Source organism: Sebastes umbrosus, chromosome 10, assembly GCF_015220745.1.
Source record: "Sebastes umbrosus isolate fSebUmb1 chromosome 10, fSebUmb1.pri, whole genome shotgun sequence".
Lineage (NCBI taxonomy): Eukaryota > Metazoa > Chordata > Actinopteri > Perciformes > Sebastidae > Sebastes > Sebastes umbrosus.
Genome location: NC_051278.1, coordinates 25,512,057 through 25,632,857, shown reverse-complemented (window position 1 = coordinate 25,632,857; position 120,801 = coordinate 25,512,057). Strand labels below are relative to the sequence as shown.

At 40.8% G+C, this 120,801-nt stretch overlaps 8 protein-coding genes across 11 annotated transcripts; 3 read left to right on the top strand and 5 right to left on the bottom strand.

The window, feature by feature from the left end:
* Positions 1-3,944: 3,944 nt before the first annotated feature.
* On the bottom strand, positions 3,945-20,551 carry LOC119495078 (cone cGMP-specific 3',5'-cyclic phosphodiesterase subunit alpha'-like). Of its 2 annotated transcripts, XM_037781278.1 has the most exons (29): positions 20,283-20,551; positions 19,835-20,023; positions 19,033-19,272; positions 18,357-18,422; positions 17,939-18,089; positions 17,557-17,683; positions 17,277-17,466; positions 17,102-17,176; positions 8,322-8,474; positions 7,886-7,975; positions 7,660-7,800; positions 7,500-7,574; positions 7,346-7,410; positions 7,175-7,241; positions 7,008-7,055; positions 6,757-6,906; positions 6,431-6,574; positions 6,271-6,336; positions 6,031-6,177; positions 5,679-5,786; positions 5,474-5,583; positions 5,277-5,364; positions 5,057-5,157; positions 4,844-4,951; positions 4,690-4,753; positions 4,525-4,599; positions 4,338-4,421; positions 4,094-4,244; positions 3,945-4,000 (listed from the first exon to the last, which is right to left on the bottom strand). In XM_037781278.1, exons 2-29 carry the CDS (start codon positions 19,985-19,987, stop codon positions 3,960-3,962), a joined length of 3,078 nt encoding a protein of 1,025 aa, XP_037637206.1. In that variant the 5' UTR covers positions 19,988-20,023; positions 20,283-20,551; the 3' UTR covers positions 3,945-3,959. The 2 variants fall into 2 exon arrangements, with proteins under 2 accessions (XP_037637206.1, XP_037637207.1); XM_037781279.1 differs by lacking the exons at positions 17,102-17,176; positions 17,277-17,466; positions 17,557-17,683; ... (3 more) ...; positions 19,835-20,023; positions 20,283-20,551 and adding an exon at positions 8,769-9,236 and having other exon boundaries at positions 3,960-3,994.
* LOC119495079 (free fatty acid receptor 4-like) lies at positions 10,729-14,306 on the bottom strand. Its single transcript, XM_037781280.1, has 3 exons — positions 13,735-14,306; positions 13,507-13,638; positions 10,729-11,303 (listed from the first exon to the last, which is right to left on the bottom strand). The coding sequence occupies exons 1-3, from the start codon at positions 14,272-14,274 to the stop codon at positions 10,917-10,919; spliced, it is 1,059 nt and encodes a 352-aa protein (XP_037637208.1). The 5' UTR covers positions 14,275-14,306; the 3' UTR covers positions 10,729-10,916.
* Positions 20,552-22,066: 1,515 nt separating the features above from the next.
* On the top strand, positions 22,067-42,071 carry myofl (myoferlin like). The gene is given in 55 exon segments (XM_037783105.1): positions 22,067-22,154; positions 22,614-22,669; positions 22,813-22,904; positions 25,079-25,187; positions 25,367-25,463; positions 26,149-26,318; positions 26,692-26,820; positions 27,186-27,248; positions 27,372-27,422; positions 27,565-27,595; positions 27,685-27,800; positions 27,915-28,041; positions 28,128-28,231; positions 28,327-28,395; positions 28,494-28,537; positions 28,626-28,708; positions 28,808-28,840; positions 28,958-29,082; positions 29,201-29,314; positions 29,559-29,736; positions 30,044-30,168; positions 30,265-30,285; positions 30,287-30,375; positions 30,538-30,730; positions 30,822-30,977; positions 31,084-31,215; positions 31,307-31,470; positions 31,826-31,940; positions 32,731-32,833; positions 32,937-33,076; positions 33,171-33,335; positions 33,605-33,692; positions 33,834-33,911; positions 34,038-34,219; positions 34,351-34,509; positions 34,599-34,700; positions 34,904-35,065; positions 35,158-35,323; positions 36,201-36,271; positions 36,359-36,373; positions 36,459-36,557; positions 36,982-37,110; positions 37,764-37,919; positions 38,059-38,150; positions 38,259-38,429; positions 38,558-38,706; positions 39,372-39,511; positions 39,666-39,754; positions 39,836-39,931; positions 40,025-40,166; positions 40,293-40,392; positions 40,516-40,709; positions 40,792-40,901; positions 41,009-41,156; positions 41,289-42,071. Coding segments are annotated over 55 exon segments (6,159 nt in total). The 3' UTR covers positions 41,328-42,071.
* Positions 42,072-42,222: 151 nt separating this feature from the next.
* On the top strand, positions 42,223-75,463 carry parga (poly (ADP-ribose) glycohydrolase a). 2 transcript variants are annotated; one of them, XM_037781692.1, is made up of 18 exons: positions 42,223-42,416; positions 43,661-43,726; positions 43,955-44,584; positions 44,815-44,947; positions 46,060-46,182; positions 46,288-46,368; positions 47,000-47,074; positions 51,676-51,768; positions 52,963-53,117; positions 57,594-57,673; positions 57,784-57,844; positions 58,690-58,765; positions 61,220-61,367; positions 67,419-67,497; positions 67,615-67,723; positions 70,254-70,359; positions 72,286-72,414; positions 73,095-75,463. In XM_037781692.1, the coding sequence occupies exons 2-18, from the start codon at positions 43,698-43,700 to the stop codon at positions 73,277-73,279; spliced, it is 2,292 nt and encodes a 763-aa protein (XP_037637620.1). In that variant the 5' UTR covers positions 42,223-42,416; positions 43,661-43,697; the 3' UTR covers positions 73,280-75,463. The 2 variants fall into 2 exon arrangements, with proteins under 2 accessions (XP_037637620.1, XP_037637621.1); XM_037781693.1 differs by having other exon boundaries at positions 42,254-42,416; positions 43,664-43,726.
* An 863-nt stretch (positions 75,464-76,326) lies between these two features.
* ogdhl (oxoglutarate dehydrogenase L) lies at positions 76,327-98,900 on the top strand. 2 transcript variants are annotated; one of them, XM_037781691.1, is made up of 23 exons: positions 76,327-76,468; positions 78,409-78,659; positions 80,219-80,389; positions 81,181-81,283; positions 83,522-83,637; positions 83,732-83,886; positions 84,293-84,439; positions 84,527-84,617; positions 84,720-84,899; positions 85,011-85,139; positions 86,650-86,829; positions 86,908-87,060; positions 87,666-87,768; positions 88,712-88,840; positions 89,286-89,436; positions 93,718-93,845; positions 93,916-94,094; positions 94,213-94,284; positions 94,901-95,026; positions 96,537-96,609; positions 96,698-96,861; positions 96,961-97,115; positions 97,220-98,900. In XM_037781691.1, exons 2-23 carry the CDS (start codon positions 78,411-78,413, stop codon positions 97,338-97,340), a joined length of 3,075 nt encoding a protein of 1,024 aa, XP_037637619.1. In that variant the 5' UTR covers positions 76,327-76,468; positions 78,409-78,410; the 3' UTR covers positions 97,341-98,900. The 2 variants fall into 2 exon arrangements, with proteins under 2 accessions (XP_037637619.1, XP_037637618.1); XM_037781690.1 differs by lacking the exon at positions 76,327-76,468 and adding an exon at positions 76,480-76,714.
* Positions 98,901-100,292: 1,392 nt separating this feature from the next.
* c10h10orf53 (chromosome 10 C10orf53 homolog) lies at positions 100,293-100,867 on the bottom strand. The gene is made up of 3 exons (XM_037781695.1): positions 100,709-100,867; positions 100,490-100,609; positions 100,293-100,397 (listed from the first exon to the last, which is right to left on the bottom strand). The coding sequence occupies exons 1-3, from the start codon at positions 100,800-100,802 to the stop codon at positions 100,333-100,335; spliced, it is 279 nt and encodes a 92-aa protein (XP_037637623.1). The 5' UTR covers positions 100,803-100,867; the 3' UTR covers positions 100,293-100,332.
* Positions 100,868-102,118: 1,251 nt separating this feature from the next.
* chata (choline O-acetyltransferase a) lies at positions 102,119-113,560 on the bottom strand. The gene is made up of 15 exons (XM_037782513.1): positions 113,412-113,560; positions 110,756-110,822; positions 110,230-110,421; positions 109,927-110,045; positions 108,976-109,029; positions 108,692-108,872; positions 107,476-107,653; positions 106,823-106,992; positions 106,202-106,302; positions 105,959-106,087; positions 105,749-105,871; positions 105,517-105,658; positions 104,377-104,439; positions 104,145-104,282; positions 102,119-103,673 (listed from the first exon to the last, which is right to left on the bottom strand). Exons 1-15 carry the CDS (start codon positions 113,558-113,560, stop codon positions 103,242-103,244), a joined length of 2,238 nt encoding a protein of 745 aa, XP_037638441.1. The 3' UTR covers positions 102,119-103,241.
* Positions 113,276-116,390, bottom strand: slc18a3a (solute carrier family 18 member 3a). Its single transcript, XM_037781694.1, has one exon. It carries the CDS (start codon positions 115,597-115,599, stop codon positions 114,022-114,024), a length of 1,578 nt encoding a protein of 525 aa, XP_037637622.1. The 5' UTR covers positions 115,600-116,390; the 3' UTR covers positions 113,276-114,021.
* Between the last annotated feature and the right edge of the window lie 4,411 nt (positions 116,391-120,801).

Sequence of the window (120,801 nt, the reverse complement as noted above, 5' to 3'; positions counted from 1 at the left end):
ATCAGGGCTGCGTGCGTCAGACCCTTCTGGGAAGAGTTTGAAAAGGTCTCTGAATAAATACATGGTGCTCTGGACCTCCAGTCTCTCTGTATCGGATGTGATTTGATATCCAGCGTCTGTTTACTGTGATAATACAATTAATTTTGCCTGTAGAATTGAAAGCAGGGCGTTTACTGTAGAGGATGCAGGGTCATGCTCTGGAGGCTGTTTCATGGTATACGCTGCTTTATAGAGGGAAGGGTGGAAGAACGAAGCTGTCACCAGTGAGGAGAGATACTCTAAAGGAGACTTCTGAGAGGAAATGTTCAGAGGGGAATTGAGCTGGAGGGGACAGAAAGTGACAAATGTCTTTTTTTTTCATAAGCAGCTTTTGCACTACATGGAGAACAGTGGATATTATTGTTGTGCTGCGAGATGATGTCTGCTTCATAAATGGCGTCATTCATCAGCAGAATAGAACACACACTGTCCAGCAGTTATTTGACCACAGCGATGTCCGCAGCTATTGATACGCCTGAGCATAGTGTTTAACTGACTTTTGGGAGCTCTGTTGTTGGGTTTCTGCAACGAATAGGGGAGACCGGGGAGTGTTGTAACACTGTCTGTTTGACCAATCAGGTAAGAGCTGTGGTAAGGTCACCAATATCGTACACTCCCATTTGCTTTTTGAGCTCACAGGAGAAGCGGCAAGCAACATTATGGATTTTACAACCCAAAAAAACGAATTGTCAGCTAAGAAAGTAAAACATTTTATCAAGAATATTTTTTGCCTACCTTTCATTGTTTTGTAGATACAATGGTTTGGCTTACATAACTTAAAGTAGAAGTTTTTCTAGTTTAATTTAAGGCTTTGTATTCATGCTAACGTCAAACCAACATGCAAAAACAGTTAATGATGCAATGGCTGCTAGGGGTGGGGATGGTAACAGTTCATTAAAGGCGACGTATTATGCTTTTCCTTATTTTCTGTGATACATATAATGTTACAATGTCAGATGTTCATATTAAATGTGGCCAAAGTGTCAAATAATGAGGTAAACGTATGTAAAAGTGTTTCTTGTGAGCAAAACCATCAGGCTTCAGACTGGCTTCTAACCGTTTCCAACAGTCTTTTCTACTTTGGCTACAAGATTACGTCAGTTCATGCCGGATTTCTTTATGGTCATCTGCTCCAGGCAAAGCAACCCAAAAGCAGTTGTCTATATTTGCCAAAACTGTGACAGTGATTGAACCCTTAGGCCTATGTGACACATGCACATTCAGGAATACAGTCCTTACCAACACACACAGCTATTGTTTTTGTGCTAAATTTCAAGTTATAGCATGTATAAGAAAAAATAGTTTTTGTCACAAACAGTTTGATCTTTATTCTTCAATAGAGTTTTTGCATAAATTGGATAGCGTGGATCTTATTTCAACAAATGACCTCTCATTATCTATCCCCAGTAGTGGAGTAGGTTGTACCAACGGAACTCTTTGCATTTGACATAAACTCACATAATGTGTGATTGTGTAGTAGACGTCCAAGTGAGTTTTATTTGTAGTAGACAAAAATGGGTACCGTGTATCAGAGTTTGAACAAAAGGTGTTACTATCATCCCCGGTCTCCCCTAACCAATATATGAATAAATGCATGAGACTAGCATTCAAAATAAATGTATTTCCAAAGCAAACATTCACCCTTTTCTTGTTGTAGGTGCAAAAACAGCCTGTCTGTCTTCCCTGATGGCCTGAGCTCCCCACTAGAGGGAAATGTAGAGTACATACAGTCTATGGCTGTCAGAGGTGGATTGATTTATGAGCTCTTTAAAGGTCTGGATTTGGGATTTTCTAAAAAGGTTTGAACTTGCATCTCTTCTTATTTTCTCTTCATGATTATTAATCTTAAATGAGTTATTGTTATAATGATCAATAAGGGTTTGAATAGCTGTAAACTAGAATTAATGTACTTTACACAGTTATCATTATCTCCACTCATATTGTGGTGCAAAGTAGAAGGGGCCACCCTCCTGTGAAAGCAGCTACATTAAGAAATGAACATAGTTTTGTTTTGCTGTTTGACCTCTGGACCCACATGCTGTCTTAAGGTGTCTTGTCAGTCCACAAAGCTGGCTTACCTCCCATGGCGTGACTGTTAGGCTTTTGTAACTGAGATGCTCTCTGGTACCTGTATGAACTATGAAGTTTGCACGCCACCTGTCAGTATCATATCAAGGGGATGATTACTTATGGCAGTGACACAAGAATCCTCTTAAATGTACATGATGATATAATAACTATCTGACACACAGTGATCTGCCATCACTGCAGAGAAATATTTTAAGAAAAAGATTTCTTGAGAGCTGAAAGTAAGGGAAAGTGAAATTCTGAATTTCAGTTCTAAGAAGCAGAAGGGAGGCAGTGATGGCTTTCCCTGCATGGGATCTCCCAAGTATATTCTCACATGACACACCACAACATCTGCTAGCCATCCCAACTGAGGCCAAACAGTCAGAGGTCAAAGGTTAACACCCTTGACTATGCTTGCATACTTTAAACAGCCATTAAATCCTATGCACACCTTTGTAAACTGCAGCCTACAAGGGGGTATATGATATATTTTCTTGTTCATGTACTCTAGTTACAGTACATGCACATTCTTCTTGCTCATAAGGATGCACATTGATGAATGAATATCAGCAGTCTGAAAACAGAAACCAGTTCCAAATCAGTACCACAGGTCTCTTGTAAGCTTGTTAGCAGTTGATTAAAAGGTGATGTTTTGTCAGTCCTGCTCTCCTTAACCCCTCTTTAGCTGGCTCTCAGTAGTGGACGTAGGGTACACAGAGGCATGTTGTCGAATCAACAAGGCCGTAAGTCAACATCTATTCAATAATCCTTGTACCGCAGCTAAATTAATTAATGAAATTAAGCATAAAATGATTATTTTCTTTCCCGTAAAATTGCACAAAAGAGGCATGATTTGAAAATAAACTTTACTGACATTTTTCACATCTTACACATGATACTATTGCACATATAATTATGTATTTAATGCTATACATTCATGATAGAGTCAAATTTCTTTACAAGGGTTGCATTTGCTGAGAATCAATGTTCTTATGTTAACAAACACTTGCATCAGAAAATACAATCTCACATTGTCACAAGCTCAGTTTTGAGAAAATCTTAACATTTCAGCTTTATCATAATTGATGTGCTGTTTCACACTCAAACAATGCCATTTCTCCTATGCATACACGGCGAATTTAACTCAGTATGCTGCACAGCGTTTCCACATGACACCTTCCTGTCCTGTAACGCCACACGCACTCGGCACACCCTGACTTATGAGCAGGACGTCAGTATTTTTACTTTATGTAAGCAGGGGACTTAAAAAGGAAAGCCCAGGGGCTCGAGGTGGATTATAACTAAATCCAATTCAGTCAAATCTTCTTACATCTCTCACCCATTTGCCAGGGACATATGTTTGAAATTTTGAAAGCGCTACTTGTAATTTAAAAAAAGCAACTAGTAATTTTGTTTAATAAGCTCTTTCTCTACAAAATAAGAGCATTTTATTGTATAAATATTTAGATACAACAGTTCAAACTGCTTCATATTTGCAGCCTAATATGTCTATTCATATCATGTCCAAAGCAAAAGAAAGTGAGCTAAATATCCTTATGTTACATCCAGTATAATGATTTAAAGTTTGATTCTTTTAGCATATACAAGAATAATGAATGTTTTCATTGTATTACATACAAACTGTGTGTGTCAATTAAAGCAGCTTTCTGTATCAGAGGATATTTATATATATAATATAATAAATAAATACATAAAATGCATTATATATACATAAAAAAAACACATTAGAATTCCCTCATCTGTGAACACATGCCCATGCACATAAACACACTGTACAAATACACATCCAGAAAAAAAACATTCATAAATGCCTCCATGGTCCTGGAGGTCTAGCAGATAATGCATGTCTTTGACTTCCCAGCCTCTTGATCTGTAAAAGGAACAAATGAGAAAGGCGGTGAGGAGACAGGTGAAGAAACAGAATGAGCAAGAGGGATGTGGTAACAGTGGTGTCAGTGCTCACCTTGATTGCCTCCGCCTTCCAGCTTCTTCTTCTCGTCTTCGATGGCCTTCATCTTGGCCTCGTGGACGTCTGCGAGAGCTCGCCACTCGCCCCTGTTGATAGTCAACCCACTGAACATGGGAGTGATCTCTGTATGGAAGCGAGAAAACTCCTGCAAACACGCAGCAAAGAGGGAGAAAAAGGAGTTGCACGAGAAAATTCATCGGAAATATATCTATAACAATTTTTATTTGTATCTCTGTACCTTGTACACAAAGGAGCAGACAAAGTCGATGAAACCACACTGCATCTTAGGCAGCTCTGCAGCATGATTTCTGTCCATCATTGGCTAAAGAAGAAGAAGAAGAAGAAGAAGAAGAGGGAGATGATGATTATTGTTATGACTTTATGGCAACATAAACAAAGCAGGCAACATAGTTTAAAGCTCTTACAATAGGCTGCTGGTCAAGGACTGTCCTTTCCAGGTCTCCCTGCTCCCAAAATTCTGCTGACACCATTAGAGCGACCTGAGACCAGAAGAACCAGTAGGACAATGAGAACAAAATGGGTGAATGATGTTTTGTAATCACTTTACTACTCTGAAGAAGGGAACACACCTTGCTCTGAACCTCCCATGGCTTTGTAATGGCTGACAGGTCACAAGCCGTCATCATCATCGCCCTGCGGAAAACCCCATCGAAGATTTTTTTTTTTAATCAACACAAGACACGACAGAAGTGTCTATTTCACATAGATAAACTCTGCATTTACATGATAATTTCCTTCCTGGTTGGATTGGTGGAGATGTAGTTGATTCGCTCTTTCTCCTCTGGCATCGTCTCCACAGATTCCACAATTTTTTGGAACATCGTTCTCTTCCTGAAAGACGAGGAAGCTGTCAGATCTTGTCAGAAGTCCTTGAAAATTAGGCATTGAAAGTGTTACTGTATACTTCGATAGAACGAAACCCCTGACATTCCTTACTTGAAATACAAGGCGAGATCAGTAGCAATTATGCAAACTTCAAACAGATGCTGCACCGTCTCGAACTGACGCTTCTGAAGGTTTACGAAGATGTTCAGGTTCTGTGATCGACAGCAGAAGAAGAGGTTAGGCGGCAGCCGTGAGTCCCTGAATCTAGCTGGTTACAGTACAGCATGTAAGACAGATTTTTGTTGTGACATTTAAACATATAAGGACCCACCTCATCCTCCATCAGTGACTTGCTGTACTCAAGATGATGCCGCTCCATAATGGAGGAGGTGTGCAGCTTTGCCAGAGGGGATAAACTCCTGCAAGAGTCCGGCAGAACCAGAAGTCAAACGATTAGATAGATATCATCTTTCTCACCGATGAATTTGTCATTGACGTCAGCCTGAAAATGACCCACAAAAATCGTACTTTGTCTGGTAGAGATTGTTGGTTCCTCTGTGGTCGATATCGTGGCAGAATCCGGCAGCAACCATGGCAAAAGCCTCAAGATCGGAGTAATACTTCTTCAGTTTACCCGTCTGTTGAGGAGCAAAGAGAAGACAACCTTGTGTTATAACAAACAGTAGGGTAATTGATAAAAAAAAAACATATTTGTGTCAGAAATCAGACTCACTAGCAGCAGGCTGAACATGGTTTGTCCCACATTGAAGCCGTGCCTCCAGTTGTGGTAGGTGATGTCACGGTATCCCTTGCGAACGGTGAACATCCATCGTGTCAGGATCTGCAAAAACAAAACAAAGCTGCAATGAATCTTTACATTTGTGTCGTCGGTTCAAATAGCAGTTCCCTTTAAAAACTTGGACTCAGATCACATACATGTCTTTTAAGGTTATAGAGCAACTCAGATCAGCACTCATAATGCATAAATGTTGATGTGTTGAGTGTTTCAGAAGTAGTGTGCTGCCCCGACAGGCAGACAGGGGGGAGTGCGTGAATACAGACAGTTTTTTTTCTGACTACTGTACCTCAGCTGGGACCTTGAACTTCTCCACCACCCCCAGCTCAAAGAAGCAGCGGATGCCACACTTGATGAGCTCCAACTCTGACAAGGGGAAGTCACTGAAGCGGAACTCATGTAGCTCCACCGTCTTGGCGTCAGGGATGTTGGCTCTCTGCGTGTTGGAAAACAGTATACTCAGTACGCCTTAACAAACAAACTGAGCTTACGAGGAGCATTAAACTCTACTACACATCACAGTGCTCACCAAAAGCTTGTACATCTCCTTCTGGTCACAGTCCTCTGGTGCAGAGCCAAACTTCTCTTGAGTGTTCTGTGGGGGAAAAGATAGTTTAAAGAGAGCTTGTTCTACTAATCTGTTCTCAGTCTGGTTGAAGTAACATCAGTCAAGTGGAGTAGCAGCTTACCAGAATGCTCTGCACATCATTTAGCGTGGCTGTTGTCTGGTACATGAGCATTTCCTGGGTAATATCTTTCCTCCACTCTGTCCTGTTCAGTTTGTCATATGTGTCGCTATTCAGGGTGGACCAGCCGAGGAACTGGGTTAGAGCCTATAGTGACATGGACAAAACAAGCAATTTAACTTTGTAAGTCCAACTATTACCCGCTTTTTCCATAAAAGCTATCTCTTATGTTGGGAGTATATTATATCAGCATTAGAAAAATATAATGTTGGAGGGCTCAAACAGTAAAACAAGATGCGCTACTGAAGAGAGGTAGTTTTTTTCCGTACTTCTGTAATTTGTTCATCATTCTCGTCAAATGGTTTGCCGTCTTTTCTGTTGTAGAAAGTGGCCACGCCAACAATTTCTTCCTTTTTGTTGACGATGGGGAGGGAGACGACGTTCTTAATCTTCCATCCAGTCTCATCCACCGCTTCTTTCTGTCAAATGCAGAACATCCAGATGATTTTAGTGATCAGTTGTGTTGTAAAAAACTGAGCAAATCTGATTGAATGCCAGTTGTCAGTGAAGGTTGTCTCACCTGAAATGCAAAGTAATCGTCCGCTGCAGCATTCATCATGTTGCAGATCTAGGAGAAAGTAAAAAAGTCATCACACATGTGTGTTTGGAGATCAGCAGATCAATGACACTAATTATTTAACTATTGCAGGATTTGCATTAAAAAAATGGAGCAAAAGTGGAACTTACAAATCCATTCTCAGCCACATATGATGGGAGTCCACTGACCAAAGCCCAGTGGTCTGCAGGAGGGCCGCTGTGGGTTCAGAGAGGATGAGTAACTGAACGTCTACCAGTTAACCTCTAAAAATATGCAAATAAAGCGGTATAACACTGTTGCTTGTGCATCATGATACTTACGGGATAACTTTAATCTCCTCTTTGTCTTCCAGCAAGTAGTCAATAATCTTGTAGAAGTTGATTTCCTGAATGTTTTAAACATAAAGAGTGTTTTTTGTAAAAAAATCTTCACATATTGGGGGATAAGAATAATGTGACCTAGCATTGGACTTACTCTGCCATCTGGTGTCTTGGGGCCTTTGTATGGCTCCTGCTCTCCTAGTTTGATTGGCCACTCATCGAAGAATTCCTGGTGCAGAAAAGACCAAAATCATGTAGCTATATACTGCAATATTAATCAATTTCAAGTTTTTTTCAGACTTTCCTGTACATACCTTTTCTTTGGTCATGTCCAGGAGTCCTACAGAGTATCTCTCACACTTGATAAATGTCCTCACTGTGTACAAGGCTTTGTGAAACTGCCTCTCGATATCAGTCAACTCTTCAAAAACTTTGCTGGCTGACCACAGCAGCACCTATATGGCAAAGAAGATGTCAAATATTTTCCATCTTTTCCTTGCAAAAAACAGACCTGACAAGTGGATTTGTGTATTTTTCTACCTGGCTTCTCCTGGACTCTACATCCCACATGCAAGTTGTGTGGGCTTGGAGAGCGACCACGGTAGCAAAGTTCACATATTTAGTGAAGAGCTGTAATGAAAGAGCAAAGAATCACATTGACAGTATTCTTCAATGACAACAGATTACACAGATCACTTTCTCCAACAGATCTTCACTTGGATGACCTCTGGAGTCAGGCCATGAAACAAGACAAGAAAGAAAATGTCTGAGCTTCCCTTCCCTAAATGGATTATAAGTTGAGCTGTCATAATGGTGACCCTCTAAAGTTCCAGGTCAGAGACAGGAAGGCTGGTGGGCTAAAATTGGCCAATTGATGCGACCCTACTGGATTTGTCTGCCTACTACTTTCAGTTTCTCAGCCCAACTAAGTACAGTCAGTACAATTACCCTCTTATTAAACATCCTGTCCACTTACGTCCTGATCGCTCTTCGAAAATTCATCAGCGCCTTGTTTGTTGATTGCCATGATGACACCGATGGGTTCCTTTTCACACATAATAGGAGCGGTAATCATGCATTTGGTGGTGTATTTGGTCTGTTTGTCCACAAAGTCACTGAAATGAGAGTTCTGGAAATAAGAGGAGGACAGTTAAAGATTGTGTGTACACAAGATGAATGTAAAAGAACATGCCCATTATAAATCAACACTCATGCATGCTATTAAACTACTAAATCAGCATGGACATGTGAGACACACTGAAACAGAAGTGATCCTTAAAGCTGATTGCAATTAATGTTATTTGTTCTCCATACAGTACAGATCCAGTGTAGTACATCATCTATACATTTTGCACCCTCTGGGTTGAACTGCACTGTCTCCAGAGATAACATACATTTCATCATTTTGAAGACCTTAGCTCACCTTCTTAACATCAGCAACGTTCTGAGGCTTCTTGGAGTGTGCCGTAAATCCCACAATTCCCATGTCGGTGGGAAAAACAATCTCCAAATTGGGGTTCACTAAATTTCTGTCAAATGGAGAATTGTGTGACACATCGAAGAGGACCGTGGTCAGCTCGGGAGTTCCGTTACGAGCCCTGTAGCCAAAGTAGCTGCAGCGGTCGGCCTGGATCAGCAGAGCAATCCTCTGGAGAACTTTATGCAGGGCCTTTTCCATCGGGTTGTTTCCCTGCATTTCCTTTAGGAGCTCGAATATGAACTCGGCCTCCACGATGGTGGTGACATCCTTGTAAGAGGTTGGCTCTTTGACCTGGACCTGGTTGTTGAAGGCAGCAGCGATCACATCTGCCTTGACTTTCTTTTCAAAGTACTCCTTGGCAAACTGTGGGTTGTTGTCGAGGAACTTCTCTACAGTGTCTTTGTCTCCCATGTTGTCCAAGTTTGGATGAGGGATCCCTTCTGTAGCTGCACAAAGAAGCTCCTCTCAGATGGGTACAGCAGAGCAGTAAAGGTGGCCTCCAGGAGATGTGGCAGTGCAGACCCTACTGAGACATGTCCGAAACTCCTCTGTGGACACAGCTCCCACCTTCTCCTCAGTAACAGAAGGTATGTGGCTTACAGGTCAAGGGGGATCCGAGGGGGAACTAATGACTGTGACGCATAAGTCATAAAGCCCCTGAGCTTTCTTAACTTGTAAATCCAGCCACTGGTCATTTTAGTGTGGCCAATCCCATCACAGGTGATGTTAGCTGAGTTATGGCACCTGTAGTATGACCTGCACTGTAGAAGAGGGCAGGGAGTCAAGACTGCAATTGTTCCTGAGGGTTCGCTGAATCTGAATCTGATAACATACTGAGGTCACTGGCTCATCTCAATGTGTTGTGTTTTGGCAAAATAACATAAAAAATATGGTTGATTTTATTTCAAAAACTGGCAAATATTGTGGTGGAAAGACGCACTTTATGATTTCAGGAGGATATGGATAATACCATAATAATAATACCAGGCAAAGAGGGTCAGAGGAGCCATTGATCACTTGATAAAAGCTGTTTAAGTGGCTTATGGTGTCTGAGAAGCTTTGTATGAAAATGATTTCAGGACAGAGTCCACAATCGATTCAGACCCTATACATAGAGCAAGAGGAGCACTTGGAAAAAACGGTTTAGCATCAGTTCTGTTTGTTTTTACATGATGCTGCCACAAAAAGATAACTAGGAAGCAGCCACAGAGGTAATGTGATATAGCTGCACTGATCCATTCAGAACAAGTACTGACAGCTAATATCAGAATCCATCTACAGGCACAATGAGTGTTTATCTCATGAGCCGGGCTTTCCTAGGCCACCTCTGTGAGACAGCAGCTACGTTTAACCATTGACAGGATTAAGTGGGATTTTAATCTGCTGATTTGAGTTTAATTACTCTTGTTGGCAGACAAACCGCCATTTATAATCTGGTTACGAGACACATACTTCCACACCAGATGGCGAAAAGGCAATGACTAAAAAAATAGTCTTTTAAATAATGTGCTCCAAATTGTTTTTCACAATAACACTTTGAACTAATTGACTACAAGCAGCCGAAATGGGTTTCCCTCAGGAGGGTGGCTGGCGTCTCCCTTAGAGAGGGTGAGAAGCTCAGTCATCCGTGAGGGACTCGGAGTAGAGCCGCTACTCCTTTGCGTTGAAAGGAGTCAGCTGAGGTGGTTCGGGCATATAGTAAGGATGCCCCCCCAAAACACTGTTCAATATTGCAACTTTTATGGTACAGATAATTGAATATTATTTCAGTTTATAATAATCTGTGCTGTGTTAGAGTGCACACCACATTTATTATTTGGCATTTCGAGGTAAGATACATTTCGTAGACTGAAAAGAAATGACTGGAAATCATAAAATGGCAAATGATTTATTATAAAATGAATTATCTTTACAGTGTTTGCTCTTTCAGATGTGTTTCAGTCTTATATTCGTATGAAAAAATAACAAAAACGCACTTATGAGCAAGCACTGTATCCTACATGAGAGGTATATCAAATGTCACCAGAGGTGTGGACAAGGCACTTTATGTAAGTTTGAATCCTCTATTTGACGAAACAGTCATGATCATCATCATGGATGTATACCTTGCGTTCGACTACTGCCACAAGGTCCTTTTCTCAGTGGTGCTACAACAGAGCCACAGCAGAACCTGCGCCAGCCGCTCTTGAACTGGCAGACCGAGTAGAGGATGGGATTGAGGGCCGAGTTGGCCATTGTGAACGTCATCACCCAGAAGAACATGGTAGAGGAGACATCTAGGTGACCCAGGAAGTTCCTGGCCAGGATGAGGAAGGTGATGATGAAAATGGGGCTCCACATGATTAAGAAAGAGAGCACGATGACCAGTAGGGTTCGGAAGAGCTTCATATCCTGGCGGGAGACGTGATACTCAAGAGGGTCTCCAGCTGGGGACTGGCTATCTCTGAATTGGAGCCTTAGCCTAGATCTTTTAGCAATCTGTAACACAAACAAAATAATATTACATAATACTGTCATTCTGTACTTTTTGACATTATATAATGTGAACACAGGAAATACAATGAAACCATCTATGATTGATCTACGTATGGATTTAAACATAGAACATGATGTCCTTTATGTTTATCTCCAATCTCAAACCTCCATTTAGTCTTCCCAGAGCCAAAAATCAATTTGTGGCTTCTCAGAGTCATTTTCTATTGTCTCTATCACCTTAATGTCCACATTGGGAGAACTGGTTGCCCAATGTAATATTGACAGTTGATAGCAAAGCTCTGAACCCAAAAACCCACAGGCACCATTTTCAGCTTCAGTAATTAATAAAGCACACGCATCTCTGTCCCCACAATGACAGAGAAATGACTAATATTCACAGACAGCACAGAGTCAATATATCTGCAAATGAATGGGTTGGGTTGGCATAAATTGTTGAATGGATAATACAGGTTGGTTTATTTGAATTTTATAATTCAAGAGAAAATGCTCATTAAATGAACCGTCATTATAAATACACAAATATACATTTTGTACAAAATCAAAGCGGCCAAAAAAGATGAGAGATTAGCCTACTGCTGACGTTTGCTATTTCCCCACAATATTTTAGGAAATTATTTAGCCTTTTTAGAAATAAAGCAATGTTTTTGAGACCCATTTTTAAAGATTTGGGTCTTCAGTAGGAATGAACGGACTTCAGGCTGAGTGCCACAAGGTGGTTAAGTCAAGAAGTATAGATAGACTTGGATTTGTAAATGCAGCCAAGGTACTTTTATTTACTATAAATACTTTATTTATTTATTTATCTGAAATCTTTATTATTTAAAATTGAATCGTGTTTTAGTGTGCTCTTTCCCTCAACTTTTGATATTTATGATATATGCTGAGATACAATGTGCCAATGAACCTGTCAGCATAGCCTCTATTGTAAAAACGAATCATTCATTTTGATTTTAGATTACTTTTTAGCTAATTAGCTAATTAGCCTTGAACTAGCTGCAGCGGGCTCATTTTTATTTATCATTGTTGTAGGTCTATTGTACGACGGTACGATGGAGTATTAGGGCCACATTGAGGAAAAAAAATTAATCTGAGATTTCGAGAATAAAGTCATAATATTATGAGAAAAGAAAGTTGTAATATTACGAGAATAATGTCATAAGTTTACGAGAAAAAAGTCGTAGTATTATGAGAATAAAGTCATAATATTATAAAGTAGTAATTTTACGTGCTATTTTCTTTTTCTCTCGTAAAGTCATGACTTTATTCTCGTAATATTACGACTTTTTTCTTGTAAAGTTATGACTTTATTCTAGTAATATTACGACTTTTTTTCTCATCATATTACGACTTTATTCTGGAAAGCTCCGATTTTTTTCCCTCAATGTGGCCCTAATACTCCATCGTACATTTGCACTTTGGCCCTCACTGCATTAGACTTATATACTATATACTTAGACAATAAGCTGTGTTAACTTCATCACAATGCTCTTTTGATAGTAAAGCTTGCTGACCCCTAGTCTAAGAATAGTTACTATATGCTGATTCTGTACCTCTATATTGCTTTACTGTAATTACATGCTACTTCCTATGGGATATATGTTCACACTGTAGTTGAAGATAGATTTTGGAGAGGAGCCATCGTAAAGTGTGACACCCGGTGTGTTTTACAACTCCAACAGAATAAAACCCCACAGATCTTTAAAGTTGGTGTGTGCTTCACTCAATCACAACACAACACAGAGCTGAGCAGAACTGAGTCTGCTACATCAAAGCTGCAGTTGGCAACTTTGAGCAAATATTATAAAAAGTATTTTTTTATAAAACGGCCACTATATGACAGTAGTGCATGAGACAGATAATCTGTGAAAAAGAAAATCACATTTCCTCTGTGTCCTCCTGTGCTCCTAATGGCATTTGCAAGTTTTCACTGCATCCATCTGTCTCACACACTACTGTCAGGATATAGTGACAGTTTTATAAAGATAACTTTTTTTATTATATTTGCTCAAAATTACCAAATGCAGCTTTAAGAGTAAGAAAAATGCCATCCTTCAGGCCTTTAAACACTAGCATGACACCAGACACCAGATCCCCTGATCCTAAAAAACTCAACCGTCTTTTAAACGGTCCCTTCCTTCACTTCCTGACATCTTTCTTTGTCAGTCAAAGAACACAATAAACCCACCTGTAATATTTTGCTGTAACTGGCGATAATTATGAATCCTGGTAGAAGGAAGCACAGGGCAGTGAAGGATACGTCCCACACAATCTCTGCAGTTTTGTCAGGCCACTTGAGAGTACAAATGTGTAAACGTTCCTGTGGAAACGACACAAAAATAAACAGAAAAAAATACATTAATGGCTCGGACACTGAGCTTTCCTTTCATCCATCAATCAATCAATCCATCCATACCTGCTCAGGTAAATCCACTTCCATCACAGTGAAGAACACACTGAGAGGTATGGAGGCGAGTGCAGAAAAGGCCCAGATGAAGAAGAGGGCGGCAGTCACCATCCTGGGATTTAAAGTGGGCACAGCCTGCAGCCGAAGAATGGCCTGGACCCTCTCCACACTGATGGAGGCCAGCGTAGTGATGGTGACACACCCGCTCACGCAGATGACATACAGCACAATGTGGCAGGCCGTATACCCCAGCGTCCAGGTCACAGTCCATCGCACTGCCACAATCAGCGGGATCATGCTGACAAACAGCAGGTCGGCCACAAACAAATTGAGGGTCAGCACGGTCTTGTTGGCTAGCAGCCTGCGTTCCCAGGTTACCAGGGCTGCAGCTCCCACGTTTGCTGCCACGGAGATCAGGAAGACAGCGGTGATTGCCAGGGTCTCAACAATGGTGGTGGCAACATGATCTGAGTGGTGCGCCTCAGAGAAGAAGGAAAAATAAGTGAAGTTATGTAAGTGGAGAAAGTGAGTGTGAGGGTTAATATCCATTTAAGCTGAAAAGGGGATCTAGATCCTGTATGCTTACTGATTTCCCACCTGGAGACTGCCAGAGAATGAATGAATGAGGAAAAGGAGCTGATAAAGTGATACCAGAGAAGGGGAGGGGTGGAGGAGGAGGGTGGATAGCCTCTATGATGCTGTTTGCTCTACCTGCTACCAGACAGGGAGTCAAACATTGCAAGATGTTCTTTGTGCCGTGTAGTCAAACATAATTTTATTATGTGCTACTCCAATGTAACATTTGCTTTGCAAACTCTTTTTTTTTGTACCCAATCGTTTGCACTCTGTCAACAATATCAAACACAGCTAGACTTGCACATTGCGGATCACCTCTTTGACAACACACTACAGTTTGTGGTCGACTGGGATTGACACGACTTCCCAGAGTGTTAATCCAATTTCTATTCTTCAATCAATGGAGCTGCTGAACAGTAATACTGTGTAAATACCTGTTGAGATCTTATTAATTAGACACCCCCTTAATTTATCGCTGTGAATTAGATTATCAGGTTTACGTCTAGAGTAGTTTGATCAGTGGCTCTCCTGAAAACAGGCTTTTCATCTTGTTCAACCTCTACAGCGATAGGTTTAAAAATGTTTAGGAAGAGAAGAGAGTTACCTCAGAAATATATATTTTACAAACTTGCTCACACACATCTTCCTCCTTTCTCTGAGTATTTTTGTCATGTCTGGTGTTGATAATCTTCAAGGCTGCAAGGGAAACACCCTCTTGGCTATACATCTGCCTCTCAGACAGGCTAAACTCATATTCTAACTTTCAGCATGAAACATTCCTGAAAGGCGCAGCAAGTTAGGAGGTGTCTGAACCATATGAGCATCTTTTTCTAAAGCTGTCAGCCTACAGTATGTTAACCCTTGGTGTCACATTCCCTTTCAAAGCCCGCAGCCGCTGCACCGACCTCTCGACTCCCCATATTGTTGGCTGGCAATACTAATCCCCGTCCTTAAATAGCACAGGAAAGGGATTAACCAACACAAGCTGTTTTGAGCTATTCATCTGGTTTGAAAAGTGTGAGACGTGGGAGGGGTCAAGGACCTACAGCAGCAAGATTTCATGACTATTCGTTATTATTTTTAAATACTTACAAACTAGACAATGAATCTACAACCATGCTGATGTTTAGCAGGATGCATTTACCAGGTTCACCATCACAGATTAGCCTGTTAGCATGCTAACATTTGCTAATCAGCACTCAACACTAGTGCAGAGTAGCATTGAGCAAATTGAAATTTTGACCTGGTGGTGGCGTTAGATGAAAATGTCAGGGAACCACCAAAACCAGTAGAATTTATCCTTGAGCAAACTTGAATATCTGTAGCAAATTTCAAGGAAATCCATCCAATAGTTGTCAAAATCAGAAATGTGAGCCGTTAGAGGAAAAGACAGGAAATCACCAAAGTCAGAGAGATTCATCCTCTGGGGATCATGAATGTTTGTACAAAATGTATGTCAAAACATCTCGTAGATGTTGAGATATTTCCCACTTTGACGTGCTGGTGCTGCTAGAGGAAAAGTTTGAGTATCACTAAAGTCGTAAGAATCTATCCTCTAGGGAACTTGAATGTCAGCAGAGCCGCTAACGTGGCTACAAATCTTCTCATAGAGTAAAGAAACATTTTAAAGCTAACCAACGCTTTGAGGGATCATTCAAAAGACTCAGGAGCACAACCTCAGCAACTCAACACATAGTTTATTAAGAACTCTTGTACTGTACTTCTGGTTACACAGTATAGGTGAAAAAACAATCCGTGTTACAGAAGATACAGAATTGAAGAAGTTCTCAGCTCAGACTAGACAGATTTCTAGGTGGCTGATCAGTTCCCGGTAGTCCCTGGCTGGATACTCGGCCTGGCACTCGGGACACTCCAGGAAGCTTTCATCCAGCAAGCTGCTCGGAGGGGAGCATGTAAGGCCATCTCTGGGGGACAGGGAGGCTGGGTGCGCCGCTTCACATGAGGTGCGATCCTGCTGGTGTCTCTAATATAAATGGTGTCATCGGTCAGTTGTGACAAACAAGACTCTGGGTGATTAAATCAGCCTTTTCAAGTAGTTCTATTATTGTTGACAGATGAAACTTAAAGCTGTACTAATAAATGTTTTTGATATTAATAATGGATCAAATTACTATGTGTAATGTCAAAGGAGTCATTCATAGTGGCACAGCCACTGACAATTATCACCCAACTCTGCAATTTCTCTGAGCTCTACGGAGCCTTTTGGATTATTGTTTTTGGTTTCTGGTCCGCAACGTACTCTTATCGTATATTCTAAAGTTGTTAAAAATCAATTAATGCAGCTTTAAGGTTCATCACTGATGAATTTGGGATATACAAATTACTAATCAAGTCCTTTGCACTATTCATGCCCACCTTTGACTGTTTTGTCCCATGGTCTTTAGGTTTTTGCAGCCTCTTCAGAACTTTGACCATTTGTTCCTTTAAATACGAACAATTCTGCTTCTCATCCTCAAGGTCTTGTGCAGAAATCATGATCTAAAATTTAAAACAGTTTGCATCACAATATAATCTAGTATAGCTGTGGGAATAATATTTTTCAAATACAAAGAAGTATGTCCTTTGCTTATCTAAGGACAGATATTTTCCCTTTAGAAGGAAAGCAAAGAGGTCAGAAAGTATGACACACCCAGGGCCAGACTGATGGACACGAGTTGATGATCCTAATTAATGTCATTTTTGAGAGTGGATGGATTAACAACATCCCTCAATGTCTAGTCAATACTAAGGATTTATTCAAGCAAGGGGACCAAAACTGAGATGACTGATACTTTCATACCTGTCGCTCCAGGTCTGCAATCTTTTTCTGGTCTGCATGGTGGCGATTTAACAAACACTTCTTAAAGAGAATCGACTGAGAAGAGAGATTTCATTTTAATTTGGAGGCTTTTTTCCTTCGTATGATGAAGGTACGATTTTTCAATTTCTTACTGTATAGTTCAATGAAGACGTACCTGCAGCTCAAAGTTAGCCGACCTGCGCCTCTCCTCATCCAGTATGCTCTGGAGGTTTTCAGTCTCGGCAGTCAGCCATTGCTCTTCATCCTCAGAGCAATGTTGATCTTCCAGTGTGTTTTCTCTGCTCATATTTTCAGTCCGCAGCTGCTGCATGAGCTCTTCCACCTCACTCTCCCTTTCCTTGCACCTACACATCAAACGGTCTGTCATGTACGTATGTAGCTGACCACCAACTTTAAGCAGCACCATATTCTGTATTTTTTAGCAGCAGACATACCTGTTTTGGATTATTATCAGGTTCTGGTGGGTCGTGTCGACCTGCTCCCTCAGCGCCTCCAGCTCATCTCTGGCTTTCTGTAACAGTTTTTCATAGTGCTCCTGCATCTGGCTTATTCGCTCCCTCTCTGTAATGACAGAAGCAGAAAATGAAAAGTTACAAAAGAGGATGCAAATACACAATAAAAGATGTCAGATACAGCCTTACATGCACCATGTAGTAATAAAATATATGATTTTGCGAATGCATTGCAAGCTGCAGATTCTGTAATAGTGGGCTACTCGAGGGCAATCTTGAGATCTTAAAAACCTTGTTGTGACAGTCTGTTGCCCCTTGTTGCCCCAGTGGTGAGTGCCCACTGCCCACTGTCCCTTTGGCTCACCATCTGAATGGTCCTCATTGTGCTGCTGTGAGCAGGCCTGATTGGCTTTGTTCACCCGCTTCTCCAGCCACAACATTCTGGCCAGAGTTGCCCTCACATAGGCCTCTCTCTGCTGGTCATATTCCAGCCACTGCTCGTTCTTCTCCAAGGCCTCGGGGGGATTGAATGAAAGAATGAGAAGCACATAACAGAGAAAGACAGAAAGAGAGTTGTGCCAGGGGGGTGGCTCCAAAGCAGGAACACTCAGCAAGAGATGTATACTGTACAAAGGCACACATCCTCACTTAGAAGCAAACGCACACACACATAGTAGTGAGTTAAAAGTAACCAAAAAATACACAAAGGTGGTTTAGGCGTAACTGAAAAATACAAACAGAAGAGACCTTTTCCAGATGTGTGGCCACCCCACAGCACTTACATCACTGAGTTGAATTTTGAGCTCTCTTACGGTGTTGGTCGAGGCCCCTTCATCTGAAGCGGAGTCCTATTTCACAATAGAAAATACAGTACAACATTACACATTATGGGAATGAACAACTGACTTTACACAACTCTCCCTACTGCTTTAATAAAAGCTTTGTGACATGTCATAACAAGGCCCAAAACAGAGGAACAGTGGGATTTACAGCATCAAATTCTCAAGTGTTGTGACCTCTACAATATCCAGCAAGTCACTGTGATGGTATGCTCTGTATGAGGAAGTGTGTTTTTGTTTTTTTATGGAGAATAATACTCCTCCTCTAAATGGAAGACACTTAAAAACAACTGCTGCCATCTAGTGGTGTAAAACTGGTAAATGGCGTGAGGGGCTTCCCTCAGCAGCAACACAACCATAGGCCCTTTCACAGACGATTTTTTTTGATATCTCACAATAGGAAAAGTTCAAATTAATTATGGTTGAATTCCATTTATTTGCACTGGTTTTATGTGCATGCTGCCTCATTATCATGAAAAAATAATATTGTTGAGCATCTAACACTGTGATGTTTTAATGGAAGTGACAAATAATGTGAATTTGTAATAGGCAATGTTATTAGAAAAAGTACAAAGCACTACACTACACTCTCTCATATTAAAATCGAGCCATGCTATACCTTCTTCCGTGCAACTTTGTTCTCGAGATACTGACACCTAGTTGAGACGCTCACAACTTGGTTCTTGATTTCTTCAATCTCTCTGGAGTAACTGGATATGCTTCTCTTTCTCCTCATACTCACTACGTCCATCAGATTCCCTTCTTTCTTACTCAGCTGCTCTGATGGCAAAGCCTCCTCGTCTTTGGCCTTGAGCTGCTGACAACTCTCCAGCCTGACAGTTTCAAGAGAGAGGAATCTCTGCGAAAAAAAGACATCAAATCTGTTGTTTTATTAACGCTCAGCTACTGTAAATCAATACACTGCATTAAAAAAAAGCACAGCTCCCACTGGCAATATCATTTAACAGTACAGTGTGAGTAACCTGGTAGAAGATACAGGACCCCCAGGACTCACACCAGCAGACTGAGGAACAGTTTTTTCCCTCAGGCCATCAGTCTTTTAAATAGATAATTCATACGACACCTTCTCACACAAAAAGTACCTCAATCATATATCTTATACTGTATATACTGTATATGTTCTTAATATGTCTGTATATGTTCTTAATATGTCTGTATATGTTCTTAATATGCCTTGTGCAAAGTATTTCCTTTTATAATTGTAATATAACTTATTATTTTTAATGGAGCTTCCCAGCAAAAAGCATTTCACCCGATTGTACCTGTATAACCGGCGTGACAATAAACATCTTGAATCTTCAATCTTGAAAAAAAGCAACCTTGGCTAGTTGACTTTATGTTGGCCAAATATCAGAGAAACAGCACTGATTGTTTCACTGAGTTAGTTTGACAAAGTTTACCTTTACGAGCATATTATGCTGTGAGTGTTGACGAGACAGCTCAGCCAGGCTCTTCTTCAGATAGGCGTTGTCCTTCCTCAGACTGCTGACAACCACATCAAGCTCTGAGTTGGGCTTCTTCCTGATGAAACCCTTGTGTTTGGGGGATGCCATCTCAATCAGCTGTTAGTTAACACAACAAGGGACAGACTGACAGAAAAACAACACAGTGATGTTGTCAGAATACACAATTTGAAATATAAACATGCATTAGTCAATTGTTTAACTGAGCTGGACCAAAAGATTGTTTTCTAAGCAATTCAGAAGAGAAAGAGTTCAAATCAGTAGCTGCACAGTATATCTTATAGTATTGAGTGTTGACTCTATTGAGTTGAATTAAAACCTGGAGCAGCTGTACACAGCTCAACTTTAAGCTCACATTACACCCAGTTCTCAGAAATAACCTTACTGTATCTGAAGATGAAGATTGTATGATCATCTGTTGTTTTGGCAACAACAAATGACAGCTTTGTTAATTTAATTCAACATTAAGTTTAGCTAGTTAGGTAATGTTACTCTATGTTAGCATGTTAGCTGGGATAATGTTAAATGTTAGCTATCATAAAGTGCTGATAAAGTAGTAACTAGTAGCTAATTAAGCTACTACTACTGTAGTGAAATATGACTTTCCATGTCAGAATAAACGTTCAAATTAACCCTGATCTCTTTTAAATGAGTGTTTAAGTTATACTTAGTTAGCATTAGCATTACCTTGGAGATGGAGGGAAGCCAGCCAGCTCAACTCTCATTGGATAGACTGTGCTGCGTTCACTGCGCTACGGAAACTCCTCCATCTGACTAATTTGCAGCCAGAGCGCAGTTCCGTGCAAAAAAAATTGGAAATAACAATAATATTGTCTCTGGAGAAGCGTTTTTAGTGACTTAATGATATGTGTGTTTTATTTGTGTTTATATCTTATCAACGTACTTGCTTAATTGGAAACAATATGGAAAACTAGCATGTTTTACGTCTAGCTAAATTAGCTTGTAAGTAATTTCCGACAGCGCGGGAAGGACGCATTACTGAGGCAAGGCAAGGCAGGCAGCTTTATTTGTAGAGCACATTTCAGCAACAGAGCAATTCAAAGTGCTTTACATATACATTCAAGAAAAATTATCATACTTGATACATCATTAGTCATCTGAATAAGTCAGAACACTGCATCTCGTTATTTATGATTTCTTTATTTGTGTATTTAATTTGTTTTTTCTATATCCTTTTTAATTCAATTGATAATTAACTAGCCTATACTCCTTTTGAGTATGGTTTCTTTTTTAGTCTGTATGTGGGTGGGATAGGGAGGGAATTTGGAGCCATGTTTGTGTGAGTTTGTGTTTTGTATGTTTTGTATATTTGGTTAACTAAAAAATTTGAAAATAAAATATTCTAAAAAAAACCCAGTGAAATTTAAAAGTCATAAAGAAGATATGTGATATTTAAGGCAAGGCAGCTTTATTTGTATAGCACATTTCAGCAACAGGGCAATTTAAAGTGCTTTACATAAACATTCAAGAACATTACGACAAAGTGCAAAAGAACATTAAGACATAATTAAAACAGTTATAAAAACATTAAAGATTAGAAAATAAAAACAAGCTAAAAATAAAAGCTAGGATAAAAGCTAAAATAGAATATAACACACACGAGTAAAAGCTCTAGTGCAGTATATAAGATCATTATCTGGTTTAATAAAAGGCAGCAGCAAACAGGAACGTTTTAAGCTTTGATTTAGAAGAACTCAGAGTTGGAGTTGGTCCTGCAGGTTTCTGGGAGCTTGTTCCAAATTTACTTACAATTACTTACCATGCCTCTGGGGAGCGCTGGAGCTCAACAGAAGAGTGGACCAACTCTGCTGCTTTGCCTGGATGGTGCATGGCTTATCTCATAGTTCTGCACAATGATGCAAAGCAATATTTAGTTATAAGTATGAAAAAGGTAATGAGAAAGCTAGTCTGTCCTTTTCCAGGTCACTTTTGTGTCTTTCTCACCCATTAACTGTCCTCACCCATGCTGGCTGGCTGGCTGCATCTGGCTGGTGTGTTTCATGCCTGTGACTCATGCAGTGAGGCTGTCCCCTCTGGTATCCACTCCTCTCTTGTGCACATCTGTACGTTTCAGTTCCCTCTGTGAGGGCTCCTTCTCTCTCATCGGAATATGAATCGTTTCTGTGAATAAATTTGGACTTTATCAAAATGCTGCGGGTCATTGTTGAGTCTGCTAGTGGGATCCCCAAAAAGAAATTTGGAAACCCAGATCCAATAGTTGGGATTGTCTTTAGAGGTGAGACTATTGCTTTTACTGTTGTTTTTTTCTGGGGAAACTGCTGTATGCTCTGTTAACTCGAGCAGATTGATCATGCACAGTGTTTCACTTTCTATTATCTTTTCTCTCATCCTGTACTTTTTGAACATCAGTTTTGCAGTCAAATGCATCTATTCTTAAAGCCTAATTGGAATACTTTGACAGTAATTCATCATCAAAACGAAGAGTGCATCCTTATAAGGGCAGAATAGCTCTCTGTCCACAGAGAAGAGCAACTTTCTGTGGCCACAAGGCTTGATCTTCATATTTACAAGATTAGATGCTTTAGTGCATTAAGTGTTTCCAAAATGTTGATTCAGTCATATATATTTTTGGAAGAAGTGTTTGTGTCTACTGTTTCCTCTATAGGATATAATGTTGTTACACCAGATTATGAGTTTTTGCAAATAAATCTGACACCGCTCATTGTGTTTGCAGATGAAACGAAGAAAACCAAAGCAATTGACAATGAATTGGAGCCTGTGTGGAATGAAGTAAGTGCAGAATGAGTTAACTGTACTGTGTGACAGTTACAGTGCGTTGGCTGGGAAATGACTCACCTGAGAACTGCTATTACCTCAGTTACTGTATGTTGTTGTTTTACCTGATTGTAAAGGATGCTTCCCTGTAATTACAGTGGCTTGATTTTGATCTGAAAGACTCTCCTTTGGATGCATCGTCATTCATCGACGTGATTGTCAAAGACTATGAAACAATCGGCAAAGACAAGTATGTATATGACAAGCATCAGACATTGAAACTGTGACATTTGCATATTTCATATTGTGTGCTCAAAGTGTGCTAAAGACTTTATTTGTTTTTGTTTTTTTGGAGTGAATGAATACATGACCCTCAGTCTACCTCCCAGTATGACTAAATACTGATCATTCAAACAACTTCCCCTCGACTGAGTGTAGGCGGGCTTTACAGAAACCCCTCTCTAAACAAACACCTATGTAGTGCAGGTAAGGACTGAAAGGGAAAACCTCACTACGCCTCAAAGGTTTACCTTTTGAGAAGGTAGACGTGTGATCACTATCTGTGAAAGTTGTACTGCAGCTACCGATACTGCACCTACGTTAGTCATTCCAACAGTGTGGTTGAGAGTTGTTATTATGATCTTTTTTTAAAGAGCAGAGCAGCAGGTTTTAACTTAACCCCACAGGACTCACTGCGACCATGTTAAGACTTGCAGCAGTGTTAGATAGAAGTTGTTTTGTCTACCTCACACAACTTCACTCCTCTTACGAGGAATGTTGCCTTAAAAGGAAAAAGGTCACTTCTTTTTATCCTTCCCTACGGTAGACTCAGACTGCCACAATATGTAGTTTACAACCCTTAATTTAAATGTTCTATTGTTTATCTGTTTGTTAGGCACATACATGCATTTTGTAACATTGTGACTCTCAGTCAGTGTCTGAGTCACTCTAGTGACTGATTGTGTATAATATAAGTTATTCTGGGGCAGGCACAAGGGGTGGGTGGAGGATGTCTCCATCAGCCACGCACACACTTGGATATTTTTCCATGATCGTTGCCTGCAACGCACGAGGGGGGTGAATAAGAGAGCTTGCGCTGGCTTGTCATTGGCACATCTGTGATGACTAGTTGTAACTCAGCCCGTAATCCTATATGCCAAATAAACTTCTAGACAGACAGTAAACCTCATTGTGGAGGGAAATATGTTTGATTGAACATGCAGGTTAACACTTTGTGACCAACTCTCCCCCAAATCTAGGAAAGGAATAGGACTCAAAGAGCATAAGGGGGGTATCTAATCTATGGAACCATCAAACAAGCCAGACTATTTGCTCAAGCTCAGTTTATTTGGCAAAGATTGCTTTACTTCTAAATTAGCTTTGTTTAAAAGTGATATGTAAGCAGTGGAAATATATCAGTGTGCCAGGCAAATTGTTATCTGGCTCTTTCACTGTGTTTAAAAAAATCAGTTTCGTTTTCTCAATGAAGCTGTTCTAAATACTTGAGACTAGTTTACAGTTTCTGAGGCAAGTAATGTACAACGTTAATTTGTATAAACCAGTCCTTGCATGTTGGCTCTGCGATGGTCGAGACAGGGAATTCTCTACTGTAGAGACAGTATATTGCCATACCAGATTTCCTCTCTGTTTTATCCTCCACAGCTAACCCTGCTTTCCAAGGACAACCCAAGTTTTTGAAGCTCTGTGTGACCATAAATAATGGCACAACTGTTGAGAAAACAGAGCCTGAGCATAATCATGAATATGACTTTGCCTGCTCTTGTGTTACTTACTTAAAACTGCCTTTCCACCCGCCTCCTTTGCTCTATGTTTGCCCAACACATGCCTGTGGCAGATGTTAATTGTTTCCATCTTCCTGCTCTTTCTTGTGCACTTTTTCATCATCTTGGGGGCTTGCCTGTGTTACCAGGTCCAGCTGGTCCGTGTCGCACAGCAAAGTATCCCATTGTTCTCTTAAAAGATGCTACTGCTGCTCCCAAATGGCTGTTTTGACAAAGAATTAGCATGCAGGCAAAGTGCATGTTTGTCATGTTGTTATTTGGTTTGGGATGATTTTAGAAAATGCCCGATGTGTTGCAGTCCAGTGTGATTATTATTCACTGTTGCTACATGACATATGTTTGGTAGAAGAAGTGGGTGTTGTTGCTTGGTTTGGCATAATAATGTGAAGAAGTGAAATAGGGAAGTTCAAACCGCCAACTATCCAGAGCAACGAGCAATTACAGTCACAAACACTACATCCAGTTCATGTGGTGTAATTGCATAAGTTTGTCACAGATTGCGGAACCAACGCATCCTCCCTGTTGTCGACATTTGTTTCCATCCCGCTGCATTGATTTATTTGCTGAAGTATGTACTGTATGATTGTCTGACCAAAGGAAAATGTATTTGATTGCTTTTCAGGTTCATTGGCTCGGCGAAAATCTCTCTGAAAGACTTGTCCACTGGTCACATGGACTCCCTCCCATCCAAGAATGTGCCCTTGATCAATGAGAAACAACAGGCTATTGGGGTGAATACATTTTTCACTTATATGTGACACTTTTGCAATTTTATGACACTGAATAGTGGATGGTGTCTGGTATCTGTATAGATCCGCAGGAAGTGGTTGAATTTGCTGAATCCTATGATATAATTTGGTGTTAGACATATACACTAGATGTAACTAAGAAAGCATTTACTTTTTTTCAGGCACGCATTAATTTGCGTATTTTGTATGAGCCTCCTGCCAACGCTGCTCCAAACGTAAACGACCAACAGGATGGAGACACATCTCATGTGGATACTGGTAAGTAGAAAGTTAGTCGAGGAAATGCAAAGAGATGGTATTGTCTGATTTCTTCTATTACCTCCCAAAATAACAAAACAAGACATCACCCTCTTTTACAATAATTCATATTGATAATTTCCATAAGTCACAATAATAAGTAAAACAAAAACACAAAGACAAACAATTAATCAATGAACACACAGAAAAAAGGGATATAAAAATAATAAAGTAAAGAAATAAAAAGTCACAAAAATAGTATTTTTAACACCAGCACACCCTCTCAGCAACTGGATTGTGTTTTTTTATGAAATCTAAAAAGGGGGCACAAACTTTATAAAATTCATTGGGGTTTTTCCTTAAATTATACATCATTTTTTCATATGTAACACTGGATAACAACTCACTGAAACAGTTTGATACAGAAAAAGGATTACTGTCTTCCAATGAAGTACAAGATGCTTATTGGCTGCCGTTATCACTATTCATAGAACTGTTTTGATATTACTGGTAAGGCATGTACGTTTTTAGGTATCTCCTAATGGAAAGAAACTCTCTGATTATTGTCGTCGTGATTTCATTCAGATTTTCTTTTTTTAAAAGTGTCTGCCGTGTTGTTAGTAGGTTAGCAGATACATCACACACTCCCAGGGTGTCAGGTTTTTGGAATTAAGAGAATGTTGATTATTGCAGTTTTGCTCCACAGGATGCAGTGATGAGGCTGATGAGGGTGAGGCAGACGTGGAGGGAGGAGGTCAGAGTGGAAGCCCAGGTGCTCCCACCTTGCCAAACCAGCCTGGGAAACCCAGACACAAGCCAGTCCGTCTCAGCCGTAAGAGGCATAGAGCCTTGACCAATAAGCCTCAGGACTTCCAGGTATTGTCCGTGTTTTGATTACTGTGTTTCTGGATAATCACAGATGCCAGTTTAGGGAATTCTCATGAATGACAGCAGGCTTCACCAGTGCAGATATACATTGAAGCCAATAGATAGTGTATCCTTCATATCATGTTACATGTGAACATAACGTGTGAACCTTCTCTTGGTTCTGCATCAGAGCAAGCAATTTCATGCATGTGATTTTCTTTGGGAACATATTTTTGTTCCCGTAACAGATCTGGAAATGTATTCGAGCAGTCTGTACTGAATAAATCGGTGTTTGTCAACCCAATGAATCAATGGTGTTTTTTCAAAAAGGACCTAGATAAATTGTTTGTTCAGCTGCCTCACTGTTGCTTGCAATGTGCAGATTCGTATTCGGGTTATCAATGGTCGACAGCTGCCTGGCAACAACATCAAGCCAGTGGTTAAGGTGAATGTATGCGGACAGACCCACAGGACCAGAATTAGAAGAGGAAATAACCCCTTTTTTGACGAGGTAATGAGTCCACAAAAAAATACCACATCCTATAGAAATTCATAACTGATCTCTTACTTTTGCCTTTTTGCTTGCTTGTCAACATCATCTTGTCTTCTATCTTTGCCACATAATCCCCACCAGCTTTAATAACACTCTGGCGTGTTTCTCTCTGTATCGGCAGCTGTGCAATGACAGCGGACCTTAAAAGTAGTGTCTTCAGCTTTCTCTCATATCTAACTGCCCTCATATGCATTTTCCTTTGTCTCAATTATAAGTCCTGTAATGTTTGTCACAATCACTGATTGTCTGACATCAAAATCTGTTGTGTGCATAAAGTGACAAGGGAAATACTCATTCATTAATGACTTGTTTCTGTCCTTCAGATCTTTTTCTACAACGTTAACATGCTCCCCTCAGAGCTGTTTGACGAGAGTATTAGTCTTCGGGTGCGTAGAAAACTCCTTTTAATGCAATTTTCTTTTTCAAAAATAAAAAAAGACCATTCATTGTGTGGTTTTAAAATCAGGGAATTTCTACATGAAGCTATAAAGCTGTGTTTTCCTTGACAGGTTTATGACTCCTTCTCCCTCAGAGCTGATAGTCTAATGGGAGAGTTCAAGGTATGCCAATTGAAGTGGTTATTTATTGTATTCTAGATTCTATTCTATTTAATTCAGAAGTTTGACCTGTGATTTAGCAGATCACCAGAAAATATTTCAAAATTTCCAATAATTAAAATGTTTTTTTTTCTTGCTTACCCAGATGGATGTTGGCAACATCTATGATGAATCAGGTCAGTATTTCCATGTAAAATGCATCCTCTCGGAAAAATTTAGATTTTGTTTGTTTATATTATATTGTAGGTGTTTATACCATGTCCAGGTCATGCCATAATGAGGAAGTGGCTCCTCCTGAGTGACCCTGATGACTCTAACTCGGGGGCCAGAGGTTACCTGAAAGTCAGCATCTTTGTTGTGGGCACTGGAGATGAGCCACCGGTGCGTGCACCTTCTTTCTTACCATCAAGTTTCTTTCTACTAGACACAGAGTACAGATCAGTTTTGAAAAAAGACCATGATAAACTCCTAATCCTCTCTTTTCCTCTCCTCCAGTCTGAGAGGAGAGACATAAGTGAGGAGCAGGACGACATAGAAAGCAACCTTTTGCTGCCAGCCGGTGTCACAATGCGATGGGCCACGCTCACCCTCAAAGTCTTCCGTGCCGAGGATATGCCACAGAGTAAGTGACCCATAAATTCTTGCAACCATTGTGGTTTAATGTAATCAAATGCCCTTGAAAATCTTCTATTTTACTTTATTTTGCAGTGGATGATGCCTTCATTCAGACAGTAAAACAGGTCTTTGGAGGGGATGGAGACCAGAAAAACTTGGTGGATCCATATGTGGAAGTCAGCTTTGCTGGCAAGAAGGTATTTAATGTTTAACTAAAAAGAAACAATGTTTTTTTTTAATGTTCTAACTTTGTGGATATTATTAATATGTAATGGTATTTTCTTTGTTATAGCTGAGGACCAAAATAATTGAGAAAAATTCGAATCCGGAGTGGAATCAACTCATCAATCTCCAAGTCAAGGTAAGAAAGTTGCATATTAAGATATATCTTATGGGCTTGCTTCACAGTTCCAAAACACTTCAGCACAAATCAACACATGCCTCTGTCTGCCTCCGTAGTTCCCATCCATGTGTGAACATGTAAAGTTGACCATATATGACTGGTAAGAGCTTTAAATTCATTCATACACAGCTGCACAAGTGACAATAATATCGCAACCAATATTTGACATTCCAGTTTACTCTTGGCAGGGATCGTGCGAGCAAGGATGATGCCATAGGAACAACGTTTTTAAATCTGAGCCAAATTTCTTCCTCTGGTGGAGAGATTGAAGGTAATCATGTAATCTCTAGGACTGTTGTCAGTCAGTGTTCTACATTTTTAATATTGCAATATGACATTTAATATATGTTCCCCCCCCCACTGTAAACAGATGCACGAGCCGATTGCAAAACACTGTCTGACTGTACGTAAGAAATGATCATCATTTTGCCTTGTGTTTAACGTTATGCTCCTGTTTGTGTACCTATTCTCATGCACTTCATTGCTTTATAACCCTTGAAACTGTGTCTGTATGTTACAGTGAGCACCGCAGCATCGGAGGTTGGTTTTCTCCCGGCTTTTGGGCCTTGCTATGTCAATCTGTACGGTAGCCCAAGAGAATTCACTGGCCTGGCCGACCCGTACGACGAACTCAACTTTGGAAAGGTAAGACTACCCTATCAGCTCAGTACAGAGGATTCAGTACTGTAGGTATAGGACACGCGGGACATTTCACCTGCATGACAATGTGTACATGAGGTTTTTGCATTTTGATCTGTTGCAGGGTGAAGGGGTCGCTTACAGAGGGAGGGTCCTTGTTGAGCTGTCCACTCAGCTGGAAGGAAAGGCTGATAAGAATGTGGATGACATCTCCAGTGATGACATCCTGGTGGCACAGGTATATACTGTCTACTGTAACTACTGCTGTCTCCTAATGTATTTGATTTATATAATAATCCTTAATAAACCAAGGTTTTGAATCTACAATTTAATATAACTACTTTTTTTTTGTTGACAATGTTATTAGAAAATATCAGTAACTTGCGGTGTCTCGCAAAAAGAGGTTTCTAGTTGATAACAGAGACAAAAATAATCCTGCCCTAACCTCTAACACTGCCACATCCTTTTTTAATTGAGTGCAGAAATACCAGCGAAGGAGGAAGTACTGTCTGTGCGCTGTGTTCCACAGTGCGTGCATGCTCCAAGAGCCGGGCGAGCCGATCCAGTTCGAGGTCAGCATTGGTAACTATGGTAACAAGCTGGATGCCACCTGCAAGCCCCTGTCGTCCACCACCCAGTACAGCTTTGCTGTGTTTGATGGTATGAAAAGTCAGCAAGAATTCAAAAAATGACTTAAAGATTTAATCCATTTTATAATCTAGGAGGATATTTTAGTTCAGGAGCATGAAGGAGCTCCACGTGCATTACATAGTATTCAACCCTTGTTAAATGTATTTTTTTTATTGAAAAGTGTTAGACATCAGATAATTCTTTAGTTAAACTGTTTTCCATGCTTTAAGTCTGTGTTTAAGGTGTCATGAACCACATGGACACCAAACGTTACTGAGCGGTCCACTCCACAACTTGTGTTTAAAATGACTGGGTATATTTGTTTTCTATCCCACAGGTAATCACTACCATTACCTGCCCTGGGCTGACACTAAGCCCGTAGTGATTCTCACCTCGTTCTGGGAAGACATCAGCCACCGCCTGGACTCTGTCAACATCCTCCTCTTCATTGCTGAGAGACTGGTGAGAACAATTCACAGTGGCACATCTTGTACATGTCTACACAGGTAGTACTGCTCATTAATTTCCTTTTATATCTGCCTTTGTTATTTTTTTTAGGAGTCCCACCTCACTTCTTTAAAAAACAGCCATCTTAGCCAAGGAGTCTGAGACACGTCTGGCAGAGATTTGGATCAAGCTCATCAACCACATGATTGAGGACCTGAACAGGTAAGACATGACCAGACAGATCCTACACTGGACCTGTGTGTTGTATGAAGTAATGCAACTTATCATTACTTTCAACTGTAGTGTGGTTATTGCCTTTGCAGGTGGTTGTTTGGCTTGAGTTATGTCATTGTTTTAACTCTCACTAACAAAGTTTTTTGACAGTTCCCAGCTCCCAGTGCTGGAGGGCCAGCCTAATGTGACTGAACTGGATATCCAGTTGAAAATGCTGCGCGATGCCGCTGTGGACAGTATCAGAGAGATGGCCAATCTCGTGAGAGAGCAGGCCACAGATGTTAAGGCTACTGTTGGTGACATTGAGGACTGGTTGGACAGAATCAAGCAGCTGGCAGAGGAGGTCAGGAAAAGCAAAAAGAACATGTTATGTAGCTCAAAAAGACGTGAATGAAACTTGATTATGCAACTGAAATGTTGTGTGTCTCCAACAGCCTCAGAACAGCATGCCAGATGTGATCATCTGGATGTTAAGAGGAGAGAAGCGGGTGGCTTTTGCTCGAGTCCCAGCAAACCAGATCCTGTTCTCCAACTTTAGCGAACAGGCGCGTGGCAAATACTGTGGACGGACCCAGACCATTTTCATGCAGGTACAAAACTAGCCAACATACAGTAACCCACTTATCAACTTTTAATTATATATATCACTGTTATATTTTAGAATGAGTTCCCACTCTCATCATTTTTGTTTGTCAGTACCCCATGGACAAAAACAAAGGTGTGAAGGTCCCTGTTCAGCTGCGGGTCAACATGTGGCTCGGCCTCTCTGAACATGAGAAGAAGTTCAACAGCTTCTCAGAAGGAAACTTCAGCGTGTATGCTGAACTGGTACAGTAGCTACACAAAACATTAGCTTTCTTTAAATACATCTACATATAATCTGATTTCAGTTGTGCCATCTCTAACTTTCTTTCCGCAGTATGAGAACCAGGCCCATGTTTTAAAGAAGTGGGGAACTATGGGCCTGGTCGGTCGCCATAAGTTCTCAGATATGACTGGAAAGGTGAAACTCAACAAAGAACACTTTCTGCCACCACGTGGATGGGATTGGGAGGAAGACTGGTTTGTTGACCCCAACCGATGGTGAGTTTAAGAAACTCACTTTATCACACACAAGCACACAGACCTTCGTGATTCATGGCTTGCTGAGTCTCAAGTACAAACATCCTGTTATCACTGTGCAGTTGAACAAACTCCAGAATCCTGTTCATACTGTATTTCAGCTCTATCCTCTATTAAGTAGTAATCATAAATCAGTGACTGTACCAGCCAAGTCGTGAACACAATCACAGGAAATGAAAAGGAATTTAGCCAGTGTTTTGGTTTCAGGAGGTCTCCTTCCCTCTAAGGCTCATGTAAACAATTCATCATGATCCTACATACTGTAGCTGCTGTCTGAGTCACATCAACCTATGTGTTGTGGTGGTATTTTCTACAGCCTGATGACAGAAGCAGACGCGGGCCACACAGAGTTCACCGATGAAGTATTTCAGAATCAAACTCGATTCCCTGGTGGGGAGTGGGCAGACGCTGCAGAGCCCTTCACAGACGTGGTACGACCTACACACACATACACACGTTTCATTTTTGTGAAAAATGTGAGTGAAGATTACAGGACAAAAGCCTGTTTATTCATGTTAGGTTCCATTGTTAACCGTTTCCTCTTGCGCTATTATGCACTTAGGAAAGGTGGGTTGCCTTGTGGTTGAATTTATGTAATAAACATATGGACTTTTATGTATGTGACCCCGGTGTCTTTCTGGTTTTGATATGTAGCTTTTATTAGGGCTGCTACTAATGATTATGACATAATTTGTGTATGTGTAATCTGAACAATAGCCAAAGTGATGGACCTGCAGAGAACTATCTCCTCAGCTCTTTGGAGCGTTTTGGCATCTTTCAGCTCATTGTTTTGATTTTATGGCTCGTAACTTTACTGTTTTGATTCACTTTCAATTCAGACACAGCAGACAGCTGTTTTCAGATAAAAATCTCTGATAAACAGACTGTACGCTACTTTCCCAGCAAGAAAAGTCAAACACAAAATTAGCAACTAGCTGGTGAACATAGTGGAGCATTTAGCAGCTAAAGAACCAGTATAATATAGGATTTCATAAGGCCCCGAGTAGCCAAAGAAATGAGTTAATGCAGCTTTAAGGATTTTAATTATATCTAGTAATATCAGAAAGAGATTCAAAGTATTTGTGGAGCTGTAATCAGTCAGTATTTGTATGTATTTATGAGTATATTTTCTTAAATTACTTTAAAAATGGAAATATTTTGTGTTTATTAATATATATTCATCATCACTTAAATTAATGACAGAGGGTCTGTGTTGTCTAGAATGGAGAAAAGGTTCGGAGCCGAGAGGAGTTTGAGTGTCCACCTGGATGGAGCTGGGAGGATGTGTGGAGCTTTGACAGCAACAAGGCTGTCGATGAGAGCGGTGACATGAACACAACAACTGAATCAAAATCTTCTCTTTGTTGTGTTTTCATGTTTGAAATAGTGCAAGTTTAACTTGGTCTGTGTGTGTCTTTTGACACTAGGTTGGGAATACGGCCTTACCATTCCTCCCGATGATAAGCCCAAATCCTGGGTTGCAACAGAGAAAATGTATCATGTCCATCGGAGGAAGAGACACATACGACCACGGAGGAAGACATCTGATAAAAAGGCTGTCACTGAGGTGAGGGAGAGGTAGAGGTAGAGGTAGATGAGAAAAAGAGTTGATTTAAGAGATGTTGAGTCTCATTCTTTTCCTGTCCTTGTCTCTTCCACAGAGGCAAGAACCAGGGGAAGGCTGGGAGTACTCTTCCCTGATTGGCTGGAAGTTCCACAGGAAGGAGCGCTCTTCTGACACGTTCCGCCGCCGCCGTTGGAGAAAAAAGATGGTCCCATCAGACAGCACCGGGTCCTCCGCCATCTTCAGATTGGAAGGGGCATTAGTGAGTCTTACTTAAGACACTGGAGAAACATTGCTAAATATCTGTCGTATTCTTACGTTTCCCCCGACAAATCTTTGTTGTCATGGCAACAACAGTTACTTTATGCCACCTGAGTCATATCCTCTCATTATTCTCCTGCATGCGTCTCTTCCTCTCAGACATTGGCAAATCTCTCAGGAAGTCTATTTTTGTTCTGCATTCTTTTCTTTACATTTTCTTAAATTTTGTTCTCTTAAGCACCTCACCCTGCGTTTTGTTTTTATTAACAGGGGGTCGATGTTGACGAGAAGGCCAGTAAAACGGATAGAGCCAAGCCGTTTGGCGCCACCACACCCACTGTTTCCTGCCACTTTAGCTGTAAGTAGTTGGGTCAAGATAAAGATAATTCCTGGTCACTCATGCTGATAATTTCGTCAAACTTCCTGATGCAAGATAACATTGAATCAAGAACTCAGTAAACACAGTTTAAACATGCTGATAAATGTTATCTCCCCTCAGGGTCTTACCTTTACCATCTGAGAGTGTACGTGTATCAGGCGAGGAATCTCTGTGCCATGGACAAAGACAGCTTCTCAGGTAAAAATAACGCAAAGTACAATCTTGATCAAGAGGAATAAATGAAATCTACTCAGGATGTACAAAAGTAAAAATGACATTAAACATCACAGGTTCACACGTTCTAATACTCCTGCTCCTCTCCAGATCCCTACGCCCATGTGTCATTCCTCCATGTGAGTAAGACCACAGAAGTCATAAGTTCCACCCTGAACCCCACATGGGATCAGACTCTCATCTTCGAGGACATTGAAATCTACGGAGACCCACAAACTATCGCCCGCAGCCCTCCTGATGTGGTGTTGGAGCTGTGTGACAGTGATCAAGTAGTACGTTGTATATTTGATCTGCCAAATCAAATTACACACAGACTTTTATCCTAGAAATTCAACTGGGGTTACATGGTGGATGTCATCAAGCTTTGCTAAATCGTTGTGTGCCGCTGTGCTTTTTTTTCCAGGGTAAAGATGAACCCATGGGTCGCTGTTCATGCCCTCCAGTAGTGAAGCTGAACCCCAGTGTGGCTGTCACCCCTAAGCTGCTGTGGTTCCCGGTCACCAAAAAAGGTCGCAGTGCTGGGGAGATACTGCTGGCGGCAGAGCTCCTACTGAAGAACAAGGTAACGAACACACTAAAGAAAGTAAACATACTGTAATTTTAACTTTATGAAACTGAACTCAGGAGATGTCGCTGTGCTTTGCCCTCCAGGGGAACGACGGAGATCTGCCCCTGGTGCCTCCTCGCCGGGGGGAGAAGCTCTACATGGTTCCCCAGGGAATCAGGCCAGTAGTGCATCTCACTGCGATCGAGGTACACCATCCTGCTGCTTTGCCAATCCCTATAAATTCCCTTCACACACATTACATGATCAGACAAGATCAGCCCAACCCTAAGATTTCTGTTGTGGTTTCTCACTTGTAACTCCCTTTTCACCTATCTCCTACCACCACGCTAGTCCCTTAATCTGCCATACTAGTTTTTCCGAGTGCATTCATGTGTTTATTTGTTCCCAGGTCTTGACTTGGGGCTTGAGGAACATGAAGACCTACCAGTTGGCCACAGTTTCCTCCCCCAGTTTGATAGTGGAGTGCGGTGGTGAGATTGTTCAAACCGCTGTAATCAAGAACTTCAGAAAGAACCTCAACTTCCCTGGATCTGTGCTGCTGCTCAAAGTGGTACGAACCCCTCAAACTTTCTAGAATAAATATTCAGATACCTTTTTCATATCTAGACTCTCCATATATTCCATATTGTTCTCTCACCTTAGCTTCTTCCCAAAGACGAGATGTACACCCCTCCCATTGTGCTGAAGGTAATCGACCACCGGCCATTCGGTAGGAAACCAGTAGTGGGTCAGTGCACCATCGACTGCCTGGAGGAGTACCGCTGTGATCCGTATCGCATTAACAGTGAAGTCTGCATGTCTGCTAGAGGTATATACACACATGCATGGACTCAGGCAGATACATACACACTCAGCTACGTACAGTTGAGGCTCATGCAAGAACATTTTGGTATTCTTAACTTTTTTCTGTACCGTGGGCTCCTACAAGTGTGCCACATCAGATTCAGGAAACGCTCCTAAATTCAGATAACTGAAAATGACCTGCGTGATCATGATGAATGCCACCTGTGCGTAAATGAGCGTGCATTCATGAGAATTGTAAATTAGCATAATTAAGGCTCCAAAGATACCATATAAGGCTACATGCCCTACTCCATTCATCTGTCTCTGCCAGTATATCAGCACGCCATCTAAAAACACTCTCTCTTCCGAGGGCCTGACGCGCAGCCAAAAGAAGTGATGACGTGCCTAGCTACACTTCCTGTTGACCTTGTTATGTACAGAGACAAATTAACCTTCAACTAGTGCGTAATTCAAGTTGTTTTGCAGTTTGAGATGTTCATATTGTAATTGTAGTGTTATACAATAGAATCAATAGCCAATTTAAATGAATGATGATATCGTTAGATTATATGAACACATTTAGAGTTATATTATAATTCAAATTACAGAGTCAAACAGGATATTATCAACATAATTATAAAGTGTAATTTATATAGGATTTTCAAACTCAACATTACTTCATAGTAATTAAATATATAATCCATTAGTGAAAAACTTGGGTTTGGATAACAGCAGAGCACTTGACTCCTCCGACAGGTCTGGACCACCAGTAAATTAAACTACTAAATATGAGAAAATTGGTGAATGCGACAAGTTCTCCTAAATCACTCATACAACGAATCTGTTCGTATGAGTGGCTCTTTCACGAGGCCCATTGTATCCTGTTTCCTTTGACTTTGCAGGGGCCATGATAGCTGCTGCCCATGGAGATGTTGTCATAGACATTGAGGAGAGACCCATCGTGAAAGCTGAGGTAAATGATAATAATGCACAAAATGTGGGAGACAATGTTTTCACATCTACTTCATTTTATTGACAAGTATTCTTTGTTTGCTTGCAGCTTCAAGCAGAAACGGTGAGATTTTCTCTTTTAACAGATAGTCTTCTGATAGATAGCACCTCTAAAAATATTAAGTTCATCAATATTTTGCATCATGTAGGAGGAGGAAACAGTGGACTGGTGGAGTAAGTTCTATGCCTCTGTTGGAGAGCAGGAAAAGTGTGGGCCTTACCTGAAAAAGGGATACGACACATTGCAGGTAAGAACATGTCGTTGCACAAACACAATAATTGGTTTAATCTTTCCTTGATTTCTTGTTTGTGTTGGTTTTACAAGCTGCAGCAGGCTAGCTGTGACGGACAGGCTTGTGACCAGAAAGATCCTTGTTCTTGTTCCTTTTGATAAGAGTTTGCAGTAGTATCTATACAAAACATGAAGATTTTTTTTCTCAGATGCTCCCAAGAGCAGTCAAACATTCGGGAGATTCAGTAGTTAGTTCTTTTAAATAAAAAATAGCAAGGCAAATGTGGGAGTTCTGTGAAAACTTACAGCAAAGGTGTCAACAGTTAGGTTGAAAGCTCACAATAATGACAGTTTGATTGAGTTTTGTTTAGGAGATAACACAACAATTTGTGATATCCCATCTGTGATGTGGTTGCGTTATCGTGTTATGTGGTTTTCAGGTATTTAACAGTGAACTAGAAGAGGTTGAACAGTTCGAGGGATTCACCGATTTCTGCACCACTTTCAAACTTCAGCGAGGAAAGACCGAAGATGAGGAAGATGATCCCTCTGTGGTGGGAGAGTTCAAGGTAAAGAAGACACATTTTGAGGAAATATTCCTGTCACTCAGCATCCCATTACACCTGAACTATTGAAACAAGAGAAATCACTGCTTTTCCTGTTGCACAGTCACTCTTCCTTGCCACTGTCTGCCCTCTGGTGGATAAATTATGAATTTCATAAACACAGTATATAGTCAGTATTATATATACAGGGAAGTGTGCAGATTGTCTGTGAAGGGGTAGTTTGCTTTAGTGTATGATACTGAATGTTTAATTCAGTTCAGCTCTATCTTGAACTGCAATTCATTTTTTTCTCGATTAATCGATTAGTTTGTTTTCTTTTATAAAATGTCAGGTAATGGTGAAAATCTGTGTTTCCCAAAGCCCAAGATGACATCCTCAAATGTCTTGTTTTGTCCACAACTCAAAGATTATTCAGTTTACTGTCATTAAGGAATAAAGAAACCAGAAACTCATCACATTTAACAAGCTGGAATTAGAGAATTTTCACTTTTTTTTCTTAAAAGATTACTCAAACCGATTATTCAATTATCAAAATAATTGGTGATTAATTTAATCGAAGACAACTAATTGATTAATTGTTGCAACTATAGAATGTAATTAGCTTGTAGAAGAGATGTTGTATGACTAATGGTGCTGTCCTCTCGGGTGATATTCAGGGCTCATTCAAGATTTACCCACTGCCCGATGACCCGGGAGTGCCAGATCCACCACGCCAGTTCAAAAAGCTTCCTGAGAGCGGACCTCAGGAGTGCCTGGTCAGAATTTACGTGGTGCGCTGTCTTGACCTGCAGCCTAAGGATACAAATGGCATGGTGAGTATTATATGAAGATGCGACTGAACAACCACCCTGGTTTAGTGATCGAGTCACAACCATGCATCCATTATGTGAAAAATATGATTGAAGCTACTGAAACTAAGATATATATATATTTTTTGCATTCCCATGTCAGTGTGACCCATACATTAAGCTTGGACTGGGAAGAAAAACACTGGATGACAGAGACAACTACAAACCAAACACCCTTAATCCAGAGTTTGGGAGGTGAGACGGCGATGTGTTTTTGTTCTTTCAAATGATTATGGCCAGTTTTAAGTATGTGTAGGAACGTAAAGGAGCACCTTTAAATGATATCCTCCATTTTTTGTCCAGGATGTTTGAGATGTCCTGCTTCCTGCCTCAAGACAAGGATCTGAAGATTGCTGTGTATGACTATGACTTACTGAGCAGAGATGAAAAAGTGGGTGAGACAGTCATCGATTTGGAGAACAGACTCCTGTCTCGTTTCAGGCCCTGCTGTGGCCTGCCACTGACTTACTGTGTGTAAGTATGTACTCTTATACTGTACAGTACAATATCTACAGTACAGTCAATACATCGTACAACTTTTTCTTTGATGTGTTTTAGTTTCAAAGCCAAACCTACTGTACAAAGCTACAATTTTCTTGCAGCTCAGGGATCAATCAGTGGAGAGACCAACTGAAGCCTTCTCAGATCCTCCAGGACGTGGCCAAAGTGAGATGCTTCCCTCCTCCACGCATAGAGGGAGACGGCAGCTCACTGAATTTCTCAGGAAAACAATACAACCTGCAAGATTTTGGTACTGCCATTCTTGAATGCTCTATTATCATATTTTTTAGTAGAATTATTACTACTTATCTACAATGACCATGAGTTGATCTTATAATTATACCTTGTAGAAAATTTGAAGGTGCTATTGATAACATTGATAACATTCAACCACTAGATGTCTCATTCTCCCTCCCCCGTTCCATTGCATTTACTTCACAACAAGTCGTTGCCAGGCACTTAACATCAAACTCAGACATTTATCCGTTTTTTCTACACACTAACTGATGACACAGAGATACCACGTGATACCAACGTCGTTTAACTATTGGCTCTCAAGCCCTGTTACAAGTGGGAACCAAACGTCAGATATCGTCCACAAAGATAAACAAAACATTAATTTTGGACTCGCCAACATTTTTGAAATGATTGATTCACAATCAGAATAATTTTTTTCAGGAAAAGCCATACTTTTATTCAGCACCTTTCTAAAGGCTCTGTGGATGTATTATTTAAAAAAAATATTTGTCTACATAAAAATGTTATCAATAAGACCTTTAACAATGATAAATTATAATGCTACAATTGTATTTTGTTGTCATTTTGGCCGTTTCTTTGATTTTAAAATGAATCTTCTACTATACATTATATTGTCCTTTCTTCCTTGACTTTTGTGATCTGCTGTGCCCTTTGCAGAGGCAAACACTGTGATCCACCCGCACTTGGGCCCAGCCAGAGAGAGGCTGGCCCTACATGTCCTCAGAAACCAGGGCGTGGCACCAGAGCATGTGGAGACCAGAACCCTGTGCAGCTCCCACCAACCCAACCTGTCTCAGGTTAAAACATCAGCAGTAACACTACACACATTTGTTTTAGTAGAATTATAGAGAATTACAGGTAGTATAGATAAAGTAGCTCTGGAATTAACATTTTAATGTTGTTGTATGATAGTTTTTTTTTTTAAAGTGTCATCCTCTTCCACAAATACAGGGAAGAATCCAAATGTGGGTGGACATTTTCCCCAAGAGCCTTGGTTTGCCAGGGCCCCCATGTGACATCACTCCACGCAAAGCCAAGAAGTAAGAGACACTTGACTAAATCATGTTTTATCATAGTACATTTACAGTATGGATCAAATGTAACGATATATTTTAAAACAGGTACGTCTTGCGAGCCATCGTTTGGAACACAGCGAATGTCACTCTGGATGACAGAAGCATCACCGGAGAAAACATGAGTGACATCTACGTTAAAGGGTACATTAATTCATCCTGTTTTGCTTAAATATGTATTTTTCTACCCACTGGACTCATTCACATATAGCTAATCAACATTACCATATTTCTTAGATGGATGCCAGGTATGGAGGACAACAAGCAGAAGACTGATGTCCACTACAGATCCCTGGATGGTGATGGGAATTTCAACTGGAGGTTCATCTTTGGGTTTGACTACCTGCCTGCAGAACAGCTGTGCATTGTCTCGAAGAAAGTGAGTGAGATCATGGAGCAGGAACAAAGCATCAGCAGCAGGGATTACTGCTCATAACCATATCATTTTAATTTGTACTGGTATGATGGCAGGTAATTATCTAAATGAAGTTTCTGTATTTTACAGGAACACATTTGGAATCTGGACAAAACTGAATTCAGGATTCCTCCTAAATTGATCATCCAGATATGGGACAATGACAAATTCTCCTTGGATGACTACTTAGGTGAAACAGCATTGTTATTAACCCCATTTTATGCCATGACCATACAAAGGGAAGGCATTAAAAGATAGAGAACTACAACAATAAAATACTAATTATTATTTCTTATCTATATCTCTGTTACAGGTTCAGTTGAGCTGGACATACTCAATCTGATTTCTCCTGCTAAGAGCCCAGAAAAGTGCAGCCTGAAGATGTTGCCCGGGATGGCGGGCTCAGTCCCCTCCAAAAAACCTCTGCCCAACTCACTCTTCTCCCGGAAGTCTGTACGAGGCTGGTGGCCATGCGCGATCGAGCAGGATGGGAAACATGTGCTTGGTGTAAGTTTATGTCCTCAGCAAAGTCCCTCAGAGTTTTTTCCCCCCTTATAACTGTTTAAGACTGTTTTTCAAAACTCCACAGGGGAAGGTAGAGATGACACTGGAAATAGTGGAGGAGAAGGAGATGGAGGACAGACCTGCTGGGAAAGGAAGAGATGAGCCAAACATGAATCCCAAACTGGACCCACCCAAGTAATAAATCTTTAAAGTCTTTAAAACAATCAAAAATGTGTTTTTGTAGTTCTATGAATTGCTTAACATGAATTACGTATATCTTGCTCTGTTCATCCATTCAACAGCCGCCCGGACACGTCATTCTTCTGGTTTATAAACCCTTGCAAGACCATGAAGTTCATCGTTTGGCGCAGATTCAGATGGATTTTCGTCATATCGATTATTCTTCTGCTGGTTATCTTGTTCCTCGGCATCATGCTCTACTCCCTACCAGTAAGATTACTGTGTTGATTTGTCGATTGTAATATTTCTGAAACTCCCATAATAATTGTTATCCATCACACATTGTTATTCCGCAGTATTTTGTAATCGGAGTGAATTTTAATGTCTATTCCATATCTACAGAACTACATCGCAATGAAGATTGTGAAGCCTCAATCCTAAGGAGCATTGCAGAGAAGATGTCTGCCTCCCTGCTGCAGAATCTACAGTCCTCTTCACTGTTACCATCCCTCAGAAATATGCAATAACTTCCTCTGTTGATGCCATAGCAGACTGATGTTCAGCATTCTCCTCTCCCATAATCAGTATCAGTATCATAATCATTATTTTTTGCACTCTCAGTATTGCTTACAGTATATTTCTTGTGTTACAAATAATCTATCTTATGTTCAAATTTAGACCAAAAAAAATCAAGAATGTGAAGTATTATATATTTTAATAAACTTTGTTATTAACAAATAGTTAATATTTTGTTAAATTATGCACACATTTGAAATCAGTGCAAATGTTTGGAAACTATCAACCTGTAGAGGAGTATTAATATAAGAAAAAGCAATGTTATTACCACCATTAAAATAGCAATATCAAAACTACGTACACCTTCTGTCCATTTTAGGTTGTTAACATGTAAAGTGCATCAATATGGTGGTTAACCAGACCTATTAGACTTCTATATTTTTTTATTCACTTTATACAAAGCCATTATGTCATTACAGTACAATTCAGTAACATGGCTGTAATAAAGAGACAACCGAATAGTAATTAAGGCAATAAAAAAATAAATGAACTAAGGCTAAAACCATGTATAACATAAAACAAAGTGACTTGTTAAAGTATGGAAAATGTACATTCAATTTTTAAGAATTTTTTACTTGTGAATTATGAAATAAAACATTTTTTACTTGACATATTGTTTATACTTTGTTACTTTTCTCTAAATTTTAGTATATTGATGTGATGCCTCTTTAACGGTTACACGACAGTAAACTCCTTTTTGACCTGAGTTGCTAGGATACCGACTCATGATCCCGCCTCTTTTCCCCAAGAAACATGTCTGATTGGTCCGGATGTTCCTGCCGTAAAGGTGCAGCAGCTGCCTGAAACAGCGAAGTGAAAGTAAACCAATGACTGGACTGGATAACATCTGGACTGATGTGTGGTCAGGGGGAGAAAGAGTTGTGTATAACAATAAATAAATAAATAATTATGTAATGCAACTAACTCAGAAGACGTACACACAAAGAGAGGCTTGTAAGTTGTATCTTGTTGTTTTAATAGACACTGTTAGCTTGTTGACGTTAGCTCTAGAGCTAGCGAGTGATAGCTTTAGACCTCTAGCTAATCAAAGCTAAGTTAGCTCAACAGCACTTGTTTTTCTGTCCTGAAAGATGAGTTTGCATCAAAGTAGGAAGCTACTAACCAAATCCCTCACTGTACAACTAACGTTAGGCTGAATAACTGTTGTATTCAATGCAGGTTAATGTCAACATAGAAGGTTTGTTGGGGTTAGTTAGCCAGCTAGCTGTAGCTTTGTTGAAGCTGCCAGCAGCAGCTTTTCTCGCTGCTGAGCTTGTTTGAGTGCAATGACTGTCAGAAACTGTAACTGATGCCTTGGCAAGAAGCTTAATGGAAAGCTGAGACCCCAACTCAGCCCCTCAGCCTCATGACATGAGAAAGTGGAGCCAACAAAACACCACAGTGTTACTGTACAGTGTTGCACTATATCCTCAACCATCTTGGACTCTGACCACTGGCGCACTTTACACTTACTTTACACAATACATCCTATATACCACTTTATAGACTGCACATATGTATATTACATGTATTTATTGACGGACTGCACACACTATGTTCACCCATTCACCCTGTATCTTTGATATCTCTATTATTGTTTTTATAATGTTTGTATACCTTTACCTCTCCTGTGTTTCACTCTGTTTGCTGATGTTGCTGCTTTGACACCTGAATTTCCCTCCGGGGATTAATAGAGGTTCATCTTATCTTATCTTATCTTACCAAAGGTCCAAAGTGTAGTTTTCGTCTATGACCAGGCATAAACAAAGCTTTGTCATTTGGCTTTATGTAAGGCAAGGCAGCTTTATTTGTAGAGCACATTTCAGCAACAGGGCAATTCAAAGTGCTTTACATAAACATTCAAGAACATTGCGACAAAGTGCAAAAGAACATTAAGACATAATTAAAACAGTTATAAAAACATTAAAGATTAGAAAATAAAAACAAGCTAAAAATAAAAGCTAAGATAGAATATAACACACAAGAGTAAAAGCTCTAGTGCAGTATAAGATCATTATCTGGTTTAATAAAAGGCAGCAGCAAACAAGAACGTTTTTAGCTTTGATTTAAAAGAACTCATGTAAAGTCCAGTGTTTGAAAACAGGGAAGTATATAGTTATATTTTACCTTGTGTGTATATATAAAATTATCAAAAATGTCGCAGCTTCTTAACATGTGAATGCTTTTTCCTTCTCAAGCAGCTGTTGTTGAGTCATCTTGTCTGACCTGTGGAAGATGGATGAAGGGATGGATTCTCAAGGAAGGTAAATCAAGTCAAGTTAGCATTAGGATTTTGTGTACTCAAGCTGGACACATGCTTGTGCCTTGCGTGATTTGTTCTAAGTACGTTTCTAATTAAGCAATAGAATATACTTGTTAACAAAGTGCACGCTGGGAAAAGGGAAGCTGCATTGTTATGATCATAAGTGTACACGTATTCAGCCTATTAACATGGTCTTCTCTCACTTTGTTATCTATCTGTCCTGCTGCAGTGTGACTGCTGAAGTCAAGCCAGAGGGTGTAAAGAACGACTTCCCCAAAACAGACTTAACAGATGGAAAAGATGAACTCTTTTGTGGACCACAAAAGAATGACGCTACAAAAGTGTCTAAACAAACGGAGAACACGCAAGATGACGTAGCATCTCAGACTTCGATGGACTGTGGGTCTTCAGGTGGGACGGATGAATCTGTCCTTGCAGGCAGCGGAAGTGACGCAGCTCAAACACACTGTTCTAATGGGCAGAAATCTAAGAGGTCATCTTCACCTGGTTCTGTTAAAACGACCTCTGTTGCTGCACACTCTCCAAATCCCAAACTCACGCTTTGTCTTAGTATTAGTCCCAGCAAGGGTATCAGTACACCCACCAGTGATGTGGAGATGCTGAGTCCGGACAGCCCCATCTGTAAAACCATGTTCGTCAACAGCTCTGCAGACAAGGATCATGATGGCAGTGCTTACTCTCAGCAGTGTGTCAAGGACTCTGATGCTGGATGTTCGGCCAAAGAAGAAAAAGTCCTTCTGGTTGCCAAGGCAACTGAGGATGCTGAGAAAGCTGAGTACAGCGGCTCATCTGATATGAGTCAGGACTTAATTGGAAGCCAGGATGCACTTCTCGAAAGGTACTTGTTTTTTTTAGATAAAATTTCTATTGAGATTTATGATTTGCATTGAAACTAGTATCAAATTTGACATCATAAGTACAAAAGAAGAGGTACATTTGCTGTGTTCCACTTTTTGTCTCTTCTGATTAGTGAATCACCTTTGCTGTTGTGTCCTAGCTCCACTATGCTCCCAATGTCCTTCAGTAACTATGTGGCATACTGACCTGTTCTGTTTTTGTTCTGTACAGCGTTTCGTTCAAATTGCATAACATGGACAGAGGATGGCTTGGGACACCCATAGACGAGCTGAACAGAATGCCCCAGTGTGCCCCCCCACTGTCTCACCTGAAAGCAGTGCCTAACCACACTGTCACAGTCAGGGTGAGTAAACAACCATTTGTACTATGAGTGTTCTTCGTAAGTGGTATGTTGTGAATATTGCAGTCATAAAAAAAGTGCACTGGAGCTGCAACGATTAATCAATTTAATCAACGATTAATCAATTAGTTGTCAACTATTAAATTACTCGCCAACTATTTTGATAATCAGTTTGAGTATTTTTTTGAAAGAAAGAAAAGTCAAAGTTCTCTGATTCCAGCTTCTTAAATGTGAATATTTTCTGGTTTCTTTACTCCTCTATGACAGTAAACTGAGTATCTTTGAGTTGTGGACAAAACAAGACATTTGAGGACGTCATCTTGGGCTTAGGGAAACACTGATCGATATTTTTCACCATTTTCTAATATTTTATAGACCAAACAACTAATTGATTAATCAAGAAAAATAATCAACAGATTAATCGATAGTGAAAAGAATCGTTAGTTGCAGCCCTAATGTGCATGCAGATGTGACTGGGCATTGTGTGGTGGGTCTGCATTTAGTGTTTTGATAAGAGAGAACAAGATAGGGCAACATGGGAGGGAGAGTGAAACTGTCCTCCATTATACCCTCAGGACCTCTTGTCACTAAAGCTCCTATCAGACTGTGTCCTCCACTGCAAGTCCCACAGGAACACTGTCAGTGGTGCTGTGCAGCTACTACTTGCTCTAACCAATCAACTAACCACTGACACTCAAGCTAGATTCTCCCCATCAACCCCTAAATCACAAGAATGCTGGATTTTTAATTACTGTTTTAAGAAAATCACATCACTACATTAAAATCAGGACAGCTGATTTTCAGTTGTTTAGTCATCCAGCAAAGGAACATACAGTATGACTTTTGGTAAAACAAGTGTCAGGCATGTATTCCCATTATCTATGTATTGCATTCAGTTTCAAGATCTATATAGCAATAATTCATTTTGTTTAGAAGTAATGAATGGAGCTAAAGTGACTGACTTCTTACTTTCACAACATTTTCCAAGTTTCAGAAGTTTTTAGAAGTCAACTATTGCATCATTTTGATTAGCACAGAGAAAGCAGTTATCCCAATCATCACTTCTCTACACACACAACAGTAACCTGTAAAGACATTTTGTTCCCCTGTTACAGACAGATCTCCTCAGAGAGGGAGCCGTCCCTGTCTCATACCCCAGCAAGTTCAAAGATGCGTGGGATGATGTGTCCGTGAAGATGCCCTGCTCCGAGAAGAATCTGTTTCCTATGGAGACTGAGGTATAGTAGTGTGCTTTTCAAAATATGCCAGTGTACCACACAACAAAGTTAGTTACTGTAGGAACGTTGTAGTAAAAGCAATTTCTTATTTGTTGTGTCATGTAGGATGGAGGAGGTGTCCAGAGTCGGTGGGAGCTGATCCACACTGCCTTGCAGGGAGGGTTCAAAAGTTCTCTGGATGTGAGGGTAAGACAACTGTGCCGGGCCGGACTCTGCTGAATCAGGCTGAACATACTCTGTGTGTCCTCATTGAGACAGGTTAAACAACTTTTACTTGTAAAGCGACTTGCATCCGTAATTTTGAAGTCCCCACTGAAATGTCAAAAGTTAGGACAACAGCTAATTGTCCTGTCCTCTTAAAGTTGACTTCTTACTGTAACATTACTCCAACACAGCACTGAACATGTCTGAGCAGTCATCATTTTGACATAAAGCTTTGTTTTAATAAATCTTGTTATCCACCCTGCTAGCATTTTTGAAAACATTGTTTTTGGGTGTGAAAACAGGCAGTTTAGCGTGGATGGAAAGTAAAAACAGTGAGGAAAAGATGCCTTTTATGCTGGAGCATTTCTAAGGTATTATTCCAATTGAACGGTCACAGGAGTTTCAAATATATAAAAGCTGATTCCATAAACAACCACATGGTGGCAGAGTTTGCAACAAACATAGCTTGTTATTTCATGTACTAAAAGAAGCCTTGTAATCTGAGATCCAAAATATCTTTGTGCATTAAACCTGCTGTTAATCTGCTGCCATACAGTTTTATGTATTAAAAATGGTCTTCTATGAATAAATAACTCTGTATTCTTCTCTACAGGATGCTATATTGAGATACAACATAGCCCATGCAAAGAAATGGGACTTCACTGCCCTGAACCTTCTTTGCACAGAGGTAAGCTGTACAAAACATGACTGTTATCTGTTTTTTATGGGCTGGTCTTGTACGAAAGAGAAAGCAGGAAGATTAAAACAGCTTCCCTAAAGCCTGCTGGTCATACTGTATTGGCAGAACATGTCTTAGGCATGCATATGAAATTTTCTTTTAAATTCTTTGAATGGGAAACCTCATTTAAAGAAACACAATACTTAAGTTTTATCCAATTTCTCAATTTGCTATATAACAGGCTTTCATATTTGTAATTTTAATTGACGTATAAATAAACACCTCGTCAGTGAAATGCAGCCCGTTGTGTGTATCACAGTTCTGACAGTCAGCCTCTGTGAACTTTGCCGGCAGTGTTTGTTTAACTCACCGTGATTAATTATGTCTTTAAAAAGTACCTTAATGAAGAACGAAGCCAAAGCTGATACTAAACTAAAGTTGTTGTCGCAAAGGGAGCCCGCTCTCCTCTGTTTGGCTGCAAGCCCATCAGTGTGCATCGTCCCCTCCCGGTACCTGGGAGTCTCACAGGAGTAAATATGCTTCATACAGTTAGGACAGATGAGCACAGAGCATGGCGGCGGCAGCTGTTGCGGGTGAACCAGGGGAATGTCTTTCTTTTGTCTCCCTTCCTTCTTTCTTTTAACACTTATTTTCCTCTACTCAAGACAGTTAGGGACTGTAATTACATACCTGTTGTTAGAGACACTTATTCCCATGTGGGGGTGAATATTTACCTGTCTTTCATTGTTATGAAATGACTCATTAAAACTGTTTTAGCATTTTCAAGTAACTCATCAGCCCTTCTGCAGAGATTCCTTCCCGAGATCTTATAGATACAGTATTAGCAGTACTTCCTGTCTACTGGCAGTGTATTTACTTTGAAGTGAGTCTACATATACGGCATATTACCACCCAAAGTGGCCAAATAGAAGACAAGAGTCTTTGAATAAATAGCAAACCAATCTCAGCTAAAAGCCTAATTTGGTTACGTACATTTAGTGAAGCATGTAGTTTATTGTCAAACTCTTTCGGGGTGGGCTCATGTCTTGGTTAGAACCATTACGAACAAGGTCATTATTCTAATGGAGCTCTTACAATTAAGTGGGAAATTTTTTATACCTGTCACCGTCCGGTCAGACTGATATCTGAACGCGATGTTCATCCCTTCTCGTCATTGATTACTCAGCTGAATTAAGACCATATTCCAAAATGGTCTTCTCCTCTCTAAAATAAAGCAGAGAGCTCAATAGATCAATAGCCACCTTTTATAGCTTAATCCAATTTAATTAAAAGGTCCCATTAAATCTGCAAGGATGCTTAGTAATGCCAGCAACACACTCGCCCTTCCAGGAGTCTATTGCGTCAGCGGCGCCACTCTCCGCCCTGAGTGCAGTATCTCCCCCTATTTCTTTCCTGCTGAGGCATTTAGCAAGGGAGGATGGTGCTCACAGGAGAAGGACAAGTCAATGTTTGGATATCAAAAGTTAATACCATATGTGCAGTAATTGATAAAGGTGATACAGGAATATGAATAGATGCATGTGATACAAAATACCTACTGGTTGCTTTCTATCAGTTACATTTCTATCAGTTGATGTATGCAGGATGATGGAGCATTCAGAGCCAACACACTGAGCAGGAATGATTAACAGCTGCCATACCTACAGCAGACACGCACACATGATTTATCTTTATGAAGAATCACACAGACTGAATTGTTCAGCCATTCTTTGGGCAACACAATTGATCAGTAATTGATAGAATAATGATTACTGGTTCTCTACTCATACCTTTTTTTAAAATGTTGCTCCTCTTTCCGCTGCAGTTTGAATCTTAACTGTTATACTCCTCGGCCAAGACCACCTAATTAAATCTGGAGCAACATTTGTGCAGCACTGGAGTAATTGTTGCGAGGTATATTGCCCCTGGGCCAGTGATTGACACTCTGCTCAACCTGTAATAACCATGGGGAGGGCAGGGGGGTATCCAAATTAGGGCTTGTCTGTAAATTGTCTTACTGTTTCTCCTCCGCCAAATGAAACTGTCACCGTGTCACTTTCTGATGAATGTCTGAGGGCTGAGCAAGAAAACAGTCCGGCAGTAAGTACAGCTGATGTTACAATAGTGCATGAACATTCAGCAGCAAAACAACAACACACTCTATCCCTCTCACTTTGTCACTTGATTTGTTTCTATCAGTGCTGTCAATCGATTAAAATATTTAATCGTGATTAATCACAAATTAATCGCACATTTTTTTATCTGTTCAAAATGTACCTTAAAGGGAGATTTGCCAAGTATTTAATATGCTTATCAACATGAGAGTGGACAAATATGCTTGCTTTATGCAAATGTATATATATATTTATTACTGGAAATCAATTAACAACACAAAACAATGACACATATTGTCTGGAAACCCTCACAGGTATACTGCATTTAACATTAAAAAATATGTTCAAATCATAACATGGCAAACTCAAGCCCTAAAGGCAACAACAGCTGTCAGTGTGCTAAGTTGACTATGACTTGCCCAAAACTGCATGTGATTATCATAAAGTGGGCATGTCTGTAAAGGGGAGACTCGTGGGTACCCATAGAACCCATTTCCATTCACATATCTTGAGGTCAGAGGTCAAAGGACCCCTTTGAAAATGGCCACACAAAAATTAGTGTAAGTTTGGAGCGTTATTTAGCCTCCTTCACGACAAGCTAGTATGACAGGGTGATGATATATGACGATATGATGGTTGGTACCAATCGAGTCCTTAGGTTTTCTAGTTTTATATGATGCCAGTATCTTCACTTTACCTTTAAATCTGAGCCCGCTACAACATAAAAATCGCAAGTTGCGTTAATGCGTTAAAGAAATTAGTGGCATTACAACAAATTTGCGTCAACGCGTTATTATAGCGTTAACTTTGACAGCCTTATTTTCTATAAAACATTCTTAGACCTCTAAATAAATATGTGAAATTGACACTTGCGTAGGTGGAGTTGCCAGGAAATGAAAATAACTTGTAAAGACCAGAATGGATGGAAGATCAGAGTGCAATAGATCATTAATAGCCGATGCAGCAGTAAATCTGGACCGTCCTGCTAGAATGCAGTCTGTCATATATATTGATGTGAAAGGTATAGTTTGTGTGTGCAGCCTAACCTGTGTGTTACCGTGGTGGCCGGCTGCTGTAGCTGTGGGAAGGCTGGGGGATCATCTTTCTACCCTCATCCTGCCGCATCACCAGCTACCATCTATTAGTCCCACAGGAGCGCTTTATGATGTCTGCCAGCTCATTACTTCTGACAGCATTTAGTCAGACCTGCTCTGCAGCCATATAAATGCCCCCCTGCCAAATCACCCACCAAAGACTTCCTGTTGGAAATCAAGCCACCCTGCCAATCTCTCCACAACTGGTCATTTGCATTTGCTCCAGAAGGTCCATTTAATCAGCACTAGCTCCCCCTGCTTACTGTGATAGAATAAGGCAAGTGATTGATGAGTAAGCCAATACACTCATAAGTGATTGCGTTATAAATCTGGGTCTATGATGGAATAACTGGGTGTTTATTTTAGAGGGAATTTCAGATGGATGCTGAGGTAAGCTTTAGGCTGAAGTATGGATGCCTCGGCCGTGGCAGGCTCTCTCCCAGATTGATGGTAGTTTCTTCTGAAGCAGGTTCTGTGTAGCGAGCAGCTCTGCAGCATTTCTGTTTCCTCTTTCACAGCTAAAGGGTTGGGATTATTGATATCTGAGGAGTGGGAGTTCAGCCTAAAACAACAATAAACCTCCATTACCTTCACTGACACTGAGTTCTCTTGTTGGATATGAGAGAACTGGGCATCCTTCCTTAGATATTGGTTACTGGTATTGGGTTATGACCTCACACTCGCTGTCAAACAGTTATTAGACCATTTAAACTTTTCATCAAGTAGTTGGCTGCTCCTCATGTTCTTCAGGGCTAGTTTGTCTCGTTGTCTTAACAATACAATACTAAACCCAGAAAGAAATTATTGCAACTGATGAAAAGGAAATTGCATGTTGAACTTTTCAATTGTATTTTCAGTTGAAACAAAAATGTTCAAAATCTGTAATAGTATTATTTGTTATAAATCTATCCGTACAAAATACTGAACCAACCTGTTTTTTAAAAAATAATAGTCATGGAATTTTAATGTAAAAATGTGAGAAACTAAAAAAATAAATATTATTTGAACACATGTGAAGCAGGTAGTTATCGATATTGGCTGTAAAAAATCACTAATTATTATTATTATTGTTTGTTTGTCTCACTATGGTTATCTGTATGTTTACTTTAAAATAAAAAGAGGGAACTGCCAATATAAGACCCAGATAGAAACTGTTTAAATTTGCTCCTACTCCTCTCTCATAAAGAAAAATGTCAAAAAACAAAAAATGATTTGGTTGTGACTTAACATTTTGGTTGGAAAATCAGTGGTGTTACAAACCAATATGTCACTTCAGATCTAATCAGTCACTCTGACTGCTGGCTCTGAGTAACTGCCTGCCTAACTAGGCAGTCGGCTCCACAGAGAGATCCCATTTAACACAACTTCTGCCTGTATGTCTTTTTTTTCCCCCTCTCTCCAGTATCTCGAGCATCCAGAGTTACAACTCCTGTTCGAGGCCATACTACCAGCTATGGTTGACCTCGCACTCAGTGCTCCTGTCCTCTGCACAATGGTGAGTGCAGTTTACGGTTTTTGAACATGTACACAGTTTATGTTTAGGGGGTTTTGTGTGAGATGTGTGAGACAATCGATTGGGTTGTGATACATTGGGTTTAAAAAGAGATTCAGCAGTGTTGAGGGATATAGGAGGAAGGATGTAAGTGTGTGCAGTCAGCAGAGAGGAGAGGCTAAAAGGGTTAGATGGTGGATGTTATACAAGATCAGCTCATGGGTTACAACTGCTAGATAATGAATGCCCCTTCTTGGTCCATATCAAGAGCTGCTTCGTTAGAAGAGAGGGCTGCGAGAGGAGAGGTCCGTCTAATTTCCAGTCATCCATCTGATGTGTCATGCTTGTGCACTTGTGGAAATTCCTCTTATGACATTTAAAATTCAGTCTACTCCTTTTGGACTTCCACACTAGCCATTCCTCCTCCTCCTCCGAGCAATGTATTTTGAGAAACAGGACCCTCTGTTTTGTTCACATTAAATGGAGCTGATCCCTGTCACAGATCTTTTTAAATGTCAGCCCCATTTGTCTTCATTTTCGTTCTCTGTCATCAATTATAGCAAAGCAAAAAAAATTCTAACATTGGTATTTTTGTAATTCAGTTATCTGTTTCAGAGTCCTCAGTTTAATTAAATCAACTGGGCAGGATAGGAAAACCTCTCTAGTGGAGACAGAAACCAGGTGCAGAATGTTAAAGATGCTCAGGTTTAACTAAGGGAGGGGAATTTCTGGTACAAATTTCACCTCCGAGTCATTTGTAGTAGTTGGATAATGAAGCTTTCGGACTCTCCGCTTTGTTTTGCAGTATTAAGCGTCAAGGCTAATGTTTATGTGTGTGTTATTAGAGTTGGTATTGATCTGCTAACTGGGCAGCCTTGGGAGGCTCTTTAGCCCTAATCAGTGAAGATGGATGGGCCCTGCGTGTCTGACTGAACGAACCTGGGGGAGAGCAAGAAACCTGGGACATTAATTACTACCACCCATTTACCTAATGGAACTCTCCTTGTCTCCTCTGCTTGCTAGATTTCTAAACTAATTATCTCCCCCCATTAGACATCGGACCTACAGTACTGCACCCACGTAACCTCGTGTGTTTCTTGTGCATCTCTCTTTGCCCCTACGTTTCCCGTTCTGATCTCCAGTCCCTCGGGTTTGGTCTCTTCTCATTTTTTTTTCTCTCTCTCTTTCTCTTTCTAGCCAATCCCCTTACTGAAGTCAAGGATCAACAACTCTCTGACTCTGTCCCAGGAGCAAGTCGCCTGCCTTCTGGCCAACGGCTTCTTCTGCACATTCCCCCGACGCAACTCCCGCAAGTCGGAGTACTGCAATTATCCTGAGATCAATTTCTACAGGTAAAGGTGCACCATCCCTTGCAGAAAAACTGGAGAGAGACACAAAACGGTGATCAGTAGCTCACTAGGGTAATCGAGTGAGCTGCAGCCGTTAGTATTTTATTCACAAAATGAGATTTTTGCCCCTTGAGCCTTTGGAGTCCCTTTTGTAAGCCATTACTTTAAGCAGGAGACTGAGTAGATCTTAGACTCAGATATTGATCCTGAGTCATCGGTCTGTATGCTTGAAGAAGAAGCTTACTATGCTGCCGGACAGGAGCATGATTGGAGTCATTGGCATCATTATATATTTTGTTCTGGTCCTAAATGATTGTGGAACATCCTGTGTTGCCATGATTTTATTGGCATAATAACCAGGTCAGGCTCTCACAATGGTTTCAGTCGTTTTCTTTCCAGTAAGTGTGCATCAAATACATTCAAAGATGAGTATTATTTTCATGATTATTTACAAATATCTCTTACAAACTGGTGGAATTTTGATTGAGTAGCTCTGTCTGTAGTGATCCTACCATTCAGAGAGAAACTGATTTCCATAAGGGGGCACTACTGCCTTGAAAACCCTTAATGGATGAATTCTATTACTCGGCTTTAAATCATTTAGTAAGTGTCCACTTAGTTTACATACATTCTTTTTTAGCTTGCATGCAGTAGGATGGTATCTCATTTTTTTTTTGTCAAAGAGCGTATTTATGTTTTTTTATATAGTTGTAAGATGACATTGCGTGCTGTAACTGCCCCTGTCACCTTATAGCCTTGAGGATGGGACTGTGGGCAGAGAGTCTCTTTGAGCTCCATGTTTCTGTTATGTCTTTTAGTGTGGGAGGGAGATTCAGAGTAGGAGTGTTAAATTGGTCTTCTCTGTTTCTGCCTACTCAGAACCAGTGGTCTGTTAAGAAAGCCTGGGATGGCTAATTGAAACAAATAGTTTTGATGAACTTTCTTTAAAGGGCACAGCACACCTGTCACTGGCTTCTCATAATTTTAAACTTAAACTTTATTTCATTTGTCACATACATTACTTACATGAAATTTGACCTCTGCATTTAACCCACCCTAAGCATTTTTAGGAACAGTGGGCTGCTGTAAAGCGCCCGGGAAGCAATCTTGAGGAGTGACATTATTTGGAACGGAGGGAGGTGATGCGTGCATGAGTGCATGCAAGCAAGCCTATATTTTCTTATCTGAAGTACACAACCTCTGCTCTACTGGTGTAACATGTGCAGACGGCAGCAGAAGGTGTGGCAGTATTGCACTCAGTTTTCTGGAGGGTGGGGAACAGGGGGAGATAGCAGGTCAACAGTAGATGTCACATAGAAGTAGTGTACATCATCTGATAGTTTGAGATGCAGCTCAGCACTGTGTGTCAAGTTGTTCTAGTCATTAATCAGAAATAAACATGAATTAAATAACTAATTAATAGAAATAAACTGTAAGTATACAAGTGAGTGTAAGTGTATAAGGGCCTAGAACATTATGATGGAGGTATATGATGTCCATTCCCATGCTCTGTTATGTCTCATAAGTTGTTGCAGGAACTTTTGGGTTGATACCATTTGTTACACAGATTTGGTGCTAAATTTAATCTTTGTTTTTCCCACTCAAGAATTGACAAAAATAATCAATAATCCCTCCAAAATACCACATTAAGACACCAAGACCTTGAGGAGCACCATAGAAAAAGCCATGGTGGGATTTGGCATCAAGCACCTTTGACATTTAGAGATTTCTGCAGGAATTGCAATTTTTGGCAATTTAATTTTTTGCACTTCTCTTCAGGAAACTTCTCAGAAACCCCCTTATTATCAATATACCTTGAAATGCCATATGTCCTCTGAATGCCCTAGGTCTTTAGTTAGTGGTTGTAAAGTTTCATGAGGCTGTGTGATTATCCTAGAGGTCACCACAGGTCATTTTATACAGTGAGGTCAAGTTTCAAAAAATGATCTCAATACAATGAAATAGCTACTATGTATTAACTAGCATTAATACAATTGGGCTCATTGGATCCACAAGAGTCTCAGCTTTACAGTGATACCAAACTTATGTAATTCCAAGACTGTTTAGGGACCCCAGTACGCAGAAATATTCAAACACACCATTTTTAGAATTGGTGAAAATAACACATTTATGCTGCATGTTTTTTTCCCAAAACTACGTGGGGTAAGCATAATGTGAGCATGTCTGTATCTTCACTCTAGCTCTGAGCTGAGTCTTCTACAGCATATGAAAGACAGTAAAGTTGGTCGCGGGTCTTAGAGGGTTAATGAGGTTCTCTGTTGGAGAAAGACTTAATTGTTATTTGTCTTGTTTTGTTATTTCTGCTCAAGACAGTTGAAGCAGCTGATAATGGTTAGAAAGTTGAGATGTTGTGTATGGGTGAGGCGGGGCTATAACAGAGTTATAATGAGATTTTGTTACCAGCTCTATTATATGGACTGTAGGCATCTCCATAGACACTGGACGTCGTCCAGATATCAGCTCAACTCAATTTGCCTGTATTTCTTTGAGGCACCGTTTCCTCATTAGTGATATGTGTAACCACTTCTGGTGTTGTTGTCTGACAAACTGGAGATGTCGGTGTGGCAATACCTTATTATGATAGTGCTTTCATTCTTTGCAGAACATGAAGGGTAGATGTAGTATTATTTAATATTTATATTCCCTGCAATCTGCTATTCAGAGTCTTAATTAGCCATCTGCTCTCCCTCAGCTGTATTATTTTATAAATCCCAAGGATGGTCATATTGATTATGTTTGTTCCACATTCCCCCCCTTCAACTCCCTCATTTTATCTGAACCTTAATCGTACTCTCACAATCAGTCATCTGTATGGGTGCGTGTGCCTCCACATCAAACGTTAGTGGCAGGCTAAGTGAAGAGGCCTCTGTAATAATGTAAGCATTGATTCCAGTTGGGCTGGCTGGCTGTTCAGACCCATGCCAGCACTCGGTCGCAGGTCTGCTTTCACTATCAGCGTTTCTGCCGGCATTGAAATACAGGAAAGAGCAAGAGGAGAAAAAAAAGTCTTGGTGTTTCTGAGAAGATGAGACAAGACAAGACAACCAGTGCAGTCTAAAATGGGCCCTGGATCGTTACCGGCCCTCCCTCTCCCCCCCCCCTGTAATTGAGGGAGTGTCCGTCACTTTGCTTATCGGCTACAGTAGCGCTCTGTCTTGGACAAGCAGAGCAGCAAGCAATCTGCTGATTGCTGTTTTGGCAGAACTGTCAAGGTTTATCCTCCGTTAAGTGATGGATAGATTCGAGGGAGAGGAAAGAAGGCAGACTTATCTCTTTGGCTTGTGTTTTCCTCTGTATGAGAAGAAAATGACGTAGGAAGCCTGTTTAGCAGTTTAGTCAAGAATGAAAGCTCATTATTAAGAAATACACCCTCCGTTTTTGTTTCTGAACTGAGTGACCACGAGATGGCCTTCCTCATTTGTTGGAAAATAGCCATATTGGTAATGATAAAACTGTCAGAAATCTTGTCTCCTGGTGCACTTTATATAGTAGGTAAGGTTACAGTGGATAAGAACCAAATAATTAATGTGACTATCCTTGAAAATGAAAATAGCTGCAATATATTTTGGGACTAAATCTTTCATAATTTGTGCCCTTCTGTCTTGAGCAAGGTATGATTTGTGGCTATACCGGAAATCTCACCCTCATCCACTTGTGTCTCACTTACATTATCTCATAGGCAGGTTGTCCTCCGGGGTGCATTTTTCCAAATTGACACTGACTAAGGGAAATGGGATAAGGGGGTTTTCACAGTGCACGAGAAAAGCACTGTGTAAGGAAAATACATGGTGGGAAAAACGCATTGATATGCAGGAATTGCCTAATAAATTAGTTTTTTTTTCTCTCTCACTGAAGGCCTTTTAGTGCATTACCTTTTTCATTTCATTTGTCCACTCTGTTTTTATTTCTTTACTGGTCTGCGCAGAAAGCGGCGGGAGGGAAAGATGAATGCTGAACTGTGATTAGTCATCAGCTTAGGTCGCTTTTAATGGAGGGAGAGCACCAGTATGGGGTGATTTTAAGCTTTCCACCCGATTCTCTCTCTCTCTCTCTCTCTCTCTCTCTCTCCCTCCCTCCCCCTTCTTTCCCTCCTTCCACCCTAGTTTTTATGGTAACTCTGAAGAACTGAAACACGGCCTCAGGCAGTGCCATTGTATGAAGGATGGAGGTAGATGGGAGAGACATCATGCCACTTTAAAAGCTTGACCTCCCTCATGACATGTTGTGGCATGGTTGTGCAGTGAGCTATAGATAATGACTCTGAGTGAAACACCCATGTCTCTCATCTAGCTAGAACACATTACATTTTATTCAACATCAAGAAAACTATATTTTTAAGTTAAAAAATAGTTTATTTTCTTTTGTCAGAAACCCTAAAGACTTTCACATGTACTATTTAACAAAGTTATCACAATATAAAAATCTCTTGTGAACTAAAATTCCCATTTTCTTTTTCAGGTTGTTTGAAGGGTCTTCACTAAGAAAAATAGAGAAATTGAAAACTCTGTTGTGTTACTTCAGGAGAGTTACACAGACCAGTAAGCATTAATAATATCCCACATGACGTTACAGCAGTTCTCTGTAATGTATCTTCATGTTTTTCATTTGATGAACATTTTTTGATTATGATTTTTCTTTTTTTCCCAAGAGCCCAAGGGTCTTGTTACATTCACAAGACAGATACTGAACAACCCTCCGAACTGGGAAAGGTATTACTCTCTATTCTACTACATTATTCATTTAATGATTTAATTACCTGATTTTTTTTGTCATAATCCACCCACAAGGAGATTTGTTTTTCAAATTTGTCAAATATGCTATGTTTTAGGTTAGTAAATTATTTTCATATACAGTGACACTTCAAATGTGGTTCAATTTGTTAAAAAAAATATATTTAAATGTCCCCACTACTTGAATGAACACATGTGAATTGTGTTGATGTTTTCTGAGTAAAGTAAGGACTCAAAACACCATCAAGAGTTCCTTTGCTGCTCATGTGCATCGTCATCACGATAATGATGGCAGCAAAGTGCCGTTTGGTGGCTTTTTAGCAGGTGGGAATGTGAGACTGAATGGGGTGAAATACAGGTGAATTTTTGTTGAAACACCTGAGAGTGAGGCAGTAGGCAACTCCGGGGTCTGGAAAGTGAAGCCAATGTAGAAGTGCCTTAAACTTGCACTCCCCCGTCCAACCTCGCAAAGCCTCAATTAAACTGTCAATTTAGATGTGCATGAGATATCAGAGGAGATTGAAGAAGTTGATGCTGTTTGCTCCAAAGAATGTTCCTACAATGTAATGACTTGGAAGAGTTCCAGGTGATATGTATTCATTTATTTAATTAATTCAAACAACTCTAGAGCATTGGGTCAGTTTACTGGCAATTCTTCTCCTCTCAAAATACGAATTCACCTCCAAACGATCCAAAAGAGCTATTTCTTTTTTTTTTTTTAAATGAGTATATTGTGTTTAATTACTAAGTAAGTAATTATAATAAGTACATTTAATTACTTACTTAAAGACTAACTGGAAGTTTTGTTACCTTTTTTTGTGAAGTTCCCAGACTCAGCTGAAGCGCCTACACATCACTTGTGAGGGGACGATTGAGGATGATGGATACGGGATGCTGCAGGTAGGAATTTGTTTTTTGAATGTTTTGCATCTAACACAAGGTAGAACTAGTTATTCAACCTGGCGTAACAAAGGTATATTTTCTTGCCAGTGCCCCCCTAGTCATTGTAAAATGATTCCTTTTTGTAACCACAAAAGTCAGTCAAATCCGATTGTCAGATTTGATGTAGCATGCCTGTTTTGCACTCGGTGTTGTGGTCAAAACCAACAAACATGTCTCTGACCATCACCATGATATCTGTTTAGCTTTCAAAAGTCAAAGAGGCTCTACTGGTTGTCTGAAGTGTTACCCACTACCTGCTGAAAATCAAAATCGGGTGTATGATTTTTGTGCATATCTGGGAAGGTTGTTGGCTTTATTTCGGCATTGATTCACCCCATCTCCTCACTCCGCCTCCATGTTCCAGGATGGCTGGTGCATTTTTTTTACTCTAGCTGACAGCTGATGTATACACATGAGTAGCTCAGAGGACGCAAGGGTGGAGGAGAAGACCCTGGGGTGGGGGATGAGGGAGAAAGAGGCGCATGGAGGAAAAGATGACGAGGGTGAGCCATCTCACTGGGGTGACCCAGTCGGCCAGGAGTCCTGCAGGCGGATTGATGGGGCTGGGCACTGGCTGTTTTGTTGAGCTTTGATAGGGCAGAGTGGGCTGTCATTCTGTCATGAGGTGAGATTGAAGGGTGAGGGGGGGGGTGAGGTTAGGGGTGAACCAGTGAAAGAGGTGAGGAGTTGAGCGACTGGTTAGACAACATATACACACATGCACATACAAACACACTCACTGTCACACAGATTGACGTAGCTGTGGGCCAGTGAGCAGAACCCTCACCCCCTGACAGGCTCTTTGAATGGACTGTCCTCTTATCCATGACACAAAAACAAGGCATGAAGCTCCACTATCACGTCAAAATATTTGGCAAAAAAATGTCTAAAATTCCATTTGGGAGAACTTTGTTAACCACTTACACTTTATAGCGCTTGATATAAGCTATATATGAATGTTAATGATACATAAAAGTTATAAATAAGAATCAAATTAAAAATATAAGATGAAAGTTAAAAAAAAAAAAAACTGTTTCAGCACAGGCCGTTGTTTTATCTGTATTGACAGTGAAGGAGGGAGCACATATCTTTGGTGCTGAATATATTTTTGTCTTTAGGATATAGCAGAGGTTTACAGAGGGGGAGGCGGGCCTCGCCAGGTGAGGCTCAGGAAGTAAAAATATACTTTAGTTATCAAAAGAAGGTCACATACAAATGCCTAAATGTTTGTGATTTGGTTAAATAGATAGTTCAGAGATACAGTAGCCTAGTTTGAGGTAATTTGACTGTTTTTCCTACTTTCCCAGAGTCAGAAACTAATCAATGCCTCTGGACAGACCTTTTTTGATGTATTAGATTTATGTCTGAAGTTGTGTCCAACAGCAATATTACGCTATCGTGGCTCAATTTTTGAGTGTCTATGGGTTCAGATAACGTATTAATGATCCCATGGGCATCCAAGAAAGCAAAACTAAGCAAGTAAACTAAGGGGAGGAGGCACCTTTTTCCTAGCTTTGTCTGAGGGGAGGCCCACAGTCTCAGACTTTGAAAACCCCTGGGCTATTAGCAATTCATGAGAAAATTATAAACCTGGGTTTGATTTGGGTACATATGGTTCCATCATTTTGCTTTTGGGAACACAGTCATACTAATGCTTACCTGAGATCAAGTCCCGAAGTTCAAGGCTCCAAAAATCCGATAATAATATATCGGCTGATAGTCATTTTTTCCATAAACCATCACATAAACAACTATTCATTGGGAACATCATTTTGGTTCAGCTAATTTCTTGTTAATTATTGACCGTCATATACACGGTATATCTGCAATTAGCTTATATCGGCCAAAATATTGACCCAGTCAATTTATTGGTCTTGTTTTATATAGAACAATGTAAATGTAAAATCATCTATCAGCCTGTGGGGTGTTTCCTCTCTCCCTACGGATATAGCACTAAATAGTGAGCACTCACAGGGAATGCCATCCCATATTTAAAAATAGAGGCGGTTTGCACACATTCATGCGGATTTGACATCACTGCTCACCATTAACTGCAGATTTTATAGATATTTTTGTCGTGTTGTTTTGTCGTGTCGTTTTGCTATGATTTCCTGATTTGATTATTTACAAGCAGGAAGCGGTGCAGTGATCCTTAGACATTAATCTGTGTTAAATGACCACAGTGGATGACAGATAATAAGGAGACACTAATAGAGTAATTTGTTCAAATAATGGGAGTGACAGTAGCGAAACCTCACAGTTCTTCTCAACTGCATTTAATGGGCAGGACAATATATTAACATTGTCGAATCAAGATTTGTTTTGTTGTGAATGTAACTGAGGGATTGTGGCCATTTTGGTTACACTTAAATAAACTCTTCCGTTTATTTTCTTATTGTATTATGTCATTAGGTGGACTTTGCAAACAGGTTTGTAGGTGGTGGAGTAACAGGACATGGACTGGTCCAGGAAGAGATCAGGTTCCTCATCAACCCTGAACTCATCGTCTCGCGCCTCTTTACTGAAGCTTTGGAATACAATGAATGTCTCATCGTAACAGGTACGTAGTCACACACACACACACACACACACACACACACACACACACACACACATAATACATACATTTCAGCCTTCAGGTTCTGCTTTGTAAGCCATTAATTACTGGGCCTCTTGAACACTCTTTTGACTTTTACCTAGTTTTTTCAGAGCTCCATGTTTCACGTATGCTTTCATTGGACTCGATCTATTCCTTCCTTCCGTGCGGTTTCCCTGTCTCCGCTTCATCTGTTGGTTGAAAAATGGGATAAAACAGAAATGTGTTGTCCACAAAGGTAGAACTGTGGCTCCAGATCTACAGAATAGACAATGTCAGCATAAAAAATGTAGTAGAGTACAATAAATGAACAAATCAATCAATCAGAGAAGTATATAATAATTTATAAAAAATAAATAACCACAGAACAATATGAAGGTAAGTTAAGAATTAAAAATCATTCAGTTCAATCAAGTAATTAACAACCTCTTACAAGTTCTTGGTCTTTGAGGTTTGGCCAGACGGGCAGCAAGTTCTATAGTAATGTAAGCAATAACACAAGTGTGGGAGGAGCTTGCAGGACCGAAGGGTGTGCTCCAGTTATCGTGGTATCACAATGCTCAGCCTCCTCAGGGAAGCTGAAGTGATGTGGTCTGCTGAAGTTGTGCATAGTCACCAGTTCTGTTTGTGATTTCATGGGAAGAATCTTTGCGTGTAGCTGCCAAGTGGAGGGTGTCTGGGTTGGTGACCTCATGACTGCCTCTCTGCTTTTTGCCAATGATGAAGTGTGTGTAGTTTTATCGGGCCGTGACCTCTAGCAAACACTGGGGCTGTCTGCAACTGCGTATGAAACTGATGAAATTAGAGTCAGCACCTCCTTTCAGTCTGAGGCTGTGATACTCTACCAAAAAAATACAGTACATTGCCCCCATTGGGTTTGGGATCAAGTTGCTGCCCCGAGTGTTAAGATGCATCAGCAGTGTTTCAGGCGTCGTACCAGACTGTTGCGGTGAAAAGGGAGCTGAGCCTGAAGGCCACTTCATACGTTCCAAACCTGGCCTTATGTTAATGAACTCTGGGCAGTGATTGAGCTAATGACACATACACACACACACAGACACACACACACACACACACACACACACACGCGCACACACACACACACACACACACACACACACACACACACACACACACGCACGCACACACACACACACACACACACACACACACACACACACACACACACACACACACACGCAGCAATGTCCTTATATGGAGACTAGATATTAGGACAGGTTATTTATAGTTTTCCACCCAGTTAAGACTTTCTGTGACAGGGTGCTTATTAGCCCACAATGTGCAGGGAATGGAGCCATTGTAGAGCAGACAGACAGTGTGCCACTGCTGCCATGGTGTATTTCTTTGCTGCTGTTATCTGCCAATTAGCATCTTGTGAATCAATAGTTACAGAAAGCCAATGTATTTTGGTTATATATGACCAGAGAGCGGGTATCTAGCTCTGGTTGTGGTGTATCATTAATGAGGAAAAGCAAGAAAACAATGACTAACAAGATTTCTTAAAAAACAATCACTGCAGTCTGGATGGAAATGAGACTTGTGTATACTTAATGTGTCACTGGAAGCCCCTCAGTCCAACGAGGGGTGAGCGGAGTGCAGAAGTCCATCGCCCATACTGGGATCCAGTCCCCGTTTAGTGAAGTGCAGCAGCACGTCGGGCCGCCACATGCCACCGTAGTCCCGCCCTGGGTCCAGCCCGGAAAGCTGAGGAAGCAAGGCCCGAGGCTGTGCCAGCAGAGCGGAGCTCTCCATCTGCTCATCAGCAGCTAAATTACGAATCCTGCTATAGCGAAGCCATGGCCCGTCCTACTCTGATTGGCTAGTACTCACTGCCTTCGTTGGTTGGATAGGTTAGGTTTAGACATGAGGACTGAGATTGGTTAGGGTTAGGGTAAGAATATCAAGGTAAGCCAATCAGAGGCAGAGTAGGGTGGGTCATGTAATATCGCTCCCTGGCGGCGTCCTGATGCCACTAGTTATTATTATATATAGTATATTATATAGTATATATATATATAGTATAGTATAATATATAGTTATTATTTAATCGATCTCGGATGGCGTCATTCTCTCAGATGGATAAAAAAATAAAAAATGCTAATGGGTCGCCAGAGACTGTATATACTTGGGCAAGCCGTTTATATACCTGGACGGCCCGTCCAAGTAAAGTCTATGTGTGGTAAACACTGATAAATGTTCATTTATTTGAAACCAGCCTACTTCGTGGCAGGAGGATGATGTATGCGTACATGCGGATTTGGATGACGTCAAAGCCGATCCGCGTATCTCTACAATCTATACAGAACCAATAGGCCCAGATATGATGTTACCACTCTGAATACTCTGAATGCAATGCACCTTCATGCCATGTGGTGTATTGGTTGGTATTTTGTTGGTTTTCCTCTTTCTCCTATAGAAACCACATACAGCTCACATGCCTTTCTAGTATTACACATAACATTGGTTAAACCAGTGTTGTTTTCGTCTCTTAGTTATTTTCTCTCGTCCACTGAGCCCTGTGTGTTTATTGGGCTCCATTCATTTTTTCCCCCCCGTCCTTCCAGCCAGTAATGGTGTAAATCCATTGCATTGATTCACTTGCGACTGCCCAGTTATCCTTCATTTCTCTCCAGCAGAATTGCTCTATTTTTCAACCTCCAACTCACTCTGCTTGGGTCAACCTCTCTAAGTGTTCTGCCCTCTCACTCGCCTCCCTCCTCCTCCTCCTCCTCATCCTCCTCCTCCTCCTCTAGCCATCCTACTTTTTTTCTATCCTCACAGCTGTATCTCACCCACCACTGGTCAAAGTAAGGGCAAGCACAGATTAAGATCAGGGAGGCACATATTTAATATTATAGCCTATGAAATTACTGCCAAAGAACTTAGATAACATAAATGTAGCGGTGGACACAATATGAATACTTGTATGATTAAATTCAATGAAATACACACATGTTGTTTCAAATATAACGTCATTATTTTTATTTGTAGTGCCATTGTAGAGCATGTAGATGTTTTATCTCATCTCACCACGTTTTGAAATAGCCTCAGTTGAGTCAGTTGATTTATACTTCCATCATATTTATTTTATTGCCACTTTATCTAGCTTGACAAAACAAACATTTAACATCCACTTGTCCTGCTTTGGTGCCTGTATTTCACTGGGGCATCAAAATGAGCCTTCAGATTTGCCTCTGATGACACAAGAGGCATCATTATCCGGTTTGATAAATCCATCCGTTCGACATGAGGGCATGTATTATAACTTAGCTGCGCCTGCAGGAACTCAAATATAAATGGTGCACTTGATTGATATTGTTGGTTCTTTGAATTTGTGCCTCGCAAGAGAGACACATAGACTAGGGTTGGGTACCGAACTTGGTACTTTTAAGGGTACCGACCAAATTAAATCATTTGCTGCCAAATTTTGGTACCTGAGAGCGCATCTGGGTAAGAGAGTAACTTAGAGTATAAAGAGAAAGAGAGAGCGAGACTACGTCGTCCCTGCAGCTTTTTCAAGTCACAGTGAGTCAGGTCAATGGGGAGCTGAAAGCCGTGTGGAGGTTGCACTTTTCAAAACCCGACACAGAAAACGCTCGCTGCAATATTTGTAATGTGAATGCAATGCTGGCCAGAGCAACAAGTCTCACATGTGCTTCCTTCGACACACATGACAGCGTTCTCACGCTATTCCCTGGTGACAGGCTGGAGGTTGTAGTGATGGATTTGGGAGGGGTTTTATTTTGTATGGTTTGTGTAAAATGTTCTAAATAAATAACAAAATGTACAAAATAAATAACAATGCTGAGAAGTTTGTAATTCTTATAACTGAAATTCAATTTTGGGTTATTACAGAGAGAGAAAGGTACCGTTGGGTACCGCTACTGAATTCCAGGTACCGCTATCGGTTCAAATGTGAACGGTACCCAACCCTAACATGGACAAACAAAATATGAAGAGACAAGGAGTTTGCATGATCTGATAGGCACCCTCAGCCCCCTCTATTGGGGCAACTGTGGCTCAGAGGTACAGCGGGTCGTCCACCAGTGGGAACCAGTTTGATCCCGGGCTCCTCCAGTCCACATGTCAAGGTGTCCTTGGGCAAGATACTTAACCCCAAATGGCTCATGAAGGCTAGATTAGTTGGCACCTTGTATGGCTGCCATCAGTGTATGAATGAGTGTGTGAACGTTGGCATGTAGTGTAAAGCATGATTAGAAAGGCGCTATATAAATGCAAGTCCATTTACTGTACATTGCTTGTTGCCTATAGGCTGTTTGGATCCTCAGAATAGAGAAAAGGAAGAGCCAAAGTGGTACCCACACTGGTAATACCACCAAACACACATAACCAGCTCTGTTCAGTCACTGTTAAAATGGACCTCTGTGTCTTCTCAGCAAGCGAAGCCTTGTCTCTTCTGTATGGCGTCATGTTGCCTTCCTTGAAACTCCCATCCCTTCCAAGTCACCTTCAGTGGTTAGTCACCGTCCCCCCCCCTCTCCCTGTCTCCCATCATTCTGCCTCCCTCCCTCTTTCCCTCCTCCTCCTCTCCACTTAACTTTATTACATTTGGACAGAAAGGAATTTATTGCCCAACTAAGGTCATTGCTCCACTAATGGAATGGGCCAGTTACGCCGTAGATTCATTTAAACCTTGCAGAATATTCCTTGCACGCATTTAGTGTTTCCTCTTAAAGTCTAGTGTCTATTTCTAGACTCTCTATATCTGTCTCTTCTGTCTTTGTTTTTCTCTCCTGTCAAGTTTTTTTGTCTTTAGAGGTGTCTTAACAAGGGTCTTTGAGTACATTTGGGACTTCATACGTCACATCAGTTTTTGTCCATAGGCGTTTTACGGATCGGAAGGCAGAGGGCCACGATGTAATCTAGTGATGGAAGCTTGTATGCCAGGAGGCTTTAATGGGCGGATGCCAGTAAAGATAGGATCAAGGTGAAGGAGGAGGAGGACAGCTCTGCTGATGGAGAAAATGATATGAGCAGCCTGTTGTTTGACGTTGGGAGTGTAGTAGAAAGTGCCAAAATTTGACAGGCTGGGCTTTCAATGACGCAAGATGTTTAAAATATATGTTCTTTTGTTCACAAAACTTCACTCTACATAGAAACATAATTGTCATTTCTGCCCAATTTAACTGACTTTGTTGGGTTATGTCCCGACTCTGGTACAGGCCTTTAGCTCGAGTCATACTTTGTCATAGAAAAAAAAAAAATCATCATTCACTCTTCAACTTCAAGTATTGGCAGATGGTACATGCTTGAAATGAAATGAAGTCAATTATGAGAAAATAAAAGCAGCGTTTAATTACTGCTCTTCAAGAGATACTTTAAAAGAATGACATTTAGCATTGCTTTTAAAATACTTGATCTTTTCTTCTTGCAGCATACGTAACTCTGTCAGTACATACAGTATAGCCTTAAAGGCTATGTTAAGCATGTGTTTAACACCTGCTCTTCATTGAAGTGCAGTGAAACTTCCTCATACCTAATGCATAATGTATGGAGCCTTCAATAGGCATCATTTTCAGAAATGAGCGCAGCTGTATTTGTAATGACGAATGATGAAATCTTTGGAGCTCTAACCGCGAGCACATACCAGCACACATTATAAAATGCTAACTTCTTAATACCAGAGGTGTGTTACCCTGTCAGTTAATGAGTGATTCGGTGGAGTTACATGTTGCAAGCATTTTGCGAATGTGGCCAAGGTTAGCTTCTTCTTGTTCTAACCATTTCTTCCTATTATGGCTGAAAGCTTTTCATTTCAAAGCCCAAAGCGGATTACTTATTAAATCAATGGCCTTTATTTATGACAATCCAATACAAGCTGATGCTGTGTACTCACATGGGGAGCATAGAAAGCACTAAATGTGATTTAAGAAATAAGGCGCTGAAACAGATTTAGCCCCACGGTGTGCTCCGACTGCTGAATACTGAGTAATGGCTTTCTTTTTTTCTTGACTTTCGTTTCTTGTTCTGCAGGCACCGAACAGTACAGTAAATATTCTGGCTATGCTGAGAGTTACAAATGGAAGGACAGCCACAACGATGAGACTGCCAGGTACTTTTTTTCATATAGTACTATTTTAGTCAGTCAGAAAAAAGTTTGAGGAAAGATGAGAGGATGTTTCTAAGTCATTGTCGATCCCATCTCTCATTGCTTTTCTTTCGTTTCAAGGGATGACTGGCAGAGACGATGCACAGAGATTGTGGCCATTGATGCTCTTCGATTCAGGCACTTCCTAGAGCAGTTTCTCCCTGAGAAGATGGCCAGAGAACTCAACAAGGTGAGAGACTGATGTCCTTGTCTGTGTTTGCACAGGGATTGAATTATATAAAAATATAGTTGGCTTACATACATTATTACACATCCTTCAAACAGATGTGTCTTTGTGAAAGGACTAGGGCTGGAACGGTTCACAAAATTCACGGTTCGGTTCATATCACGGTTTTTGGTTCGGTTCGGTTCAGTACATTTATGTTACAGTGAGGAGGTCATGTTCTGATTTCAACATGCTTTTCGTTTATTTGGCAAAAATAACTTAACAAATGTTTGCCTTAACAAAAGTATGGCTTACATAAGGAACATAAACACTTCGTCATTGTCAAATCTTAATTGAAAGAATAGGTCTTCTACAGTCATTAGTCCAAACAAAAAATGCAGCTTTGTTATTTTCATATAAATATGATGTAATTATAGACTAAGGCCATCAACATAAATTGAAGCATAAGCTCAACCAGAACTATTAAAAAAAAAAGAAAAGTTTAACATACAGTGTATGTCTCAATTCCCTGATTATCAGCTCTTAATTGAAAGATTCTTTTTTCCACTCAAAAAATGCAGTATTTGGAGGAATACGGTTGGATTTCTGTGCCACTGTGTTATTTAAAAATAATTAATCAACACTTAAGTGTCGGCGAGAGGGAATATTATAGTGCGGCTCAAGTAACGTTACATTACTCATATGCTGAAATCCAGCGTCTTCCACGACTGCATAAGGCTGCATATCTTTCATTATAAACCTCCCCGATAATGTAGTTATGTTTTTTACCCTGTCTGAGTCTGCATGTAGAGGCTGTTTAAATGCTGCGGGGAGAAGGAGTTGCTCTTTCCTACCCGACTCTCTTCTTCTTACGCTATCGACGGACACACTGGAGTGTTGCCGCTAGCATAAACCGCACGTGTTGCACAGTGCTTACACACAGTCGCCGTTTTATCCACAACTTTTTTCCGTCATTTTCATAGGTAACACTAAATCCGTAATGCTCCCATACAGCAGAGCGAAACGATGCTCGTGGATCCTCTAACTGTACTTTATCGTGTCCACTCGCCATTTCCTTACCTGAGTGACGGCCGCACCTCACCACTTCATCCATGCCAACTGAGAAGGTGCTGGGTCACGCGTCATATCTTTGGGGTACGACACATGCGCAGTAAAATCTGGTCAGCACTCGCCGAAATTGAGCCAATAGCAACGCACGACCGCATCTTCAGTTACACTGCACATGTGTTAAACCCCACACCTCAAGACCCATGTCCGCCCGTGTCCCAGCCTCCTTCAATAGGCCTTGATTTGTAGTGTCACAATAAACGGGAGCCAAACTCTACATGAAAAAAATACACAATCGGCCTCATAACTTATTTCAAATGAACCGAACAATTCATACACGTCCCGAACTGTGACTAGCGGACCGAACGGTTCGGATTTTTTACCTGAACCGTTCCATCCCTAGAAAAGGACACAAGAAAACTATGAAAATGCAGTGTGAACTCTCAGTACCTTCCAAAAGATGTTATTGTCAGTAAGTGACAGATAGGGTAAAGCTGCACATTATGATGGTTTTGACTAAAAGCTCTTGGTGGTGAACCTCGATATATGGTCAGGTACCACCTGCAAAGACGTTAATTAAAGGCTCTGTAATCTGTAACAGCTGAATTTAGCTCAGCGCTACAGAGAGTTTATCTGACATATACCAATACTTCACAACACCTATTTGTACTAGTGGTGGTGCTGTCATTTACTACTTTTTCTATTATATAATTAGGCAAGACATCATGCACCTCTATGCACTTTCAAAGGCTTTATTAATTTTTTTTTAAACGTTGCGTATGGTTCAACTGAGGCTTAAACACTGTAACTTGTGATTTTGGTGTTTGGTCCACATGAAACTCACCAAAATGAAAGCAACACTAGGGCTCGGTGATAATTCACTATAATGATTTATCAGCTTTCAATGGAATCGTATCGTGATGAAATCATATATCAAGATCTCGTGATACACAATTACGTCGTCTAAATTGATAATAACAAGCAAATAGTTACTAAAATTTCTCAGAAAATCTGATCAAACTCAGTTAAATCATATTATTATCTTAATCAGATTACTCTATTTTTGTGCGTGCATGTAAATATAGTCAGTGTATATTTTTTTCTTTTTTTTCTTAATAATTTCAATTGAAACTAGTATGGGCATTTTGCACTAAAGTTTTTAATTAAATGAGGAAATACTCAGTACTTTTCACACAGGAGTGTAAAACAATATGCTTTACCATGTGGTTATTACATATGGAGTATTTATTTATTGAACTACCAGAAAACATGCTATATCGCGATATATATCGTTATCGAGATATGGAATTACATATATCGTGATGGAAGATCTTGGCCATATCGCAAAGCCCTCCTGCCGTCTCAATACTACTGTAGATCTCAATATGGCACACTAATATTCAAATATATTGAGGAAATCATAGAAAAATTGTGAAATAGTTTCTCTTTTGTCTTTCTCTCCCTCCTTCCTGTGCATTTATCCCAGGCATACTGCGGATTCTTCCGAAACAACGCCAACAGCAAGCACCTCTCCGCAGTAGCCACAGGCAACTGGGGCTGTGGAGCTTTTGGTGGAGACACACGGCTCAAAGGTATCGTTGCCTGAATTTCAAGCATGCATCCAAATAGGTGGAAGGAAAAGACTGTGTATAGCAACAAGTGTGAAGAAATCAAAGTTTGTTTTTCACACATGAGAGTTGAAATGGTCCTACTGATATAGGTCAGGAGATACATAATATTGCTTACATTAAAATATTAACTCTGGATTCTCAAGCAGGAGGTAAATATGAGTAGCTCAGACAGGATCAGCCATTCATCTGCACTGCTTTACGGCTTTTTCTTTGGCACTTTTGGTCGCGCCGAGTGAAACCATGCCGCGCTGATTTGCGTTTCCATTACCAGTTTTAATGCGCCGAACTGCACCGGAGGTGGACTATCTCTGGAGTCGGTCCAAAGTGCGCCTGACCCGCCTGCAAGGGGGTTGCGGTGACGTCTTGCCAGCTATGGCCAACCCGTGACGACCCCTCTTCTCCCCCCTCAAACAAGCGTGTGTTAGACTTATTACCCTTATTTTGCTACTTCTTGATAAATGCTTTTAAATATCAAAATAACAGGGAACTTTTATTTTGAAGAATTTATAGGAAATTCTGAATTCTGAGAATTAGCGATGCTTGAATAGCGGCTATTCTTAATAAAAAACAAAAACAAGTCAACTAATACTGCAGAGAGGAAGAAAATAAGCATCAAAAATAACGGGGGACTTTTATTATAAAGAATATAGGAAATTAAATTTGTTTATCCACCGTTTTACAGCTGCTCCTTTGACATCTACACACACACCTTCAAGCGGGTTGCCCTGTTGTAATGGAGATGCAAATCCCTGCCGTGCTGAGCTTATGTGCCGAATCAAACCGAGTTATGCCAAGCCAGCGTGTGAATGGAAAAACCCTACTTGTCTCAGCCATTGGAGCTCCTGCTGAAGGACTGTACGGCACAGTCACAGATGCCGGTCTCTCCCAATCTCCTCTGGTCAATTAGTACCTCTCCCAGGGTGTCACTCACCCTTTCCGTCCCTCCCTTTATTGATCAGCTGACACACATTTATGTTTCCCATTAAAAGGGCAATTGATTACAGGGAAGGGACACCATAAATCCAGGCTGATGCAGGTCTCTGCGGGTTTACACAGCATCACTCTTCACAAGCAGGGGGCCCCCTTACAGTCCCCTCCTGTACACCACGCTGCACAGTTTGACCAGCTGTGTTTTGATCAACATGGTCAACATCTTAAACATTTTCATGAACTGTAATTTTGTTCAGAATTATCATTTGTTGAGTCTGTGCTGTACTAAAACCCACTTTTCCACATGGATGTCGTACATTATGAATGCTAATGCGATTGGAGTAACATGGGTATGTTTGTGTACAGTTTCATTTAGAACTGAAGCCGTTAATTTCCTCTGCAGCACACTATGAATAGATCCACCGGACTTGACGAAGTCCCCGAGGATGATATTAGCTTCCGGGGACCCACGCCCATTAGCCCTGGAATTATGCATAGCTGGTATTTTTAGAAGGCAATAACTGTATTTTACATTGTAGTCCCGGAACTGACCTGAGATGTGGTAGTTACATAAGACCGAGCTGTTATGTTGTAAAGATTACAGACCAAATGATGTGTATTGTGTGTGTTTTTAATCTGGAATCAATATCCATTCTGTTAAATATTTAAAGGTCTTAAGACCTAATTTGCAGTGGCTAAAAAGATTGAGTGCTGTTGATGAGGCTACGCTAGCAGTGGTGGATTATTTACTCTTCTGATACAAATGGCCCCTGTCACCCGTGTTCCTTTCTGCCAGAAGCCGTACCTTATCCAGCTTATTGACCAATTACTTTGTTTCCTCAGCTTATTTTCAGTGGTCAATTACACATTTATGATTTCGTTCTGAAACTGAAGGATACTAATGATGCAAATGCGGTATGCTAATGTTGCCTGGATTTCCCTATTCTCCTTCTCCAGCGCTGATTCAGTTGATGGCTGCAGCAGAGGCCGGGAGAGACGTGGCGTACTTCACGTTTGGAGATGCTCAGCTCATGAGAGACGTTCACGAAATACACACGTTCCTCACCGAGAGACAAGTCACCGTCGGTAAGACTCACACACAAAACCAAATGTTTTTAGTATTTTTGTTTCTCCCGTCAGCCCTGCGTCTGCGGAGCTCTTACACTAAATTGCATAATGAACAGAAATGGTGACGATAACCAGCCACTGTTAGGGTTGTGCGGTTCACGAGGCTTGTGCACCACATGGAGGTTGTCCTTGCTGGCGTCATTACAGGGACAGTATGCATAAATAACAGAATGCAGTCCATCTCAATGTTAAGTTATTCCACCTTATGGGCCAACTCCGCTCCTAAGCCTATCCATTCAGCCTCAGCTGCAGAGTGGATTACTGCCTGAACTGACCCCAGACTCTCCCCTCCCCCTCTTTCCATTTTTCTTCTGCTGACATTTATTGAAGCCTTTCAGAGAAATTCCCCTCTAGCCATCCATTTCCTAAAGTGGAGCTACAGAGAAAAAGCTCACGGCTTGTGTGCGTGTGTACGTGCGCTTGATTTATAAATGAGCCCGAACCCGCTTTCATTTTTCTTTTTTTTTTTCTTTTTCTCTTGCTTGTTCTTTGACTCTCCGTTTGTCCTTTTTGTCTATTTCTCTCAAATCCTGGTTTTATCTCCTTCCATATCTCTTCTTTCTCTTGACCCCTGCACCGTCCCCTCCCTCTGTCTCTCTTCTTCTCTCAATGTTCTCCTCCCTCCTTCATCCTCCCAGGGAGGCTGTACAACCTTTTGAACCAGTACTCCAGTCTGATGTGCAAGAATTGCCGCACGACGCGACCTGACGTCAGCCTCTACAGTTTCATCTACGAGAGAGTCTCTTCCCCCGCGTCCGCCGTCGACGCCCCGGATTCCGCCAAGGATTCTGGGATGTCCCCTGTAACGTCGGACTCTCATTAACATGGAGAGACCTCCCTCCCCCTGGCTCTACGTGCAAAAGAGACTCCAGGTTCAGAAACCTCCATGTGCTTACAATCATTTTCTCTCACACACACACTCCCTTTAAGTTTGTGATCCCAACACACAAACTACCAAACACAGTTTTGCCTTTTCTCGTTGGTGGTGTTATAGGAGATTCGTAGTATGTCACCAAATGTGGTGAAACGTTTCAGAGACTTATAGCAATAGTAAATCCTGGTTGCTGTTAGGCCTTTCTTTAGTCTAAATGTGATGTGGAATTATTTTCTTTTTACTCTAATTACAAATATGGCCAAATATTCATAATATGCATGGTTGTGGACACTTCATTATTAATAATCCAGGACACGATAATCATCCCTAGTTATCTCGTCCTTTATTGTGTTTGCTACTTGTTTTGGATCTTCTCTGTTTACCATACCCAGGCTGTGTTGAGGTTCCTGAATGCAGAGAGATGATGAGATGCCATACTGTAGTCTATGCATGGGTAACATTTATTTATCAGAATATTCTACAAATATATGCTGCTCTTTTATATCCCCTAGGATATTTAACTCACACATTGTCCTTATTTTAACACGAGCCAAAACTATCAATAACATGTCACTGGTATGAGGTATGAGAATCATCTCAGATGAAACATTTAATTTATGGTCGTTTTCATCTTCAGACCTTTGATTCTATTCTGAGTAACGTAATCATTTTCAAATATATTCAGTGTTAACCACAGTATTGCTACTGTACTGTAAAAATAAATAAATAAATAAAGGGGGGAGCATATAATGAAAAAATTGCACGCAAAATATTATTTTTGTTAATGTTTTTACTCAACATGTACTTAGGGGATATGGTTATGTTTTTTATCATTTACTGTATTTTCTGATTGACGTGTGGGTTCTATTTAATGATGGGTTCATAAATACAATTAAAGGCTATAAATGTATTGCATAGTACTGTACTTTAGGTTTTTAGGTTGTACTCTATTATAATTTCTTAATTAAATTATATCCTGTTTAAATGGTATTTCTCTGCTCAAATCAATATGATTTAGTTAATACATTTTAATGTTAACCAAAAAATTATGTCAAGAAGCCATTCTGCTGTATTTTTTCATTTCTTTACATCAGGGTAATGTAATTATTCATACATCATCTAGAAATAATTATTTCAGACTCATCAGAGATAATTAATTTCTTTTGTCATGTGCACATTTGTAACCGTGCCTCGGCACCACCGATTTATCACGTAATTTCATGAAATCATACATTATTTAATCATTTGAAATGTGATTGATTTTTGTGTGATAGCACGTGTACCAAGGGCTTTCAGACAAATTTAATTCTGCCTCCAAACATGCTTTATTAGATGAATTAGGCTTCCTAAATAACCTCATGACGTGGACTTCCATAAAGGGGGTGTAGGCTTGGCTAGGGTAAGTGGATTACACATTATCTGCTTCTCCCACTCTTTGTACTGAGCCCGGCATTGACCAAATGAGCTTCGGGCTTCAAACAAAGTCCATTTGGTTTGGCAGACCTGACTGTTGATGGCTGCCGTGTGCCCGGTCACCTGTACATGAACTTTATTTAGGTCACTGGTGCCTCCTGGATTTATTGACTGAATGTGCCAGGGTAATCCAGCAAATGAATAACCATAGTCGACACATTTCAACAACAAATTGTGTCACCAGAAATAGGAGCTTAGAGAGATTGTCGCTTGTTTGATTTCCCCATAAACAAGAAACCCTAGTCCAGTTTTGTCCTGTCTAGTGATGTAATTATTCTAAAACAGGATGTAATTTAACCCCAGAGCCTGTAATGTTACCCAGCGGCGCAGGTCTTTTCATCGATGAACACTATTAATAAAACGCCAGAAAGCAACTGGTCTTCACTCCATCTTTGTCAGGCGGCGAAGTCACTACAACAAAATGGCATTTCAGTTCATAATTGCCTGACCCTGCGTTCTCTAGGTCAGCCGGAGACCAGCAGCAAACACAAATGCAAATAATGAAAAAGGAGGAACTCTCTGTCAGGGAACACTGAGCGTGATTGTGTGTTTGTTTTTAAAGTCAAAGCATACAGAATGGATGAAAACATTTGCTTTTATTGTTTGGTTATATCCAGTGTGCTGTGAATCATGTGAATAAATAATTTAATGGTCAAATTAGACATTTTGGTGTTGTTGAAAGGGGAGATTGAGAAAGATTACCAGTTTAAAAACCACATAATGATGCTCTGATATTTAGACCGTCACCGTTCTGTCTGGCGGATCCTCCTGCAACTCATGCCCACTCCATTTTCCCCTTTTCCAGTGGCGTGTTTGTCATGATTGATAATCCTGTTCCTTCTGTGCCAGCAAGTATGAATGATGAAAATCTAGATGAGGAGGAGGAGGAGGAGGAGGAGAGAGAGAGAGGTTGGGGAGGGAGGAAGGAAAGAGGCTGGAGTGAGTGAAGGAAGGAGGGAGGGCCAATTATCTTATTGTTTAACCCACTCAAGGTAGAAGCCCATCAATCTGAAACCACTTGCTCAAATGACTCATGTTCAGCCTTTATAAAAGTTTAATTGCCTTATATAATTAAAACTAAGGGGAGAGACATATGTGTGATGTAACTTAGAGGGGGAAAAAATGACCTGTCTGGATAAGAAGTGTGTGCAGAGACTCATAGATTAAAGTAAGTATTCTGATTATAAAACAATAATTAATGGATATCTTGTTATTTTTCTTCTTCCTGTTTGTTTGTTTGTTTTTTTTTCTTTTCTTTTTCTGTAGCTGCTTGCCAATTTTGTATTGATTAGTACATGGACATTTGTGATTATATTTTGTTTTACTCTATTGGTGATCTATCAATTTGTAACCCCAACCTATATAATTATGCTTAAATACCAATAAAAAAATTGATCACAAAAAAAAAATTAATGGATAGCTTATATTTTTTTATTTTATAACTTAAGAAAAAAAACTTGATTATTTTCCTTTCTCTGTCTCCCCTGAGCTGGTATGTTTGCCCGTTCCCTATAGGCACCACCACTGGCACCTTTGGGTGCAGCAGGCTGCTCACTGTGCACAGGAAGAAGCACCACCTGACGCTTGTGGGGGGCGTGGTGTCGAGCCTTGCATGCACTCGGATCTGTCACCTTCACTGATACCTGCCAGTCAAGTCAGTCTAAGGTAAATGCAATCTATAGAAATAAAACATAGGGGACATTTTAAACCACTGTCCTGTCCTGCTATTTCCCGTCATACCGCGCGTAACGCAGAGCCGAGAGGAGATTATGAGGATTTATGTTGACGTTAGTTGGGGATTAGTGGTCCAGAGCAAAACCGTAACAGACCCAGAAAGAAATAAGCAACGTTTTGGCATTGATGTCGGAGCTGTAGCTTGAAATGAACCTGTGAAGCATCCTGCAGGAGAAGGTGAGGAAGTTGTTCACACACTGCAGCAGCACACAGTCATATACCCGAGCTGTTCTGTGCAGCTGCAGGGACTTTACGCACAAACAAACGCACGTCCCGGTGCCGTATTTAATCTTGCAGAGGGTTTTACATTAAATATACATGCTGCTTCGATCAGTGGAGATCCCATCGAAATATACGCTTGTAAATGTAATTTCATCTGTGCGCAATTACAGTCCCCGTTAGGCGCTCTGTCTCTGCGCGCGACCTGCAATCCCTTTAAACAGCTGCAAATATTGTTTAATGTGTGACATTCAGAAATGTCTCATTCACAGATGTTTTGTAATAAATCAAACCCAGTCTTACCTACTTTTCTGCATTTTTTTATTTTTTATAAATGATTGTCAGTCAAAACACCGAGATGTTGTTGACTCTCTCTCTCTAACCCAGGGCTGCCCAAAGTGGGGCCTGCGGGCCAAAGTTGGCCCGCCATCAGGTTTGATTTGGCTGGCCAGATGTTAGCAAATTATTATTTTTTTTATTAAAGGGACTATTTGTAACTTTCAGAATTGCTTGTTAACAGTGACACCTGTGACCCTTAAGTCAACGAAAGTCGACGTCGGGCTCGCACTAAATAGACATGAACGAGCATTGCTCAAAACAGTGAGGTGACATACAACAGCTAAAACCACAATATCACTATATTTCACCTGCTTGGCAGTAATGTTAGCTTACCAGACGGAGGTCTCTCCATGAAACACTGCTGATCCTAGTGTTGGCTTTTCCTGCTTTAGCAAAAGCGTTCGTAGCCGGAGCTGAAGCAGGAAGAGAAACGTTATCGCCTCCCGACTGCGCCCGCAGGGAAGACACCGGCACCCGGTCGGAGCAATAACGTTTCTCGCTGCGGAGCCCCGCCACTTCACAAGACACGGGAAACCTCTGTTGGTCTGGAGGAGCTGCAGCAGTTATTTCTGCACAAACATCCACTGAACATTCACTAGATATTCTCAGAGCTAAACTAACTCTTCTGCAGTGTGGAGTGAGCGCGCGTTCACGTCTAGAAGTGGAGCGAGACAGCGAGAACGCGCGCGCTGTGTTAGTGAAGGCAAGCAGGCAGCGGAGTGGGGACTTCAGCCACACGCGAGCGCGCATGGGATCCCGACCCGGTACATTTATACGCTTAAAAAGTCCCTTTAAAAGACCCAGCCAACTTTACTGTCTCTTGGAGGCTGTACCAGGCTCGGTTTATGGTTAGAAGATAGTGGCATCCTATGAAACTAGAAAACCTAAGGACTCCATTATACCAATCATGTCATGTTAGCTTGTCAGGAAGGAGGCTAACACTCTAAAGTTGGGCTAAATTTTGGTGGGGAAAAACTGGCATGGCCATTTGTCAAGGTGTTCCTTGACCTCTGACCTCAAGATATGTGACTGAAAATGGGTTCTTTGGGTACCCACGAGTCTCCCCTTTACAGACATACCCACTTTATAATAATCCTATGCAGTTTTGGGGAAAACATGCAGTTTTTTGAATGCAGTATACATGGGAACTTGGGATCCTAGTACCATTTTGCATCTTAACAATACAATACAATAGGTGTTTAATTTTGGACGGTGTCCCTCCATGGAGTTCCAGTTTTGGCCCTCCAAGGGAAAAGTTTGGGCACCCTTGCTCTAACCCGACCAACTTTTTCTTTCGCTTTGTCTCTCTCTAGCCATGAGTCAGTTTCGGGCATTAGCGGGCGTGCTGAGGGGAGGGCGTGTTGGAGGGAGTCGGTGGCTGCGAGGGTGTGGAGGTGGAGGTGGAGGTGGAGGTGGAGCTGTCCCGGCCACCAGGCGCTGGGTTGATCCCAGGAGAGGCTGCTCCACCGGGGCTGCGCCTGTTCCCTCAGCGGTGGCGAGCAGCTCCAGCTATGTGGAGGAGATGTACTTTGCCTGGCTGGAGGATCATAAAAACGTCCACAAGGTAACAGTGTGTGCAACATGTGCAATTTATTCCCACATTAGTGAATAACACAAAAAATATAATATTGAATATAAGTGGTTTTGCCCATGAATGTCCAGCACACCTTAAAACAGAGTTGGTGTAGCAGCTAAATTATAATTAAAAAAAGGGCACTTAAAGGGGAAGTACGCCCATTTTCAAATTTCATACATGTTATTCCTATGGTCTAAGACAGTCCAAAAAATATTAGTAAACATGAACAACTCTCTCCCAAATCCAAAAACTAGAGTGCTAAAATTCAAATTCGTGATGCCATAGGGTATAAAATGTGGAACCGCTCCATAGACAATGAATAGGGAGAGATTTTATAGATGACACTGAGAGCACCCAGGGGAAAGCTCTGAGTATATGGGAACATTACACTACAATAGAATAAAGCTCATTTCAATCTCCAATTCATTGTCTAAAGGCCCTGACACACCAAGCCGACGATCAGCCATCGGAGGGTCGGCGTAGTTATTTTGGTGTGTCCCGCACCGTCGGCTCTAGTCTGCCCATGTTGGAGATATTTCCGAAACGGAAATGAGGAAAATCCAGAGGAAAAACAAACAGGAAGCCTTTCTCATTTTTCATCTTCATCTCATCTGATCATTCCAATACAGTGATATTCTCACAACGACATGGCCATCTGGAATGAAGCTAAGTGGTGTGAAAATGGTCGGCAAACGTTGCTTTGTTTCATTTACTTATCATAACAACAGCTTGTATATCCACAGTCCTCTGTCTTCTTTTTTAAAGTTATTTTTTTGGGGTCATTTTCCATTTTTTTATTGACAGGACAGTGGATAGAGTCTTGAAAGGGGGGAGAGAGAGTGGATGCGGAAAGGGCCACAGGCCGGATTGGAACCCGGGCCGCCGCGGTCAGGACCAAGCCTTAATACATGGACGCCCGCTCTACCAACTGAGCTAACCCAGGCGCCCCACAGTCCTCTGTCTTCTGTTTGCCTTTTTTGAATGACGAATACAGAATACCGCCGGTGTGGAGAGTTATTACATCTCACGCAGGTGCAGAACGTACGTGCTAACTGGCCGTCGCCTGTAATCTTTGCAGTGTGTTTGGGTGCAAGTTGTTGGCCAAAACAAAGGTGACGCGAGACGAAGCGACAGGCAGCCTTCGTCGCCGCTAGTTCTCTGATGTCGGGTTGGTGTGTCCCCAACTTAAGGAGCAACTCCAGACTCTATACCCTATGACATCACAAGTTTGAGACTTGGTTTCTGGCTTTGAGAGAGAGTAGCTCATATTCACAAATATTGATTGATCTTTCCTAAGCCATGGAAATAACATACTGGAATTCTTAATTTAGGTGGTGTTCCCCTTTAATAAATGTGCACTAGAGTGTGCTGGTAGCTCAATTGCCCAGGGCATCTACAAATATAGGCTACTGTAGCTGCAATGTCCTGGATTCCTGGCCCGTCATCCCCCAACCTATTGCAGTCAGTAAGCAGCAGGAATACTTTTGGTCCATGTTTGCGATGGACCTGCTTGCCTCTACTGGATCTGCTCTGTCTCTGTGTTCTAGTCCTGGGACGTATTCTTCCGTAACATCCAGGCCTCCAGTCCGTCTGGCGAGGCGGGCGAGAGACACCCCTCCGCTCTGCTCCAGGGCCGAGTGCTGTCCCACTCACCAGACATGGCACAGAAAGTGGTGGAGGACCACCTGGCCGTGCACACTCTCATTAGAGCCTACCAGGTAGTCCACACACACTCACCCGGCCCAGCTGTGACACACACACACACACACACACACATCAGCTATCAGCTCGTAGAATGTGGATTTATGTTATTTACAAATTAAAAGATTGATCACATATCTCATGGGCATCTGTTTAAATCTTAATGCGGTGTCTGTGTACAGAATTAAGATGTCATCTACCTCGAGCCATGACTGGCTGACTATTTGTATCTCTGTGTGTGTGAAAAATGCATCAAACTAAATCCTCTCGACTTGCCGAAACAGATGCATCTGGCAATGAAAGCTGTTTATACTGTGTGTCCTTGTATTAAAAGGAATATACAATTTGTTTGTCACTGCACGAGGTTATGCAAATTGCAAGATTAACTCCAACCTACTTACCCTCGCTGCTTTCTGAAAACTGGAAATATCAAAGAGACTGCTTAAACAAAGCAGGTGGTAACATTTCCCCTTGCCCTCAAATTAATTCGAGGAACTATCCGAGGGATTTATTAAATTCTGTCTTTTGGCAAAGGCGTCACTTTTATTCCCAGTTTGTTGCAATCCTGGTGGGAATGTGTGTGTGTGTGTGTGTGTACATAGACATAAAAGCACTCCCATGGCGCTCTTTTCTCAGAAGGTTTGACCTGTAACTGTTAGCTTATTCTCCAGCTGTTCACACTCAGCATCATGACGGCAGCCCCTTGCTGAATCTTATTCTCTCCTTCCTGTCACTTTCTCTCCTTTTTTTTTACCTCATTCTCCTCAACTCTTCTTTTTCTTTCCCTCCTTCACATCTCTCTGTGTAGATTCGTGGTCACCATGTTGCACAGTTAGACCCTCTGGGAATCCTGGAGGCTGACCTGGACTCCTTTGTTCCGTCCGACCTGATCACCACCATCGATAAATTAGGTGAGCCTCACGATCATCCCAGACACATCACAAACACCTACCAAAAATCTAAATTGTGAAAAAAGGAATATTTTTGTCATGTCTTGAGTCGATTATCTTCATCGTTTTTCATTTACTCAGGTAGTTTCATAACCATAGACTCCATGAAACCCATGTAAAACAGGCTGTATAATTTTAGAAATACACATAGAAATAAAATGTTTTGTCATCCAAATGCAGGTCTACAGTAATTATATATTTTCTGATTTAGTCTTTGTACAGAAGAGGTATAGAACGCCTTATTTTATCCCCCTTTCCTAACTAAAGCCATATAGAGTTAACCCACAGGCAGTATATTATGCTGATTAGATTCCCACTATAGAACTCCTTCTTTCTAATTACCTCAGGATACTTGTCGTGCTTAAGGATTTCAGTCATAAGCATATTATTCTCATTGGCTGGTGTACTTCAAAAGCTTCATTTGCCTTATAATGAAAATATAATATTTTTCCTGTGCTTTATTTCAATAACATGTCTGTGTCCCTTTGAGGGTTTGTACGATACATGCATGTGCATTCATACACACATTATACACACCCAGGGTTGCATAACTCATCAGACCCAAGAGCGTAAGTGGTATTTCAGTATAAAAGGCCCCATCACGTTCTCCGCCAAGTCTGTATATGCGGGTTGGTCAGCCTAATGCTGTCATTAATCTCAGGCCGAGCTCTTGTCATTCTCCATTTCATTTAGCCGACTGAGGATCGGTGGATGCGGGACGGCCACAGAAAGCGATCGAAGTCTACAGTAATAGCTAGTAAAGAGGAGCGAGAGAGAGAGACATTGTTTCTGTTGGCTGCTGTTATCAGTGATCAGTGCGTGTCAGGACATAGCGTGGCATTATGTATTGTCACTAGGGCTATAGCTCCCTAATGAAAGCTAATGACAGCCTCCGTGGCCCCTTAGTTGGTCAGCTGATAGTACAAGAGTCTATTCTTGGCCCCCTTTGTCTTTGCTTCCTAATATGATTTGCACCTGTCTCCTCTTATGTTGCCTGCAATCTTGAGCTTGACCAGCTCTCTCAGGTGGGCTTTGTCAGCACTGAAACTTATGTGGGGCCGCCGATACTGATGCTGTGTCTCCACATGTCCTGCTATTGTACTGTCTACAAATGGATCCTGGATAATTGTTTTTATTTCATAATCAAACTTTACTTTTTAACAGTTTTTGCCATCAAAAACAGATTTTCCTAGATCAAGATTTAAGTTAATTCACTGCAGTGTTATGCACTATGTTTGCAGGGAGCACTACAGTCCTATTCATTAAAGTCCAGCCCAAAAAGTGATATGGGCACCCTTTAAATTATATAAGATAAATTAGATAGTTAGTTATTATTTTTTTCAATAAATGCATTAATCATTTAGTCTATAAAATGTCAGAAAATTGTGAAAAATTAGCATCACAATTTCCCACAGCCCAGGGTGACGTCTTCAGATTGCTTGTTTTGCCCGACCAACAGTCGAAAACCTCAAAAGATATTCCATTTACAATGCTGTAAAACAGATCATATCAGCAAATCTTCACTCTTGAGAAGCTAGAACCAATGATTGTTTGGCATTTATGCTTGATAAACAGCTTAAACCATTCTTCAATTGTCAACATTTTTAGTTAATCAGTAATCATAATAGTACATTGTTGTACTTTTTGATATTGGTCACACTCTTAGCTCTGATTCCTGCTGCCTTCACATGATATCAGAAGAAATTGAAGAACTTTAAATCTTCAAAGTGTATTGAAATGTCAGATCATGAATTAAACTTGGATGGAGGCAGGTCTTTATGTTATAAATGTTATTGTGCTTAATGAAATGGTTTTGTTCTGGGTGTTTGGTTTGAATCTTTGGATTTTCTGAAACCATGTTGAATTGCATTAGAATAGTGCTCCGTGTAGGCTAACAGCTTTCCTCCTGCAGCCTCTCCTCCCTCTGCAGTGTGGTGTTGCACAAAAACATGATCACAATTCATAGATATGAATAAATGAAATATAACTTTAAAGGTTCTCTATTCAACATTCAGAGCATTAATGTAGCAGCAAACAACTATTTGCTATGTAAAGATATAGAGGAGTAATGTCTACCTGAGCAGAGAATGAAGTTGCTCTCCATTTGTATGGAGAGTAAGAGTAAGTAAGAGCAAGTTATGTGGTAGTCCTGTCTCGAAGGTCTTAAACAAACCTGTGTTTCACATGCTCTTATCGTAGGTTTCTACGGTCTTAACGAGTCTGACTTGGAGATGAGCTTTCAACTGCCCTCCACCACCTTCATCGGAGGAGGAGACACCACTCTTCCTCTTAAAGAAATCATACGCCGACTAGAGGTATTTTCTTTGTTTCCATACATGTGTGTAATGATGGGGGGAAAACCATAACGCTGTACCAAGCAAATTGTTTTTTTTGTCTCTTCTTTTTCAGACATCCTACTGTGGTCACATAGGAGTCGAATTTATGTTCATTAACAACGTGGACCAGTGTCAGTGGATCCGTCAGAAATTTGAGACTCCGGGAATCATGCAGTTCACTAATGCTGAGAAGAGGACTTTGCTCGCCCGCCTGATCAGATCCACACGGTCAGCAATGAATAAGCATCTACTGACTTACACTTTGATGACAGCACGATACCTCACTTTTAGTCATAGCTCACATCAGAGCCTCGCATAACATAAACAAAACTCTTGCATACGCATCTATTTGGAAAGATAAACACCCTATTCTTCATGTGAGCTCATTTTCATCTTTGATATATGATCTCAGAAGTGATCTGCCTATTGTTATTCTTCTTATTGTATTCTTGCTTGTCCTATGCTGTTACACTGTTATCGTTCCTAATTAAAACACATAGTGTTGTTCTAAAAACTATTTTCTGTGACGGAGCTTTAGTTATCATCATTATCAGTCACAGCAGTGTAATCTGTATCATCAGTTGTGTAAAAAAAACATCAATGAAGATTACATCTGAACTTTTTTTATGCCTAGGTTTGAGGACTTCCTGGCCAGAAAATGGTCATCAGAGAAACGTTTTGGTCTGGAGGGCTGTGAAGTGCTCATCCCTGCTCTTAAAACCATGATTGACACGTTGAGCGCTGCCGGCATCGACAGCGTGATCATGGGGATGCCTCATCGGTACTGTGTGTTACACATTTCCTCGCCCCTCAGCTCAATCTATGCATACAGTACAGCTGATTCTTGATTCTTCCATATTTTATATAGGGGTCGACTGAATGTGTTGGCCAATGTGATCCGTAAGGAACTGGATCAGATCTTCTGTCAGTTTGACCCCAAGTTAGAGGCTGCTGATGAGGTGAGGGAAGTGCAGATGTGTCAAAGTGTGGAAAAGTATCAGAGGAAACATTTTGGAGATACAACTGATGATTTATGTCGTATCATTTCTCTACACCTGCAGGGGTCGGGTGATGTCAAATACCATCTTGGGATGTACCACGAGAGGATTAACCGTGAGACGGACAAGAACATCACGCTGTCACTCATGGCGAACCCCTCCCACCTGGAGGCGGTAGATCCGGTGGTGCAGGGCAAGGCCAAAGCTGAGCAGTTCTACAGAGGAGACACTCGGGGAAAGAAGGTAACACTTATTGTACCGGGTACATGGTGGCTTATTTTGTGTTTTGTGCTTTCCGTAAGAGATGCATTGTGTTACTCTGTTCTGTTAAAGTCTCTGATGTGATTTTTCAAGGTGATGTCCATCTTGATGCACGGTGACGCTGCTTTTGCTGGACAAGGAGTTGTGTATGAGACTTTCCACCTCAGTGAGCTCCCCTCCTACACCACACATGGTACAATCCACGTGGTGGTCAACAACCAGGTATTGGAGAGTTTGTTGTCAGCATGTTATGGCAGTAGAACTAATACTATTGCTTATACTAATGATCTTAATGTTACTACTAGTGCTATTATTACTTCTGTTACTATTAATAATAATAATAACTGGGGCTCAACGACAATTCATTATCGTCTGTCAACTGAAGATGTGATCATATTGTGTTACTGTTTTACACAATTCTGTTGTTTAAATTAATTATTCCAAGAAAACTCTAAGTAATTAACAAAATTAGCTATTGAACATTTCGTTTTACACGTGTTAAACAGACTGTTTCTAAGAATCAGAAATGCTTGTTAACAGCGACACCTGCGGCCGTTAAGTCAATGAAAGTCAGCGTCGGGTTCGCGCTTGTGCTCGCTCTACATAGACATGAACGAGCATCGCTCAAAACAGTGAGGCGACACACATCAGCTAAAACCACAATATCACTCTATATTTCACCTGCTTGGCAGTAATGTTAGCTGACCAGACGAAGGTCTCTCCATGAATCAATGCTGATCCTAGTGTTGGCTTTTCCTGCCTCAGCCTCCCGACCGCGGCCGGAGGGAACAGGGAAGACACCGGCACCCGGTCAGAGACGATAACGTTTCTCGCTGTGGAGCCCCGTCACTTCACAAGACACAGAAAACCTCTGTTGGTCTGGAGGAGCTGCAGCATTTATCTCTGCACAAACGTCTGCTGTACATTTACTAGATATTGTCAGAGCTACTAACTCCTCTGCAGTGTATAGTGTGCGCGCATACACGTGAGGTGGAGTGAGCTAAGTGAAGGCAGGCAGGCAGCGGAGCAGAGGAGCAGAGTACAGCAGAGACTCCGGCCCTGGAGACCAAAGCTACGGTCTCCCCCGCGTCCTCCGACCGCGGCCAACACTGTTTGACAAGTCGGGCTTCACTAGATATAACTTTGGTGCTTCCGTGTAGTTTGTGTTAGAGTCTTGTCTGAACAGCGTAGCCACACGCGAGCGCGCATGGGACACCGACCCGCATTGATTTATACGTGTAAGAAGTTACAAACAGTCCCTTTAAAGGGATAGTCTGGGTGTTGTTGAAGTGGGGTTGTATGAGGTACTTATTCATAGTCAGTGTATTACCTACAGTAGATGACGGTCGGCACGTCCCCAGTTTGGAGAAGAAGAAAGGAGTTACTGCATGGAACCACTAGTGATTCCAGTGAATCCAGGTAAAATTACAGTTTTTATTCAATGGAGTCTGGTGGCTTTGTACATTGCTTTGGTTCCGTGCAGTAACTCCTGTCTGCTTCTTCAAGCTGGGGGAGTGCCGACCGTCATTTACTGTAGGTAATACCCTGACTACGGGTAAGTACCTCATACAACCCCACTTCAAAACACCCAAACTATCCCTTTAAGAGATTTTCCAATGTTACTCATAACAGGAGAGCACATTTTGTTGTACTGAACATCATTTTGATCATTTTGCATGTGGTTCTAGGCTCTAAATGATGTCATATTTGGCATGTGATTGTTGCCTCTCAGATTGGCTTCACCACAGACCCTCGAGTGGCCCGCTCCTCACCCTACCCCACCGACGTGGCTCGGGTTGTCAATGCACCCATCTTCCATGTGAATGCAGATGACCCCGAGGCCGTCATGTATGTGTGCCGGGTGGCTGCAGAGTGGAGGACCACCTTCAACAAGGACGTTGTCATTGACCTGGTTAGTCCCAGCCGAGTCTTAATGGATTAACAGGAAACTAAGTACACACTTAAACATGACTTCTTTGTGTATTTACAGGTTTGTTACAGGCGCTTCGGCCATAATGAGATGGACGAGCCCATGTTCACCCAGCCGCTGATGTACAAACAGATCTGTCGGCAGGAGCATGTGCTGAAAAAGTACTCCGACAGGCTCATTGCAGAGGGAGTGGTGACACTGCAGGAATTTGAGGTTTGTGATCTAATGCTGTTTGCTCTTGTTCAATATACTGTATATTGGTAGTTGCTACTGTATGCTGTTTTATTTGGTATCGCCATCCGCTGGACTATGTGCGTTAAATCACACTTAGATATTACCCTAGCCTTCGAGTAAATATGTTGCGGCAGCACTACTGCATTTCAGTTTCAATTTACTGCCTCAGTTCTATCACCCAGCCTCACAATCCCTCACATAGAGTATATATTGCTCAATGAAGTTGAAGTATACTTCAGATTCTGGCGCCATTCAATGGAATTGCTCAGGTTCTTCATCCAAAACAGAAACTCTGATCGTAACATCCATTCTGAACATTTTTTTATACCATGTCAGAGAAACACTTCCTGGCTTTTGATGGACATTGTTTTCTGTTGTGTGGCCCTCATCTGTAATAAAACAAGGCAGAACCATTACTGCCGGTGGAGACTTCTCCCCCCCCTCTCTTATTCTCTTTCTCTCTGTCTCAGCTACACACAGTTTTGGTTAGTCAGCTGTAGTCCTTTAATTGAAGTAAACTGTGCTTTGGTTAATATGTGGCATTTTTCATTGTTCCTATTGCACATTACCAAATGTGGTTGCAGGAAGAAGTTGCCACATATGACAAGATATGTGAGGAGGCATACACCAGCTCCAAGGATGAAAAGATTTTACACATTCGACACTGGCTCGACTCCCCCTGGCCAGGTAAATTGTCCTTTTGCAATCCAGTAATTCATGTTAAAAAAAAAGAAAAAATCTTTTGATTGACTGCCTTTAATGTGAATTAGGGGTGTTGCGATATACCGGTATTGACGATAACCGTAAAATATTTATATCATGTTAATAATACACATGATAATATCATGTAAACATTCCGGTGCCTCTTAAATGTGCAATTGATAACTTTGATAACATTCAGCCACTAGATGTTGCATTCTCCGTCCCCCTTCCATTGCATTCACTTCACAACAAATGGTTGCCAGTTCGTTGCATAACCTGCATATTTTATTGTTGAGTGGAGTGAGACTTAGACAGTCATGTCAAGTGATGAATCTTTCGTGGTAGAGTAATGAAGTAGTTTTGCAACATGTATAAGCCTACATTAGGGGTGTGCGTGCGTGCGTGCGTGCGTGCGTGCGTGCGTGCGTGCGTGCGTGCGTGCGTGCGTGTGCTAGTGAGCGTGCATGTGCTAGCGTGTGTGCATGTGTGCATGCTCCCCCTCCTCCGCTGCCGTAGTTTCAGCAATCACCAAAGTCATACCTTTAGTGGCACCTTTCTAAAAGCTCTGTGGATTTTTTTTTTTTTTTTTATTCGTCTGCATAAAAATGTCATCAATAACACCTTTAAATCATAATATATACAGTTATGGTTACAGACTCTCTCTCCACATTCCTTTGAGTGTAATTAATTTGCCAAAAAAGAGACAAAAAGTTAAAGATGAATTTGACTGATAGCATAATTATTATTATTATTTTAAAATTTTCTATAGATATTGTGATAATATTGTTATTGGGAATTCTTTTGGCCATTATAATCGGGTTGTGAAAATCAGATATCGTGACAACCCTACTGTGAATGCGTTCTGTTCTGCTGGAGTGAAGCTGTCTCTTTCTCTTTCTCTTTCTCTTCCTCTTTTCTCTCTGTGTAGATTTCTTCACAGCAGAGGGAGAGCCCAAGAGCATGAGCGGTGTCCCTACAGGACTGGATGAGGAGTTCCTGCAGCACATTGGCCAGACAGCCAGCTCAGTGCCTCTGGACGATTTTAAGATCCACCCTGGTGAGTTTAGTTGCTTTGTGCTGGAGAAAAGCGCAGAGAGACAGGCCATGGTAATGCTGATGATAGTAGTCCTGCTGATATAGGACAAAGACAGGAGAGCACACATTACTGCAGGGTATGGGAAACATGCTCCTGAATGATAAAGATCCTTATAATCCCATAAACCTCTGTGCCACATTTACTTCATTTTTCGTCTACAGGGATGATATTAAGTCAATTAAAGCAGTTCACCTGTAAACACATCCTTTCCTAACAGCAGGTGTTTGGCCTGCACAGCTGATTTGGCGCATGCTATAACAATTAAGACTGCCACAAGGGTTTTTAATGTTATTTACAACACAGTATGTCAGTCCATTGCGTTTTACACTCCCTTCCCCAGTGCTTTCCTAAATTATCACTTGGTTTAATTTTTGTTCCTCTGTCTGTGTGTGTGTGTGTTCTCCAGGTGTGTCTCGTATCCTGCGTGGTCGAGCTGACCTGGTGAAGAATCGACAGATGGACTGGGCTCTAGGAGAGTACATGGCCTTTGGTTCCCTTCTCAAAGATGGCATCCATGTACGACTCAGCGGGCAGGATGTAGAGCGGGGCACCTTTAGGTGAGTCCATGTCAACACAACTGAAAACTCTCTTCAAGGATCTATATGAATCTTTGTTTTAAACCTCTAAATGCCTTCTTGTATTAATGAGCTCCCACTGCCACCACAGTGTAGTATCAAGTAGTAGTATTAAGTAAATATCAAGTGTAGTTAGTGAATAAACAGAGCATTTGAAGAATATTGATTTTTACAGTCTTCATTTTTATAGCTTGAGAGTCATTGTGGAGTCACAGTCTCTCCACTCACTGAATAAACTCACTTACTGGGTTTTTCCAGGCACAAATTAGCTTTATCTTTCCTTACAGTGATGTAGGGCTTGGTACTAATTATATAAAATTGCTAATAAACTTTGAGCTTAATCATATTAAGATGAAATTACATTATTTTTTTATCATTCAACAAATTAGTTGACAGGAGTGCCTTGGTAACTGAATGATTACAGCGCATGCAATATAACCGCAACATCCTGGGTTCAATTCCGGCCTTGGGACACTTTGTTGCATGTCATACACATGGATGTATAAAGAGAACTGGATACAGCATTGTAGGCCGGCTCCCATTAATTCCTATGAGAGTTGCTCGGTGGCGCATAAAACCAAAAAGGCTCGACTGTCGAGTGATAAAGTACCCGTATCATCCGGCGATCTTCTGCAGTCATTGGGCCCATAGAGCAGGCGCAGTAGAGTTTCCTTTAACTCCGCCACCCAGCCCTCGCTCCAGCCTCGGTCTGGGTCTCATTCACATGAACGGAGGAAGGGAAATAACTCTGGATTCAGCTATTAGTGCATTTTGCAACTTTTAGGACCTAATGATTTAAATAAGGACTATTCAAGTGTTCGTACTGGGAAAGAATGATCCACTGAGTTACAGACATCTCTTTCCCAATGTAAGTCTATGGGAAAAGTATTTTTGGGCCCAATGGCATCATGTGACAGACACAGACGTTGTAGTACTGCCGTTTGGCCACTACAAAAATTAGCTTCAAAGCCCGGTGCTCTTCTTGGAGGCTTGGTCATACCCCTCTATGGTCAAAGGTCAAGGTCACCTCACATCCGTCCCATTCTCGTGAACGTATCTCAGGAGTGCCTTGAGGGAATTTCTTCAAAGTATGAACTGATTATATTTTCGTGGTCAAAAGTCAAGGTCACTGTTACTGTAACTCAAGAATTCATATGCTAATGTATCACACAAATTTCTAACAGGATAAAATTATGAAGTGATGACATGTTTAGACAGACATGGTGGATGTAAACCGCAACTTGAATGATTGGCGGAAGCATATAACCATGAGGCGGTAATTCTAGTTTCTCATTTAATGTACAACACTGGAGCACAGCATTTTATATGTAATTTTGCATACATTTGCAATATTGTGATATACAGTATATCAATATTGGAAAAAATCCTTAATAATGTGATAATGATTTCAACTACGTCACAAAGCCATACAGTGACTCAAATTGATATTGGCCCAAATGTACTATTTTAAAACATTTGTTGAGTCTGTCAGGGTCAGCGATAAAGGGTAAGGAACAGTCACCTAAGGATAGTGAATTAAGTAATTATGGGTGGGGGTGGGGAGGGTGGCACAGGGAGTCTGACAGACACAAGACGTCAGCACAGTCTCCTGGGAACGGCGAAGCCCACATGGTGTTGTCATGGTATGGAGGGACGAGTGACACGTGAACAAAACCAGCTCCCCCTTTCACTGTGCCTGTCTCATCTGTCCCCTATCATTTCTCCACCAGCCCATCTTCACTGACACCAACTCCCCCTCCCCCTTCCCCCCTCCCACTCTCCCTCTCAGCTCACAGCGACATACATCACACTAACTAACCAGAGGCTACGGGGCTTTTTTCTTTTGCCTCGCATTTACCACTGACATGTACTTCTCCCCATCCGCTGTCCCCTTCGGCGGGGTAATTTGCCTGGCTGAAAAAAAAAAATGACAGCAGTCAAACACTGCATCCACCCTTCATCTCTGTATCACCTGTTGTTCATTTAAATCCTCCTGTGTGTCAGTTGAGAGTCCACACTTTATTTGTGTTCTTTCTCATTGTACTTCAGCTATATACTTTACCCCCTTTACCACCCCTCACTGCTTCTTTTCCCCACCTACACTCTTTTTCATCCCCCACTACTCTGTTTCCCTTCACAGTTCTTAGGAGCTGAGCATATTGGCATGTTACAGTCGAGTGGGCCTGTTTGCATTTCTGTGATGTACGTAACAGCGTGCACTAATGGATTCAGTCGTCGTGTTTGGGTGGGTTGCGTGCACTGCGCCGTGCACCCCTTTCCCCGACTAATGGGGCCCCCAGGCAGAGGAAGTGTGTGTGTTTTTGTGTGTGTATGTGAAAGAAAGAAAGAAAGAAAGAGGTGGGCACACAGTTTATGAGGCAATCCCAGAGAAAGACCTCATTCTCGTGAGGTTTCTGGGTCCTCTTTGGATTGTGTCGAGAAAATGAAACGTGAGATTAGGTGCGTTACCTCAATTAATGCTGGACGCTCTCGATTTTGTTCGTTCATCAAAGGATTTCTTGAAGAGAGAGTGTATATACAAATGTGGAGCAAGGATCAAACAAAACAATTATGCATACATTATATGTCCTCATTAGTTCATAATTATGTATGATATTATTCAAAGGACTCAAATCATGATCATCTAGTCTTCTGGGTGGTAATATATCACATTCAAGATAATAATCAATAGATTTTGGTTATATCCTGCAGTACTTCCGCCTGACTTTTACATAACCTCTCGCACTGTGTGTGTGTGTGTGTGTGTAGATGTCATTAAAGTGATGTTAAAGGGGTTTAAGTGATTGTCTGATCGTGCTGGTTTTGAAGGCTGATTCCTGCACTGGGAGCGAGCGCGCTGCTAGAGCTTGTTAACACTTGGCTCTTTGCTCCCATCAACTCTTGTTGGGCCTCATTCTGACTGAAGATGAGGAGAGAGGAGGGTACTCTTCATGGAGTGCCTTTATGGGCCAGAAACACCCGCTGCTGTGTGTGTGTGTGTGTAGCCTGCATGTACTGGGTTAAGAACATTTTGAAGAAATCCCATTACTCTGTTGTTTTCACCACCATCATTTAGGACCGCTTAGAGTCCTGAAAGTCTTTTGTGGCAATATCGTTCTGCTGTTGTACATACCACACTTTGTTTTTTGTCCTCTACTGTAAATACGAGTGGTGAAATGATTTGCTAAAGAAATAATCAATAATGGATTCGTCATTTAAGTAATTTATCAAGCAATAAACATTTTTTTTTACCTTTTTATAGACTAGAAAATCCATAGTTTAATCACTTCTGAAAATAATCATGAGATGCAGCCTTGCTGAAACCCTTTTTGTATACAACATGTGTCACAGTCTTTAAATTGATTTGTGTGGTTGTTTTTCTTTATATCCCACTTTATCCATAAATCTCAGCTAAATGTGATATATTTGCTCTCTTAGATGATGTCATTACACTGATTTAATTTTGGTGTTACACAATCTCTTTAAGTACCACACACAAAATGATGACTTGGCACAAAGGGGGTGTTTTTTAGCCACGCTAGAACCATGGCTCTAGGGATGGCACTGTCTGTCTGTCTGTCTGTCTGTCTGTCTGTCTGTCTGTCTGTCTGTCTCTCTCTCTCTCTCTCTCTCTCTCTCTCTCACTGTCTCTCTGTCTCTCTGTCCGTCCGTCAGTCAGTCCACTTTGGTCCAGGCTGAAATATCTCAACAACTGTTAGATGGATTGTCATGGTGCCTGTTAACATGATGTCTAGAGGAACACAAGGTGTAACGTAATAGGTTTACCCGACCTTTGAAAAATGATGGGACTGACACAGCTGACACAAAATAGCTACTGAAGCACTTTAAGTGTAACAAAGGGTGACAATAAATACAGGTCAACATAAAAATTATTAACAAAGAAAATCACAGAAGCAAATAAGGCGTTATGGTCTCCAAGGCCAAAAGAACAAACAAATAAACCCACACTTACTAGAAAATAAAGACTCCATCAATCCACTGAAAAGAAAAAGACAATACTAAAGACTGAATCCTAATGACTTTGGTATTAATGTTACAGTAGCATGCTAACACACTTAACTAAGATGGTGAACATGGTAAACATGCTAAACTTTACCACGTTACCATTTTCATTGGGAGCATGTGAGCTCAAAGCACTGCTGTGTCTAAGTACAGGCTCACAGAGCCAGTAGCATTGCTGTAGTCTTGTTTCTGGATGCCTGCTTCAGTCCTTTCTGTCTCTGCCTCTCTTGTGTTTTGCAGTCACCGTCATCATGTTCTGCACGACCAAGAGGTGGACAAACGTACCTGTGTTCCCATGAACCACCTGTGGGTCGACCAGGCTCCTTACACTGTCTGCAACAGCTCCTTATCAGAGTATGGAGTGCTAGGTGAGCCACACAGCATGCTTTAGTGCATAAGTCATTTTGTAGCTCTGTGTAATGATGACTGTGACTTCAGGTTTTGAGCTTGGCTTCGCCATGGCCAGTCCGAATGCTCTGATCCTCTGGGAGGCCCAGTTTGGAGACTTTCACAACACAGCCCAGTGCATCATTGACCAGTTCATCAGCCCGGGCCAGGCCAAGTGGGTCCGCAACAATGGTATTGTCCTGCTGCTACCACATGGGATGGAGGGAATGGTGAGAAGGGAAAATAAACTGGCCTATATTATGTTATTTTGTAGTATTTACAGATGAATTTGTATATTTTTGGTATATATGTTTCAGTGAGATTCCTCTTCTTCTTTTCTGTCCTCAGGGCCCAGAACATTCATCAGCTCGCCCTGAACGCTTCCTGCAAATGAGCAATGATGATCCCGATCACTTCCCCGTATGTTCACATGTGCAATTTATATTATGGTTCAAATGGTTACCAATTTGAGGAACGTCATTACCCAATGCAGAAACTCTAAGGCCGCCACACAGTGCGCTGCTCTCACTCCACAGTGTGCTGCAGTTAACATCCAATAGCTTCCTGTTTTATTGGCCATGCTGATGTCATGACCACTTAAGTGATGGCTTAAGTGATGATTGCCAATTTCTCTAGAGCTGAAAAGTCTCTTCATTATGGCCTCCAAATAGTTGGTATTCAGCAGTATTTCGGGTCCCAAGGGTGCGCTGGTATGAGGGAACGTTCAAGGAGGGAACCGCAGCGGGCTGTATCAGCAGAAGCTCACCAGATTCATCTTCAAATGGGGTATTGATCAAACTATTAGTGGGAGCATACTAAGGGATTAACATTCTCTGTCCTGTGTGTGTGTGTGAGAAAGATACAGTGCACTGATGCACTCATGCTTTACGTCTCCTGCCCAATTATGAGAACAAAACATTGCTGCAACCAACACTATAACTCTGTATTTTTTTTTTCTACATAAAGTTCAATTTCTGTTTTCAGAATCAATAACCTTAGCTATTCCTTTGTAATTCTTCTCTTTTTCTTTACGAAGGAGTTCAGTGGAGATTTTGAGGTCCAGCAGCTGCACGACTGTAACTGGATTGTGGTCAACTGCTCCACGCCTGCTAACTACTGCCATGTGCTCAGACGGCAGATTCTGCTGCCATTCAGAAAACCGGTAAAGTATAACATCGTCTTCACTGTATTTTATGTGTGTCTTACTTAGCTCCGGTTTGTGCATGTCCATTAATTATTGATTTAACATTGGAAATTGTGCGTAGATTGCATTGAAGTCACACTTATACAGTAAACCTACTACTGCAAAAAGTCCAGATGGGTCATTTGACAACACGTGCTGATGTTTAGAAGACATTTCCAGAGTCTTAAAACTCTTATTTCCTTGCTGACATTAACAATATTTAGTTTGCTTTGTATTTATCTTCGAGGAAAACAATGGATCATAGCTGTTATACATCAGACCGGCACATACGGGTACTTTGCAAAAAGTCAAGGCAGCGCCCCCTTTTGGGGGAAAGAAAACCGAAGATCCCATAGACGTCAATGCAATTTGACGTATGTTTGGATCTTAATTTTGACAAATTCGTATACATTCATCTCTTGTTAAACAAACGATTGTTTTATATATGTTTCCAATATTTTGCGACCTTGCCTAAACCTGAGCGTTCGCAATACCTTAATAAATTAAGGTTGATCACCATCGCCATTGTAGCCATGCAAGTCACTGTCACCAGCGTCATTTAGCCATTTATCACACTGACAGTGTGGAAGCCTAGATTAACTTACTACACAACAGCTTTTAGTCATTTTCCATTTTCTCTCCGGTGACGGCGAGTTTCTTTTCCCCAAAATGGAGCCTAACCTCGGCGATGACGCCATGCTGGTCTGGTCTATAGCTTGGAGCCATAAAGACCCTCTAGTATATCTTTTTAGGACGTAGCAGAGGAAAGAATCGGAGATCAGCGTTTTTGGATTTATTGTTGGTGCAAACAACTACACAGCAACTCTTCGGCATAGCGTTATTACTTCACATTTGTTTTGCTTTATCATGACAGAAAAACTGTCAAAACTATGTTATGATACAATACTATATCACAACCATGCTTCAAAAAGAATCTCAGTTTGCAGAAAGATGCACAACCTTAGATAGTATTTACCTACTCATTTACAGTACAAATGTGGTTCTGTTTGTAATTAATTGGTACTTTGAACCTCTAAAGTAGAACTAGTATGGGTATAAAGTTTTAGGATGTAAAGCATTTCTCCTTTTTGCTCTTTTTTTAGTCTCTCTCAGTTTTCAGCCACTGTGAACATCTTAACTGATCCCCTGTCGCACATAAATGCAATGCTTTGCGAAGCATGAGAAAATGACTTCCTGAGCAAATTAGCGAGGGGGCCAATAGGGGATAATATTGTTTGTTTTTTATGAAAAACTCTGGACTTGGTCGGCTGAGCACAAAGAGTTTTATTTATTTCATTCTTAAAGAAATGTTTCCTTTTTTCTCCCACTGCTGATGTTGCGTGCTATATGGTGGCAACAAATTAGCGTGAAAAGAGATAAAAACTTTTATCTCTGGAGTCTTTTCAAAGTGCGCAATGAAGTTACGGATGATGGAATCAATCTGTTGTTTGTCATTGAGAGAGATTTTTTTCCGGTTTTTTTTCCACAGCTAATCATTTTCACTCCAAAATCTCTGCTGAGGCACCCCGATGCAAGATCCAGTTTTGATGACCTCGCCGAAGGTGGAGTTTTACTTTGTCTCTGTAAAATACGAAGTGAAATGTCGGTACAGGGATAGTTAACATATCGTATCATTTTCAATGTCTGCAGGCACTAAATTCAAGAGGTTGATTCCTGACAAGAGCCCTGCGAGTCAAAACCCAGCCCAAGTGAAGAGGGTGATCTTCTGCACTGGCAAAGTCTACTATGAACTGGCTAGAGAGAGGAAACAGCACAAATTGGAGAGAGACATCGCCATCGTCAGACTCGAACAGGTGTTTAATCCCTCGCCTCTGTCTGTGCATGCCATGAAATGAGAGTGATGCAATGTCGTCATTTCTTCCTCCACTTATTCTTCGACCTCCCCCCCTCAGATCTCTCCGTTCCCGTTTGACCTGGTCAGAGCAGAGGCAGAGAAATATTGCAACGCTGAACTGGTCTGGTGTCAGGAGGAGCACAAGAACATGGGTTACTATGATTACGTCCGGCCGCGTTTCCTCACAGTGGTGGCCAACCAGAAGCACATTTGGTAAGGGTTCCTGTTCACTTGTCATCCGATTTGTTCATGACAGAGGTCAAATGGGACAACCCCATTTTAGAGAATCAGGTAACAAACCTTCAGTGTTTTTTCAGGTACGTGGGACGGGACCCTGCAGCTGCTCCCGCGACAGGGAACAAGTCCACCCACCTGAATGAGCTGAAGAGGTTCATGGACACGGCTTTCAACCTGAGCGCCTTCCACGGGAAGGACTAGCAATTGAGAACTGGAGCAAGAACCAGACTGGAGGTGCAGTTTCATCTCCAACCATCATGGTGTATTTATTAAGTCTTGATGTGGCAAATTGGCACATTTTAAAAAGTCTTTTAACTTTGTGACAATCTATAGCATAGCCTAGTGTTTTTAGTAATTGTAATTTTAACCCCTGATAATCTTATGTGAAAGATAAGTCTGCAACGCTAACCGACTGCACAACATTTCTGTCTTTTGAGATTTAGTAAGTGATCATTTTTCAATCCCGACCAATCATGGCTTGCAGTCTTTCACAACCTGCAACAATTATGATGTGACAAGCATCACGAAGCACAACTATGCGAGAAAAGGCTAAATAAATTGGACGCAGTAGTCTTCCCAGGGCCTCGCGAGTATCCTAAATGCGTCTTGTCCTCCACTGTGACACGGGATGGAATGACAAATTGTTGTGTCCTGGCCATGCCCCCATGTCAAGTGAAATCAAGTCTTTGATATTTTTATGCACCAAATCACCCTTCATCCTCATACCCTCAGTTTGGACAAGGAAAACCTCCGCACAAAACACCTCATCTGTGGGATCAGGCCATTTACAGGCCGATATCATGTAGTCTGGATCTGCACTTTTTTCAACAACACTATTCAACACAGGACCTTTATGAGGGCTTTAACAGAATACAGCACAAAGTCTTGTCTAAAGAGAACCAGGCACAACGATTTTCAGCCTCTAAACGGTGCTACACCTCCAACACCTTTATTTCATATTAAAAGAAACACAAACATTAAATATAAGTCACATAATTGTCACCTAGTTGTGTGGTGAAGTAGTAATCTTTGTACCCCTAATAACATTCACACACCAACATTTAGATTTGTGAAAATCTCTGAGCAGCTTTAATACTGTAAATACCTTTATTGCTGCCATGCTGAATACTAGTTTATATATATATATTAGTAGCACAGATTTGTATAGATTTTTGTAGATGAATAGCAGAAGCTACGAGAAGCACACAAAGCACCAACTGGTGTATTTAAACAATGAATGTGAAATACATATCGCAGGTATGAAGACTGTTTTGAAATTTAACACATCAGTAGGTTTAGTGCCTGTATTCGCTTTGGCTACCTTAGCTGTTAGTGAAGGAGTGTGTGGTATTTATTGTCACACCTCACTTCACCGGGAGACATGAGCCAGCTGGCACAGAGACTTGCAGCCATGTTTTCTACTTAGGACATAAGGCTCAGCTTCCTCTTCGGAGGCTGAGGGATGCACGGCGCACACGTAAACACAGCAAAGCTTTGGATGCTTTGAGAGCAATATTGACGCCTGGTTGTCACATTAAAATCCCCAGGTATTTAAGAGAAATAATATTTGTTACCACTGTGCTTTAGAAATGTTATGCTTCCTGTTTAGCTATACTGTAGCTCACCTTTAAAACTTCTAGCTGGGAAATTTGACCATAAGCCATACACAAAATGCAATTTTAAATATCTAATTATTTAATTAAAAGAGGTTTATATGTGTTGGGAATAATAAGATATGCAATAAAATATATTTAAGTTTAATAACATGCTTTGGTCATGATTTTTGTTTGCAGATGATGTTTGACAGTGTTAAATGGTTAAAGCAATAAATATCACATTCTTCTTTTTACAAATGAAAGTTTAATTTATTAGCAGTAAAATGCACCATTTCCTCATTTTTATACACTCAGACTCATACACTATTAGCAGACTTGAGATAAATATTGCTGTGTGACTGACATCAGAATCAGTTTGTAAGCTTTAATGCTCTCTTCTACTTGTGCTCCTGTTTTCATTTACTGTTATTCCATCACTTGTGGCCACAGTGGCTGCCGTTCAGAAAAAGTTCCCGTACACACCAGGGCAGAAATGAGCTATTGAGGCCCCTCCTAACACCACACCTATCACCTTCTGTGCATCATGTACTGTATATACCTTGTCCCCTCCCAAGTTGTCATTAAGTGAAATGCACACAGTGGACTACACGTCATATTCATTATTTGCCCATAAATCAACGCCTAAACCTACGCTGGAATTATACAACCAGGGTTTCTGTGTGTCGGTTAGTTTGTGGTAATTAAACATAATTTAGGAATTAAATGAAATAGATATAAACACAGCCCTTGAACAGGGATCCAGCTTTTTAAGTCGAAAAACATCTTCAATATGAACAGGAATTACAATTCAAATGTAAACCTTTTAATGCAGCAACAAATTGGTCAAAACGTAAAAAGAATTAAAATTACAGTGTATAATGTGTATAGTATATAAATAATATAATGAATTGTCACCGATACCCGATCCAGCTATTTGATCAGTATCGGCCTGATATACAATCCAGTATTGGTATCGGTGCATCCCCGCCCTGGAACATGCACCAGGTGACACAGACCCCCACTAAAAAAGACTGGCCCACAAGAGTAGCTAATAATGCAAGTCCCACCATGATGCTAATTCCCTTACAAATCTAAAATACCAACTGACATACAGTGGACGTGTGAATTTATGCCCAGAGGCAGCAGCCTTGGGAATAACGCACTGTCCATGCAGTTTAACCCATCACCAACAGCACACCTGAATTCATGCAGCAATACACATACAAATAAGTGCATTTATATACAAAGTGACTGTAGTCTTACCAGGCTGGGTTGTTGAATAAGAAAATGACAAATATGCATATGGATGTTTTTTTATTATTTATTTATTTATTTATTTATACTTTATTTTTTTCGAGGTTGTTTTCATATATGCAATTTACAGTTCGTAATTACAATAGTTTATAAACCATTTTTTTAAGTAGTTGAGCTTAGAGACAAACTCACTAAGTATACTAGAGAAAACAACTTCAAAATTCAAAATTGAAATAAAATTAGGAAAAGAAATAATAATAATAATAATAATAATAATAATAATAATAATAATAATAAAAAGAAAGAATACAATAATTTTTTTAATTTTTTTATTTCAGTTCTCTTCAGTAAGCGTTCTCCACAGCAGTAACAGCTTCTGTGCAAACATGGTCCAGTTGTCCATCTCCACCTTCACAGGGGAAAAAGCATGAACAGGTTTCCAGACAGTGACATCACTGTAACACGTAGCTTCCGCTCTGCGTCACAGCTGATCAAACTCACCAAACTCCAGCTGCTTGACGTCACAGCTGAAGACCAACTCCCCGTTGACCACGAGCTCCACCACGTTCCACTCGAGCGTCTCCGCCAAGATGCACTGGTGCCCGCGCGCTCCCAGAGTGGCTGCGGACATTATAGAGGGACAATGTTTGACCTCATTAAAGACAGTCAAGACAGCAGACAACATGCGGGTGTCCTGATTGGAGTCGATAAGAAACCTACCCAGGAGACCCTGCAGGCGGAAGTTCCTGTGTGCAACAACTCCATTGGATTCATAAGGTCCGTGGCAAAGTGTCACCCTCGCGTTTTCCGGCATTGTTTGTTGTGGTCACCTGAGTAACTGTTGCTAACAGGTATCCAGGGATCCCATTTACTCCACTTGTTTAAAAAAAAAAAAAACTTTATTAATTTGTCAAGGTTTTGTGATCTAATATTTCTTTTGTAGAACACCAAATTGCATTTCAGAGTAGGCCTATCTCATTATAATGAGTCAAATATCAATTTATTTATTTGCACATATATAAAACTGCACAAAATCCAGTCAATGAAAACAAACAAGAAATGTGTCAAGAGAGGTCAAGAAACTACAGGCTTATACAAACGACCTCCCCCATAACCCCAGGAGCAAAACAACCTTAACAAAAAGGAAGAAAGATTTAAACTAACATAGTTTTTAAAATACAAGTTAAACAACAACAAGAAGTACACAAAATGTGCTGAAAAACCCTAACCACATAGTGGAGAACAATGAGGTGAAGATGATTAACCTGTCTTCTATTATGTGAATGAATTTGAGAATTAGATTTAAAGAAGTTGCTAAACAATGATGGTAAAGAAGAAGGCAAGAACATATATTTATATATAAACACACATCTGATCAATATTATAATAAGTCAATATACTGTAAGTTTTAAGATTCTGTTTGTACTTTTTTGTACTACAACATTTTTATTATGAAATTGACTTAGAGCCATATATCACCCCATATCACAAATAAGATACTATATAATATGACTTACTATGTCATATTAATAATTATATTTAAAAGAATTTCTCATAATTTGTCACAATACAAGGGTTGAAATTAGCTTTTTGGCTAATACTGGCACATTTGCAGTGATGTTGATCAATGTGCATTGTCAAAATAAAAATAAATAATTTTAATTCAATTCAATTCAATTTATTTTTATATAGCATCAAATCATAACAGAAGTTATCTCGAGACACTTTATATATAGAGCAGGTCTTAGACCGTACACCATAGTTTAGAGACCCAACAAGATCCACCAAGCCCGCTTTGGCCAGGAAAAACTGGCCACAACTTTTAGAGGTCATAATTGTGAAAACTTGCTAAGAATGAATTATGTAAAGTAAGTTTTTAAAATCAAATGGACATCCTGATTCCATAACCAAAAAGTATAGATGTAAAGAGACTAAACTCTGGTGCTTTTTTAACAACAGCCACTGCTGCCGTGATGGACTGAAAATGCTTATTATATTTATGATATTTTATTGTTCAACACATGCCATTTTGGTAGAATATGACAATAGAATAGAAATAATTTTGTTTTACTTTTGTACAGCACTTTTTTACTGGTTTCCGGTTGACGCTTTCAGTCCAAAATGGTGGAAGCGTGGCTCTGCTGCTGGGCGCTGACGTTGCAATGGAATGAACTATTGACTTTCACTTCTTGGCGATATACGTTCTTTGATGCAACTGGTCCATAAATTCAGAACCGTTACTGACATGCTCAGTTGCCTTAGCAACCATGAATGTGGTGGATAAGTGGATAGTCTGTAAGGTGACACATTTTTTATGAAACACACTCAGGCTAGATTATTTCAAACTCAAACATGGTATTGATATGCATCCACTCTGTAAACATCAATATGAACCCAGGCCTTCATTAGATTTTGGTTTCTTTCTTTTAATCTTCAACAGCACTTCATAAATACAATACTTCATAAACACAGTGATCACCTCTGGTTAGCAAGTTTCATATTTTCAAACTTACATTTACACTTTGTAACATTAAGTTATATCATACAAAAATAAATAACTTAATTGATATATTCTGCTCATAAATTTACAAATACACATTTTTGATCACACTTAACATTCTTTGATAAGCTAAACAGTATCCCTTTAAAGTCAGGTGTTTTTTTTCCAGTATATGGAATACAGTACGAACTAAACATTTATGATTTTATAAAAGGATACTTACATGTAAGTAATACCACATGTATTGTTGGTACGATAAACACCATTCATGAAGAAAACACAAATAGAAATTGCATAGAAGATTCTAGTTTTACAATGTACCTTAATCTTCATAAATCATTAGTTAGCAGCATGCGATTTGCAAGTTGACGAAGAGAGACAATCAGCCATTTATCATAACTCACAGACTACTTTTGCTCGACACCAAACAATAAATGTACTCTTTTCTTTGGCTGATTCATCTCAATTTAGTGCAAAACAACAATCAACAGCTCAAATTTGGCTTGATTTTTTTTGTTTTGTTTACATTATGACAGACATTTGAATTACTGCATCCCTTTATAATAACTTCTAATATTCTCTAAGAAGAAGTAACAGTATTACAGTACAGTATACAACATACAGCTTTACGTAACATTTTGTTTCACAGTTAATGTATATGTTGTGATTTATTCGAGAGGAATGCATTGTGGCAGCACAAAAACACACTTTTAAAATCACACCACCACTATTTTCACTGGCTCTGATAGTTTCTTACGATTTACTTCCGTTCTTCAAAGCTTGCGCCCCTCCCTGTGATGAAGTCTGGGTTTGAGCCTCCACTTTAGTCTGGTTTGGTGTATTCAGCAGAACCTGTGGCAGTGTTTGCTGATTCTTGGTCAGGTCAGGTGGTCTCTGCGGTGTTTTGCTTTGCCAGTTTGTGTCTGTTTGCGTGTGCGTCTCCAGCGTCTGACTCTGTCTTTGCTGCGTTGGATTGGAGCTGGAGTTGCATTTATTGCACAGCTCCCTCATGTCCATGAGTCCCTGCACCAGACACTTGACAAATTCTGCTGAGCATGTCTGCGGGCTCTCGCGGAAACTGGACACGGAGAAGATAATGTGGTCTGACTGAGGGTTGTAACACGCTCCATATCCGTTTGGAACCACGGGTCCGTAGCTGCAGAACATCTCAACAGTAGTAGGAACCTGAGGGGAGAGTGAATCCTTCAGTACTGAACTACTGACAGTTTTACTAGTGTGTTCAAATACTGCTGTAGTTGGAAAGGCTGAGATAAGACTATTGAGATTGGTGTGTTGTAGAAGTTGATGTCTTCCAGTAAAACCTAAATTGCAGTTTTGACTAAAATAACCAAGTGGCATTTTATTAAAAACATCTATCTAGTGTCCCCTGCCTTGTTTCTACTGTACAGAAACACTATACACTAACACTCCTCCAGTTTGTAGCTCAAGCTTTCTGTTAAAAATTGTATGTCTTGAGCACAAGCCCTGAAAAAAACCCTGCTGACACTAAAGTTATATTATCAGACTTGCAGAGCCACAGAGGACATTATACAAACTGTTTTCAAAATTGTTTTTTAAAATTGGTGGAGTGCCCCTTTAATACATTTTTGATTAAATATAGCTTCAGTTTACTGTTTTAAAATCAGACGACAATACCTGACTTGTAGAGAGAATGAACTGATTACTGATGAGATGGGCTTCGTCTTTGAATAAATCTGGCATCTCCATCTTCAGTTCATGTGCAATTCCACGAAGTCCTAGTAAGTGATTGTCTATTGCCATCCCTGTAATAGCCTGAGAAGGAGAATGAATATATGTTATTGTGTTTTGTTTGGCAAGCAAAGTCAACGTTGTAGTAGAAATCTGGATGAGGTTAGAGAATAGTCACCAGAATCGTATACTTTGTCTGCGCGGTTATGGCACCTCGTAACATCTCCATCTTCTCTGTATCCTGGAGACGAAAACAACTGCGAATCAATTACTAGACTATTAAATCCCTTTATTCACAGTAAGCATAGTTATCATGGTGGAGTACATTGGCTCCAACCTGTCTGCAATAAAAGTCTGGATGCGACAAAATATTCTCAAACTGAACAGTGACAAAACTGAACTCCTCCCCATCATCTCCAAGTCCACCCTCAGCAAAATCAAACACACCATACTCACCATGATGGCACCACTGTCTCCCCTTCCTCCCAGGCACGCAGCCTCGGCGTGATCCTCGACCCCACCCTCTCCTTTGACTCCCCCAATATCCGCCAAATTGTCAAAATCTCCTTTCACCTTCGCTATATTGCTAAGATCCAGCCCTCTCTGGCACGCCCTTCTGCTGAAACATTTATCCACACCTTCATTTCCTCCCGTCTTGATTACTGCAACTCACTCCTCTACGACATCAGTGCTAGCTCCATCAATAGACTCCAACTGGTCCAGAATGCATCCACCAGACTTCTTACCCACACCAAATCCTGGCATCACGTCACCCCAGTCGTAAAAGACCTCAAAGGGCTTCCTGCCTCCCACCGGATCAACTACAAAATCCTGGTCCTCACCTGCAAAGTCCTTCACCAACTAGCCCACCATACCTCACAGACCTCCTCTACCGCCTACCAACCATCTCAGCCTCTCAGATCCACCTCAGCCTTCCTTCTCTCAACCCCCAAGTCCAACCTGCACAGCTTTGTGGACAGAGCCTTCTCCAGGGCAGCTCCCAGGCTTTGGAACTTGCTCCCCCAAAACATTATAGACTCTGAGTCTCTTCCAATCGTCCAATCCTGCCTCAAGACCCATCTCTTCTCCACTGCTTTCTCTTAGCCCCCCCATTCATCCCTGTGTGTCTTGTCAGTTACTTGTCCCACCACCGCTGTTTAGTGTAAAGCAACTTTGAGTCCTAGAGAGGCACTATACAAATTCAGATTATTATTATTACATCAACACAGACTGAAGTAAAACATCGAATGAAATTCTAAAAAGCAAAGAAAAGCAGCAGCATTTGTTTAAATTGGACAGTATGACTGTAACGTCTTACGCTTGTGCTCAGTTTCCCATCAGTCATTGCTTTGACAAAAGCTAGGGCTTCTGGTGTGGCTGAGCGGATGTTGTCCACTCTGCCCTCCTGAAAACGCCGTATAGAAGCACTCTCATAGGTCGACACCGGCCTGCCGTGACATCTAGAGTAATGCACAACGAGAAAGCCTTATAGCTTGGAGCCCCGGGTTATTGTATATTAATCAGTCCTGTTATAATCATCTCTGTCTTACCGGTAGTAGGCCAACTGGAGAGCAACCTGGATGTAGGCGTCGGGACTCATTTTCTGCTTCTTGATGAACTCTTTCCCGTAGTCGTAGAATTTGTGGACATTCATGTCCAGATTTTTCACCTGTCTGAGCAAATAAGGATGAATCTTGCTATGAGCTGAAAGCATTTATTCGTGTGTTTGATTGTGCAGGAACCAGAGTATAAACCCACACCTCTGTAGTTTGTCAGCAGAAGAGGCGAGGAGCTTGTGGATCTCTGGAGTGCATTTCCAGCGGAGCCTGCGTGGCGCAGGCAGCTCGCTCACACTTGCAGCCCTGACCAGCTTTGATGGGCTGCCAACCCTGACGTAACATGGGAATGTTACATCATTTAGCATGTTTGTTTTTAGGAAAGTCTTATTTGGATTTTCTAAGCATATGCCAAAAAGTACACACATTTTGCATTTCATTTCTTACATGTATTTCAGTAGATACTCTGTGCACTGCACGAGGACAATCCCCTCAAATGGTGAGTGTTCACACACGACTCCACAGCAGCCGTCAGCTCCTACGACAAACTGACACAGTCATGCTATTGTCAGTGGGTTTTCTTGAGTTGAACAAAACTGCAATGCTAGATTATCTAAGATTCAATTAATTTGCAGTTGCAGTTTCATCACCGCATTATGCATTCTGCTATGTACTGCAACTACGTGTTCCTTCGTATACATTTCATCCACATGTTACACCCTGCAGTGAAGAAATAATTTAGAGAGGAAGCCTCCAATTCATTCAAGTGATCTGAATTCTTCATCAAAACATCTCCATCAAAGTTCATGCTAATGACATCAGGCTTGTAATCCAATGGGGACATCAACCCTGTCAGAATTTCTTTAAATGTAAATTCTTAATTTGGCATGGGATTGGCTAATTACATCCACTAGCACTGTGAGAGAGGAACATGGATTCATGACATTTTTCTCAGTAATTAAGGAGATATAGCATCCCTCATTCATCTTTATTCCTGTCATCCTCACTTCATTCTTTCTTCTTTTCCTCAACTGTTTAACAAGTTCTCTAAGAACTGTGCTCACTAACCTGCATGGGCTTATCGTACCAGCGGTTGCCCCCATTCTTGGCCACTCCTCCGCCGTGCAGCATCAACATGGCTCGTGTGGTGTCACCTTGCTCCGGCCCACTGGCGTCATCCAGACAGACCAGACACAGACAACGCTCGATCATGTCCAGAGAGTCCCTGTTTGTAGACTCTAGAGCATGATACGGAAAAAGAAAAGTAAATTTGGTGGGGCAAATGGAATTGGAAACACTGAGATCCATCTGACTTAAAGAGGACCTATTATGCTTTTGTGCTTTTTCCATTTCCTTTAGTGTTATATAGTTTTTTGTGCATGTAAAAGGTCTGCAAAGTTACAAAGCCCAAAGTCCACATCTTAAGGAGTTACTCTGCCCCACAGAAACACTGCTCCTGAACTGCCTGAAACGCCTTGCTTGAAGTCCTGCCTTTTCTTCTGTAACATGGTGATGTCATCAAGTAACACATTTGCATAATACCCGCCTAGCACCTAGTTTAGCACCCTCAAATAAAGCTACTTAGAGTGGAGCTGGATTGGAGTCCAAAGAATTTGGTTTGGTTGACCAATCAGAGCAGACTGAGCTTTTCGGGAGGGGGGTGGCAAGAGCTCAAACAGCGAAAATTTGCATAATAGGTCCCCTTTAAAATAGTCTCTTACCTCTCATTAGCACGCTGCGAGACTTGGCCCACTCTGTCCGTCCGTCTGAAGTGAGGAGACCAATAGGTGGGACCCGCTCTTCTTCGCTGTCAGCCATCCTGGCGATCTTCTCCAGCTGAGTCAGCAGGTCTCTTTCATTCAGTCGGCGGAAGTTGATCACCACATCCATCACAAAGAACTGGTGGACAGAGGTTCAGATTGGACACTTTAAGATATCTGATATCTGGTAGGATGTGCACGGTGAAGGGCAGCAGAGACTTAAAGGATCATTTAGTTTTATTACAACTTCAGTCTCAATTTGTGTAGTTTGGACCATCATTTCTCAGTTATGATAACATTATACTCACTAAAAGTAATTGCTGAGATTTGAAACACAAAGTGAGTGGCTCATTAGTAAGATCAGATTTTTATGGAGCTCTGGTCTTGAGTGACGATACTGGTCCATTACTGGTCTTATCGAAGGACATTATGGTGGTATCAAGTGAGCATCTTTAATTCTTTTACTTATTTGAGCACCTTTTGATTCTTCTGATAGAACTGACAGAACCTCTGTGGAGTAACAACATAGTGGTAATGCTGAAGGCTGCTGGCTGATGTGCAAATGTCACACATGTTCTAGATAATTAACTTAACAGAGAGCACTTGTCATTGGGCTGTGACTGTTCATCACTCATTGGGAGATAAGTTAGCATAGTGCCCACAGAGCCTGTTTACGGTACCATCGGATACAAGAGAGTGATGATCCATATGTTCTGCTGTGACAGGGACACGATGTATAGTCTAATTCTCACTCTAAACTGTAAACATTGATCTCTGTCTCTCCTTAGGTGATCTGTTCTGAAATGCTCCATGGCCATTTTGGGACTTCTCATCTGTTTTGATTCATACGTTAAGCGTGGAAGTCGATTCTTGACATTCTGATGAAGACAACGTGTCATATGGTTTAAATCTCTGGAAAAAGCAAGTAATTGTACCTTGAGTTAAATCGTTTTGTCAAACCACTATTTCCAAAGTTCAGAATGAATTATCATGCTTAACTTAAAAGCCAAAACAGATGAGAGGTTTGGAAAGTGCTGAGTTCAGATGCGAACTGGTCAATCTCAATGATAGCTAGGCAAACTCCATCCTCCTATGATGAACATGTGATGTGGTTGAAAGCCCCCTGAAAAAGCTAGTGATTGGAACTTTGTTAAAATAGTCTTTGACTGTGTCTGACCTGGTTTTTACAAGCCACAATGATGTGTTCAGGTTCTGGCATCACGCTACTCTCCTGGGCCACCAGCGTGTCCCTCTCAGGCCCCGGTAGGCGGTAGGAAGTGAAGAGGCGATAGTACTGCTCCATACACAGAGGGGTTCCAGCCAGCTGGCCCCGGGCGTAGTCCACAGGCAGGGAACGTCTACATACACACACATATACATGACTTTGTGAGGCCTTTTAGTTACACATGAACCAGAAGGTTGAAAATGACTCTGTTGTGCTCTCATTGTACATTAACTTACGAATCAAGAAGAGTCTTGTACTCCAAAACTCCAGAAATTAAGTGTGCAGCAAACCTAGAAAAGAAAAACTTTACATTGTAAAACTTCCCAAAACACACACATGTTGTACCTGGTCACTCTCTGTACTTGTGCTAACAATTCCCTGCATTTTGCCTTGTTCATGTGTAGCTGTATTACACTTAACAGTGTGAATGCTGTATGTAAATCATCTGGTTAAGGAGCCAGTCCCAGATCAATACCATGTTAACCAAACCACAACCTTCATTGTCACTCTCATTCACTTTGCTATAATCAATCAAAGCCGGTCTCTGAGTAGTTTATACAGTTCACTGTCATTTCTCAGTTCTTCGTGTCTTAATAATCCAAAATTGGTAACTTTTTGATTTTACAATACAATTCCAGCTTGTTTGTTTACAGTATGTGTTGTAGAGGATTGTGTAATGGCAATTTTCATATCTGCTGTAAGAAAGTGTATCTTTAGATTATCTCAGGGCTTCACATGTTCAGCTGCGTCACCATAAGACAGTGACCTGACATTTTAGTGGCACTGTCGCCATAAACAACAGATTGCTGAGATACTTGTTATGACTTGTGATGCTCTGTTGTCTGCTGTGTGCTGACGCAATCATACACTTTCTATTGTTCCTCTTTTTGTATTCCTTGCACTTATCTTCGTGTTATGATTTAACTGTATAAATACTCTATACTCTTTGTACTCAGGGCTCGCTTGCCTCAGTTCACTCTATAGCTGTGCTCGTGAGTCCATCTGCAGGTGCTTCTATTAAATTTACTTGAAAGACAGGTTGTGACCACAGTTTGTGTCTTGTTTTAACAGAAACTGCCACCACAATTGCTAACAAGGGACACTACTGGGTGACAATGTACTTCTCCATCCTTTCCTGTGAGGTGTCTCTCATGACTCATTTGTCTCCGTTGTGCAGTGTCTCATGCCTTAAAGAGTCCATGGGAGCCTTGAAGTGCTGCTGAGGGAAGACCATCACTGGACTGGAGTTGACGGGCAGAGCCATTCTGTTGGTCAGGTACATGTCATTCAGCCAGTAGTCATACACCTACAGTCGGACATAGAGGGATCCCATTAAAGGCACTGTTTGAAAGTAATAGTGATTTAATAGTGAATAAAGGAGAACAAATACGTTTCATCATAATTCTTAGTGTCACTAGATGAAAAACGATTTGTTTTTGGGATTTGAAATAACCGGCACACATCATTGTTGACCAGATAATTTTATTTACCCAGTTTGCCTTGCTCTCCCTCCTCTCCACCAGTTTGCTCTGTAGTAGCTCCCCCACTCCTCCAGGGGCTCCAAACTGCTTCACCACATGTTGGGTCTTATTGAACTGTTCCCCTGTGAGCAGGTGCTCCATGCACCTCAGGTACATGTCCAGTGTGTCTTTCAGGGCGGGGAGCGGCAGCTTGGGAACACCCTGAGCAGTGTGGGGCATGAAAAAGTCATTTTTCTTCACCTAAATTTGTGATAATAGATCAACATGTAAAACTTCTGACTCACCAACTGCAACATGCATTATATCAATTTATTAAGAGAATACTTTAAATAAATAATAATTCAGTTTTTCGTTGTACAGGTTAAGAACAACTGCTTGCCCAGATTGTAAATTATTCACTTGACTGAGCATAAGATCATATTTAATTAAAATATCAAAGCATATTAATTTATTCTCATAAAATATCACATCATCCTTAATTGATTGTAAAACAGTATTTCCAATGAAACAGACTAAAAGTCAAATTTATATTTACCTCTCTGCCCCCTAAATCTTGGGAGGGCTCTTGGTCCAGAACTGGCATGTCGGCGGTGTAGAAGGTTCAGCCTTTGAGACTCTGTGTCCACAAATAACATCAGTATATATAATATCAGTAAATATCAGCATCAAGATCAGCCACTATGTCGGTCTAACTAAGAGCAGTCCTATTTAAACGTTGCACTACTGTGGAAATATTTAAGATAAATGTACAATGCTGCTCAATAAATAAAATCTATCACTGTCATGACTAAAAAAATACACTTTGGAAGATGTTCACATCTTTTTCGAAATTGTTTCGCAAACATGCGCATTTAATGTTAACAAGCGCTCATAAATACCAATAATACATTTACCAAACTGAAATAAACCATTACATAAAAATGAAATGTTTTACTTACCAGAAAGAAATATAAAACAATCCCACTCGTCCTGGGGGTCAAGCAAAGAGTTTCAGTTTATCCATCTAGACTTGAATCCATTTTTTTGCAGAATTTCCTTTTATCATTTTGAGCATCTTTCCATCTCCAGCATGGCAAGAGCGCAACTCCCTGGCTGTGCTCAGGAGAGATGCTGAGAGGGTACCTCAGTCTCCTGGCTGCCAGGCTCCTCCCAGAACTCCTTCCATTCGTCGAGAAGTTTATTTGACACTTCACATCTTCACATCTTCAGCCCACCGTATTCAGACACCGATCGAGCGCCTCAGATGCTCAACACGAAGAACAATTCAGATGCGTTTTGCATTTTGGATTTCCTCCTGCTGGCTTTTTATGAATTTTCAACACTTTCAGTCGAGTTTGGGCGCATACATTGCTCTCACCTCCCTGCAAATGACAGATTTCATTTGCGTTGTGAAGTCAATATATGCAACGGTTTTGCATTTTGAAGGAGCGCAGGTGCTTTTGATTTTACGCACAATATCAACCTCAGGATCCTACTTTAAATTATTATTATAATTTGGTCCAAACATGTTTTTTTTTTAATTCAGAGATTGCTCTTTTCTATAATGGATTATTGTGTTACTAATAAGCATAACAAAACGACCCCCTATAGGCCTTAATAAGTTTAATATTCGATTATGCATTAATGCATGTTCAAAGGCAAAAATCCAAAGTGAAAAACGTATAAATATTACCATAATTTAAGTCGCATCATAGTGATCATTTTGTTAGTGTGGATTCACCTGTAGAGGAAAATAAATGTGTCATATACCACCACAAATAATAATAATTGTAATTAAGTGTATAAGAAATTCAATTAATTGCCTAAATAAATAATTTCCATGAACCGTATCATTCACATAATATTGATTTAATTATGTACATGAATATACATGTATGTACAGTCGCAGATTCACACAAAGAGGCTATGCATTCCAGAAGTACATCATCCAAAATAAACAAAATAATAATCAGACAACAACACGCAGATTTCAGTTCATTTCTTTCTAAAAACCGTCGTGTGACGCACAGTATTGCATATTGAGTTTAGCAGCACAACTCTGGCAAAAAATGAACACAGATTACACTGAAAGGACGCATACATTACAACTGTTCTTTTTTTTTGTTAAAATACATTTACACATAATCCCTGAATATGAGTCAGTTTCTGATACAGTGATAATTAATGAATAGACATTTATCTCAACAAATCGTTTCACATTACTCTCACTTTTAAGATGAACAAAACGCCAGAAAAGCGCCTTTCTACTGCAACAAAGCTTTAAGCTACTTGATTTGACAATTGAATGGAATTGTCACCATGAGGAGCAGTAAATAATTGATGTCGTTACACAATCCTAATTATGCAATTGATTGGATCGGACTGGATGCACACTAACTCTACATTGGCACTTTGATAATGTAAGATTAGATTTATTTTTGTAAAAATGTATTTTATAAAGTATACATATGGTATTCTGCTCTTTAAGTTAGATCTGGAACTATATAATATGCGCACCTTACATGCTTGTAAGGTGAGTGATGATTAAGATTGGCGGAGTGATATGAAGTAAGAAGTGATGTGCCACCTTTTGGTTATTCGGTGTTCAATCGTCCTATAGGCTGGAGTTGAGACATTAAAGTGAATCCTGTTGCACAGACGAAGCTCTTGCTTTACCCACAGCAGCCCTACAGTAGTTTAATTAAGTAACAAGTAAGTTTATAGGTAAGGGAAGCGAGAAGCCTGCCTTACAATAGTTTTACACTGTAGTTAAATGTCTTTTTTACGCGTACTCTCCTCCTGAGGACTCCTAATAATCTGAATCTGTAAAGTTAATAAATTGGCCGATAAATGTAGTGGGAGTAAAAAGTCTAATATTTCCCTCCGAGATGTAGTTGAGTGGAAAGTAGCAGAACATGGAAATACTCAAGTAAAGTAGAAGTACCTCAAAATTGTATTTAAGTACTTAGTTACATTCCACCTCTGAGTACATTCTATACTGTTGTGTGTTTTTTAAAAACATTATTTACTTTTCCTGTTGGAATAAAATAATTGCTAATTATTTAACTGCAAAATGTGTTTTTGATACCTTCACTTTCTTTTTTTGCATTAAATCATACCGGGATGTTTGCTGAAATTGATTGGATGTGGCACAGCCCTACCTAGAAACATTTCCACCAGCCGCCACTGGTTAAATGTCTTTTTACGCGTACCCTCCTCCTGAGGACTCCTCCTCTAAATACTGCGCAAAAGTCTCAATGCCATTCTCCTCGATAGTTGTGCACAAGCCCTTTCTCTTCTTCTCTCGTTGCTCCATCTTAATAGTATCATACAGGCCTGTCGGTCCGTCCTCCAGCAGCATGTTCCAAATCGCATACTTTTTCTTTTTACTTCTAGTACGTACTGCAGCTGTCCTTACAAAGTACACACTGTTGCATGCAGTATGCATATAATTAGGACATTGGGACACACTATTTCCTCATAACATTGCACCTTGAACTTTGACCCTCTTGGATTGTGGGTCAGAATAGCCAGAAAAGTATGCTGGCTTGCATACTGCAAAATGCGACCGAATGTAGTAGGATGTCCTGGTATTGTTGGCATACTGCATTTGACATACTATGTATTGGGACATACTAAATCTTTTTCTGGCATACTAAATAGTATGGTAGTATGGGTATTGGAACGCACAGTACGTACTAAAGGCGCAATGTTATGCATTCTGCATGCAACAATACGCAGCTGCAGTATGTAGTAGAAAGAAAGTAAAAAGAAAAAGTATGCAATTTGGAGAGCATCCTTACACTCTGGTTAAATGTCTTTTTACGCGTACTCTCCTCCTGAGGACTCCTCCTCTGAATACGACCGCTGCGCAAATGTCTCAATGCCATTCTCCTCGATAGTTGTGCACAAGCCCTTTCTCTTCTTCTCTCGCTGCTCCATCTTAATGGTGTCATACAGTCCTGTCGGTCCATCCTCCAGCAGCATGTTCCTCTCGGAGTGAGAAGGCTTCATCTGCGTCACGTTCTTCAGCAGCAGCAGCGCCGGTGCGTAAAGCATATTGGCGAGGCCCATGCCCAAGTTTAGCTGAACAAAGCCCAGGTCGTGGACTATCTGTCCGGCCGCCACGGGGCCCAGAGCATAGGCCACGCAGTAAGAGATGTCTGCGATGGCGTACACACTGCCATACACTGAAACATGACGCACATCCACCAGGAATCCCAGTGTTGGCAGCAGCGCAGTGTCCACGAAGGCGATGCCAAAACAGATTCCGCACAGCGGGATCATGAGCTGTCCAAAGTTTTTGCATGCTGGCACCGTGCAGGAGCTGGCACCTATGAACACCATACCTATAGCTCCATAAAACCACTGCAGATGAGGGTACTTAGCTGCTAATTTGACAGTGAGATAGACACCTAAAACATGAGGGAAAAAGGCTGGGAACCATGTCATGCCTATCTCCCACTGGCTGGCATGCATGGTCTCCTCCATCCAGTTGGCTATAGTGGGTTCAAGGAAGGCGAGAGGGATGTTGCAGATTGTCAGAGCACCAGCCACTACTGCTATGTAAGGGTCGATCATGAGTTTATACATGGGGGTGCCCACTGGCATGTTTTCTCTCTCTCTGTTGGAGAAGGGTTTGAGCACAAGCAGGCACAAGACACCATCGATGAGGCAGATGCAGGCCAGGATCAGAAAGGGCACACGCTTTCCTGCGAACTCATAGAGGACTCCTCCAAATGGGGGTGCCACAAGACTCCCAAAAGATATGAAAGCCAAGGCGATACCCAGGGCTTTGCTCCTCGCCTTCTCCTCCGTGTACCTGTCCGCGATCAGAGCGATGCCGGCGGTGTCCGCGAACGCCGAGCCGAGGCCCTGCATGCTGCGCGCCAGGAACAGAGTCGCGTAGTTCTCAGCGAAGGCAAAAGTGAGCGTGGACAGAAACATGACATTGAGACCGATGAAGAGTGGGATGTCATACCCGACCCTGTCTATAAACGTGCCACTGATCGGGTTCACCAGGAGCTGCAGGATGGCCTTGGAGGCAAAAAGGACACCAATCTGGAGGTCGAAGTTGCCCTTGGCTGCTTTGTGCATGGTGCTGTTGGTGGAGTTGGTGTGAGGCAGAATAGCTTGGGCATGATCCGCTGCTTTCTGGAGCCCTTCTAGGTAATCGGGTATAATTGGCACAATCACCATGTAAAGCATGTTGTCTAACAAAAGTGCTACGCAGACTATAAACATGATAATCCGTTTCTGCCGATCTGGGTCTTGGATTACATTGCCAAGTTGTTTAGTTCTTTCGCCCATCTGGGACAGTTTGGAGGCGGCAGATTGAGCCAAGTTAGTGGCTTGTTGTCCCTCTGTGGTGGTCACCTCCGGCTCCATGATTTGCTCCATTTTTCTGGCTCAAGTCTTTTGTCTTTTTTGATAAAAAAGAAAATCGGGCTTCCCCCACAGTTGGTTTTGTTTTATAGAATTACGCACGCTTGGCACATCTGTTTTGGATCATCTAATGAGCTAGATAACTTCCCTCTGCTTTACCTCTTCTTCTCTCTCTTCCCTCGCGCTGCCGTCAGTCATTGCACGCGCTTTTCCATTCCCGTGACTCGGACTGGTTTTATCCCCGTCGTCCCTAGTTGCTTCATGGTCTCATATCCCGTCATTCAGCTCTCACAGTGGCGGCTCCATCAGCGCACTTTAGGTCCGTCTGCTGCACGCGCTCCCTTTCGGCTCCCACGCGCTACCTGCTGTCTCCAGTCACCTGTAACGCTGTGAGCTTTTAAGTCATCATTTCACATCAACCTGGACTGGTTTTGTGGACTGGCCGTGGAAGGAATCCACACTGCAGTTTGTTGACTCCCATAGGGTGCCCCCCCCCCCCCCCCCCCCCCCTACTCCCCCCCCCCCCCCCCACCCTTCCCCCGTCCTATCTCCGCCGAGGGCTGTGACGCACAGTCCTGCTGCTCTCCACAACATCTCTTATGCTAATTAAATACTAAATCCAGAGTGAGTGCGCACTGCTTGTCCAGTGAGTTTGTTACAAGACAGAGCCGAGGATGCTTGCTCCAGTTTATGTGTTATATTCAACTTCCTTCATTTTAAATGTATGTGTAATTTATTTATTTGAGTCTAAAAGTAGGATATGTCTCAATAACATCAGGAAACCTGTAGTTATTCAACTTGCATCACTGCTACCGAGTGAAAAAACACACAGAGATTTTCTGCGTTACTTGATAAGAACTGATTCAGCACCACAGTCCAGTGGACAGCTCCGCACAAGAGAGTGCTGAAATTGAAATGAAGTCTTTTAATTCTTCCAACGTTTTTCCCTCTAATACAACCTTCTAATGCGTTTGGTTTCTAAAAGGTGTGTCTCGGACAGCAGGGAGTCGAGTTGAGTTCAGGTTCAAACCTCCGCAGCCACATTGCTGAAGTTTAACTGAGCAAAGCACCAACATCTGATCAGTCTCTCTCTCTCTCTCTCTCTCTCTCTCTTTATCTTTATCTCTCTCTCTCTCTCTCTCTCTCTCTCTCTCTCTCTCTCTCTCTCTTTATCTTTATCTCTCTCTCTCTCTCTCTCTCTCTCTCTCTCTCTCGGACTTTAGGATTTTACGCACAACTGACATGATTTCATTCTTATCTTATCTTAACCTTTTTGTACAAAATGTGTTCCGTTCATTTTTTCTCTCAAAAGTGCCACTCGCTGCCGTGGCAGTTAAATCTGGAGATATAAACTTCCAAGAGATCATATTCGTTCCGTAAACTGGGGGGTTTAAATGCAGCTGGACGTCGCCATCTACCGGTTCAGAGAAGCTTCAGCAGCTGTCTGTCTGTCTCCAACAAAAACTGAACCCACTGAAAGCAGAATTTTTCTCATCATGCAAAATATAGTCCACTTGACATGTATATCATCCAATAATAATAGTGATAGTACTAGTAGGTAATTAGGGAAAAAAATAAAAATGGTAATAGATGAATTAAATAATAATAATAATAATAATAATAATAATAATAATAATAATAATAAATAAATAAAAATATAGATAAATACATTAATAGAAAAATAAAGAATATGAGAAAGTAAAAAATAATATAAATATTTATAATAATAACCGTATTTATAATACATATGTAGGGTTGCAACTAACAATCACCTTAATTATTGATTAGTCTGCAGATTATTCTCTCAATCAATTGGGAAATAGAATTACATCTTTAAAACAGGAAAATTGGTTTGGAAACTGTTTAAATGATCTCACTCCATGGGTTTTTTCAACTGCTTCTATACTGTGCAGTGTTTTTTCAGAGTAAATAAAACTGATGACACTAAATGGTCAGCTTTTGCAGTCGGCTACAGATTGATGATTAGATCTGAAACATGAGACAGAGCAGTGTTGACATCTAGTGGAGGAAGAATGAATTGGTCAAGGAACCCTTGAAACCTGAATAGGAGCCTACTGTACCAGATTCTCCCTAAATATTGTATTCTACGTCTGAATATAAATTTAAATCAGCTCCTTCGTTGCCAAAAAACATCATTTGATAGTGATTGAGTTTATGAATGTAATCAAGGTGGAGAGAGACAGCTTACTTGTGAATGAAATTATGTTTTCATTAATTTCAATAACCAGAGATTTGAGTGTTGACATCTTAGGTTCCAGTCGTGTTGCTTTAATTAAGTCAAACTTGATTTCCCTGTTGGTTTTCTCTTTAGGTGTCATGTGTCCACATTCAGCCAGTAGATGTCCTCATATCCCTATACATTTTTCACAAAATAACAGTTAGATGACTACTTTTCCTTTTTTATGCTCGTCACAGTATAGCTATGCCCACATTATACTGTCAATGCTCTGTATCTTGTGGAGAGGCTTCGTTTATCAGCCCATATCATACACCTGATGATGTAGTCACAGGCTGAGTACTTAGAGGCTTAATAAAGACTCATTTTAACTGCAAGATCAATATACAAGAAATTTAAACCAGGAACACATAGACGATCAAAGTAGAAAGAGGTGGCCAACCTCTGTGTAGCTTCATGTTTTATTGAAATATAGTTGCTGACGTGTTTCGACGAGAGGCCTTCCTCTCAGCATGAGTAGCGTTTAACAGCAAGTCATTTACTGTACATGTAAGACCAGCAGTTCCCAACCTTTTTGTGCTTGTGGACTCTTCAAATGAAGTAGCATCTACTTGTGACCCCTCATGACAAGAATTGAGAGCAGTTCAACTGAAAAGTGATTTTCTATTCTCAGATTGTTTAATTTTAAAGGTTTTGAGCTTTAAAGAATGAAATTATTTTATGAGGGGGGGGGGGGGAATACAATTTTGTGTAACATGAATATATATTTTTCTCTTTCTTCTCCCTTTAATCACCAGGGGACCCTTCAGATTCTTAGGGACAACTAGATTGGAAACTACTGTGCAAGCCAATCAATAGAATGAGATTATCCAACAAAGGTGTACAACAGACACAGAAATACATGTACAAACTCTCAGAGAGTCACAAGGGACAAGTAAAGGAATAGAGGACAGAGACCCAGTCCTAGTAACTGTAACTGTAACAGAAATACAAGAACACAACCACTAAGGTTCAAAGATCTATTGTATCCATCCATAAAAACATGGAAATGGCATTAATTGCTTCCATCCTAAACAACTAACCCTGATCATCAAAACGCAGGAAATAAATACCTACAAAATAAAACCATAGATAAAAAACAACATTAAACTACATTCCAAAACAAAAAAACCCCATCCAAACACTATAAAACACTATAAAAGCAGACCGAGACCAAAACAAATTAAAGTCCCAATTTACACCCCCACTTACAAAGTTGTGGTGATGCTGTCATATCCCCTGTGGGATAAAAGCAGCATAATAACAGTGTGTTCATTAAGACCACAGTGTCATTCATCAATATTCAAACAAAGTTATATGAATGGCTTCAAAGTGAAGCTGTCAGGTTCACAGTGTTACACTTGTCTATCCAAAACATCAGTTTTGGTGAGATATTTTGGGATACCGCCTCTTTTTACGAGACTTTCTTTTTCATGGCTAGTGAAACTTATGGAGGATGGTGAGTCATGTTTGGCCTATGTGTAAGGCCTGGCCATTTTATAGTCCAGATTTCCTGTTCTAATGGCTGTTTTATGCTCTGAAATACAAACCTTTTGAGCTCTTTTAGTTTGTTCTATATCTGCCTTTCCACATATGTAGACAGATCACACTCTTGTTGTCTTTCTTTGGAAAATGGAAGATATAAGTTGTAGCCAGTGAAATCAGAAAAACTGGGAAATTGTTGTTATTCTTGATAGTGTTGGGTGCTGAATCAAGCCTTCCTATGAGGGCAATGTGCAACGGTGTATGATATCTATCCATCTATCCATCTATCCATCTGTCAGACTGTCAGATAACTGCATAGTGGTATGTTCATTTTCAGCATCTTTGAAACGAATCAGAGAAATCCAGCCATTCGTTTCCCTCCTGGAGCTTTTGTTTGACGTAGACAGACAGATTATATCCAGGCAATAAATGTTAGGAATGTTAGCAAAACGGGGCTCAAAAATGTTTCGGATTTATTTTTAGAGGAAATGTTACGTCACATTAGTGAGAGAACAGCTTTGATAATCACATTTATTTCCCTCAGTGAACATACTGTAACTGGAAAGCTTAAGCAGAGTCATGAAGGCCGTTGGCATCTGGTTCACCCCAAGAGACTGCTCTGCTCGACTTCTCTCTCTCTCTCTCTCTCATACACACACACACACACACACACACACACACACACACACAGCGACACAGGAACAGATAAACAACCAAAGTTAACTTTGTTTAGTTGTTTTGCAAGTCCCCTCTTTTTTCGGGGAAAACAATCTGTTTATAGTTCAGCGTCCTCTTGACTGTTGTCGTAGGGACGGAGTCAGCACTGTCCTCATAACTGGATTGGCTGTGTTAGGGGATCAACATTTTTTTTTGCTGTTTTCCCAGTGATTGTGCTCTGCTCTGGTTTGAAAGTAGCTCAGGAGATTCAAGATCACCATGTAATCTTGTGCAGCTGCCGAAGAATTCATTTCTAACAGCCATACAAAACCTAAACCACACTACAGCCAAATGCACACAAACCTAACCCTGGTGCACCGGGATTATTACAACATGAAGTTCTTTTTTAGCAGACTCAAATCTTTAAATGGATGGAAAAGTATAGATTGGCCAAACATTCATAAACTAGCAGCAAGTTGCCTGCTGCAGTGTGAGAGAAAGCAGGATGGGGCAATACTTTTAGCACTCTGTACAGGTGTTTAAAGGAAAATTCCTTAGTTATCAGACTATCAGAGTTCACATGTTTTGCATTCCAGCTGTAAACTATAGTGGTGGGAGAATTACTGATATCCATTCCTTAAATAAATGCAGGCGCAGCAATACCGCAGTGACGTAACACTTAACTACAGATAAAAGTCCTACATCAATAAAAGTAAACAAATATTAGCAGAGCAGAGTTAAAGTTTACATTGTGAAGAAGAGCAGAGTTCAGGTTTTTTAGAGTTATTTAAATAACAAAGCTGCTTACAAAGAAATGGCTAATGTGTGTTGCTTGTGGT

Coding starts and splice junctions, on each gene's coding strand:
- parga (XM_037781692.1), top strand. CDS start 43,698: ATGGATGAAGGGATGGATTCTCAAGGAAG. Junction 57,674..57,783: donor CAGGAGAGTTACACAGACCA/GTAAGCATTAAT, acceptor TTTTTTCCCAAG/AGCCCAAGGGTCTTGTTACA. Junction 72,415..73,094: donor CGAGAGACAAGTCACCGTCG/GTAAGACTCACA, acceptor TCATCCTCCCAG/GGAGGCTGTACAACCTTTTG.
- c10h10orf53 (XM_037781695.1), bottom strand. CDS start 100,802: ATGCCGGAAAACGCGAGGGTGACACTTTGCCACGGACCTTATGAATCC. Junction 100,610..100,708: donor CCGCCTGCAGGGTCTCCTGG/GTAGGTTTCTTA, acceptor TAATGTCCGCAG/CCACTCTGGGAGCGCGCGGG. Junction 100,398..100,489: donor CGTCAAGCAGCTGGAGTTTG/GTGAGTTTGATC, acceptor TCCCCTGTGAAG/GTGGAGATGGACAACTGGAC.
- LOC119495079 (XM_037781280.1), bottom strand. CDS start 14,274: ATGGATATTAACCCTCACACTCACTTTCTCCACTTACATAACTTCACT. Junction 13,639..13,734: donor AAGTGGATTTACCTGAGCAG/GTATGGATGGAT, acceptor TCGTTTCCACAG/GAACGTTTACACATTTGTAC. Junction 11,304..13,506: donor GTTACAGCAAAATATTACAG/GTGGGTTTATTG, acceptor TTTGTGTTACAG/ATTGCTAAAAGATCTAGGCT.
- ogdhl (XM_037781691.1), top strand. CDS start 78,411: ATGAGTCAGTTTCGGGCATTAGCGGGCGTGCTGAGGGGAGGGCGTGTT. Junction 84,440..84,526: donor ATCATGGGGATGCCTCATCG/GTACTGTGTGTT, acceptor TATTTTATATAG/GGGTCGACTGAATGTGTTGG. Junction 86,830..86,907: donor AGGACGTTGTCATTGACCTG/GTTAGTCCCAGC, acceptor GTGTATTTACAG/GTTTGTTACAGGCGCTTCGG.
- LOC119495078 (XM_037781278.1), bottom strand. CDS start 19,987: ATGGCATCCCCCAAACACAAGGGTTTCATCAGGAAGAAGCCCAACTCA. Junction 6,907..7,007: donor ACGATTACTTTGCATTTCAG/GTGAGACAACCT, acceptor TGCATTTGACAG/AAAGAAGCGGTGGATGAGAC. Junction 5,787..6,030: donor AGTTCAAGGTCCCAGCTGAG/GTACAGTAGTCA, acceptor TTGTTTTTGCAG/ATCCTGACACGATGGATGTT.
- slc18a3a (XM_037781694.1), bottom strand. CDS start 115,599: ATGGAGCAAATCATGGAGCCGGAGGTGACCACCACAGAGGGACAACAA.
- chata (XM_037782513.1), bottom strand. CDS start 113,560: ATGCTGCTGGAGGACGGACCGACAGGCCTGTATGATACTATTAAGATG. Junction 106,088..106,201: donor GAGTATCTACTGAAATACAT/GTAAGAAATGAA, acceptor ATGTTACGTCAG/GGTTGGCAGCCCATCAAAGC. Junction 104,440..105,516: donor ATGGGAAACTGAGCACAAGC/GTAAGACGTTAC, acceptor TTTCGTCTCCAG/GATACAGAGAAGATGGAGAT.